This window comes from Biomphalaria glabrata, chromosome 3 (assembly GCF_947242115.1).
Source record: "Biomphalaria glabrata chromosome 3, xgBioGlab47.1, whole genome shotgun sequence".
NCBI classification, from domain to species: Eukaryota; Metazoa; Mollusca; class Gastropoda; family Planorbidae; genus Biomphalaria; species Biomphalaria glabrata.
The window spans coordinates 42,990,510-43,116,913 of NC_074713.1; the positions used below are offsets into that span (position 1 = coordinate 42,990,510).

Genomic DNA, 126,404 nt, shown 5'->3' on the forward strand with positions numbered 1-126,404 from the left:
GTGGTAAATGTCTCCTCTTGTTTCTCTCAATCCTGAATGTTATCAGCTCAACTGTTCACTGCAACTCTACTTATCAGTTGGAACATACTTCAGACCCAGGTGTGTCTTACTGAAACCTCTATGCTCAAGATGCTTGTACAATGACAAGATTGAATTGCATATTATTTGTTTACATTTTGTGTTCTATTAGGTAGGTGTACATTTTTTGTTTTGTTTTGCATCTTCCATATTAAGGGTTGATTGGATGTTGGTGTAACCTGCCCTTTGAACTTAATGCCTACAGTCACTGTGTGATATTGTGGCATGTCTTGTAAATAAAAGTGTTACTTTGTAGCTGCCAATTCTTGTCTCAGAGATATGAGTCCAGAGTTAATAAAATGTTCAGTCTCACGCTCATGATGTTTATGTGTTTCAATATTATTGTTTTATGTGGAATTGGAGGCATGGTGGCTGAGCAGTAAAGCGCTTGGCTTCCAAACTGGGTGAACTGGGTTTGAATTCTGAAGACGGATTTTTAATTTCAGGTACTTTGACGCCTCTGAGTCCACCCAGATGTAATGGGTACCTGACACTAGTTGGGGAAAAGTAAAGGCGGTTGGTCGTTGTGCTGGCCACATGACACCCTTGTTAACTGTGGGCCACAGAAACAGATGACCATTACATCATTTGCCTTATAGATTGCAAGGTCTGAAAGGGGAACTTTTTTTTACTATAAGTGGAAGTGGTTATAAACAAGTCATTAGATACCGGTACCATGGTTCCCAAGTTATTTATGGTGGTGGTGTTGGGTCACCATAACCTTAAGTAAAAGTCTTGTATATCATTAGGGTTATGGAGTCACTATAAATATAAAAAAAAAGGCTTGTACCAAATTAGATGTACTTTATTCCCTATTAAAGAAAACAACTTATGTTACTTATAAGTTTTTTAACAGTTCAAGACAAAGTTCACGAATCAACACAAATTTTTACAGCAATGAAATTAAAATGTTTCCCTTTCAGATGTAAACATTTTATTGAATCAAAATCAAATACATCAGTGTGAACCAATATACAGTCATCTCTACTATCTATAATTTATTGTTCTGATGGGCGAAATGTAATAAATATTGCAATGCATTATAGTGACAAAAAACATCAACAAGTATGTACATGCCAGGGTCACCTCTTGCCCAGAACGTCCTTAAGAATTGCACTCTCAGACAGGGTATGTGTGTTAGAGATTGGGGCGAATAGGGCAGAGGGCATTGGACCCATATCGTTGGAGATCAACAAGTGTGTCGATGGTGATGAAGACTTCTGAGTGTCATGTGTAACATGCCTTGGCGCAGTAAATGGGTTAAATGGACTTTTGTGCCGTTGCTGGGCCTCTGCTGCCATAGCTTCAGCAGGAAGACGTACAGGGGTTGAAGGCGGTGATGATTCTTTCTCTAAGAACTTGACAAACAGCTGAGAAAATGACTGTAAGGACAAAGTAAACATAAATAACTGAAACATATACAGGAAGTGTAGTTCAATTTAAACTAAGAATTATTGAAGAAAAAAAAATACGCAGGGAGTTTCATTCAATCTAAGCTTAGAAATATTTGAGAGAAAAAAAAAAGTGAACATCAGCGTAGCTTATAATTACAAGCATTTCTACTTTGACTAACAAACTAGTTATCGACACCCCCCCCCCCCCCCCCCCATCACATCTTTCATCTCTTGATATCACAAAGTCAAAAGTACCTGATTGGATGGTGCAGGTTTCGATGGTGTCCATTCTTTGACTGGAGTGCGGCTAAATATTCCAGAGAGCAAACCTCTTTTTGTCTGAGCCATTTCAATCTGATGTGAGGGAAAAAAAAGCTATGGCACTCACCAAATGTCATAAGATCATATTAAAATGTTCAAAGAACAGAACAAGTTCCCATTAATTATTTGCTTCCAATATTAATTATATCAAGGTCAATTATTCAACAAAAAATAAAAATATAATAGTCATTATAAAATACAAATAAGTCAAAAGATAGAAACAGGAATGCTGGAGCAATGAAATGTACATTTATCAATCATTGGTCTACACTGCATTTTTTTGTTACCTTTTGAAAATCCTCATTAGAGAAAGACAACACGTGGCCTATTAAATTAACAATTTCTGATCTGTTGCTGTCAGGGGAAGTCAGCCATGTCATGACCATGTTGTGCATGAGAGTTCTGCAAGAGGGAGAAAACCAAAATCAATACCCAGCCTTTTTCTGTATGTTACAAGCACATAGACACACCATTCATTACTTCACAGTGAAGAGCTCATCCAAACATTTCTAAACTATTTTTTTGATCTTGATTCTAGTTGTTAGACCAAGTTACTTTTTATTTCAATTTAAAAAGATAAGAAAATTCAGTAATTCAACATATTGTGACTAGAAAAATTCAGACTAAAAATAATTTGAACTAAAATTTTCAAACAAGTAATTATGCTATCAAGTCGTTTGTATTACTTTGATACAAACAACTTCAGTCAAGAGTCATTCCTAGATAATAAAATGTGCTACTTTTTCTATTCCTACGACTAACTCACACTTTCACCAGTCTCACCCCCCCCCCCCCCAAAAAAAAAAATTGAAACATTACTTTTGACAATTTTTCATTATCCTATCGAGTTAAAATTTCGCACATAAGCTCGTGCTGGTTGATATTTTGTTAAAATTTCTTCAGAAAGATCATATAGTTAACTATGAAATTAATTAAAATTAATTTTTTAATTATCTAGAAAGAAGTAAAACGTTGACCATTTTATTTTTTATTCATTTGGATTTCTTCATAGATCTGTGTATTTCTGTTTGTCTATTTGGTAAGATAACTAAGTTGGTTAATATGCATGACTGAATGCATGACGCATATGACATAATCATCTTCTTTTTTGAAGTAACATCTTTTTTTTTATAAGATAAGATAAGAAGAGTGTCAAGCTAATGCGAATGTTGGGGGTTCAGACCCTACTCTGGACCATTTTTGTTATTAATTTTTCAACCCTATGGTGTTTTAAAATTATTAAAAAATAAAAAAAAAAGAATGTTTTCTGACTATGTGACAAAATCTTTAATTAGTCAAATTCAGAAAAAAAAAAGATGTTAACAAGTATTATAAACTAAAAAAAATTCCTACTTAATTAGTTAACTAAACATTCATATTTTATTTCGTATTAAAAATTAAGAGAAAAAGAATTATAGCCTGTATGGTGACAAAACCATTAGTTATTAGTGTGACACCCTATCAACTTAGCTTCCCAGCCATACTACTATATGTGAAATGTTAGCTTCCCAGCCATACTACTATATGTGAAATGTTAGCTTCCCAGCCATACTACTATATGTGAAATGTTAGCTTAAAATAAATGATATAATTTTTGACTTGAGCTTTTGGATATATGTTGAAGTATCCTACACTATGAAGAAAATGTGAGCTAATAGTAGTAATTGAAACATGTTTAAAAAAAAATACTTAAAGAAACATTATTTTTCCAATCTTGATAAAAACATGTTTTTTTTTTTTTAATCACAAAAGAGTTTCTTGTTTTCTATGTTAAGATTCTGCACAATTTCATTTCCCACTTAGACTTCAGATCCAGACATGAATAATCCTTAGAACACATTCACATTTTTATTTTCACTAATAAAATTTAGTTGACAAAAAATGCTATTTTCCATGCATTCCAACAATTTATCCAGACTCTTGTGTTTTGTGTGGTTCTTATACTCACTTGTCAACTTTGGCCTCACTGGTAGATGTCAGCTTATGAATTTCATTTTCAGCTGCTTCTAAAGCTCTTTCTCTCAGCACAACTGCAAAGCAACATGACAAAAGAATGAATGTATTGAAAATGTGTATGTGTATTAAACATGTGTAGTTAATTTTGTAGATTTTGTTTCATTTTGTGAAAATCTACAATGTAAGTTTGAGAAAAATTCACAGCTTTTCAAAAATACATTTTTTAAAAACTTGCAATATGAACAATTTTTGTTAGAATTTTAAAACAATATTCTGAGTATACTTTTTTTTTTTTTTTTGCTGTTGATATGAGCAGACACACCTATTTTTTAATACATCTATCTTTTTTTTCCCCTGAACACACAATCACATCAAACATGTCTATAAGTATAAAACACATTCACCAGTGCACTTTATCATGTACCACTTCCATGAGCATCAGTTGCAACAGAATCATTACAAAAAATGGTTTCAGACTCAAAGTATTTTACACACTTCTGAAACAATAGTTCTGCTAACTGATCTTGCTGATAAAATACATTTGCTTACTACAAACATTTAACTCTAAATAAAATAATACTAGTCAAGGGTGACAATAACATTAAATACAAGCATGTCTAAGCTACTTCAGTGAAGAGACTAGCTTGACTAAATGGAAATGAATCTATTTATAACCTTGCTAAAATTATTATAACAAAACTAATAAAACATAGTTCCTACTTAAAATATAGACTAGGCTAGAAATATGTGTATACATTTTGTACATGACTGATTCTAAATTATAGACTGACATTGTGACTCTTGTCAACAGTTAAGATTATTCTCTTCTTGTAGTCTTAATAGCTAAAATTTGCATTACACTGGTCCGCTTTCTAGGATAAAAATGGTTTCTGCTGCTTTGAAAGTCATGGCCGCTACAGTACAACTAATGAAACCAAAACAAAAAAAAAAAAGCATGCAGATGTGAGAGCGCAAAGTAAGAATATCACATTAGGTACTGAACGCAGCCCGTCCACTCAGTACCTGAAGTAATACTCAGACCTTAGGCTTCATTGTGTGCTCATGCGTGACATGCTGGTGGACACACAACTGAAGGGGGTACAGTCAGACATAGCCTAAAACATGCCAGTGCTGGACCTTAACCACATCCATGACTCTCACCAGAGTTGAGGTGAACAAAATTCATAGTGTAGAAAGAGAAAAAACGTTAAACCCATATGGTGCTTAAAAAAAACAACATTAAAAAACATACATGCTGAATTTAAAATTAAATTGTAGCCTCGGAACACAGCCAACATATCTTAAACATCCAGAATGAAGAGTTCACATCCTTAGGCAGTCCAATAGAAAACTAAATGGACCAGAAAGAGCACTTTTATTTTTATGACTCACAAACAAAAGATTGACACACAGGCAGGCAGACGCACACACAGAATTAGTAGCAGAAGCTATTGTTCTAAGAATTGCCCTTGGCCAGTTTCTATCCATAATGCATAAAATAATAAAAAGAACTTTTTCTGTCTCATCCCCCTGCCGGCCCCTTCCCTTTTCTACTTATTGATTATCCTCCCCTGATTTTCCACCACAATAGCTGGGGCAGCCTGATCATGTGTAGTTTATATAGCATCAACGTTGTGTTTTTTTTTTATCCAACTTCTCTCTGGACAATTTATTTAAGTTTTACCCTCACCCACCCTCAGAGTGTCAGGCCAGGCACGGATACTTATTGATCTATGTTCAAAATCAATACTGAACTAAAGATCAATAGCACATGGACAGAAGTATGAAGGAAAAAAAAAACTAAATCAAAAGGACAAACAAAAAGTAATGAAGGCTCAAACCAATAGACTCAAAGCCCAGAGTCTAGCACAACAGAACAAAGTAATGCATTAGTTAGAACAGCATGCAAACAATGAGATAAAAGTATTGATAACTTCTATATCGACCCAAGTAATCATTTTCTAATTCAAATATTGTTTTATTTGTTAATAAAAAAAATGATTTTATAACAAACCATGTAATAGATCAACCATTATGTTAAGCTAATCTTTTAAACATATCTTATTATGATAAAAAAAAAAAAGCTAAATCTATCTATATGTACACAGTATTATTTAAAATGTATAACATATTTTATTTAAGAAAAATACAACTTTTTTACTGAATCACACTAAGACTAAATCTAGGAGGAAGTGTGGCTCTTTAGAACAAAACCCTGCTGCTGAAGCTGAAGGACTAGGGTTTATTTCCTTACTTTTCTAAGAAATGACTCGTTGAGTCAATGACATGGTTAACTTACAGAGGGGGAAAGACAAAACAGAGTAGAATCCTCTTGGTGTTGACCCAATTCCTTTAAACATCCCCCTTTTCCTAAACTTGGACATAATCTTTCTTCCTCTAAGAGACTTATCTTCAAAAGTAATCACCCACTACTGTACATTCAGAAGTAACATTCTGTAGTATTTGACTGATCAATCAATTGTGCATTGGTCACAGAGCTCTGCACAAATCAAGCTCTAGGAAACTATCAGAAATCTATTCTGGGCAGTCATTAAATATGGAAGACCTGCTTTGTATTTATCTAGACACAAACATCAACAACAACATCAACATCACTAATTAGGCTCATAACAACAACATCACTCATTTAGTTCCTAGTGTTCTAAAAATGTGGCAAGGACCAAATTCAACTAAGAATTGTCTCCATACCAAATAGAACTATACAAAGTTAGACAAAAGTTCTGTCTATTCTTCATAATCACAATAGGAAACTATCACCAATTGTTTAAAGACAAAGTTCAGAAGAAAGTCCACAGATTACAATGTCTGTATTCTTTTACTACCAGCTAATCAAAATTAGCAGCATACAAAAGATTAACATTGAAAATTATTATTTAAACATTTTTTTGCTTAAAACTCTTGCAGTTCTATAGAATGTAAAAAATATATATATATGCCAGTTCCATTAACTAACTTGTCACTAATGGTATAGACAAATAGTTGTAGAAAAGAATGGTTATCACAATTGTATCATAGCTTTAGATACCAACAATGAAATAAGTAAAAATCATTATAAAATAAGTTTAGTTTGAAATAAAAATCTACTTCATACATAAAGTTATTCTAAATGAACATAAACAGCAGATTAATAATTTCATGCAATTATTTCTATTTAAAAATAACCCTACAAAACTGTAGAAGCTAAGCAAGTCAGGAGTGTGAAGTAACGGCATTGGGTGGGCTGGGAGGGTAATAAAGGCAGAAAAACATTGAAATCTTCTTGACTTGCACTGTCACTTCAAATTAGCTCATAACTTCATAATGACCTATAATTAGCTCATAACTTCATAATGAACTATAATAAAAATTGTTAAAAGTTCTTTGACTCTTCAATACTGCTTTCTTTTTAAAGATTTTTTTTCTCTTTAATTAAAATGTTTTTTTTAAAAAATTATTCTTTTAATTTTTTGTTCTCACTATTCTTCATATTTTTTTGCATTGTCTCTATGACTTGCTTCCATTCTATTTTTTTTTTAAATTTAAGCTTGAATAAAAAAAAACTGTGAGTTAGGAGATTAAAAACTAGACAAAAATAAGCGATTCAATGTACCAACCCTACAACTACTTTAGAATTCAAAAGATGATCACTATAAAGTCTAAAGCTGTTGTTTCCATCACTACATTACATCAACAAAACAAGACACTTATTGTTATACAAATTAAAGTTAACAAATAAAATTTAAACAAATCACAAAAGCTTTTGTTAATAAATACTTCCTTTAAATAATAATGACTAAGTAATCATCTAGAACATATTATATCTATTTTTTTCTTTTTAAACTATAAAATAAAAATAACTTTAAATTTATGTAAATAAAACAACAAACAAACTCTCATAAATATAGTTACAACAAATATGATAAAAAAAAAAGGTAAATTAAATGTGAATTTTTAAAATATATTTTTATCCGTCTGCTCTTGATATGCCAGAAGACAAAATAAAAGATTGCATGCAGTATGTGAGGGGTATTTGTGTAACCTCGGCTGGTAACTTGAGACTCTATAAAATCACTCTGAATTACCAGCTGAGATTAGGCAAACGCCAACACCAAACAAATACAAAGAAAAAAAAAACGGTGCAAAACAAGGCGAGCCACAACCAGGTGGTGAGGAGAAGCATGGGGTAAATTGATGGTGTAACTAATAATTAGATGTTGTATAATTGGCTGTGACCTACTTTAATACAGGATGTGATCTACTTTTAATACCACATTGAACATGTAAATGTGTACATTGCAAGGAAATCAAATCTACACACTAAGATTATACTAATAGGACACACTCTACATTATAATATGATAACTATCTTATAAAGTAAGGCTTACATTAAAGGATTACACAAACCATGAATGATAATATTGGATATAATCAGTTGTATCATCTCTTCTCTATAGGCATCTGCCTTTACCATATATATATTTAATTAGAAATTATTTTTAGAACATATCTAGCTTGTAATATGATATCTAGTATTCTATGTCATCTTGACAGATACACACAAATGACATTCAAACTTCACTAGCCCTATTAACACTGGCAGTTTTGTATATTCAGTGTTGGCTACACAGATGGGTAAATCAAACTCATGTTAGATATAAGCAAGCTAAATCTAAACATTGGTGAGAAGTCTAATACTATGCTGCTCAACCTGGAACTGCTGGATGGCATTTAATGTAATGAGATTTATATGTACTGTAGCAAAGTTTTAACTGTTATAAAATAAAAGATTGAACTGTCATGTAATGATAATGAACTGGAGCAGAATAAGTTAAACTGTATTATAAGAAAGTTGAACTTTATTACTGTATTACAATGAACTGTAAAGTATTACATGTTTAATTGTCTTCTAAATGTACATCTTTTAAAAGCATCACTTCAAAATAGTTGCAACTTAACTCTTTCTCTCCGTAATTATTTACCACATTCTGGTGGAACCAACATTGGTATTGTCTGTTAGGAGAGAAAGACTTAATAAAACTAACCACACCTAGTTACTGTGGTAAAAAGTGTATTCCCTCAGGAGGCTAAAAGGCTACTGTCATGTTATTGATCTAAGTTCAAGTGTCAAATAAATGTATTGATTCTCTCCCCTTTACTACCATACTGAAGGAAAATGGGGTGGGGCTTGATGATGGTGAAAGGGGAAAAAAAGAAGCATGGGAGCTAACCTACCATTCAAATAAAGCAGAAACCAAGAATAACACTGACATTATCTGTACAAATAGTGCATAATAAAACTTTGGGTCACCGTAAACAGAGAGTAAAGATGGCTGTTTTTTTTATATAACAAGATTCAAGTTCTTTTGTACTGGAGCCGTAGAAATAGTATTTAATATAGTGAACATGTATTGAATAGAGGTTATTTCCCTTTTATCATTATTATTATTATCTTAAACTGGTATTTCTTTAAATTAAATCTTTAAAAAAAAATTAGAAAACTTAAATAAGGGAACATTGCTGAACTACAGAAAAGAGAAGTGCCCTAAACCTAAATAGTAAGCATCTCTGTTAGTGGAGCAATCTGTGAATGATTGAAAGGAATTGAAAAAAAAAAATCTCAATGAAAGAACTGGTTACACTCTCAAGAACCCAGCATCTTGATCATCTTAGAAGTTCACACAAGGATAAAAGAAGAAACAGCAGACAAGAAATATCTGGCGATTGGATAGAAACATATCAGGAAGATGATCTGCTACTGGAAGAAGCTAAAAAGAGAGGACAGTGTCAGGAGATGTCAAAAAAATTTGTTTTCCAACCCAAGCCCTGATATTGATACAGAACAAGACATTTGGAAAGATCAATTAACGATTTTTGACAGAGAATGAAACAAAGAATAATGATCAATGTTTTGACAGGAGACTAAAGTGAACTCAAGATATAAAAAAAAGTTCTAGATTCAAGTTCTCTTGAGTCATGGAGGTGCTATCATCATCTGAACAATAAATCTTCTTTGCATCTCTCAGTCAGAAGCCACCTGCAGTTGCATATTGAGAGAGGCTAGTCTAGAAATTCATACTGCCCAATTACAATACCCTGGAAAAATATGTGTATTACTGTAAATAAACATTTATACAGAAAATACCCAGCTGAACCAAATAAAAACAACTAGAATTTGAGTTTTGTAAGTGCTGGTGTGACATGACCTCTGTTCAATACCAACCAGTTTCCTGAGATTTCCATCAACTCAGGATTACCAGCTGATATTAGACAGGTGTAGCCTTAACACTGTCCAAGTAAAAACTGATGTGGCTACTTAGTAAGAAAGCCAACCAATGGACTAGCCCTTTGAGCAGACACCAACCAAAAAATGCAGGAGGCAAGGCAAAGGAAGGCCAAGAAAAAAAAAGGACTGAAGAAGTGATAGCACAATTTCAAAAGACCTCAAACTTCATCTAGCCTCATGCCTAAGACTAACAGATACACATACTTTTGATAGAAGACCTCAAACTTCATCTAGCCTCATGCCTAAGACTAACAGATACACATACTTTTGATAGAAGACCTCAAACTTCATCTAGCCTCATGCCTAAGACTAACAGATACACATACTTTTGATAGAAGACCTCAAACTTCATCTAGCCTCATGCCTAAGACTAACAGATACACATACTTTTGATAGAAGACCTCAAACTTCATCTAGCCTCATGCCTAAGACTAACAGATACACATACTTTTGATAGAAGACCTCAAACTTCATCTAGCCTCATGCCTAAGACTAACAGATACACATACTTTTGATAGAAGACCTCAAACTTCATCTAGCCTCATGCCTAAGACTAACAGATACACATACTTTTGATAGAAGACCTCAAACTTCATCTAGCCTCATGCCCAAGACTAACAGATACACATACTGTTGATAGAAGACCTCAAACTTCATCTAGCCTCATGCCTAAGACTAACAGATACACATACTGTTGATAGAAGGATAAAGTCAGCAAACATTAGTCAACTGAAGCTTGAAGATCAACAACATTGGTGCTGCATCCAAAGCTGCAACATTCAAACTTTTCAACCCAAACACTGACACCATAAGGTTTACCAAGATGATGCTATTAATTCAGCTATGCACTGCCAAAATGAAAAAGATCAGATTACTGAATGTTAACAGCAGAATGAAGCCCTAAACTAACTGACTTACTGTAGTAGATCAAAATATTTTAATACAAAATGAAAGCCAAATTTGAATAAAACCATACAGTTCATTCATTCTAGACAATGCAAGTAAAAGCAATATAACCATGAACATTGTGATAGACTAATAGCATCTAATGCTGCATATTCATAATAGAACTAAAACCAAACTAAAAAACAAGGATTTTTTATTGAAAAAAAAAATTCTTCTTAGTAAGTTAAAACATCTAGAATGCCATAATTCAAATTCAGAAACTTTAGTCTGTATAGACTGATAAAACCTCTCAGAATGTGCACATAGAAATTTCTTAGGAACTTTTCTCCCTTAACAACTGAAACCAGCAGTTTGATTAGATCCTATCAACTATATCATGACTCTGATCACCATGTACAAACTATACTTCAATGAAGTTTGTAAACTAATGGTGAACAGAACAGAACCCTACAAGAGTACTAATGAAGAAGATCTATTCCTTTCATTCAATAAAAAAGAGGACTACTTAACTAAACCAATTCATGGGCTTTGAATAGGCAAGGGGAGTTGACATAAGTTACTACACACACATATTTCTTTTTTAATGTCAGTGTGTATGTGTTTGTGTGTGAGTGAGGAACTTTTCTGCCGCCCACCCTTTCTTTTCTCATTTTGGGCCTACACTGATTATTTTAGTGACTTTGAAGAGAATATCCATGAGGTAATTTATACTAATATAACTAAAAGGATATATATATATCTTATCTGTGCTAATTAACAAACTATGAAATATTGAAATAATGAGGCGCGCGTTGAGCTTCAGGTCAAGATGATTGCAAGCAACAAAACAACGAGAAGTACAACAAGAAAACAAACACACTGAAAGATAAACCAAAACAAATCTGCCAATTATTATAGTTTGTAGTAAATAATGTAAATACATTTTGAAGTATAAACAGGGAATAAAGGTAAGTGAGCAATTTTGTATAATAAAAACAGTTACATTAGTTTATTATTCACAAATGTTTAAGTGCAGGATACCAACACTTCAACAACATAACTGAACCAAAAATCCAACGTTTTAACATGAAAAGCAAAAAAAAATATGAGCAGGTGAGCAAGCTAATGTTTCTTTGCAAGCAGGCGACCAGACATTGTCATAAAATCTACCATCCTAATAAAACTTTTTTTTTTTTTTAAATATATTTATTCGAGTAATTTGGAAAACAAAAACATTTATCAGTTCAAAAAAAGGGGAGATATATTTAGTTAAAAAAGTAATCTCCCTCACAGCCTCTAGGTAACAACTACAGCAACATTTTACAACAACTAACTGCTATTACTAGGACTACAGCTGCAGACATGCCATAACATAGAGCTCAAGTATAGAAACACAAACCTTCCTCCTTGAGTGCTGTGATGGCCTCCTCTTTCCTGTCCAACTGTTCACTTAATCTGCTGGCTGCCTCCAGACCTTCTAGAGCTTCAGTGAGGTCATCCTAGTGTAGAGCAAAGTGGGAGATATCAAGTCAGTAGATAAAGAATTGAAAGTAGAGGTCAGTAGATAAAGAATTGATAGTAGAGGTCAGTAGATAAAAAATTGAAAGTAGAGGTCAGTAGATAAAGAATTGATAGTAGAAGTCAGTAGATAAAGAATTGATAGTAGAAGTCAGTAGATAAAGAATTGAAAGTAGAGGTCAGTAGATAAAGAATTGATAGTAGAAGTCAGTAGATAAAGAATTGATAGTAGAAGTCAGTAGATAAAGAATTGAAAGTAGAGGTCAGTAGATAAAGAATTGATAGTAGAGGTCAGTAGATAAAAAATTGAAAGTAGAGGTCAGTAGATAAAGAATTGATAGTAGAAGTCAGTAGATATAGAATTGATAGTAGAAGTCAGTAGATAAAAAATTGATAGTAGAGGTCAGTAGATAAAGAATTGATAGTAGAAGTCAGTAGATATAGAATTGATAGTAGAAGTCAGTAGATATAGAATTGATAGTAGAAGTCAGTAGATAAAAAATTGATAGTAGAGGTCAGTAGATATAGAATTGATAGTAAAAGTCAGTAGATAAAAAATTGATAGTAGAGGTCAGTAGATAAAGAATTGATAGTAGAGGTCAGTAGATAAAGAATTGATAGTAGAGGTCAGTAGATAAAGAATTGATACTAGAAGTCAGTAGATAAAGAATTGATAGTAGAAATCAGTAGATATAGAATTGATAGTAAAAGTCAGTAGATAAAGAATTGATAGTAGAAGTCAGTAGATAAAGAATTGATAGTAGAGGTCAGTAGATAAAGAATTGATAGTAGAAGTCAGTAGATAAAGAATTGATAGTAGAAATCAGTAGATATAGAATTGATAGTAGAAGTCAGTAGATAAAGAATTGATAGTAGAAGTCAGTAGATATAGAATTGATAGTAGAAGTCAGTAGATAAAGAATTGATAGTAGAAGTCAGTAGATATAGAATTGATAGTAGAAGTCAGTAGATATAGAATTGATAGTAGAAGTCAGTAGATAAAGAATTGATAGTAGAGGTCAGTAGATAAAGAATTGATAGTAGAGGTCAGTAGATAAAGAATTGATAGTAGAGGTCAGTAGATAAAGAATTGATAGTAGAGGTCAGTAGATAAAGAATTGATAGTAGAAGTCTGTAGATAAAGAATTGATAGTAGAAATCAGTAGATATAGAATTGATAGTAAAAGTCAGTAGATAAAGAATTGATAGTAGAAGTCAGTAGATAAAGAATTGATAGTAGAGGTCAGTAGATAAAGAATTGATAGTAGAGGTCAGTAGATAAAGAATTGATAGTAGAGGTCAGTAGATAAAGAATTGATAGTAGAAGTCAGTAGATAAAGAATTGATAGTAGAAGTCAGTAGATATAGAATTGATAGTAAAAGTCAGTAGAAAAAAGAAAAAAAAACATGTATTAAACAAATTTGTGATGCCTCTTTTTTTAAAATTTCATAATTTTAGAAGATAATTTTTTTGTTCTATTTACTTGTAAAAGATTTATTTAGAAAATACAATTTGAAGGCAGTCACGCCCAGTTTTCCATTTATGAAAAAATGTCATTGAAGCCCTTAAAAAAGTATTTTCCCTATAATGTTCTGACTTTATTTACTGATTTTATCAAAGTACAGACATCCACTCTGTAGAAAAAGAACTTTATAGTAGTTTAAGTGTATTTTAAATATGTGAATATTAAGTTAGAAGTTGAAAAGTGGTCAAAGTCAACCCCGTTTCACGATAACAGATATAAAAGTATTTCGATAATCAGTAGATATAAAAGTAATACATAAAAAAAAAAAGATACAGTTGAAGGCTCTTTATGTGGTCAAGATGGAGAGACACTCATTGGTCAAGATGGTGACAGATTCAGTGGTCAAGATGGAGACAGATTCAGTGGTCAAGATGGAGACAGATTCAGTGGTCAAGTTGTATCTTTAAAGACTCACCTTGATGGCTGAAAGTTCTCGCTTTTTCTCTTCTAACTCTTGTCTCAATGTTTTACATTCTCTTTCTAAGTGATCTGTCTCTGCAGCAATAGCTGCTTCTTTCTCTAGCAGAGGAAAAAAGATAGTGTATTTTATAACCAGTATGGTTCAAGTAGAATAGCAGATGTAATCTATTTAGCTGTTCTTAAATTCCTGCAACAATTTAAAGCTTTTTCTTGGGATTAGAATTTTACTTAGTTTTATTTCATTCTAATGTGTGTTGTATATTTCAATATTTGGTGCAATCACCTTTCTGGAAGTGTTCCAGCACTAGCTGAAGGTTGCTGAGAGATGTTGCATACTGCTGGCATTGGTCTTGCAGGTTGGCCAATTGCATGTAGGCTGAGTCCCTCTGAGTGCATACTTGTTGTAATTGGACCTGCAGACCTTCAAGATGGCGGAGGTTTTCTTGGCTGCAATTAATAAAGACACAAAATAGCTCAAGGTATAAGAGAAACTATCAATCATTTAGGTTTACCAGACACAATCAATCACTGAGGTTTACTGGACACTATCAATCACTGAGGTTTACTGGACACTATCAATCACTGAGGTTTACTGGACACTATCAATCATTGAGGTTTACTGGACACTATCAATCATTGAGGTTTACTGGACACTATCAATCATTGAGGTTTACTGGACACTATCAATCATTGAGGTTTACTGGACACTATCAATCATTGAGGTTTACTGGACACTATCAATCATTGAGGTTTACTGGACACTATCAATCATTGAGGTTTACTGGACACTATCAATCATTGAGGTTTACTGGACACTATCAATCATTGAGGTTTACTGGACACTATCAATCATTGAGGTTTACTGGACACTATCAATCATTGATACTTATTGGACATTTATTGAGTGGCGGGGTGGCTGAGAGGTAAAGCACTCAGCTTCCCAACCAGGTCATGGGTTTGAAGACTGGGATCATTAATTTCGGGATCATTGGGCGACTCTGAGTCCACCCAGTTCTTATGAGTACCTGACATTAGTTGGGGAAAGTAAAGACGGTTGGTCGTTGTGCTGGTCACATGACAGAGAAACAGATGACCTTTACATCATCTGCCCATCTGCAAGGTCTGTAAGGGGAACTTTTTTTGTCAATCATTAAGGTTTTTGAACTGTTTGCCAGAGAAACAGATGAGCTGTTTCCTTCTCTCCAGGGAAATGTTTTTCAGTTATTTTTAAAGAACATGATGTTGATCTATTTTTGAGTTTGACTGCAATGAAATAAAAAATATTAACATTATCAAATAAAGAAAAATACCTAGCCATCTCCATTCTGGAATGATACTGCATGGCCTGTTCCTCAGCCATGGCTAATTTGTTCCTTAAATCTTTTTCCCTCTCCTCTGATTCTAATGCTTCCTTGGTGTATCCCTCTTCAGTCTAGGAGATAAAGATATAAAATATAACACTTAAAAAACAAACAGTCTAGGAGATAAAGATACAAAATATAACACTTAAAAAACAAACAGTCTAGGAGATAAAGATACAAAATATAACACTTAAAAAAACAAACAACACTTAATCCTAAATTAATTAGATTTATTTTATTTGCTGAGCCAAAGTTTCTGAGCTAAAATTTGAGTGGCGACAAGTTTACTTTGGACTTAATAAGTAGCTCAAGTTTGTATCTGATCAATTGATGTGGTAGTTGGCCATGTGCTGGCCCTATAGAACACTAGTAAACCAAGACCAAGCAGGCTTCCGAAAACCATCCTATGGGGCACAGTGCAAGGCAGGGGGAAGTAAGGAAGACAAAAGTGAAGTTTGAGTGAATGACATTAAGGCAAGGGTCAGCCTCTTCCTTAAACTCACCAGTAGAGAACTCAAGAGGACATTAAGTTGTGATCAATAATATTAACAACCCAATATACTCAACTTTCCAGGGGAGGCTATGAAATGAGAGAAAACAATTAGGGACAGCTAATTAACATGCAAAGTAGATGAACAGGGAAAGCTTAACTTTGACCTCAGTACTTCTCAAGCCTTTACAAAGAATAGATCATATACCTACAGGAAATAGTTTTTTTGTTTTTTTTTCATTACCAGCATTCATGAGTAGAAAACAGGTAATCATTATGTTACTTGTAGGTAGTTAAAAGGGAAAAAAACCCAGCATATCCCAAAAGGAACAAAATATAACTGCACCTCTATTAAATGATGTCTCAGTCTCTCCACTTCTCTTGATATTTTACATTCTTTGTCTTTGTAATAAGAAACCTGGGAATCAAAATATAAAAAATACTTAAACCAGACACTCCTTCCCTAATAAAAATAAATTATTGATAGGCGTGAGCATCTAAAGGAAACTTTCAAACATTTATATTGTGATAGAAATGACATAGTGCATGATTTGTATGAGCCAAATATTTGATAGTATTTGAAGTCACCCTTTGTGGAGATGACCTTTTTCTTATTTCTTTCATTATTGTTATAAAATGTAGAAACATTTACAAATTAAGAATTTCACAAGAATGAGTGAACAGCTAGGTCTGCCATAGTGGAACCTTCAGAGAGGTGAAGAACTCTGGGTCCACGCACCTCTCAGTGGTCCAATGGGTAATGGGGATAATTGTCTGATGGACTTTTTCCAAGGTAAGAATAAAGAAATATTTACTAATCCATCTTAACAAGAGGACTTCACTAGTATTAATGTGATATGCATATTCAAAATGAAGACTAGTGCTGACCTCTGACCTCAGGTTCTCACACTCTTGCTTTCTCTGTTCCACAAACATGATCAGTTGGTCCCTCTCATGTTGCAACTGCTGGGTCAAGGACACCACCTCATGATTCTCCTTCATCAGCTTAGAGATGTGACCCTGCTCCCCCTGCCTCTCATGCAAGACTGAGGTCAAGGTTGCTACTTGGTCCCTCAGGGCGGTGATACTGCCATCTTTCTCCTTCACCTCCATGGTGAGTTTGTTGCAGGCTTCACGCAGAGCTGCGCACTCAGTTTCCTGTGTGTAGAAAATGTTACCTTTTTTTTTACTCTAGTTTAAATGTGTCTTGAGACTATGCAAGTACTTAATGATATTTGATTATATATATTCAAACTTCACTGTAGGTCAAATGAAAACACTTTAGTTTTAGACATCAGTTAAGTGAGATTTTTTCTGTTATTTTAATATACTGAGACTAAAAATGCATTTGGAAAATATAAAACAATATTATATTGAGATATTTCACTTTTTAGAGTCATGGTTATGACCACAATTCAATTTCATGAAGGATTTCAGTTAATTATTAATTTTAAAATAATGTTTAGGGGGTCTTTAATTTAACAAAATAGGGTTATAATTTTTTTTTTAAAAGGTGGGGAAAACCATTAGACTAAAATTAGCAGTTGCAAACCACTAACCTGTGAGACACTTTTTCTCTGTGTTTGTTCTCTGTCTGTTTTCAAGTCAGCTATTTCTGACAAAAGTCCAGTCAATTGAAATTTAGCATTTTCCAGCTGCTTTCTTAAATGTGCACACTCTGATTCTTTGGAGACTAGTTCCTCCTCCAGAGTGCTGATGCGATGGTTCAGGGATTGCACTTTTTCATCACGCTGGCACAGCTCAAGCTTCAAGGTCGACTCTGTTTGCTTCAGAGTCTCAAGTTCTGCCTCTAGACTGGACGTGTCTGTCTTTGAAATGTCTACGCTATTTGACCTCTGGATGAGTTCCCCATGTCGCACTTCCATTGCGGCTAGCTTCTGCTTGCACTGAATGAGCTCATTCTGAGCTGCAACTAAGGCCTGGGCTTTGTCATCAAACTTTGGGATCAGAGCTTGGTATTCACTGTTGACTTTGTCATATGCTGCTTGCATTTCACCCAAAAGTCCTGACAGTCGTAGTGTTTCAGCATGGAAGGCCACAGATTCAGCATGCTTTTGTGTGATGCAGGCTATGAGCTGCTCCCTCTCTGAAGTAAGGGTTGCTATTTGCTGAGTAAATGTCTCTCTATCTTTCAGCAATGGTGCCAGGTGACTAGCTGCCTGGGTTTCATTTGAAGACTGCAGAACTGCCAGGAGGGTTTCATTCTTCTGTTTTAATGCCTCTACTTCTGTTTCCTTGTCACGGACAAGCCTGGCCATATTGGCCAATGCTTCCCTCCGCATGTCGTCCACCTCTTCATCAAGAGAGTGTGAGCTGCTCTGTTGCTGAAGCTCCCTGTTGTCATCCTGCAGCTTGCTGAGGGCAGTCTGGCTTGCTGAAAGGGCCGTCATTAATCTGTGTGTCTCCAGTTTGAGCGATGAAGCCTCCCTAGACTTCTCTGTGACCACAGCCATCAGTTGTTCCCGTTCAGACTTGAGATCTCTGAGCTCAGCTTCCAGCTTGTGAGCTTCAAACTGATTTGAGATGTTCTTATCTCCTCCACCTTTTTCAAAGAGGGCTAAGAAGGCTGCGTTGCTCTTCTGAAGTTCAGTCAAAGTCAGGTCCTTCTCTTTAAGTTCTGCACACAGTCTCTCAATTTCTGCTTCCAGCTCAAAATATCTGTCCTGATCAGAGCCTTCTACATTCTCTTCAACAATATACTCATTGGAAGAGGAATATGTTTTATCAGAGTTGACCTTCTGATCAATTTGTACTACTGATTGTAGGCTGGTTGAGGAAGACGACGACAACTCGTCTGAGCTGGACAAAGTGGTGTACTCTAAGGCTTTAATCTCCTTATATTCTAGTGCTGGTCTACCAGACTGAGTAAAAGTTGTCAACATCTCTAGCTGTTCAGATGTGAGAATAGTAATCAGAAAATTCAACTTGGCTTCAGTCTCATTTAAAAGTGTCTCCTTATCTACTGAAGTCTGCCTCAGTACAGCTAGTGTACTCTTGTGTCTGGTCAGGTCAAGAACTGACTTTTCCAGGGCTCTACGGTGCTCATCTGACTTTTCATTTAAATCTGCAATGCCAGCTTCTTGACACTGTATAGTTTCCTGTGCTGCTTGCAGTTCATACTGAAGTCTAGAGATTGTTTCTCTGCATGCTAAAAGCTCCTTTTCCAACTGATTGCCATTGTGAAAATCTTGCTGAGTTTTTAATTTCTCTAATTCTGCTGTAAGTTTTGAAATTTCAACATTTTCAAACTGACTGTCAGCTTGTCTATTTAAATTGTTTGATCCCTGCACATTAAGTTCCATGTCAGATTGTTCATTATGAGAATTGACTTTTCCTAAAGGTGACTCTGTTTCCAGTGTGACCAAGTTAGATTTTAATTCTATCACCTCTTGGTCCTTCTGATCACACAAGGCTTGTAACTGAATCATCTGTTCCATAAGAGTAGCTACTTCTGTTTGAGCAGACACAAATTTATGCTCAAGGTCTTCTAATTCTTGACATTTTACAGACAGCAATGATTTTAGGGAAGATGTGTCTTTCACTTCTGCTTCCAATTTCTCTAGCTTCAGAGTTATCTCTCCTTGAACCTCTAGTAATTTTTTGTTCTCTTCAAGAAGAGATTCTGAATCATGATTAGACTTCAGTGTTTCAATTTGGCCTGCAAGCTGCCTGGACAAGTTTGATTTCTCTGCCTTTAAACTGGAAACCTCAGAGGTCAGAATTTCATTTGTCTTGACTAGCTCCTCAAGTTTATGATTGGCTTCAAGTAAGGACTGTAACAAAGACTGCTTATCACCAGACTCCTGGTCAAGTCTCTGCTGCATATCTGAAACAATTTTTTGACTAGCTTCAAGTTCTTTTTGCAAGTGTCTCATTTCTTCAGAAGTGTTAGCCTGAGTCTCGTGTAGTTGTTGTTTTAATGTCTGCTTATCATTGTACAATTTTTGTACCTGCTGTCTTAAATCATTAATCAATTTACCATCAGACTCAATCTGTCTTCTGACACTGGCTTCCTTCTCTAGAATTTTCTGAAAAGCTGAATCTTTCAAGGGACTCTCCTTCACATTCTCTTCAAGCTGGTTAGACAAAAGCTGTTCAAAGTTAAAGCTGAAAAGATTTTTTTGTTCTTCTAAAGTTGCCAGCTTGGATTGGAGCTCTGTACATTCCTTCAATTTCACATCAATATTCATCTTTTCAATTTGCTGATTTTCATTCATCTGTTGCCACTTTTCCACTTCCTGTTCAGCTTCAGATAGCCTCCCTTGCATGCCTTGAAGCTCCGCCTCTAACTGTTTTTTCTGGCCTGAAAGAATCTTAAGCTCTTCTCTCATTTCTTTTATCTTGGAAACTTTGGAGGCAGTCTCACTCTGGGCCCGCTCCAGCTCTTCCTTTAGTTCCTGCTTATCCATGTGAAGATCATTGATGACTTGCCCACCTTTATGGAGTTTCTGTCGCAGGTCTGCCATCTCTTTCTCTACTGTAGCATCAGACTTGGTGGCTTCAAACAACTTTCTGCTCAGCTCTTGCAAGTCAGATTCATATTTCTGACACTTTTCTTTCCAGATAGACTCGTCCTTAAGGCTGGAAGCATTGGTCTGATCTGAGCCTCGCAAACTTTCTTGAAGTTCTACAACTGTCTTATTTAGCATCTCTATGGTCTCCTGCTGATGAGTTATTTCCATGTTTTTCTCTGACAACTGGGAGGCCAGCTGGTTTCTCTTCTGAATGAGCTGCTCCACAGCCTCTGCATGCTGCTCATCCAACTCTTCCAGAGCATTCTTCAGCTCAGTGTTCTCTAGCTGTAGGGAGGAAATCTCAGCCTCAAGAGCTTGAACTTTATCTTGTACTTCTGGAGTGAAACAAGATACTGATTTAACACAACAGGAAAAACTATGGCTTGTAAAAGAGAGTTTAAATTATTTATTTTTTTGATCGGCCTATTTAAACACAAATTTATCTTAACTTACCATCAGAGTCTGAACTTATCCCATTTGAACCAGACTGAAATAGAAAAAGAAATATTGTTCTATTGTTTTTGCTACTTCTACTCTGTGTTTGTAAGTTTTGATAAAGAATATCCATTAACTTACTAAAACAGCCTTTCAAACACTATTATATCATTCTATCATTTTGTAACAATATCAAAAGAACGCTTGTATTCTATTAGTGACTATGACAATATACAAACTTTTAGATCAGATTTTATTTTTAGTTCACTTTACAGCGAATAAGAAAAAAAAACAACAATTTTACAAAAAGTTCATTTCATTACAATTCTTAGTTGTCTACCTTTAGTGACTGAACTTCTTGCTCCAAGTTTTGAGACTTTTGTCGGAGCTCAGTGATGATGTCTTCCAGAGCATCTTTTTCCATCTGCCAATCTGTTCTCTCCATCTCAACATTGGCCAACTCATCAGAACGACTGTTTAACTCAGCCCTCAACTGAGCAATCTCCCTGTCAATGTCCTCTGTTTTAACATGAAGTGCTGAGCTCTTGTGCTCACTGCTGGAGAATTATGAAAAAAGGTTTAATTAAATAAAAACAAAAGTCTATGAGAAATGTCTGCCAAACTCTATTAGATAAGAACTCTGATGGAGAAAACTAAAAAACATGGAATGAAAGCTGTGAAGAATTTTAAATAAATAACTATGAGAGTGGAATTGAAGTTGAATTGTCCTAACATAGAAACAATGCACAAATGAGCAACTGACCTGCTAGGAGAGCTGGACTTCATGTCTAGAGTGTCCTCACTATCTTCATGATCTTCTGACACTAGACAGAGTCAAGATTTGTTATAAATGTTATCTTCTATCAAAATGAGACTCAAAGATAGTCACATCAAATTTATATTTATGCTTTTAATAATATGGGACTATCTGTAAATCTGTAGATTAAGGAAGAATGCAATATTTCATCTGACAACTTCTGTAGAACATACAATGTTTATTTAACACTGATCTGAACACATGAGTAGTCCTTTAATTTGATATATATTAACAAAAGACAAAATAGGATCCCAAAGTCAACAAAAACTTAAGAACCTTTCAATATCCCCCCCCCTCCCAAACTAATTCACACAACTTCTATACAAGAAATGTTTTCATGAATGTTAAACTGTTGTGCCTCTTGACTGACCTAAGCTTCTATTTATAACAAATTATTCAACTCCAACATCTGTTTCATAAGTTTGTTTGGAGTATTTGACTATTGATTTATTGAGACCAACAGAGAGATGAAGCTATGGATTTTGTTTTTATCTCAATCTGAGGACTAGAAGAGCATTTTCTGTTGTAACATTTTAAAATATGATCATGTTATAGAAGTATTTCTAATTGATCTGTAACAAGAAAAACATTTAAAAAAAAAATACTTAAAAAAAAGACATTAGCCATTTGTGAATCTCATGAGGGATTATTTTGCTCTAAACAACTAATAAATGTTAGATAAAAAAAAAGGAACATATTTACCCTGCCCCATTCCCCTCTGGGAAAAAAAATCCTGGTTTCTTGAATTTTTTATTTTTTTTTGTTTTACATTTACCTTCAGAGTTGAAGGTAATCTACTTCCTATTCCAAATCTCTCACAGAAGGACAGGGGATGGCAGTGGACAGGGTACGAACTGGGACCATCCAGACAACCAAATGACAGCCTGCAAACCGCATGACCAGGCAGCCATCTATTAGACTTGATGATACCCTAATGCTAAGGCCTTTAGAACTAGACTTAAATGACCAAATGACAGTCTGCAAACTGCATGACCAGGGAGCCATGTACCAGACTTGATGATATTCTAATCATAGGCATTTACAACTAGACTTAGAAGATGATGTGCAAAATGTTCCTGAACTTTTATTTATTAAACTCTACAATGAATAGGACCTACAAGTGGAAATACATGAAGACATAGAGTCTGTTCAAGGTAAGTATTTACTAGTCCTCTAGTCAATTTAAATTATTTTTTATTAAGACTTTGAAAAATTATAAGTTTCCCCAGTGTAGCCAACAAGCTAGTTTGCTCACTCTGAATGTGTGGCTTAATTGTACAAATGAAATCAAGTCACCTCTGTGTTCCCTCAGTAGCGACTTCAGATTGTCAACTTTCTGCACCAAGGACTGATTTTCTGAGGCAAAGACAGCAGCTTTCTTTTCCAACAGAGTTATCTGCTCCTCATACTTCAGTATCTCTGCTTTGAGAGTTAAGTTTTCTTTCTCTATCTTGTCAAAGATATCTGACAAAAAAAAAAAAAAAAGTTACAAGTTTATCAAAGTAATAAATATTACAGCTGTCATGTTAATTATTCAATATGTTACAAAAAATAAAGAAATTAAATAAAAATAAATTCCCAAATTCTATAAGAAAAAGAATTTTTAGCTTATTTTCAAAATATTTATGATGATCGCTCATATGGGGACAAAAAATAAATAAAAACTACATTTGAAATTGTGGAAAAAAAAAACTATAGATATGACAAAATTCTACACTTGATTAGAATATAGACCTGGTAGATATTCTAAAACAAATTGGAATGAACAAAATATTGTTAAGGTTTTCTCAATAACAAAAATTGATTTGAAAATTTCTGATACAAGTTATGACATTTTACACTCTAATTAAAACCTAACTCAATTTTATTTTTCAAATAGTTCCTAACTCCGACATCATTTTGGAGCCATTTTTTTAAATTTTAGCTAGAAAACTTTCTTAATTTTGTATTGTTTTAATAATCATAAATATAATAAAACATAATTGCAATGGAGAAAGAGAATCAAGTAACAGGTCCTTATTTATAATCTATAAATTTTATTCACAAAGTGCAGATGAAGATCAGTACAAACCTAAAGAAATATGTTGATTTCTTTTAGTGAGCTCTTCAATGCAAGCTCCAGTCTGCTCCAAAAGTTTCTCTTGCTCATCCTTGGTCTCTCTCAAAGACTGAGTCAAAATGTTTTTCTAGAAGAGAGACAAAAGAAACATGACATGTTTCAAATTAACTAATTTAGTTTCATAAAATATTTAATTTTGAAACTGTCTGTTTAAAAAGCCTGCAGATGTGTGCCAACCTGTTGTACCACTCTGAACAGTTGATTGGCCATGGACCGTTTCTCTGACCTAATTTTCTCACTTAAAGACAGGGCTTCGTAGTTCCAACTCTCCCTGAGTACTCTAAGGTCACAGAGCACACCCTGAGCATCAGCCTGGGAATGACAAGCTCATGTGGTCAGTGATGACAAGCTCATGTGGTCAGTAAGATGCCTGCATGCTCTGTTAGCAAAAGTCATGCCATGCAATGTGTGCACACACTAGCCAGCACATGTGACAGGCCAATACATTTGTGACTGAACCAGCACATGTGACAGGCCAATACATTTGTGACTGAACCAGCACATGTGACAGGCCAATACATTTGTGACTGAACCAGCACATGTGACAGGCCAATACATTTGTGACTGAACCAGCACATGTGACAGGCCAATACATTTGTGACTGAACCAGCACATGTGACAGGCCAATACATTTGTGACTGAACCAGCACACATGTAACAGGCCAATACACTTGTGACTGAACCAGCACACATGTGACAGGCCAATACACTTGTGACTGAACCAGCACACATGTGACAGGCCAATACACTTGTGACTGAACCAGCACACATGTGACAGGCCAATACATTTGTGACTGAACCAGCACACATGTGACAGGCCAATACACTTGTGACTGAACCAGCACATGTGACAGGCCAATACATTTGTGACTGATCAACACATGTGACTGGCCAATTAATTTGTGACTGATCAACACATGTGACAGGCCAATACATTTGTGACTGATCAACACATGTGACTGGCCAATACATTTGTGACTGATCAACACATGTGACAGGCCAATACATTTGTGACTGATCAACACATGTGACAGGCCAATACATTTGTGACTGATCAACACATGTGACTGGCCAATACATTTGTGACTGAACCAGCACACATGTGACAGGCCAATACATTTGTGACTGAACCAGCACATGTGACTGGCCAATTAATTTGTGACTGAACCAGCACACATGTGACAGGCCAATTAATTTGTGACTGATCAACACATGTGACTGGCCAATACATTTGTGACTGAACCAGCACACATGTGACTGGCCAATACATTTGTGACTGATCAGCACATGTGACTGGCCAATTAATTTGTGACTGAACCAGCACACATGTGACAGGCCAATTAATTTGTGACTGATCAACACATGTGACAGGCCAATTAATTTGTGACTGATCAACACATGTGACTGGCCAATTAATTTGTGACTGATCAACACATGTGACAGGCCAATACATTTGTGACTGAACCAGCACATGTGACAGGCCAATTAATTTGTGACTGATCAACACATGTGACTGGCCAATTAATTTGTGACTGATCAACACATGTGACAGGCCAATACATTTGTGACTGAACCAGCACACATGTGACAGGCCAATACATTTGTGACTGAACCAGCACATGTGACAGGCCAATACATTTGTGACTGAACCAGCACACATGTGACAGGCCAATACATTTGTGACTGAACCAGCACATGTGACAGGCCAATACATTTGTGACTGAACCAGCACATGTGACAGGCCAATACATTTGTGACTGAACCAGCACACATGTGACAGGCCAATACATTTGTGACTGAACCAGCACACATGTGACAGGCCAATACATTTGTGACTGAACCAGCACATGTGACAGGCCAATACATTTGTGACTGAACCAGCACACATGTGACAGGCCAATACATTTGTGACTGAACCAGCACACATGTGACAGGCCAATACACTTGTGACTGAACCAGCACACATGTGACAGGCCAATACATTTGTGACTGATCAACACATGTGACAGGCCAATACATTTGTGACTGAACCAGCACATGTGACAGGCCAATACATTTGTGACTGAACCAGCACACATGTGACAGGCCAATACATTTGTGACTGAACCAGCACATGTGACAGGCCAATACATTTGTGACTGAACCAGCACATGTGACAGGCCAATACATTTGTGACTGAACCAGCACATGTGACAGGCCAATACATTTGTGACTGAACCAGCACACATGATCAATCAATAAATAATTTGAACTCTTGGCCATTCATCCATGCACATTTCTGGAAATTAGTAGGCAGTAAAAAAAAAAAAAAATCTGATTTGGTTATAACAAGTAACAGGAGTGCTAAGCCAAAGAAATGAAACAAGACAATGTGTTTGCTTGTATACAGTAGATGCAAACAATTCTCAAATAATGGAACCAATCATTAAAACATTAACTCATTTTTATAAGTTATGCATTAAGTCATGCAAAGTGACTGCAAAAGAATCTGTCTAAGCCTTGTACAAAAAAACAACAACTTAATATTGATAACACTTTAAATCAATGTAATTTAACATCTTATGACAAACTTAAATAAAACCAACAAACTGTTTCAGCTGAATGCAAGCCATGCAAAGTTAACTTCATTTCAAATTTTCTAGACACATGTCAAAAAGTGAGGACAGTGAACTCTCCCTAAGCTTGATCCTGATTTCATGCCAACTTGATAAAACTTCATGCTCAAGCATTGTGAAAGATAAAAACAAAACATAATGCAGAGGGTTTCTGGGTGTTAATTATTATTAATGAACATTTCAACTTTCTCTTATTTACCAATATGGGAGTCTTATCTTTGTGTTAAAAATAAAAAAAAAATTTTCTGATTATATTGTTTGTTTTTAAAATAATTTACATGTTTTGGATGTTTCATCAGATGTTTCATCACATTTGAAGATAATCTACTTTCTAGTCCTAACCTATCGCAGGAGGATGGCAGCAGGCAGGGTTTGAACATGGGACCATTGAGATGACTGAACAACAGTCCAACATGCTGATCGCATTACCATCTAATAGACTTTATAATATTCTTATAATAGGTCTTTAGATCTAGACTTAGAAGAGAATGCACAAAATGTTCCTGAACATTAATTTATTAAACTCTTTAATGAATAGGGCCTACATGTGGAAATACGTAGTTTGTTCAAGATAAGTATTTTCTAGTCTTCTAGCCAAATTTACATTAATATTGATTAATGTTATCATATAATCAATGTTGTGGTCTATCCATGAGAAATTATAACTTTGTGTATCATTTAATTTGTGAATGTATTTTTTTTAAATTTTGATAAGGGCTGTCTCTTTTGTCTCACATTCTTATTTATGTGTGGGAGATGCCTATGTGTGGGAGATGCCTATGTGTGGGACATGTTTATGTGTGGGAGATGCTTATGTGTGGGACATGCACAGGTGCCTTCGAAATTGGTTGTGAGTATGCAAGTACTCTACATGGTTTGCATCCAGCTGGTCCAGCAGTTGGTACTTGTTCCTCACCAGTTCCTCTTTCAGCACTTTCACCTGCTGCTCTAATTGACTGCGCCACAGCTCAGACTCTGTAACAAATGAACCATCCTCATCACATTGAGAATAAATGCTCATACACAAATAGCTAATTAGTTCATAAAACAAACTTAAGTGTTGTAAATACATTGAAATTAAAGTTGGAGTGCTTTAGTGCCGAACCAAAGGAAGAAAAAAACAACATGGCAAGCAAAATAGAACAAAAACTAATGAGATGAAAATATCACAAAAATAATTCTTTGTGAAAGTAATTGTGGAGAAACAATGTGGGTGGGTAGGTTCTAGGTGGGGTATAAAATTGCCACCCTAGATGATAATATGCTTTGAGATAACTTTACTGACTCGAAGGGTTTGTTTTTTGGGGACCTGGATGATCAAGTGTGAAGTTAGCTTGGTACCCGATTCGCTACTAGAAGACAAGGTAGGGTCAGTGGTCCATGGATTAAGATCTTGTTGGAGCAGATCTGCGTTTCCCCATATTTCCTTTCCCTCATTCTCTCCACAACTATTGTAACCTACTAACTATTTATTATAGGTTACATATTATGCTTAAACAACATGATTGATATAAACAAATATTTTCTTTTTCAGAAAATATAAAAAAAAAAAAGGTTTAGGCTTTTGGCCCACAGTCAAACAAACTTTGACCTACCTTGTAACTTGTTCTGAAGTGAAGTCACATTATTGTCAGCTTGTTTGGAGGCATTTGGAAAATCTTTATCACTTTCATGTTGGTTTAAGACATTTTGACCCGATCTTGAAGCCTTATATAAAGCAATAATGGGAGGATATAAACATTATAGTTGTGCACAATTTACAGGAAGAAAAAAAAAACAGCTCAAATTATATGTTTTTAGAAACCCGAAACAGTGCATGGACTACAAGTTTGTTTATTTCATTGGCCAACCAAAGTATAGTACAGCACCAAGTATTCAAATAAGCTACACCTATTTTTATTGTAAGAAACTGTTTATTTGTCAGAGCTTTTACTTCTTTTGTTTTTGAAAGATATAATAGAAAAGGTGAACCAGTAGCCTCATTTTTGTTTGGCACTATGGCACATTTTTTGTTGTTAAAATCAGTTTTAGAATTGAACAAATAAAGAGTCATTGTTAAAGCTGCTTAGTTCTATATAGCTTTTGCCATTCATACAGAATTTTAAGTATCAAGTTGGATGGGAACAAGATAATAGACAATCAATATATCATACACCCATAATCGATACATCACGCGCACACAATACCCACATAATAATAATTATCCAAAAACACAGAGGCATACCTTGTCAGAGGGGTTTTCAAAAGAAATATTAATAATGCGGGGAAATTTTTTTTTTTAGTAATTATATTGATGAATGTGAATGGCAGAAATAAAAGAGGTGAGAATCACTGAACTAGATAACTGAACACAAGTCATTCAGCCAATCAAATCAGTCCATGTGAGTTGTTTCGAGTCATGTGTCATTGAGTACTTCACAAGTACTTCAATACATCAATACATGCAGCAACAGGTTAAGGAAAGGAAATTTTAAAACAAGTACCCCGTCACATTGGACACCTGCATAACCTAGAATTTTCTTCTTTCCTAAAGAAATATTTACAGGTTTATTCCCCTTTGCCACCACCTTCTGAAGGCAAACGTGTGCAGTTCAAAACAAAAAAAAAATTTTGACTCTTATCAGCAGGGCTCCAAGCAAATACCACATTCTGTTCTAGTTGCAAGCAATTAGTCAGTGGGACACAGGGGAAGGAGGGTAGATAAATTATGACAGGTATTATGGCTCCTTTTTTTTTATCTGATTCTATAGACTCAACAAAAAGTAAAGGAAGAAGCCTGAAATTTTTTAAACAAACACAGACTACCAGTAAAACTACATTTACAGCCTGTACATGTGTGCGAGTGTGTCCCAATAAGCGGTGAGTGTGTGTATGTGTGTGTGTGTGTGTGCAAAGAATGGCCCAAAACCAATTTTTAAAACTTAAGAATAAAAAAAAAAGTATATGAGCTATCTTGGCATGGCTTCTTAGCTGATAAGCTCGAATGACCTACTTCTGATAAGAAACAATTTAACTAATAGTTCAAACTGCTATCTGACTAAATGACAAGTTGGGGAGGGGAGAGACAAGGACAGAACTAGAATGTAAGAGAGGGTTCCCAAAGGAAAAAAAATCCCACTTGACTAGAATGTAAAGAGATATGAACAAGACGCTACATGCCATCAGTTTAGCGTGGGTTCTCTGAAGCCACTCTGCCGCAGATAGTTGTATCATAAATGTAGAAAAAAAAAATTATTAATGAAGTGCACAACTGGGACAAAACCCTTGAGATTTTTGGAGGGAACGAGGGACATTTTGTAATCACTTGTTCAAACTGGGAGGGAGGCCAGACCTAGGGATGTGGTTTGAATTTCACAAGAGCCCCCTAACATGATTAAAGAGAGATTTTCAAAGGGAAAACAAACATTTTGGAAATCACATGTTTAAACCACTGGATATATAGAATTCTGAAAATGATACAGTTTAGGCCAATTTATTGAAGAGTAGGTGGGAAAAGCATAAACATTGTAACAGACGACTGGCTGCCTGGTCATGTGGTATGTGCTCAAGCCCTGCCTGTTGCCATCCCTTGATATCTAGCAGGAAGTTCAGTCAAGGATGTACTAATCCAAAACTAATAAAGCAAATGTATGGTTATCATGCTAATATGAAATAAGGTGATCTTACAAGATCTTTTGTCTCCAGGGAAGTTGTCTCCCTTCTTGTATCAAAGTGTCCATCCACTCTATCTGCCTCCGCCAGAGTTCCAGATCCGCTATACTGGGAACTGTTGCATCCATCATTTGCTAACAAGAAACATAAAGTTAACTCTTAAGTGTGCTGCTACATATTCTATTTCTAAATGCTACATTTCTTTAGAAGACACATGCACACACAAAAGTAACTTGAATAAAAATTGGGTCCCAAGCAAATAATTACAGCTTAGTTTACTAAGAACACAAACTCTTAAGTCATGGATGAACAGAATAGACGTTTAAGAATGACTCAATTTGGGAATAAGCAAAAGAAGCGCTGGAGAGATTCACTGCTTTCATTTGTTTCCAAATGTATCCATGAAGGATGCAGTCCTTGTTGTTTTTTTGTTAAAGTGGATATGACTAAGTGTAATTAACTGGATTCAGATTTACCTAATTGAAAAATAATATGTTATTATAATTTGTATTCTTTTTTTTTATTTATTTTTTTTTTACTAATAAAGATGCCAAGACAACTTAAGTGTAATTAACTGGATTCAGATTTACCTAATTGAAAAATAACATGTTATTATAATTTGTATTCTTTATTTTTTTAAATTTTTTTTTACTAATAAAGATGCCAAGAAAACTTAAGACAACTAACTAAACATCTGCCTTCCATAATAAAGATGACAAGACAACTTAAGACAACTAACTAAATGTCTGGCTTCCAAAATAAAGATGACAAGACAACTTAAGACAACTAACTAAATGTCTGGCTTCCAAAATAAAGATGACAAGACAACTTAAGACAACTAACTAAATGTCTGGCTTCCAAAATAAAGATGACAAGACAACTTAAGACAACTAACTAAATGTCTGCCTTCCATAATAAAGACGCCAAGACAACTTAAGACAACTAACTAAACACTTTTCACTTTCCTGACAAAGAAAACCTCCTACCCTAACAACTCTAACCAAACTGCCGTCAGTATTTTTAAGGTGCTAACAATATGCTCCCCCTACCAGAAAACAAAACAACAAAAAACTTACTTATATAAAAAGATTTGACCAAGTGTTAGTTTAACAAAATCATTCAAGATCTGCAACTACATATTGACAGAAGAGTTCCTATCAAGAGATCCCATCTCAAGTTATATGTCTGGAGCAAGATAATTCTAATCAAACCTATCTAGTCAAGTGCTTTCATATTTTAAATCATATGAGCAAGCAAGAAAATTCAATCATTATTTATTTATTTTTATTGTTGTTTTTTTTGTTTTTGAACTTAAATGTGTGTTTTAAATGAGGGTAAAAAAAAATGCTCTTTAGTAAGTAAAAAGTATAACAGAATCTTTATCTAAAAACAGTCTATTTTTTGTTTACCTTCATTAAGCTGGTGTTCCAAGGAAGACAACCTCTGCTGCAACGCATTGATCTCTCCTTGGTGCTTTAATTTCAGGGCTGACACCTTCTGCTGGTGATGTTCGTGTAACGATGTGGCCTGCTGTTGCAGCTCCTCTGTTTTCTGTGTCAGCTGTAGCTCTAAATTCTGATTGGTAGGGAAAAAAAATTGACAAGCCAAATTTAGAACATCACACACTATCATCACACAGCTCAATTACTCAACAGTTTCTTGAATAGTTATGAACATTGGAGGAAAAGAGTTACTTACCTTTATCTTCTGCTGGAGTTCAATTATATCAGCACTGACCACTTGCTTGTCTAGGGACTGTCCTTCTGCTTGGCCCTAATAAAATAGTATAGTTTTAAAATAAACTTGCCTTAACAATGTGACATGGTCTTGTGCCCTTTATTTATTTAAAATTCTTTCAAGCCCCAGCTCCCAATTATTTGACAAGAACACACCTTAGTCCCAGCTTAATACTAGAAGTTACATTAGACATAGTGCAATAAAAGAAGATTGAATGAAATTATACGGCTAGACTGTATTAGTATACATTCAAAATGACATTACATTTTCAATTTAAATTTATAGCTCCGCTTGTGTTTATTCAAGGGCTATAATCACTGGTCATTTACATAAAAAACAATATGGAGCATAATTTAAAAAAAAAAAATTACCTTTTATTAAACAGACAACAACATAAGTACACAAGGAAAACAAAATCTAAATCTATTTTTATAAATCTCAAATTTTAAGAATTATATAAAAAAAAAAATGTTGTCAATCAAAAGCTGACAGAAAAAAGCAAACCTAACAGCACAGGCAGGAAAGTGTAAGATTGCTGTTCAAACAGTGGAAAAAAGCACATGGGATGTTTGAACAGACCTTTCTTAGTACACACTTATCTGGCACACAAAAACACACACACACCTTTCACAAAGATTACTGTACAACTTGCCACCACTAACAGACATTTGGATTGGGGGGGGGGGGGGCAGCATAGAAACTGGGAAGGGTGAATTTTAGTGAATTCCAAATGAGTCGGTACATTTAAAATTTTCAATTAAAATGGGAGACAACCAAATTTCACATTAAAATTGAACTAGGTTATCTTTCCTAAGTACATGTATAAAATAAAAAAATTAAAAAGCAAACAACAGAAGTACTTGAGATCTTGAAATGAAACTGTACAGCTCAGGTAATATTCCCAAACTTCCATTGGACTTTGGACTTTTTTTTAAAAAAACGTTCTCAATAAACTGTAAAAGTAATAACTGACAATGCCCTTAGATTATCTTATCAGACCGAGACAGTAGTAAACATATCCAAAGTGAAGAGAGGTTCACTCAAATTTTGGTTTGATAAACCGCTACAATTTTGGCCACTAGTTGTAGGCCACCTCTTTGAGCTACCAAACAGTCTGGCCAATGTTGACACACAACAAACAAAACTGCTACTAAGTTCACTTCTCCAATCAACAAATTATTTTGCCTTTGCCTAAATCAATATTCTAATTGGCCTGACTTCAAACACGAGGAACAAAAATTAATTTTTATCAAAAATGTTCTTCCTACATTAAACAATATGAGGTAGTTGAACAAAACAAAATTATGAGATTATAATTCACTAAAAATGAGTCCAAATCTAAAAATTAGTTATGTCATGAAAAACAAGTTCTTCAAATTATTTTTATTTTCAATGCTATCCATCCATCCCAGTGGCGCTACAGCCCATGGAGGGCTCTGGCCTGCTTTAGCACATCCTTCCATTCAGATCTCTCTTGGGCCTTTCGTCTCCAATTTTCAATGCTGCTATTCACAAAATTTGAAGCTTTTTATGAAATAAGCTCTCTTCAAACAAAATAGCAGTTTAAAAAATCTAATTAAAGCATTAAACAGAATAGTGAATCGTTGTTCAATCTACTCCAATTTTTAAAAATAATTTGGTGAAAAAAAAAGACTTCCACAATTAAAAGATGAAGACTTAAGATGACGAGAGAATTTACAAACTAGACATGTCAAAACCAGAATCTGGTAAAACTCTACATCATTGGCTAACTATTGGACATATGCACAATTAAAAAAAATAAAAAATTATTATTTTCTTTTGTTTCTAACTTGTAACATTTTTTGCTTCCTCATTTTTTTTTTAGAATTGAATTTTTTCTTTAATGCTTCTGAGAAATCAAACATGCTTTTACAAAACATACTTGACAAACTTAAACAAACACATCTTATTACTGTTTGAAATATAATGAATTGATCAACATCCTAGGACACACCAGCACAAGAAATATTTTCTTCACACACTGAGATATACAAAAATGAAATCTCCTAAGACTAAAAATTTTTTACCTTGACACTGGAACTCTTTAGAAGCAATAAAAAAAAGGTCCACCTAGTTTGTCAGAAGTCAGAAAGTATTTCAATGAGATATCAGCTCTGCTAGGCACACATTTCCATTATGCTTCAAGTTAGAACTGTTTGTTTTTCCCCCAGTCCTCATCCACTTTCTTCCTTTCTAAGTCAAAGCACACAAGCACACACATTTTTTGTACAACTTTTGTGTGGAACGGCAGAGAGAGAGAGTCTCTGTGTACACAACACTTCACCTTGGCAATGGTGCGACCTACCAACTGAAAACTGAATAAATCATTAATGTCCAGAACACTGAAGTATAGAAGTTATATGAAGTTATCTAAGCTGGACGCAATCATTCCATGTGTCCAGGGTTTGTGATGCACGCAAACGTTGGGCTGAAAGGCGCAGAGACTTCTCTCCCTTCTTCACCACAGAACTAAAACAGCCTCTACGAAACCTAAAAAGCCTTATGGGATGTGGTAATCAGCCACACAGCATCACAAACTGGCCAATCCAATCTCTCTGCCCAGATTTGAAACACAGAAATCAGCCGATAAAAAGGAGGGGCTAAGAATTTTGCTCTATTGGCCCCTGACAAGACTTGGACCCGGGCAACACACCAGGTGACACAATTAGATAAGACTTTGTATTTCAAAGATTTTGACTGTACAAGGAGACAGTCTTCTCAAAAAGGAAATCTATTTTTGTAATAAAATGCTTACTTTTAAAAAATAAAAAAAGAGAGAAAAAAAAATGGGGGGGGGGAGTACTGTTATCTTGTGGAGGACTACACCCAGAACTAATCAGTTATCAATAAAGTTGTGGGGTTTTAGGTTGGACCGGTTCTGAAATGATAACAGACAGTTGAAACAGCCTGTAGTGACTTTTTTTTTTAAAGAACTATTTGCATGTAAAATTTGTTAAGCTTTGCTACAGGTTTCATCTTTTTGTTTCTTTTGGTCCTGAAAAATGACAATTACAACCTGCTACAAAAGGAATGATGAAATGTATATGGCTAGAGCCATGTGTTGAATTATTGGTTTTAGAAATAATTGAAGTAAACTAAAAAAAAAGACAGTTATTTTTATTTATTTGTTGATGACCTGTTACAGAGAATCTATTAGTTGACCCAAGAGAAAATAAAAACATTAATTTCAGGTTCTCTATTAATTATCTCATCATCACATCATCAAACTTTGTTCCTTTATTCCATTACATCACATTAAAAACATGAATTTAAAATATATAAAACAAAACTAATTGTATTTTGTTAATTTTCTAGTCCATTCACTCACTGAATATGTCTGACATCACAGTCATTGTTTTGTATTGCTTTTGTGCAACTTTGATGCTTAGAGCTGTATGGTCCAAATCTCTTTGATGGATCTTTGGGGAGAAGGAGTCTCTTGGAGATGTCAGAGTTGGGATTCAAACTCCAGCCCCCCTTTGATAGGTAGCCAAGCATTTTTTTACTCCTCCTCCACACATTTATATAAAGAAGCATATTTCATAACAATAATGTATATATAATATTTGTAACTCTATATAAAAAAGGGGGGATAGGATATCCTCATAGGAAACGTAGACAAACACGATGCCATTGATGCACATTAAAGACGATGAATCTCCCACTTACAGTGTAACAAGAAGCACAAACAAAACAAGTTTCCGTGGAGAAAGAAAAACCAAGCCAACATAAAATGCATGCAATCACACACAATATTTTTGACATTTTTGGTACATCGGCACAATGTAGGCCATGTCGTGCCCAATTCACACACAAATATACAAGCTTGCCCACTAAAGATACAAAGAAAAATACATCATCCGCTTCAGAGACACACACAAAATATCCTCGCCTCAAGAAAATGATCTCCCACTGCAGCACATATTTTAATAACTTAACAAGGGGAAACAAACAAAAAATGAAATAAACAAAAACTGTGACTGCTTAGGCTATATACCCACCAATTGTTTGGCTACTGTTCTCCAATGCTTGACCTCTGACCTGATATGCTGAAGCTCAGCCTGGAGTCGGTTGTTTTCTTTTTGCAGTTTTATGCTGTCATCAAAATCCCAATCACTAGATTCATTATCTGAGAAAAAAAAAATAAACACTACACTAACATGTCAAAGAGCTACTTTTCTGTCTTCTGATATCAAATTCTTTTGTTTATTAAATACACTAATTATTTTTTCATACAAATGCACTATTTATAGCCTTCCCCCCAAAAAAACAAACAAAAACAAACAACAAACAAAAAACATCAACAAAATAACGACGGCATACAAGTCTTAAGTAGTATGTACTACAAAAAATTATCAAAGGGATACAATTACATAAATGGATATTATTTACTATTTGTTTAAAACATTTATATACAATGCTTTGTTATTCCCAAAATGACGTTATAAAAATTATATATAAAAGTTCAATATGTGTTCTTAATGTGCTACTTTAAATTTATTAAAAACGTGCATTTTTTGTTTAAAAAACAACATAGTAAACATTTGTTAATACACATTTAAAAAAAAACAAAATGTAAGAAGTTTGGGAAGTCACTGTACAGGCTCCATTGTGATTATAGAAATGAAATAGGGATGAAGAACTTTCAATTCTCAGGGAAGCACTAATGGTTGGCCAGGCACAAGAAGACTTCAAATGAAGTGTCAGGATAGATTCAGATTGGGACCATTTCTCAACTACCTAGGACATTATTTCACAGGTCTGATAATTGTTATGCCATCAAGTATGGAATGGGTTGCCTGAATCAGAAAAATCAAAGAGTTAGTGGAATTTTAGTTTCTAAATCAAATGACTACATTTCAAAGTTAATTGATGTAGTAAAACTGTCAAGATCATTTCATAAGGGAAATCAAAGTCTACAGAAAGAACACATTGAAGTGTCTACTGACAAAGATAAACAGGTATAAAGAAACAAGGACATTTTAGATCCACCAGAGAACCATCCCAGACCAAGATAACCAACGCTATTAGATGTTGTAGAGTCATTAGATGTTGTAGAGTCATTAGATGTTGTTGAGTCATTAGATATTGTAGAGTCATTAGATGTTGTAGAGTCATTAGATATTGTTGAGTCATTAGATGTTGTAGAGTCATTAGATGTTGTAGAGTCATTAGATGTTGTAGAGTCATTAGATGTTGTAGAGTCATTAGATGTTGTAGAGTCAGATGTTGTAGAGTCATTAGATGTTGTAGAGTCATTAGATGTTGTAGAGTCATTAGATGTTGTAGAGTCATTAGATGTTGTAGAGTCATTAGATATTGTAGAGTCATTAGATGTTGTAGAGTCATTAGATGTTGTAGAGTCATTAGATGTTGTAGAGTCATTAGATGTTGTAGAGTCATTAGATGTTGTAGAGTCATTAGATATTGTAGAGACATTAGATGTTGTAGAGTCATTAGATGTTGTAGAGACATTAGATGTTGTAGAGTCATTAGATGTTGTAGAGTCCTCACAATACACTACATTTTCCAGCACCTTTTGACAGACTCAGACAGAGTGGTCAGCAAGCCAAAGTCACTCGATTCGTTATTGACTGAATTGATTTTAATTGATTGAATTGCTTCGTTGTTTATTCTGGCCAAGTGTAACTGTCTATTTTAAGAACCTGTTTCTTATGTTTGTACATTTGCACACTAGCGCGACAGTGCAGCACCGTATGTGTGACGCAATAACTAGTCGTTCCAAATGTCTTCCTTCACAAACACTTGTCTTGATGCCAGTTGTATTGTATTTCATACTGCCATGGCCAAACGTGACCATCAATTACTCTCTTTGTCTACATGTAAAAAACAATAAATCCTGCACTATTCACGTTATAGTATTTAGACTGGAGACAAACATTGTTTTCACAGGATGTGAACGCAGGCTATCATGTTTTTTAAATCTACATCTGCATGGAATGGGAACATTTCGTTTATTGGGAAAGTTTGTAGATCTGGTACAAGTTTCTTATAAATTTGCTTGACGTGTCTTTCTCTATGACTAAGTTTCAATTATTTTTGTTTAAAAACATGGCATTAAGTTCAAATAAGCATGATGCACGTTTGTGTGTAAATGTGTGGAGGTATATTTTGTCTTTTGTGGACATACAATGTTACAAGAAACTTTGTGTGTTAATATGATTGGTATGTATGTGTGTCAATAGGGGTTCGTGTGTGTCTTTGTACGATTGTTTTACCCTGTGAAATACAATAAGCACTAATAGTTAACAGGAAGCGACACACATTGCCACTAAACTATACACACTGTGCTACAAGACTGTCAACATGCTCTCTAACAAACAGATCTGGGTTGTAGAAAGCATCAATAAGTCTATGCCGAAGAAAACCTTATCCCAGGAATGATGGTCCTCGAGTCTATTCTGAAGAAGACTTCAATCAAGGAATGATGGTTCTCGAGTCTATTCTGAAGAAGACTTCAATCAAGGAATGATGGTTCTCGAGTCTATTCTGAAGAAGACTTCAATCAAGGAATGATGGTCCTTGAGTTTATTCTGAAGAAGACTTCAATCAAGGAATGATGGGTCTTCGAGTCTATTCTGAAGAAGACTTCAATCAAGGAATGATGGTTCTCGAGTCTATTCTGAAGAAGACTTCAATCAAGGAATGATGGTCCTTGAGTTTATTCTGAAGAAGACTTCAATCAAGGAATGATGGTTCTCGAGTCTATTCTGAAGAAGACTTCAATCAAGGAATGATGGTCCTCGAGTCTATTCTAAAGAAGACTTCAATCAAGGAATGATGATCCTCGAGTCTATTCTGAAGAAGACTTCAATCAAGGAATTATTGTCCTTGAACTTTGGTTCTAGAGCTTAGAAAGTTCATTGAAATATGCTCCATGTGCACATTAGTCATTAACTATAAATAGCAACGACTCACTCAGCTCTGAGCAATCTCGATTTCCGCTCACAAGTAAAAAGGGGTGGTTGAGTGGAGAGCAACATAGCTCCATTGGGAACCGTGAAGAATGTCTGTTGTTATTTATTTGATTCAGATCAATTCGTTAAGAGACTTGACCAATGCAGGGGGACTCTATGAACTCGTGTGCCACGTGACCCTCGCAGACTTGACCATCATTAACCTGATAAGAAGGTCAGTAGGCCTAACTAACAAAGAGGGCGGGAAAATAGGTGAAGAGTAAAGAAAGAGGTACACAAGACCAGTCGTATAGTAACCAATGCAGTGGACAGTGGATTACTTAGACAGTGGATTACTTGGACAGTGGATTACTAGGCTAAGTGGACAGTGGATTACTAGGCTAAGTGAGAAGGGAATTACTGGGCTAAGTGAGAAGGAAACTACTGGGCTAAGTGAGAAGGAAACTACTGGGCTAAGTGAGAAGGAAACCACTGGGCTAAGTGGACAGTGGATTACTAGGCTAAGTGAGAAGGGAATTACTGGGCTAAGTGAGAAGGAAACTACTGGGCTAAGTGGACAGTAGATTACTAGGCTAAGTGAGAAGGGAATTACTGGGCTAAGTGAGAAGGAAACTACTGGGCTAAGTGAGAAGGAAACTACTAGGCTAAGTGGACAGTGGATTACTAGGCTAAGTGAGAAGGGAATTACTGGGCTAAGTGAGAAGGAAACTACTGGGCTAAGTGAGAAGGAAACTACTAGGCTAAGTGGACAGTGGATTACTAGGCTAAGTGAGAAGGGAATTACTGGGCTAAGTGAGAAGGAAACTACTGGGCTAAGTGAGAAGGAAACTACTGGGCTAAGTGAGAAGGAAACTAATAGGCTAAGTGGACAGTGGATTACTAGGCTAAGTGAGAAGGGAATTACTGGGCTAAGTGAGAAGGAAACTACTGGGCTAAGTGAGAAGGAAACTACTAGGCTAAGTGGACAGTGGATTACTAGGCTAAGTGAGAAGGGAATTACTGGGCTAAGTGAGAAGGGAATTACTGGGCTAAGTGAGAAGGGAATTACTGGGCTAAGTGAGAAGGAAACTACTGGGCTAAGTGAGAAGGAAACTACTGGGCTAAGTGAGAAGGAAACTACTAGGCTAAGTGGACAGTGGATTACTAGGCTAAGTGAGAAGGGAATTACTGGGCTAAGTGAGAAGGAAACTACTGGGCTAAGTGAGAAGGAAACTACTAGGCTAAGTGAGAAGGGAATTACTGGGCTAAGTGAGAAGGGAATTACTGGGCTAAGTGAGAAGGAAACTACTGGGCTAAGTGAGAAGGAAACTACTAGGCTAAGTGGACAGTGGATTACTAGGCTAAGTGAGAAGGGAATTACTGGGCTAAGTGAGAAGGAAACTACTGGGCTAAGTGAGAAGGAAACTACTAGGCTAAGTGGACAGTGGATTACTAGGCTAAGTGAGAAGGGAATTACTGGGCTAAGTGAGAAGGAAACTACTGGGCTAAGTGAGAAGGAAACTACTAGGCTAAGTGGACAGTGGATTACTAGGCTAAGTGAGAAGGGAATTACTGGGCTAAGTGAGAAGGAAACTACTGGGCTAAGTGAGAAGGAAACTACTAGGCTAAGTGGACAGTAGATTACTAGGCTAAGTGAGAAGGGAATTACTGGGCTAAGTGAGAAGGAAACTACTGGGCTAAGTGAGAAGGAAACTACTAGGCTAAGTGGACAGTAGATTACTAGGCTAAGTGAGAAGGGAATTACTGGGCTAAGTGAGAAGGAAACTACTGGGCTAAGTGAGAAGGAAACTACTAGGCTAAGTGGACAGTGGATTACTAGGCTAAGTGGACAGTGGATTACTAGGCTAAGTGGACAGTGGATTACTAGGCTAAGTGGAAAGTGTATTACTGGGCTACGTGGACAGTGGATTACTAGACAACGTGGACAGATGATTACTAGCCTACGTGGACAGTGGATTACTAGAACCAAGATATGTAATTAAATTTAGAGTGATATTAACAAATAAAACACAAGAGACCATGCTGCCAACAGTTAACGGCGTGGCCTGCACAACGACCAACTGGGATTCAAACTCGTGGACCAATCGGTTCGGAAGCTTAACACCTAACAATTAGCTGAAATAATAAAGTGAAGTCAAGTGCTGAAGTAATAAAAAGAAGTAAAGTGCTTAATAAAGTGAAGTAAAGAGCTGAAGTAATAACGTTAAGTAAAGTGCTGAAGTAATAACGTTAAGTAAAGTGCTGAAGTAATAACGTTAAGTAAAGTGCTGAAGTAATAAAGTGAAGTAAAGTGTTGAAGTAATAAAGTGAAGTAAAGTGCTGAAGTAATAAAGTGAAGTAAAGTGCTGAAGTAATAAAGTGAAGTAAAGTGCTGAAGTAATAAAAAGAAGTAAAGTGCTTAATAAAGTGAAGTAAAGAGCTGAAGTAGTAACGTTAAGTAAAGTGCTGAAGTAATAAAGTGAAGTAAAGTGCTGAAAAAATAAAATGAAGTAAAGTGCTGAAGTAATAAAGTGAAGTAAAGTGCTGAAGTAATAACGTTAAGTAAAGTGCTGAAGAAATAACGTTAAGTAATGTGCTGAAGTAATAAAGTGAAGTAAAGTGTTGAAGTAATAAAGTGAAGTAAAGTGCTGAAGTAATAAAGTGAAGTAAAGTGCTGAAGTAATAAAGTGAAGTAAAGTGCTGAAGTAATAAAGTGAAGTAAAGTGTTGAAGTAATAAAGTGAAGTAAAGTGCTGAAGTAATAAAGTGAAGTAAAGTGTTGAAGTAATAAAGTGAAGAAAAGAGCTGAAGTAATAAAGTGAAGTAAAGTGCTGAAGTAATAAAGTGAAGTAAAGTGCTGAAAAAATAAAATGAAGTAAAGTGCTGAAGTAATAAAGTGAAGTAAAGTGCTGAAGTAATAACGTTAAGTAAAGTGCTGAAGTAATAACGTTAAGTAATGTGCTGAAGTAATAAAGTGAAGTAAAGTGTTGAAGTAATAAAGTGAAGTAAAGTGCTGAAGTAATAAAGTGAAGTAAAGTGCTGAAGTAATAAAGTGAAGTAAAGTGCTGAAGTAATAAAGTGAAGTAAAGTGTTGAAGTAATAAAGTGAAGTAAAGTGCTGAAGTAATAAAGTGAAGTAAAGTGTTGAAGTAATAAAGTGAAGTAAAGTGCTGAAGTAATAAAGTGAAGTAAAGTGCTGAAGTAATAAAGTGAAGTAAAGTGCTGAAGTAATAACGTTAAGTAAAGTGCTGAAGTAATAACGTTAAGTAAAGTGCTGAAGTAATAACGTTAAGTAATGTGCTGAAGTAATAAAGTGAAGTAAAGTGTTGAAGTAATAAAGTGAAGTAAAGTGCTGAAGTAATAAAGTGAAGTAAAGTGCTGAAGTAATAAAGTGAAGTAAAGTGCTGAAGTAATAAAGTGAAGTAAAGTGTTGAAGTAATAAAGTGAAGTAAAGTGCTGAAGTAATAAAGTGAAGTAAAGTGTTGAAGTAATAAAGTGAAGTAAAGTGCTGAAGTAATAAAGTGAAGTAAAGTGCTGAAGTAATAAAGTGAAGTAAAGTGCTGAAGTAATAACGTTAAGTAAAGTGCTGAAGTAATAAAGTAAAGTAAAGTGTTGAAGTAATAAAGTGAAGTAAAGTGCTGAAGTAATAAAGTGAAGTAAAGTGCTGAAGTAATAAAGTGAAGTAAAGTGCTGAAGTAATAAAGTGAAGTAAAGTGCTGAAGTAATAAAGTGAAGTAAAGTGCTGAAGTAATAAAGTGAAGTAAAGTGTTGAAGTAATAAAGTGAAGTCAAGTGTTGAAGTAATAAAGTGAAGTAAAGTGTTGAAGTAATAAAGTGAAGTAAAGTGTTGAAGTAATAAAGTGAAGTCAAGTGCTGAAGTAATAAAGTGAAGTAAAGTGCTGAAGTAATAAAGTGAAGTAAAGTGCTGAAGTAACAGTGAAGTAAAGTGCTTAAGTAATAAAGTGAAGTAAAGTGATGAAGTAATAAAGTGAAGTCAAGTGTTGAAGTAATAAAGTGAAGTAAAGTGCTGAAGTAATAAATTGAAGTAAAGTGCTGAAGTAATAAAGTGAAGTCAAGTGCTGAAGTAATAAAGTGAAGTAAAGTGCTGAAGTAATAAAGTGAAGTAAAGTGCTGAAGTGAAGTAAAGTGCTGAAGTGAAGTAAAGGGCTGAAGTAATAAAGTGAAGTAAAGTGTTGAAGTAATAAAGTGAAGTAAAGTGCTGAAGTAATAAAGTGAAGTAAAGTGCTGAAGTAATAAAGTGAAGTCAAGTGCTGAAGTAATAAAGTGAAGTCAAGTGCTGAAGTAATAAAGTGAAGTCAAGTGCTGAAGTAATAAAGTGAAGTAAAGTGCTGAAGTAATAAAGTGAAGTCAAGTGCTGAAGTGAAGTAAAGTGCTGAAGTAAGAAAGTGAAGTAAAGTGCTGAAGTGAAGTAAAGTGCTGAAGTGAAGTAAAGGGCTGAAGTGAAGTAAAGTGCTGAAGTGAAGTAAAGTGCTGAAGTGAAGTCAAGTGCTGAAGTGAAGTAAAGGGCTGAAGTGAAGTAAAGTGCTGAAGTGAAGTAAAGTGCTGAAGTGAAGTAAAGTGCTGAAGTAATAAAATGAAGTAAAGTGCTGAAGTAATAAAGTGAAGTCAAGTGTTGAAGTAATAAAGTGAAGTAAAGTGCTGAAGTAATAAAATGAAGTAAAGTGCTGAAGTAATAAAGTGAAGTAAAGTGTTGAAGTAATAAAGTGAAGTAAAGTGCTGAAGTAATAAAATGAAGTAAAGTGCTGAAGTAATAAAATGAAGTAAAGTGCTGAAGTAATAAAGTGAAGTCAAGTGTTGAAGTAATAAAGTGAAGTAAAGTGCTGAAGTAATAAAGTGAAGTAAAGTGTTGAAGTAATAAAGTGAAGTAAAGTGCTGAAGTAATAAAGTGAAGTAAAGTGCTTAAGTAATAAAGTGAAGTCAAGTGCTGAAGTAATAAAATGAAGTAAAGTGCTGAAGTAATAAAGTGAAGTCAAGTGTTGAAGTAATAAAGTGAAGTAAAGTGCTGAAGTAATAAAGTGAAGTAAAGTGTTGAAGTAATAAAGTGAAGTAAAGTGCTGAAGTAATAAAGTGAAGTAAAGTGCTGAAGTAATAAAGTGAAGTAAAGTGTTGAAGTAATAAAGTGAAGTAAAGTGCTGAAGTAATAAAGTGAAGTAAAGTGCTGAAGTAATAAAATGAAGTAAAGTGTTGAAGTAATAAAGTGAAGTCAAGTGTTGAAGTAATAAAGTGAAGTAAAGTGCTGAAGTAATAAAGTGAAGTAAAGTGTTGAAGTAATAAAGTGAAGTAAAGTGCTGAAGTAATAAAATGAAGTAAAGTGCTGAAGTAATAAAGTGAAGTAAAGTGCTGAAGTAATAAAGTGAAGTAAAGTGCTGAAGTAATAAAGTGAAGTAAAGTGCTGAAGTAATAAAATGAAGTAAAGTGCTGAAGTAATAAAGTGAAGTAAAGTGCTGAAGTAATAAAATGAAGTAAAGTGCTGAAGTAATAAAGTGAAGTAAAGTGCTGAAGTAATAAAGTGAAGTAAAGTTCTGAAGTAATAAAATGAAGTAAAGTGCTGAAGTAATAAAATGAAGTAAAGTGCTGAAGTAATAAAGTGAAGTAAAGTGCTGAAGTAATAAAATGAAGTAAAGTGCTGAAGTAATAAAGTGAAGTAAAGTGCTGAAGTAATAAAGTGAAGTAAAGTTCTGAAGTAATAAAGTGAAGTAAAGTTCTGAAGTAATAAAGTGAAGTAAAGTGCTGAAGTAATAAAGTGAAGTAAAGTTCTGAAGTAATAAAGTGAAGTAAAGTTCTGAAGTAATAAAATGAAGTAAAGTGCTGAAGTAATAAAGTGAAGTAAAGTGCTGAAGTAATAAAATGAAGTAAAGTGCTGAAGTAATAAAGTGAAGTAAAGTGCTGAAGTAATAAAATGAAGTAAAGTGCTGAAGTAATAAAGTGAAGTAAAGTGCTGAAGTAATAAAATGAAGTAAAGTGCTGAAGTAATAAAGTGAAGTAAAGTGCTGAAGTAATAAAGTGAAGTAAAGTGCTGAAGTAATAAAGTGAAGTAAAGTGCTGAAGTAATAAAGTGAAGTAAAGTGCTGAAGTAATAAAATGAAGTAAAGTGCTGAAGTAATAAAGTGAAGTCAAGTGTTGAAGTAATAAAATGAAGTCAAGTGCTGAAGTAATAAAGTGAAGTAAAGTTGAGTTTCATAATTTTGTGAAATGAGTGTAAGAACTAGCGCCTCAGTCTGGGCAATAGTACAAAACATTCCTCACCATATTGCTGGAGAAAGGGGGGGGGGGGAGAGAAAGGTGGGGAGATATTAAATAAAAAAAAGAAGCAAAATATAAAAATCCTTTTATATTAAAACAAGGCTTATTTGGGGGAAATAACTCCACATCTACAGTCTCGATGATATTTCCCTTATCGATATTTAAAAAATATCAATAATTAATTAACTTATTGGTTAACTTTGGATTGATTCCTGTTTTGTTATGTACACTACGCACTTGTGTAAATGTTCCACTTGATCTGAGACTGGGTGGGGAAGAGCCAACGTGTTCAAACTATTTACCAGACAGACAGACAGACAGAGTGAGTTGATAGAAGCTTTGTAGACAGGATGGGGTGGGGGATATGAATGAAAAAGGGGACCTTGCTAGGATCATTTTAATCAGAAAAAATTAGTTGCCAACTTTAAGCTATAAATGTGCTACTAGACCGTGAAGTCACCTTGATTGCTCTACACGTAACTCCATACAATTATCCGTTAAGCCATCTATCATTGGGCTACTAACTCAATGGAAATAAGATCGAAATGTGCGAATGCCTCTAATCTTTGGACAGGGTTGACCTAGTTCATCTAGGGTTCTAGACAGGGTTGACCTAGTTCATCTAGGGTTCTAGACTATGATAGCTCTAATGACGAAGCAAAGTAATACATTTTCAAGTCCAGGGTTGATCTAGTAATCTAGTTGATCTAGACTATGATAGCCCAAATGACAAAGTAAAAAACGATATATCAAGTCCAGGGTTGATCTAGATCTAGTTCATGCTCAGTTTTACTCAATTTCACAGCAAACAGAAAATGTGTTTTTAAGAAATGGGGACACGCGAATTGGGGGAGGAGGTGGAGGTGCCTCTTTTTTTTCTCTCCCGTTAACCAAACAAGGACAGGGACAAAAAAAAAGCCGGTCAGATTTAATATTCAAGTAAAACAAACACAACAGCTGGGGGATAGATCCGTCCCCAATGCACAGCAACGCCACCCTCCCCTCTGGCGCCCGGCAATGTCGCAGTGATAAGAGTTACAAGTTGTGTTGGTGTCGGGTAGTTACTACCTGGTCAATGGATAAGTAGTATTGGATACAAACGATTCAATACACAGCTGTGTACACCCCCCCCCCAATCAGTTAACACACACACACACGCAACACACAAAGATGTGTGTCATATGTTGTAGATATGACCCAGTGCCCCCCCCTTCCATCCCATTCAATCCTCCAATGATAACACCCAAGTCCTACTTTAAAACATCAGCGTACACGTTGACCTTTTAGAGGACACCCGAATGTGCGTGTACGGGGAGGGGGGGGGGGCTAAATCTGCCCCATGAAAATGTAACTTCTCTTTCCAGTCAATCAACAACAACAAAAAAACATTCATTCAAACTGCAAGATACATGAACATGTCTATCTACCTTCAGTCTGCCTACTAAGTGCTACGCACTATGGACACGCCCCATGTTAGGATACGCTACCGTTTGATACGTGGCTTACTGCAAGTCGTAGAGATACGTGGATGTGAAACGCGCGTCGTTTTAGAACACGTTGGCGCAAAGCAGTTCAATGACTGACCAACAAACTGTACGTGTACATAACACAGGGGGTAGGTCACACTGAGTGTACATGAGAGAGAGAGAGAGAGAGAGAGAATTAAAACAACATTAATAACAAAGCATAAGGTTTACATTGTACAAGCATCACGTGTGAGAGGCAACTGATCCCAGGATCAATTTAAACGAACCAATTGGAGCAATGCAAAGTCTATTCTTCAGCTCCACAGAGCCTGTATACAAACATGTTAGTGCAGGGATGAGGCAGCACTGACACACAGGTCACTCATCCTTCCTCCATTTGAGATATTTTCAGCATTCACCTTGAATTTAGATGACAAAAATGTACAATGCACAAGTTTACAACAGACTCGGGTCGTTCAAATACACTGAGTTACCCAAGGCCGCACAAGTCCATAGTGCGGTTAAAGATGTCACTACGTCAGCTGCGCCTTCTGATATATACAAAAGACATTGCCAGGGCCTCCGCATGTTGAGGGGGAGGGAGAGACAGTAACGTAGGTTAAGTTCCGAGCGTTGTATCTGGAGTTCCAAGTCCAGAAAACCCAGAACAACACTCCAAAGTCTCAAGGGAAACCCAGAACAACACTCCAATGTCTCAAGGGAAACCCAGAAAAACTCCACAAAGTCTCAAGGGAAACCCAGAAAAAACTACAAGGTCTCAATGGAAACCCAGAACAAAACTCCAAAGTCTCAAGGGAAACCCAGAAAAACTCCACAAAGTCTCAAGGGAAACCCAGAACAACACTCCAAAGTCTCAAGGGAAACCCAGAAAAACTCCAAAGTCTCAAGGGAAACCCAGAAAAACTCCAACGTCTCAAGGGAAACCCAGAACAACACTCCAAGGTCTCAAGGGAAACCCAGAAAAACTCCAAAGTCTCATGGGAAACCCAGAAAAACTCCAAAGTCTCAAGGGAAACCCAGAAAAACTCCAAAGTCTCATGGGAAACCCAGAAAAACTCCAACGTCTCAAGGGAAACCCATTTTTTTTAATGTAACTGCTCAGTGTGCCCGAGCTACTCATTGAAGTCCTCGCTATAAAATTCTGAAACGCGAGTGCAAGTATGATTTGAACCCAGATCGCCGAGTCGACAAATCAAAACTGCCAATCTTTAACCACTCACGCCACTACCTAAAGCATACACCCGTAGTATTGAAAAAAAAATAATAAAAAAGCTGAGGGTTTTGTAAACAAAAGAAAATTGTCCTTTGTGGATTCAATGGAGTCAATCCAGTCTGGATAAGAATCAAAGTCTCCCGGTGAAATTTAAACCCAGCCCTAGACCTCACGCAAGTACGAGAGAGAATAAAAAAAATCTCTTCGCTTTGTTAGAGATCTGGAAGGTCATTCATTGGTGGGTCACGTTGACATATGAGGTTATAATTAACCAAAAAAATCAATAATCAAGTCATGGGTGATAACTTTTACCAAGCTAAAGGTATTAAGTCGTAACTTTACATCCATTGTCGCATGATAATTGTTTGTGTTACCGCGAGAGCAGTCGATAGAACTAATTTCTCATGTTCAGCTTCTTCGCCGATTTGAAGTCTTATATATTCGTTAGTCATAGACTACGTTCTTGAATCTATGAATAGTTGGATGTTGGTTTAGCCCTAACTAAATAAATACATCAGATCACAGGAGACCTTTCAATACAAGGTAAAGTCTTCAGAAAAAGTTTACATCAAAACACGACTCGTGTATATGTAGATTGGAAAGTCTCAGAGAAATCAAAATTCTACCCGCAAAAAAGTAAGAAAGTTGAATGTAAGGTACACAAATGTAAGGTGGTGCACACAAATGTAAAGGTGGTGCACACAAATGTAGAGGTGGTGCACACAAATGTAGAGGTGGTGCACACAAATGTAGAGGTGGTGTATATAAATAAAGAAAAGTTCCCCTTTCAGACCTTGCGATCTATAGAGCAGATGATGTAAAGGTCATCAGTTTCTGTGGCCCACGGTTAGCGAGGGTGTCATGTGACCAGCACAACGACCAACCGCCTTTACTTTCTCCAACTAATGTCAGGTACCCGGTGTTTCATATAAACGTAAAGGCGGTGTTCATAAATGTGAAGTATTTACATAAATGTGAAGGAAGTGCATGTAAAAAAAGAAGGTGTTGCATATAAAAGTGAAGGTGTGTATATGAATGTGAATGTGGTGCGTATGAATATGAAGATGTGTATTTAAATATGAAAGTGTGTACATTAATATGAAGGCGGTGCATATAAACGTAAAGGCGGTGTCAATAAATATGAAGTTGTGTATACTAAATGTGAAGGCGGTGCATATAATGTGAAAGTGGTGCATATAAATATGAAGGTGTGAGTGTGAATGTGATGCATATAGATGTGTAGGTGGTGTATATACATATGAAGGTTTGTATATAAATTACATTTTAATGCAAATAATGATTATATCAGCAAATTCCTAAATGCTGCTGGTAAGTCCATTAAGGTCATTGGTTAAAAGAAACCCCATTTGGGCAGCTGTTTGAGACAAACATTCAAAAAAAAGCTAACAAAATTTTGGAAGTAAAAAAAATAATTCCCCTTTGGGTCAGGACGTTGTGATGTTACCATCACATAAGAGATACAAGACACCAATGGCAAAGACAGACACGCAAGAACTCTTTTGTTCCCCTGGCAATCAAATCATTCAATTCAATTCAACTATCGAACATTTCACATCTAAATTATGCGTGAGTCTGGTAGGAATGTATATTTTGGTTTTCTATACTTATGTTGTTGTTTTGTTTGGTGTAGTGCACAAATTGTAAGACACATTTCCTTATGGATAATACAAATTATTATTATTAAATGTGAAGGTGTTTTCTTCTATTACGAATATGAAGGTAGTGTGTATAAATGTAAAGGTGATATTTCATAGCAAAGGTCATGTAAATAGATGCGAAGGTGGTGCACATAAATATGGAGATGGTTGTGTGTTCAAAACATTAACATTTTGTTTGAAAGAGGACGTTATCACGTGAATATTCAAACGAACCTGAATCCAAGGAAATGATATTCTTAGACCGCCCAATACTAAAGGAAGCTCCCACAGCCTAGAGTCCAGACAAGAAAGAAGACAAGCGGTCAAGATGTAAGAGGGGTTGAGTACGTCCGGAGCTGGACAGACACTGGGAGGTATTGAGAGCAGAAGTTTGTCTTCTTAGTGACGTGTTTGACTTAGTTGTTCAACGATTGTGGTTACTTCAAAGTAAGATTTACCGCGGTACTTTCTCGACACGTAAACATGTGAACTGGCTCAGCCTGCTAATCAATCTACAACTGCGTTAAAGCGTGTGTGTGTGTGTGTGTACTGCTGTGTAGTACGAAGTGGGGGCTACGAAAAGAAGGCGTGGTTAAGAATAAACTTCCTTCACATCGATACAAGACCATAACACAGCAACAGATCTACACACAGCTAGACGATGGTCGTGGGTTCGACCCCTTCTCGGAAACATCCCGTACTTCATCGTCATTATATATAGCTTCCCGAGTTGTAGGAACTGTCCTTTAACCTACAGAGTGACACACACTCAAGTTTCGGTTTACGTTTGGAGATCAGCCGAAATCGTGTTCACTTCCTGGAGACAATGTCGTAATATAAAGACCGTATCGTTCCCGAGTCTCTAAATAACAGTCAAACGAAGGCACTCATTAAATACATTGTATGTGCCAGGATTATCTACGTGCCATGTAACACACGGCCCAGATGTTCATGTCAAGTATCTCCTTATTACATGCACGCTAGGAAGTACCAACTCATTACGACAATACTAGAATTTGGTTAGTTTTAGTTTTCTACCAACTGGCAAAACCGAATTACATTGTCTGTAAGAATCCATCAAATATCATCAAACACAGGCGCTTACTAAAACAATAGTTCTAGCACCCCCCTCACCTTAGTTTAAACAAACACAAAGTAGATCATCTTATGACCAATCACAGCTAAATATACAAATAACAATAAATACACAAACCTGATCACGCCCCACGGGTAGAACCCCTGAGCTTCGCCGCTGCAGTGTTAAGTCCAGTGGCGCCGTCAACAGCCACCCGGGGCACCGCGGAAAAGGCGCGGCCACCCTTTCCCACAAACAGGCAAGAAAACAAGGAATAACCTATCCGCTTCAAGCGGGGGGGCCCTCTCGTCTGCATGTTGACACAAGGTCGTGTTAGAAAAGAGGAAGCCTGCTCGCTTTATAAAATGAACATAAAAAAAAATAAAGGAGGTCCTGGAATATTAGTGAGCACACGTATGAGAGAGGGGGGGGGGGAAGAAGGTTGGGTCTTTTGTTGAAATAGTGGGAGAGAAATAATCATATAAAAAAAAGGTAATCGATCGCTGGGACAATGGGCATTTGTTTGCATAAAACGACTTCTAGGACGAGGTCTAATAGTTATAACCTGCCAGGCACACCGTGGCACGGTGCATTAGAGAAATCATAAGTCTGGACAGAAATGATCATTTAATGATTGGGCGAGAAATACCCAGAGAAATACCCAGATATTTCCAGGAATAAGAATGCTGTTGTCGTAAGTTTAAAACGACAATGATATAAATAAACAAAGATACCCAGGTGTGTCAAACGTCCATAGAATGATCTGTTTTAAGTTTAAATAATATCTTAGCGCCATGAGTTTAAAATCGTCTGTTTAATTAACGCCTCAGCGCCATGAGTTTAAAAATCATCTGTCTTCACTTATGTTTCAGTGCTATGAGCTTTGAATACGCTGTCTTAGTTAATGTCTGGCCGCTATTAGCTATCTGTCCAAACAGTTGGGGAAACAAAGTACTCCTCCAATCCTTCAACTGTTCTTTATCACTCAACAAACTGGTAAGCAGTAGAAATCAGTCGAAATACCCATAACGTCGTTGTTGTTTGTTTTTTTCGATCTTAGAGAGCGATGCTCAAACTATGGTCGGCGGACACACACAAAAAAAGCGGTGCTATTCGGTCTCTCTCGAATCATCTGCTCACAAAGCCACAGAGACGATGCAATGATGCGGCCTATTACATTGAGGTCGGACATTTATATGGCCGAAAAATGTTGACAAAAAGTGTTCTTTAGGATTTTCTTTTAGAGGGGAGATAACCAAACAGGAAACCATATAATGGAAAATATTAAATTTTAATAAAAGCATTCACAAATGTATTTACTCTCTCTGATAAAACAGCTTCTGAATGCTTTGATTTAAGAATAAATATTCGTGGTATAGAATTCACAAGACTAGTTTAAAATAAAATATGTCAATGACAATTACCCACTAATATAACAACGAATTAACATAAAAAAACAAAGGTTACATAGGGGGACAAGTGGCATATCCTCATGAAGACTGTACGTGGTCAGCTCTGGAGGGTAGAGAGACAAGCTTCAATATTTTCAGAAAGAATATCAGAAACTATGAAGTACAAACTATCAAGAGCAACAACCCTAGCTCCATCGATACAAAAAGAACAGACGTGTCCGTGTCGAAAGTATTACCGATACTGTTGTATTGTTAGTTGGACAAACGACTTGATACGACAGAAATTACTTAATTTAGTCATACAAAAGAAAAAAAAAATTTTGGATAAAGAATCTAAATACTCTAAAAACCCTTTGCATAAATGTGTTAAAAATATGCAAAATCTCCCTTACCAAATAGTCTCCTATGTTGTGTTTTTTTTTTTTACTATAGATAGGAAATAGTTGTAAAAAATAGTGCATTTTTTAATGGAAAAAACAACAACAGTATAGTTGATTTTAAAAATTAAATTTTTCGCTTTCAGAAAAGAAAAAAGGTTGCCGCTGCATCAGAACTTTGAAAGATCTAAAATATCATGTTATCACAAAATATCACAAAACTAATAGTGGCTATTCCGCTTTCGGGGGTTGCTAAAAATAAAAGGAAACTCATAGCACGAGGGAGCAGAAATTTAAAAAAAAAAGTTTTTAATCGTAATTCCGAAACGTGTGTGTGTGTGTGTGTTGGATGAAGTAAAGCTATAACGTGATAATGTGTGGGACCGAAATGGGGAAAAAAAAAAGGGGGGGGATTTTAAAAACATGTGTGTTTCATTGGTCGAAAAGTATACTAAGAAGGAGGTTCATGATCTTTCAATGAAGAGTAGACCTACACAGGTAGAATTGATCCAAAATAAAATAATTCCGACGTTTTAAATGAGCCTATAACCAGCCAACTGATCGTCTGCTGTCAGCTCACACTAAGATACACACACACACAGACGCATGCGCAGCACAAGAACAAACACATATAAAGTTACGGCCATTAAATTTTCAATGGCGCATTGCATGATGGGTGACGAACGCACGGACGAGCAAACAAACGCACCAAATATCACTTGACATTCGAACACAGGCCTTAGTTTACACGACATTCATCTCCAAGTTAATTTGGGCGTGAGTGTGTTGAGAAGAGAATTCTGAACTGTTCGGTGTAGTTTTTGAAATGTTCATTTTCGATAATCCAAACAAATAGGAGACAGAAGCAGTCGAGCCTCAGTCTGATTCTGCTCAAGATGTATATGTAAATTATAAGTCAACTAGTTCGTTATGAGAACCAGGGCCGGCCCTAACAATTGCTGGGTTCAATGCGAAATGGATTGAGCGGGGCCCAGTCAGGGTAGGAATAAGAAGAATAAGTAAAAACTAAGATTTTGTATTAGAAAAAAATTCGTCTTTGCATTACATTTTTATTAAATGAAAGCTGACAATACCGTTTTTTTTTTTTAGCGCGATTAGGATTGGCGTTTATCATTCCATCAAATTGAATGACACCCCAAAATGACAATTTTGTTTATTTTTAAAGAGATTTTTATGAGTTTTCAGGAAATTTTAATAATTTCAGATTTCGAGGACTTTTTCGTTTATTGATCAATTTTTAGGAGATTTCCATGAGCTCCTGGAAAATCAGAAGGCCGCGAGAAATTTGATAATATATAAGTTATAATGTTTTAATTGAATAATTCACACCTAGAATTAGCGCGGGGCCTATAAATGCAGGTTGCAGTGGCCTAAGGCCGGCCCTGATGAGAACAGACTAAAGACATGGTAAAACATATAGTCTCAGTGATGTCTGGGGGGTCAAATACATTTCCAGAGACAGGGTGATACATAATGTCAGTGATGTCTGGAGTCAAATACATTTTCACAGAGCAGAACCATGGCGATACACAGCGTCTCAGTGATGTCTGGGGTCCAATGTCAAATACATTTCCGACAATATGCGAGAATAATGTAGCTGAACTAGCTGCACTTGTTTGGGGCGTCCGGATAGCACCATGCCAAGAGCCGTATGTGGCCCGCCGTTCGTAATTGGGGCATCACTGGAATACACTCTACGCTACTGTATGGCCACACTTGTCTTCGTATGTGCTGAGTTTTTTTGTTGTCCAAAGCTTCTATCAACTCTGTCTGGTCTACATTTTGTCCACGTTATTTCTCCCACTTCACATTCTCGGATCAAGTTGAAACTTTGCACAATTATTCATTGTCCCTAGTAACGCATGAATCAATGAAAAAAAAAAAGACCAATTACTTTATCAATTAGTCGTAATGAATTAATTTTGTTTTATAGAGAGACAGTACTAGCTAAGGGGAGAGAATCAGATCGTCGCCTAAAACATTTAAACTAACAATAGATAACTAGAAAACCTTCTATTTCATAAACAATTGTTAATTGCTAGCCCTGTGTGAAAGAGACATGAGCACCCGCGTTCGAATTCAAGTGGAACAACTTTTTTGGTTTTGAAAAGCCAGCACGGAAAACTTCTCTCCCCCCCCCCCCCCAAACTGGTCTACACAAGTGATTGGACCATAGCTCACTGAGCATGCTAAAAATATGAAACTGCCTTAAACAAAAACAATCGGTAACAAGAAAAAATTATTTTGATTAAACAGACATTCCTTTATACAAATAAATACACTTATTGAGCGATTATTTAGCTCATAATAACGAATGAATGTTAGATTTTTAAAAAAATTAAACACTTTTTACCCCCCCCCCTCCTAAAAAAATTCCTGGTTAAGCAAATCTGCTAGACTTGTTCCTGAACATTCATAGATTGATATTTTCACGTACTCTAGCCAAAGTTAGATTTCTTTCTTTTTTTTTTTTACTTTGAAAAATTATAACGGTCAAACTAAAGTTTTCCCAGTGTGGCCAGTGAGCCAGAAGTTAAGAACCAAACCGAATAACCACTACAGACGGATCGTCACCTCGGCAACTTCCGCTAACGAGAACTTGACGCCGGGCGATGTCCGATAACTTCCGATGACGCCAGTCTTGCACGTATTCATTTGGTCTCGTTACGAAATTTGATTTGGTTGGCCATGTAGGAAATGAGGTCAGACAATCCATTCCTTCTACCTACTCGTGTTGGAGGCTATCCGAAGCTCGATGTCTTTGATACATTCTTCGGCACGGATAATGCCTCTCGTCCCAAGTCCAATCTAAAAACGCCCGCCATATATTCAATTCTGACAAGCTCCTTATCTCAATGTGTTTGCAAACCAAATTCCTAGAACCAGTCCAACTAGTTTGTGGGTTGCATGTTAAATCTTACAACTCAGCGGCATATAACATTAATTCAAAACATTAATTAACATTAGTGTAAACACCCATTTATTTACTACGCGAACGCATCGGTAAATTGTTAGGATTCGAGGGTCCTCTGCAGGGCCGGCCTTAGGCATAGGTTAACTAAGCAGCCGCCTAGGGCCACCGATTGGTGGGGGCCTCGCAAGGACTCAAAAAAAAATTTAGAGAAAAAAATTGCGAAACTTTGGATCAAATCTCAAATAGAGCAGAACTCTATGACTCGTCTACTAGCCTAGCTCTAAGTCTCTATGCTATGATTCAAGCTGCCATACGTATGCTACGGGAATTGCGGTAGATGAATTTATTTTATTTTTATTTTTCTATTTTATTTGGGGTCATCTTGGACTAGGACCTCCAATTACCTAAGGCGACTCCTCCAGTTCAAATTCCAGTAAATTAAATACAAAAAAATCTTCAACATCTAGTATTCGAATAACAAGATCAAGTGAATCTCGTCTGTTTCTATGGAATACTTAATAACGACGGTGCCATGGTACCTGGTGACGACCAACGGCCTTCACTTTCCCTATCAATTGTACTGATCTACGTAAGAGTATTCAAGGACAAGTCAATCCCAGACACAAGAACCCAAGAGCCATGGTTTCGAAAGCCAAGCGCTATATCAAGACCACTATTCTAAAGAAGGCCTGGATTTTTAGTTTTGAATTTTTGGGACGCCCCTGTGTCTGGCCAGCTCTGACCTACATAAACTTTGTTGAGGGAAAATAAATCCATTGCTATTGCTGACCATTGGTTGACCATCAATATTGACATTTACTATAATTCATGCTTCTAGCATTACATATAAATACAACCTACTGTTGATTGGGCGAGCGTTTTTACATCTATGATTCAACCATATTTCTTTTTATATCTGGAGCGCAGCAAATACATTTCGGCAAAGCTGGGCGCAGATATTGCACTAATAAACTAAGTCTACAAAGCACACATTTTCTTTAGCATTTTAATCAATTCTAGAAGGATAATTCCAGAAATCACAGCCCAGATCCAACTGGAAATATTTTTTTGTTACCTAAAGATGATTACCTAGTGTATCTAGTTCTACTTCAAGATATCATTTCCTATTTCTTTCCGTACATACTTCTCTTGATTTAAATTGGTGGTTTTTTTTTTTATTGCTTAGTCTGCGTTCGATGTAAGTCACAGACGGGTCAATTTGTGACTTAATAATGCCGTATTATAGAGACTAAAATAACTAAGTGTATTTTTTCTTCAAGTAATTGAAACTTCCTAGTGAAAAAACTTCCTTAGTTAAAAAACAAACAAAAAACCTAAACTGAAAACAAGATTTTTGGGCGCGATAAAAAAGTGACAATTGTGAATAGCGTGAAAATATACAAGTTAATATTTGAGTTTTTCAACGGACCCAACAATGTTTATGTTTATATTTGAGCAAGACAAACTTGATCCAAACATAGAAACAGCAACTTGCAAGACCGGAACCATTGGATTAAATCTTTTTCTTTTTTAAATGTCAACAAGACTGCATACAGATATCTACAGTTCAGCAAGTCGTACAGAGTCGTTTCTTTATGGGGGTACAGACACTTGGGAGGTTTGTAACTCATAACGAGGAAAACCAAGTTTGTCACCGCCTCGAGAACATCAGCTTCTTGTAAAACGCCATACTAGATAGCAAGACTTAAGGAGTTTGTACCTCGTACTGGAGAGAAATGGGCCTTCACTAGCGAGTGATAAAGAAGAAGAATAGGAAGAAGAGAGAGAGGGAGAGAGAGAGAGAGAGAGAGAGAGAGAGAGAGAGAGAGAGACTGAGACACAAACAAATATTAGTTTCGAACTTGAGATCAAATCTATTACATGTAGTGAATAACGTATCGAGAAGCCAAAGTTTCCTTAGAGTTTTTGATCTGTGCATCAAATGTATTCAGAAACACTAGATTGACATGCCAACCTATTTAACAGCACCAGATCAACATCAAGGTTACATTCGTAAACTGTCCTGGAGTTGAACATTTCGGGAATCTTTAAAGTTAAATTCTGATAGAATTCAAATCTAGCAAAGTCCTAAGGCACGATAACAAAAGTAGACATTAAGTGTACAACTAAAAAAGTCTACGTCCAAAAGTAGAACTCTAAAAGTAGAATCCCAAAAACACTGATCCAAAAAAAAGGGATCTATGAAATAGAATTATCTTATCTTATATACTACAAAAAAAGAGAAGATAATTACGTCCTACGCATTTCATGAGTCAATCTAGGCATGCATGCTAATCATTGACTCAAAATTCTGCTAAGTCATTGGTTTTCCTGGCTGACTAAGGCAACCCATTCCATTCTCTAATGGCACTAGGGAAGAAGGGAGCACTTGTACGAATTCGTTCTAGCAAGTGGAATAAGAAATGTGCCTCTATCTTTATGTCTTTCTGAGCATTTCATTAGGTTTTGTTTTTCTATTTGTAAGTTATGGTTTAGTGTTATAGGTGTTATAGCTGCTTGACTTTTAATTCTTCTCTCCTGAAGTGTCTCGAAGTTTAGTGATTTTACTCATGGTGTTACTCTAATCAAACTGGAATATTGGTTAGTTATAAATCTCACAGCTTTGTTATATTCTAGTTTCTTAATGTTTTCTTGAGTTGAGGGATCCCAAACAGTGGTGCACATTCTAATATATTGACCTAACTAAAATTAAATAATACAAAGTTAAATATGAAAAGCAGAATTCCAAAATTAGGTTTCCGAAGGTAGGACAACCAATAAGCCTCTGGCGAAACTTTGACATGATTTCCCCTTTGAAGAATCAAGAACAAGGATTGGTATTGACATATATGCCTATGAAATAGTAGTTAAAATCCCTTTCTTAATGTGTGGTGAAATCATATTTTTAACATGTTAAAACAGAATTCCGCCATGTTGAAGGAAGAATCCCAAGCCACCATTTTCGCAGCACAAACTAATGGATCAATTAAATCTCGAACCCTATAATATTTCTCTGACTGGTCGTGCAAGTGACTGTTGCTTTTTGTGTTTTTTTTTTTAACTACCTTGCTATTAATAGCTCTGTGTCTATGTCCTAAATGAGTGCGTGTGTGTGTGTGGAGCAGTGGGGGTAGGGTGAGAAATAAGACTATACACAAGCCATAAGGCTTTAAGACCTCTATATGTTTATACATATTGTTGTTCCAAGTCAAGCTACATGCACCATGCATCTATCATCTTCGTTCTACAGTCAGTACCTCTTTAACCACGAACTATATTAATGAGGCACGACCCAACTCTGTGACGCATACAAATAAGGTAAAAATAAAAAGGTGGGGGGAGGGGTGAGGACGGAGATTGTTTCGGAAAAAAAAAAAGACAGGAAGTCGGGAGGCCGGCGAGTATTCCACGAATCGCCAAACTTTGACCGCGCTACACCGGAGACTCTTTTTGTGGCAGTAGGTCCAAGTATTACGGATCTGGAAATAAAGGGAGGGAACGCTATTGGATAGACCCCCCCCCCTACTTCCTTTTTCAGACAAGACTGCGTGACCTAAAGCACATATCACAGCACGCGTGTACCACCCAAACTCAGAGCCTATACAATCAGACCACAAAAAAGATTGATTTGCACAGGAAATAAGAACTCTGCAAAAGCTGAAGTACAAAGGTCTACATACCTAGCACAAAAGATTTTTTTCCCCTTAAATTTCAATAAAAGGGGGAACAGCCTCGTTATCAAGTTACCCGTACAGTGAAGAAAAATGTAAATTATTACATGACACGCTTATCTGTTGCTTTCACAAGAACAAACATTTGATTGGAAGCCAGAGCGAGAAGAAATAATAGGACCAAAAAATATCGTCCACCCAGTAACGAAGGGAATATCCTACCCAGAGATAGTTGCCAGGGAGCCGAGCAGTTGTCGGACAAACACCCGGACTGAGCACAGGACACTTGGCGAGCTTCGATAACCCGAGTTGGAGGACACTGGGGCAAAGGGGGGGGGGCGGTCTGAGGGAGAGCGCGCACGAACTATATCACTATAGGAAGGGCTGAGTGCAGTGTCGACGCCCATGCACGACGGACCATCCTTTAAGTTTTAGGTGGATGAGAAAATAAAGCTAACGAGGGGGGGGGGGGGGGGATAAAGGGCGAAACAAAATGTCTCCACAGTCGCGAACGTCGAAAGACAATGTGAAGACTTTTGAATGGGGAAGTGACAACATGGCGCCAAGACACTCTACAGAATGATAGGTCTAGATCTAGTGGGACTTTCACTTCCGCCAATGACAGCTTCCGTTTCAATCCAGATCTACTTCAAGCCAAAACTATCTGGATACGTATATATATATACCATATCATGTGAATCTGTATGCCATTGGGGGGGGGGGGGGGTATTCAAGAACACACACACCTACACTTCATGTCTTCACCACTTCACTAGATCTATATGAATCTGGTGAAGTTGTTCTAGATCTATATGAATCTGGTGAAGTTGTTCTAGATCTATATGAATCTGGGGAAGTTGTTCTAGATCTATATGAATCTGGTGTTCTAGATCTAGAAGCAGACAAAATATGTTCAGACTAGAAATGACGTACCCAAATAGCTTCCTCCCCCCCCCCCCCTTTTTTTTTTTGAAATCACCGGCTCAACAGCCACTTTCGATTTCTCTCCTCCCCCCCCCCCCCGATCAAAACCCAAGAAAAACTGTCTATAAAAAACTTAGAAGGTATGTTCTTACCGTGAAATGAGCCAGCCAATAAGGTCTCGCTAAGAAATGCCACCTAGTCAGTTGAAAATAGAAAATACCCAAAAGTCCATTCTCTCTTTACATTACATAGCTATTAAAACATAACTCTAGACTGAAGCCGAGACAGAGTTGTCTTTCTTTTTTTTTCTCTTCTATTTTTGTTATATTTCTTCCTTAAAACCACACTATTTGACAACTCCGGGACACACAGTAGAATGACTTAAAACGTATTTTTTTAAAGCTAAAAGAAAAGAGAGAGAGAGAGTGGGGCGTGGGAGGGTGGCTCAACAAGATTCTATAGCTTCAATAGAAGAATTAAGGGGGAAAAAATGCGACCTCTTTCTCTGTCACTCAAGTGAACGCCTTAAATCAACAGGCGCGCGCTTCTAAATCTAAAGTAATTAGCTATGCATTTAGTCACTAGCGAGGTGAAAACGAAGGTGGCGTTGCTCTATTCGTGTGCAGTGATGCAGAAAAGACATGACAGTATGAGACGTGAGTGAGTGGTAAGGACACACTCAACAGAATTGAATAGTTGCGTTTTTCTCTTAAAGCACCAAAGCAGACAAATGAACAAACCAAAATTAAAACATCAATTTTAACAATAAATTCCAATGTAATAACGAAATCTCAGATACCAATGTATTGCTGAAAAAAAAAATTTTAACGGAGGCCACAGTTTTCTTTCCAAACAGCATGGCATATTTAGACGTAGATACGAAAAGGCTGCCCTAAGCTATTTGAGACATGATCCCCTTATAAGTCTACATATTAGATGTCAGTGCTAAATATTTCTAAAGGGCTCTGAGTTTGTGCTACCTAGAGGCAAATCCAGCCCTGAACCGGCGTAATAAGCTCCCCATTCTATTTAAAATAAAAATGTTCCCTTTCATTTTCCATAAATCAACGGCCAGGCGTCTTTCTTTTTTAAACTGATTAATATTATAGCAGGATCTTGAGCATCTTTAGAACAAATAGGGCAAACAAATAAATAGCTAATTTATAAAGCAAGAAATCCATGTCTAGTTCCGGTTTATTTGTCATCAATACATTTCGCGTTTTTTTCCTAATGAAAAAATGATAATACAACTGATAAGAGTAGATTGTGAGGCTAGAACTTGCAAATAAAATTGTACAAACTACCCAGCACAAAGTGATCGAGAAACACGCGTGTTTGGGTCTACAAAATAAAAGCCCACACACAATGTCCGGACATAATCAATGCCTCGATTGGTCGATGCAAAGAAAAAGGGAGAGAGGAGGCAGTGGCGTAGAAATTGATTTGGGGGCCCGATGGGCTCGGCCTCTTTAGGAGCCCCTACATTTCGAAATTCGACATCATGACATGAGAAAATGGCTTAATATTTAATGTAAAAACAAATTTCGGACACTAATTTGCCCGCCCCCTCAAGTGGGGGTCCCGGGGGGGGGGTGATTTTTTAATTTGGAGGCATAGGTTTGAATCCTGGATGACTTAATCTTGGAATTTCATTAAACGAAAACTGATACCAGTATGTGAAGGAGATAAACGGTTTCTCAATTTAAAAAGAAAAAAAAAATGTAAAAATCTATATCAACAGCTGCATTATGATCCGATGGCCCGACAAGATCTATATCAACAGGTGCATTATGATCACAAGGCCCGACATACCGACAAGATCTATATCAACAGCTGCATTATGATCGCAAGGCCCGACAAGCCGACAAGATCTATATCAACAGCTGCATTATGATCCCAAGGCCCGACAAGCCGACAAGATCTATATCAACAGCTGCATTATGATCCCAAGGCCCGACAAGATCACGAGATCTAATGAGAGAAATGTGCCAAAAAATAAAGCAGCAGTCCATTGAATACATTCTTCAGAGACGCTGAGGAGTGAGGCTGCATCCAACACAAGTCAAGCCCTCACATGGAATTCCCAGAGGAAGAGACGGCCCATAAATACATGTCACTGAGACTTGGAAGCAGATGCCAAGCAAATGGACAAGATGTGGGGACAGCTGGAAAGACTCGTCCAGAACCAAGATGCTTGAAGGAAGTTGGTTGGTGGCCTATACCCCAGATAGCACCACATTCAGAATATAGGGAGCATAATATTGGATGACAAAGACATATTCCCATCTAGAGTGTTACTATCTATCGTGGAACATTAAAATTGCATATTGCACTTAAGCAGGTCATTCTGAAAGAATAACAGTTACTAGACACTACAAGCTTGACTTTTAACTTACAGACGTTTTGTTTGAAGGCCGACGCCATTGCAGCCTCGACCTATGACCCTGCACTTGAAGAAACATTTTACGACAATCTTAAATAACTTTTTTATGTGCAAAAAAAAAAAAAGGTTGGGGTGGGTGGATTTGACGATTTTAGTCCTCACATTTAAGTGTACGAAGCTAAGCTTATTATAATAAAAATAGTTGAACTCTTAAAGCCCTATAGTTCCCCTTTCAGACCTTGCTGTCTATAGAGCAGATGATGTAAAGTTCATCTGTTTCCGTGGCCTACGATTAACGAGGGTGTCATGTGGCCAGCAACGACCAACCGCCTTTACTTTTCCCAACTAATGTCAGGTACGTATTAGAGCTGGGTGGACTCAGAGGCGCCCGAAAATCCCGAAATTAAAAACTCCATTCTTCACCAGCCATTGCAGCCTTGATCTATGACCCTGCTATTGAAGAAACACAACTTTTTTGTGTGTGAAAAAAAAAGGGGGGGGGGATTTCAAGATTTGTGTCCTCACATTTAAAGTGTACAAACCTTATGCTTATTATGATGAAACTAGTTGAACTCTTCAAAGCCCTATGCAAGAAAGAAAACGTAATTAGATCTACTTACTAACAGATGAGAAGTCATGGTCAGCCCATGTCTGGTCATAGTCCCCTTGTTGTGTGGTCAGCTCAGTCCTAACATGTTGCTCCAGCAGTTCATGGTGTTGTAATTTTAAATTGTTGATCTCCTTCTGTAAGTACAGTCAACGGGGTGTACAGTAAACTACATAGTACATTAAAGTGAATTATAGAGATACGTAAAGTACACAGGTGTACAGTAAGCTAACTCGTACATTAAAGTGAATTATAGAGATCTTGTTTTAACTTAAAAGTGAGGAGCTGATTAAGTGTCATTTTAAGATTCAGACTTTAAATTCTGATGTAACAGATACAAGTGTACTGATGATGTAACAGATACAAGTGTACTGATGATTTAGTAGACATAAGTGCACTGATGATGTAACAGATACAAGTGTACTGATGATTTAGTAGACATAAGTGCACTGATGATGTAACAGATACAAGTGTACTGATGATTTAGTAGACATTCTTCTTCTTCTAGCCAGCTTTATTGCTGCTGAGCTGTAAGCTCTTTTGCAGACTGTGCCAAGGAAAAAAAGTGTGCTGTTTTCTTCAGCTGTTCAGCACTACCGTAAAGGGTGTTGGTTATATTGGGCTGTAGTGGAAGTAGGGTCTGCCTAAGGTGGATTAGGGAGGGGCATTCAAAGAGGAGATTTAGTAGACATAAGTGCACTGATGTTGTAACAGATACAAGTGTACTGATGATGTAACATATACAAGTGCACTGATGTTGTAACAGATACAAGTGTACTGATGATTTAGTAGACATAAGTGCACTGATGTTGTAACAGATACAAGTGTACTGATGATGTAACATATACAAGTGTAATGATGATGTAACATATACAAGTGTAATGATGATTTAGTAGACATAAGTGCACTGATGATGTAACAGATACAAGTGTACTGATGATTTAGTAGACATAAGTGCACTGATGTTGTAACAGATACAAGTGTACTGATGAGGTAACATATACAAGTGTAATGATGATTTAGTAGACATAAGTGTACTGATGATGTAACATATACAAGTGTACTGATGAGGTAACATATACAAGTGTACTGATGAGGTTACATATACAAGTGTACTGATGTTGTAACAGATACAAGTGTAATGATGATGTAGCATATACAAGTGTACTGATGATCTAACATATACAAGTGTACTGATGAGGTAACATATACAAGTGTACTGATGATGTAACATATACAAGTGTACTGATGATGTAACATATACAAGTGTACTGATGATGTAACATATACAAGTGTAATGATGAGGTAACATATACAAGTGTACTGATGAGGTAACATATAAAAGTGTACTGATGATGTAACAGATACAAGTGTACTAATGATGAACACCTGATGCTCTAAATAGGTAGATATACTTATGAGCATTCAATGATAACATGGGATAGATAAGACTAAAAGATTATGTTCTAAAGTTTCCCATGACATTCACTGCTATAAAGTTCTCTAGGACATTCACTATTACAAAATTCATTGTTACAAAGTCTCCTTGACATTCAATTTTTGTTTAAAGTTCCCAATGAAATTCTTTGTAATAAAATTCTCAATGACATTTATTGTTATAAAGTTTCCTATGTCATTCACTGTAAATAAAGTTCAATTTGCCATTTAGTGCTGCAGTTTCCTATGTCATTCACTGTAAATAGAGTTCAATTTGCCATTTAGTGCTGCAGTTTCCTATGTCATTCACTGTAAATAAAGTTCAATTTGCCATTTAGTGCTGCAGTTTCCTATGTCATTCATTGTTATGAAGTTCCATATGACTTACACTGTTATAAAGTTCCCAGTGACATTCATTGTTATAAAGTTCCCTATGAAGTTTATTGTTACAAAGTTTGCCATGACATTTTTTGTTATAAAGTTCCCAATTAAATTCTTTGCAATAAAATAAGACATTCACTGTATTAAAATTGCCTATTACATCCACTGTTGTAAAGTTCCCTTGGCAAGGCAAATGAGATTGTTGGAAGCATGTGGGGGTCATTGGAAGAGTCCACAGAAGTTTGTAAACCCTTAGATAGCATACATAAACAAATAACAATGTTATACTTGATAAGCCTGATGATAAGCCTGACGATATGCCTGAATGAAATATTTTGAAAACAGTCAAATATTATTCAGTCAAATTAATTTACATTGTAAAAATGTTATTTTTAGATGCTATAGTCAAGTTATTTAGGAGTTAAGGAACTAGTTCAGGGTATTCCATGAAGAATGTTTACTATATAGGACTGAACTAAGTGTGAGCAGAGAGAGAGAGCTACCCAGAGGCAGCCATTAATACACAGCTGGATTTAGACAAACAAACACATTAACCCCCAGATAGAACCATTAGGGCAAACATCAAAGTCAATATCCAGGCTAAACCATTGAGAACAACTGTACTGTATCAACCACATAATAGATTAGCCAACAGAAAATGTCTAAATATTTGTACAGTCAGATGTGATCATTATTAGTCTTTTTGTCCAAACACAAATTCACATAAAAAAAAAAAGGAACCAAAAAAGAAACAAAAAAAACTAATGTCATGTGACAACATAATGATAAAGAAATGTTTGTTTCAGTTTTTGTTCACAGCGCAATTAGTTCCAATGTTGTATTTACATAATGTAAAGAATATTAATCTTCTAAATACTTCAAAAACTTAGGAACAATTTCCTTCTCTTAAATATAGAAAGTGACAGTCATACTTTGGCTTCAATATAATAACTTTTATTATCCTAAGGATGTTTTTTTTTCACAAATATACATTTTAGATAACAATTCAACAATATTTAATAAATACTATGACAATTTAAATCTAAACATATGTGAATTTATGTTAACTTTCATTCAAAAATCAGCCAAACTCTTTACAGTGGTGAATTTTATTATTTCTTTTATAATTTATCCAGCAAGATTACAAACAAATGTTTGAGTTTGATTTTTTGTGTGTGTGTGTGTGCAAATGGTGACTTGTGCCGTCTTTGAGATGGTAAAAAAGATAAAAATCCCTATAAGAATTTTTTAAATTGTAAATATTTAGGATTTGTAATTATCAATGCAATAGAAAATGCTGTAGTGTATCTGGGATAGTCTTATAATTCTGCAAAATCTTTAGGAGAAAAAAAAATTGCATCTCTGAAGCAATCTGTAAAACAACTGAAAAAGTTTAGAAGTTTTTATTTTACTTTTGATTTTTCACAATTGCTCAATTGGAAGATCTGTTGTGTTTTTTTTTTGTTGTTTTTTTCAATTAAACTTTGGCGATAGCCAAATGGCACTATGAACATAAAGTAGCCTGGGTGGCATAAAATTAAATAATTTTAGACATAGAACCAAGAAGAGTGATATTTCACAAAAATGTCTGGAAAGGAAAATACTTAAGCTGTGGCTACCTATAGCATTCTAATTAAACTTAAAGGTCATAAAATATAAAAGTTTTTAAAACATAATTCTGAAGCCAAAATAAAAAATAAAAAATTAGAAAGTAGCCTAAAAAACAACATAAAAATTATAAAACAATAATAGATTTAGTAATATTTGGTATGAGTTTTGGATAGAGTTAGGGTTTATAATCTAAGACAGAAGCTCAGACTGAAGACCAAGAGTTAATCCAGCTCTAAAAGGGTGCCTGACATGAACTATGAAAAGTAAAGATGACTGGTATCTGGAAACACCACTGAAAAACCCTGATATATGTGTGGCCTAAGAACCCTACAGAATGGAATAAATGAACAAATTACAGTCCATTTCCCTGAGGGCAGTAACCTGAACCCATCTAGGATATGTATTGTTGTATATTAAATAGAGCTAGTGCCTAAATATTTCACAAGTAAGATGGAGCTGTAAGAAACCTAGTGTTACATACAGGATTCAATGAGAAACGAAAAAGCTAATTTAAAAAAATCCCTAGTACAGCATTCATGTTTAAATTGTATCGTTTTATTTGATTTAAGTACTACTACTGTGGCTTAGGAATCAATTGAACTCAGCAGACGTGATTTCTAGCAAAACAATAACAAGCAAAATATTTGTAAAAAACTTTTTTTAAAACAAGGCTTATATTAATTATCTAAGGGAAAAAATGCAAAATCAACACCATATGTCAATACTGCAGGTTTTACTCCTTTTTTTAAAAACAAAATTAATTACTCATAATTGATAACTAATTGGTTAATTTTTTTTTAAAGATTCATGAATTGTCATTGACTATAAATAATTGTTCAAAATTTCAACTTCATCCTAGAATGGGAAGTGGGAGAAAAAGCCTATAAAAGTTTTGTACCGGACAGATAGACGGAGTGAGTTACTCAGATGTTTGACAAGGTAGCTCTGAAATTAAGCAATGTATAAAAAAAGTCTGAAACTGAAGTAGCCCGCTGTCAGGGGGTACAAACAGGACTCTAACCTGGGGGCGCTAAGAAGGGGGAGCCCCTTCACATATTTTACAAAATGTTTTTGACGTATTTGGAAGATCAATATTCTTTATATTATATATAATACAACAACACATTTGAAGGTTTATGGTAGGGGGTGGGGGTGAAAAGAAGAAAGAGCCTACACATCCAGTTGTCTGGGCCCAGTAATTTTTGATGATGAGACTTGATGCTATAGTCTCATTGGGCAAAGTCTGCAAAACTTCAGAAGATTTTGTTTTTTTACATCATTTAAAAGACTATCTATACATTACAGTAGATCCACAAAATTGATACGCATTTAATTAGTCACACTGTTTTCTAAGTGCACAGAAATTCTAAAAAAGAAAACAATGTACAACCAGCCCAAATGTGCAAAGCTTGCTGTTAACTGTTGGTACATAAAGTACTATCATCGAGATTCATAATGAGATGTTCATAAGGGCTTTTAATGTACATTTCACAACCACACAGCTAACTATAGGATGTATAAAGACCCGCCTATATGTCCATAGTTTCCGCTATGATATGTTTATGAGTAAAATAAAATTTGTAAACCCTGCACCTTTGTATACTCTGCACAGCCGCCACTCGCTTGTAAAAACTTGTATAACCCAAAGATTATGTGCACAAAAATACGGTACCCGTTTGAGCCACTTCATCACTAATGACATGTGTATGAAAATAGAAGATTGTATAGTTTTGTACTTTTTGTTTCAAAGTTACTTTAAAGCGGCGACATGTAAAGGGGACTAATTCAGCTTAAACCACCACCTTAATAAAGTACTATTTCTTTACCTTGTTCAAGATACCAAACAAAATAATTAATTCCCAACAGTACATTAACTATTTTGGTTAATTTTAAATTGATATTTGTGTTGCCGTGAAATAATTGTGCAAAATTTCAGCTTGATCCGAGATAGAGTGTCAGGGAAATAAGGTAAACAAACTTTTTACCAGACAAACAGAGTGAGTTGATATAAGCTTTGGAAAAAAAAAGTTTTCTCTTATACAGTAAACAAGAAATAGAACTTAAAGCAACAACAAAAACATTGGTCAATTAGTTGATAAACTAATGTCCTCATTTCAAGATCTGTTGAATGCTTTGAGAACTTCAAATACTAAAAAAAAATTTAAAAAGTACATGCCCCACCTATCTTTGTCATACTTTGCAAAAAGAGTCTTTCCATAGAATGTACTGTTGTGGCTCTTCCACCGTGTCAAATACAAACAATGAAATAAACAGGAGGTAACTTTCAGACACCGGCGAAATGCCAAAACAATCAAGATAGGTAGTCGACACTAGTGTTAAAATAGGAAACACTTTTAATCCTCAAGAAGGGATCCATCTAATGTCCTCTGTTACTAGCCGTCTGGATATAACTTCTTATTTTCACTGCTCTAATGAAAAACGTCTTGTTGATAGTGTCGAATAGAGCGTTCTTACTTTTTAACAAACTTTACGTCATCGTCGCTAAGTAAAACTTTTCCCCTATTCCCGAAACAAATAACTAAATCCTTATCATGTCATAACAGTATACATTGTATTAAGTCAATTAAAATATTAAGTTACATTCAACATTTTTAGATTATATTTATAGTGAGAAATTCTATAGCCAGGCATTTTTAGCTCCACGAAACTCTTTTTTTTTTCACAATCCAAATATAAAAGTTTGAATGCAACAGAGACAATAAATATCACATTTATCATTTTATTTATTTATTTATCATTTTTATTCGTTAATATTCTTTCCCTTATTATCCATTGTAAAATGCCCAGTACATGAAATAAGTAGCCGAGTTCCTGAAGAGGACTGACAGCTGAGCTATCCAGGGGGGTAACTTTGGATGTCAATATATTAACTCTTCACAGCCTAAGAATTATTTTCAAAATTTGTTATCACCCTCTAATATGATCATGCAAGGGATAGCTTTTTCCAAAAATTGAAAAAAAAAAAACAAACAAACAAACAAAAAAAAACTTCTCTTTCCAGAACAGAGCAAACAAATGTACATTTATTAAGTATTAACACTATTAGATAGTTTACCTCTTTGTCTTCCAATAGTGACCTATACTGAGAGGTGATTGCATTGATCTGAAGTTCTGATGTCTCTGCTTTCTCTTCCAATTCTCTATTGAGTCGCTTGAGACGTTCATTCTTAATACAGAGAAAAGAGAATAAAACAAATTTAAGAAACTTCAAGCTAACAAACTTTTTTTGTAGCTATTGAGCTTAAAATAATAATTTCATGACATCAACCTGTCAATTCATGAGGAAATGCAATTAAATTATCTTAATTGTGGTTCTGGCCAACTCGAGATGAACACCGATTGGGAACAAAACGGTAAGGGACTAGTCCTTCCATAGTGCTCTGGCAAGAAACTGCTCTGGACAACCAGATCATTGAACTAAAATCTTTTTATGGATTTTATTGAAGCTTTTGATAAAGATGTACAGATTGTTTCCCCTTGTTCTGTCTTTGAACATTCAATGTTATCCATTTTCCTCCCCATCTACCCATGTTCAAACTGTACTTCACATGGTAGCCGCAGTGGAGAGCCTTTAAGTCAAAATCACCTGAAAGGTGAAAGTGATCATTAGTGGCAGGAAATTAAAACCATATCTTCATAACCATGTGAAAGTTTTTTCAAACAACACTCTGAAAGGTTCGGTTCAAATCCCAATGGAAACTGACATTTTTTTTGTGTGTAAAAGTTGAGAGATACTAACAGATCATTGTGCTGGCTATGACCTTTGTTAAAACATTGGTCAAAGAAAAATTGGACAATCCTTGATCTAATGATCCTCTTGTCTAGTTGCGGAACTGAGATGTGTACTTCATGCAGAAACAAATCATTTTCTTTCACATCCCTTTCTCCACCTTACCATCAAGAACTTTAAATTATGTCAATGGTGTCTGCCTAAAAGTTCAAGTTATGTATATAAAAAAAAACAACAGCTCACCTCATGTTTTAAAGTTGACAACTGCAACTCTTGCTGTTGTATCTTTTCCTTTGCAACCTGCAGCTCAGCCGTAGGATCTAATGATAACACAAAACAAAGGTAAAAAAAAAAGGGAGCAGATCTTAAAAATAATTCATCAATACATCCAACAATGGTCTCCCTTTGAAATCAATTCTTTACAACCCAATCAACACTTGTTGCAAGCCTCTTAAAGTAGTGTCCCTCTTTATATCCAGGTCAATACACAGATAAAAGCCTGCACCCCTCAATGAAAACACTTTTCCCTTTAACCAAATAAATCATTTAAAAAAAATGAATATTGAGGAAACTTCTCATCTATTTGAAAAATGGCTTTAAAAAAAAAGGTTAACAGTTAACAGTTTTTAGTTTGTAACTGAGTCAAGTTAATAACTTTTTTATTATTCTATTATACAAATGTCTCAACTAAAAATAACACAATCAAACATCTATAAGAGTTAAATGTAACCACAGCAATGAATATTACAACTGTTCTTTACTTGATGCAAATCTTGTTTTGGGTCTCCCAGTGTTGGTTCAATAGTCTAAGTTTGACAGGAAACAATACATTCTATATTAGGTCACATTATTTATTATGTTTTTCACATGTCCATATGCATAAATTATTGTTTACAAATTATTATATTCATTATTTTTTAGATACTATATTTGTTTTTTTAGCTTCTTAAGAGTTGTCTAAATAAACTATGGTCTAAATATAAAAGTTTATGTGAATTTTTTAAAGACATCTTCAACATCACATAAGGCAGACATTTCTGATCATGTCATGATCCTTACTCAGCAGACGTATGGTTCTACCAGAGCAGTTAGATGTTCCAGCCTATGACTGACTTCATACTAGGTCATGTGTCCAAAATAACTTTAAAGGCAATAAGTGATGGGTGACAAACTACAAACTACAGCTACTTTCATTTCAGCTTTTCTTAGACTTTTGTGGACAAAACAAAAGTTGAAGATAATAGGAGCCTTATAAAAACTAGACACTACACATCTAACAGCAAAAGCTGATCCTGATAAAGACATTTTTTTTAAAGCTATAAATTTTTTCCTAAATTTAGTAAGCCTTAGATAACATCATAAATTTTATAACCCTCTAATTCTGATCCATTTCAAATAGGGCGGGAAATGTAAACTTGTGCAAAAAAAAAAAAATGTGTGCACACCCAGATCTGGGTAAATCTATTTTATCAGTATGGTAGTTGGCCTGCACCAGCCCAACCCTTAAGGACACAGCAATAAATAGCCAGTGACAGAACCTAAAAGGGGTTGTGGAGGGGAAGGGGGGAGGAAAAAAAAAACCTGCTGGACTTGCTCTCTGAGTCATATAAAAACCAACAGATAAGAGAACCAATGTTGCGGTGGTCACAATGCAGAGATAACAGCTGCCAGTTGCTTGGCTCTGCAAATGTAATATCAGCAATCATTAGCTCAATGGGGAGCCAATCGCAAGCTGTTTTACGGTGTGGACGTGTATCAAGGTGAAACTGTAATGGCGGAGATAAAAAAAAAAGAACTGTTCAAGAACACAGAACAGATGACAAGACCTTCTTTAAGCATCCTCTTGGATAAAAAAGATATCCTCACTTACTTCCAAAGTTTAAGAAAAAAAAAAGAAAATCTTGATTATGTGAATGGATCTCTTTTTCCCATAAAAAGAATGAAAAAAAAGGACATTGATGAGAAGTTATAAAATGCTTTTGCTTGTAAATATCTCTAACTAGTTTCATTCTTTATCAGCGGTCATCGAGAAGTATATAGAACTCTAAATCCATAAAGTGCTGGTTGTGAGTGTGTATGTGTTTTGTGTGTGAATGTTGTTTGCATTTGCATCTATATTTTTGTTACAGTAGTTACGCTGAAATGGTCAATTTAGTCAAACTGAATTTCCATTTGATTGGACCAATAAAAATTATCATATCTTATCTCTAAATGCTAATAAACTTTAAAAGTTTGAATTTTTTTTCTTCAAGTTAAAAAGTCATAAATGCTATTTTTAATAAGTTAGATTAGAACACTTTCTGCATTGATATTTGTGTAAGCAAAAGTTTCCCATTACTTTTCCCCATAATAGTAGACTGTTGTTGCTAGTTGAGCTTTATGCATAACCTAAATGACATGTTAGAAGTTAGTGTTCAGCTTTCTGTTCAAACACACTGAAATTGTTTTACAGATATAATCTATCTAAATGAGCTAACCATTTGAGACTTAGTGAACTGAAAATAGAACTAGCTTGATAATACACGATAAGGATTAGGTGTTTGACACCCTAAGCTAGACTATGATTAGGGTTACAGAGTTCAGTCTAAATCGATAACAGAGAAAATCAGAACCAATTGAAGACTTCATAAAGTGTAATTGTTCTTCTGAATGCAAGCAATAGGTAAAAGGAAATAACTATATAAAAAATGGACTATAGGACATGAAGAGCATGCTTTCATTTCCTGAGTCTTGTTCAATATTTGCTTTACATCAGTGTGTAACTCTGAATCCTAAATCAAATTAGCCAATTTTAGATCAATAATTTGCAGAAACACAAGCACTGAAGAAAAGGTTCATTACTAAAAGGCAATAGGAAATGTGTTTTCCTATTATAAGATACAGACATAGCTTTTAGGAAGAACATTATCTGATAGCCTAAATTTAATAGCAGGTAAGCAAAGAGTTAATATAATGTGGTAGCCCAAGACCATTGTATCAGAAAAATAATCACACAACCAGCCAGCCATTCTTGAGAATCAAGCATCTAAATTCCTATATTTACCTAATTGAAAGCATATAATTTCTTCTATTTTAGCACTCATGATGAATACTACTAAATTTAAACACTTGAAACATTTTTTTTTCAAATTACAGATCAGATATATTGTTTTTGGAAGAGAAAAAAATGCTTCTAACAATAAAATATTTTAATTAATTTTTTAAAAAATTGAATTAGGATCAAAGAAATCCATTTGTTTGAGAAACAAAAACAGTGGAACATAAAAATCAAATGAAGTCACAACACAAATAAAAACATAAATAATTTGAAATAAATATTTAAAATATGGATAAAAATGTGTTAATAAAGGGAAGTAACTATTTATTATTTTTTTTTAGATTTAAAATAGCCTGAAAACTGACATGTATATAGTTAGCATATTCAAGGAATTAAAACAGTCGAATAAATTAATAGTTTCAGAATGACAAAAGAGGAATAATTTATTACATTTTTTAAAATATCACACGAGAAGGCAGGAAAACCACAAAATTAATATTTCTGGCTGATGACATGATAAAGATTGTCCCTCATCTGTTACTGACAGGTATTGTTGAATGAATCACTTCATGGTGAAAACATGTTACAATGTAACATAAAAAGTGTGCCTCAGAATAAAAGACACTAAGTAAGATGATAAGACAATATAAAATGTACTAAAAGAATGAAACTTGACGTTCATCTCATGCATGGCCACAGCTTCATTAATCTGCCTTAACCAAGAAAACTAGCATGACATGCTGGATACATCCGTTGATTTGTTCCCAGTCATTATATTGTTTATCACAGCCAGAACATCTCCGTGTTTTTTAAACTTCCGATAAACAGGCCATATTTTAACGATCCTGCTAACATACTTTTTAGCCATTGAGTTATTGTATCTGTTACAATGAAATAGCCTACTCTCTTTTTCTTTCCTTCTCTTTTTACACACACACAAACACTTTTTGGCCTTTTTTTTTTTATTGCAATGACCCCCCCCCCCCCCCCCCATTTTCAGCTATTTAATTCTAGTTTTATTTTGGCATTGTGTCCTCTAAAAAATATGATGTAAGGAAAATTAAAAATAAGTTTACTTAAGGGGAAAAAAAAAAAGAAAATTTGTTATAAAAATATGAAAGTCTTATTTCTTTTTATGCTTTATATATAAAATGAGGCCCTTTGGGGAAATAATAAAAATAAAATACAGAGGTTTAATAGACAGCTTGCAGCTTTTCTTGAATTGTGTTTTACAGGCTGCAAATCTGTCAAAACCGTGTTTTAGCAAGCACTTAAGTGGTAAAAGGAACGTGTACAAAATTTCATGCAAATCCATTTAATAGTTTATGAGATCTGTTGGTACATACATGAGTGTTATTTGCTATATATAGATATATTAGATTGCATTAACATGCACACGAAACATACATACAAATGTTATATTTAGTTTTTGGTTAATTTGTTGTGGTATATTCAACTCTAGAATGGTTTTAGATTGGAAGAAAGATTTTAAATACTTCTTACAAAGAGCCTGATACTTCACTGATTTTTTCAGAATATGTTTACAAGGAAGGTGTAAACCTACGGAAAATATTATAATTTATAAGAATCATAATATATGACTATGTAATCTAAAATATAATATTTATTGTCTTTAAGATTTGGGATTAGATGTATAGGAGATAACATGTTTGTATATTTAATAACTGAATTTAAAAAAAAAAGGACCCTAGTGTTTAACTAAAAAAAAAAAGAAAAAAATTCAAAATATTGTTGACTTACTAGGTAGAATACAAAAATTAATCTCCTTAAGTATTTTATCTCAGAAAAAATTGAAGCAGTAAGGTATTAGTGTTTTAGATTTTTGTAATTCAGACACAACATTCAATCATCAAGATGTATATATTCAACTTAACTGAACTAGAAATGCATACAAAATATATAATGTAAAAGGGCCATTGATAAAATTAATAAATTAATAATGTTGAACCATATAGACTGACAGCCTGTTTCTAGTAAAAAATAAAATAAAAATTCTGGCCTACTGTAACATGGGAGGTAACTCTGTTTAATGTTGTATATATAAAATGTGAGCACCAAAAGAAACTATACCTATGTTTAAATTTTTTTTTAAAGAAAAGATTTTAAAAATGCAATTAATACAGAGAATAGGAATAATCTGTAGGAAGTGTCTAACATAAAAAAAAAAACAAAAGCTCCTCAATTACATCAGATAACTTGACTGAAACAGTCAAAACTATGATACAAAGTGAACTGACCAAACGGTTCATGGTCAACTCAGAGTTGTAACTGTCCTGAAAGTAATTCCTTGTTTTTATGAAAAAGATAACCAAAGAGCTGCTAATTGCTGATGAAAAATGCAATCTGAAGCAGGAACTGCTGCAAATACATTACAGAAACCTGGCAATTTTGCATGTTTTGTAAGCTCTACAAAATGGAATTGAAAATTGAGAAAACAGCCACGGAACTTACAGCAAAAAAAAAAAAAAGTTTATCTTGATAAGAGAAGAACAGAACTAATGCCAAAGTTACTACAAATTTTGGAAAACCTTTCAGAAAAAATGAAAGATTGGCTAGAGCGATAGAAAACAGTACAGATAAAAAAGAACAGACATTATAGTAAGCATGAACAGTGACCTGTGACATGGCAACCAATGGTGATACTGAAAACAGGTGAAGAGAACGCAAATAGACAACAGCTTTGTCAAACCTAATGTGATGTCTACGTAAACATGTAAAATACTGTACTCTTTTTTAATCTTCAGAATTAAAGATGACTTTTTAGATGATGCCTTATCATCAGTACTAGCAACATAAATTGTGTTTATTATGTTTTGTTAGCTGAATCGCAAATCTCTGCCTCCAAAAATACAGAAATATCACAAAGATCATAGCAGACCAAGCATGTCAACAAAGTGTCTACTCTTATTACCATCCAGATTTTTTTGTTGATTTAGGTTCTCACAAATCTATTTCAAGTTATGAAAACAGAGAGAGCTCAAATGATAAGAAGAATCTTTAACCTTATCGAAAGCTATATCCTCAGTAAGAGAAGGGGGTGAGTCCCTCAGAGGACTGCTATGTTCAGGACTTCAGGTATGATAGGATAAAGGGAAGCAAAGGTTGTTTTTTTTCTTGCAGTCAGCAGAAATACTAGAATTATATTTTAAATTATAATTCAATTTAGTTTACAGTCTTCAAATCTAAAGTTCTGTAAACCACAATACAAGCTTACTCAGGCTTATTTTACTAACTATAGTAGGAAATCCATGTATGTTACAATTCATTATCTGGCTTTCATTTATCTTTATTATAGAAATATTAATTAAGTAATTAGATCTATTTATAGATCTAGAATATTCTAGAATTTCTAAAACTAGATTTAGATGGAGGTCTATCAACTAGAGTCTAGAAAAATAGTCTAGATCATAATGATAATGATAAACTCTTTATCTAGATTTAGATATATATATTTGTAGACAGATCTAGATCTAGCTAAAATCTTCTAAATTTAAACTAGAGACACACTAGAGTTGATGGATCATATTTACAACTAAAATCAAGAGAATCTACTAATCTAGATCTTAGCTTAGTAGATCTACTAGATTAGATCTTGACTCTAGATCTATCAGTATCTTTCAATGACTCATTCAATAACCTATGGGGTTGTTCCGGATTACTTCGGAGTCATGTGGGAGTTGTGTTTACATTGTGTGCCATGCTTAGTTTCAGTTAGTTTATAGTGGGAATCTGAAGCGTTTTTTAAGTCAATATTTAGTGGTTTTAATTTATTCATTAGCGCCAAACTTTAATTTGTCAATAACAGGAGAATCTAGAGATACATTTTTTTCAATAGTTTCAACTAAAATAGATAGTTAAACCTTTGATAGAAGCTACCAAAGCATTGACCTACAGTCTGCCATACTGAGATCTAGATTTCTTGATCTACACTGACTACACCTACAGTTAAGTTCTAAGCATTTGGGAAACCAACCCTAGGAAAAAAAATTTAACACTTTCATCCACCCCTTCCTCTCTGCCCAAAAGTAAACAAGCTTGAACTTGAGTAGAACACTAAAATTTGGACAGCAGACCAGTGTGTATTGAATTGGTCAGATAGCTCTAGGCCTAGTCTAGTGTATAGTCAATACACCGACTAGTTGCTATAAAAGATAAAAAGAGGACCATGTGTTTTTCTTGTGCGCAATAGGCTTGAGTTGTCTAGCAAACAAATAACACATCTGATAGTCAAGGATACATCTAGATCTACTCTTACACAGGCCAAATGTGTCTTACCCCAGCCTTTCATTGTTGGTTACTAAGTAAAATGGATCTAGATCTATTTCGTCTACGCATTTTTAAAACTTTACTGTAACATTTTGTATAAAGTAACTCATTGAGTTTCTTAAAAATGCAAGAACTTTAAGAACGTAATAATACACACATTTTAATAATTCTTATTGTCATCGATGTGCATAATGTATCAGGAAGTACTGGTATATGAAATACACAACTTTAAAAAATAGTTAACGTTTATTATGAAAATAACCGTATAACAATGTTTCAATTATATGCATATTATCCCAATTATATATATATGTTAGTGTAGTTTACACCAAGCCTTTTTTTAATCTTGCAAGAATGTTTGTAAAAACATCTTCAGTATGTGAATGTATCATCTGCAATGTGTTGACGCTTGTCATGGACTATAAAAGAAATATCCCTGATAAACCCATCCTTAAACAGTTCTTGGCCCTTTAATATTAAAACATTTGTATAGATCTATTTATTTGAACATTCATGAACTTTGTTGATGTACTCTGTATATTTTAAAATATTTGTGAATGTAAAATCTTTTAAAAATAGAGGAGCAACAGCAATGCCCGGCAATGGAAATATAGGAAGACCTCCTCCTCTCCACTAGAGTGACTAGACTTAGCTTAAGTTAAATTAGCTTAATAAAAAAATTAAATGTCAGAAATCCAGAACAACCTCATTCATTGGCCTTTATTCCATCATTGGGACTCTAGACTATTGAACAGAAGTTTTTTAGATTGTGTATACACGTTGAATATATAAAAAAATAATGATTATAAATATCTAGTCACCTGTTTAGTGACTGTACTGACTACTCTAGTGTAAAAAGGGGGGGAGGGGATAATTTTTACAGTTAAAAACCATTGTCATAGAATCATAGATTCATTAGAGATCTAGATCTATATAGATCTTGATGATTATGAATAATTGACACTGAAATAACTGAATTGATTAATTATTTACCGATAACTTCCTCAGTTCCTTCATTCAAAATATCTTTTGTCAAATTCGATAACTGTCCAGTTAAGGAAGAGAGGCTGCCTCCAATCCATGACATAGTTATAAATTGAATAGGATATAGATATACTTGATATAGTATAGATCTATAGCATCATTTCAAAAGACTGCTAAAGATTAATGAAAATATTTTATCGCCTTAGTAAAATTGTAAACAAATAGAATCTAGGTTAGTTTCTCAATGTTCTGCCATGTTGTTTTTTGACGTGTCGACAAATTACTAAGGAAGGGAGATTAGTCTGAAAAAAATAAATGATCGTTAGTTTAATCGGGCTTATGGTTATTGTTAAGTTAAGGCACATAGGTTCTAAATTCAGAGGGTCAAAACTCTTATTACTTTAAATTAAGAATATATATATTAAATATATAGATCTACTAGTCGACCGCGGCGTAGCATTCGCCGCTATTTTGCAGGACCGGCCTTAAGCCACTGCAAACTATGCGATCGCAGTGGGCCCCGCACTTTCATAGGACTCACGCTAATTCTAGGTGTATAAATTATTAAATTAAACCATATTATAACTTAAAACAGATTTCCCGCGCCCTCCTGTCAATTTACCAGGAGCTCCTGGAAATCTCCCGAAATTACAAAATATACGAAAAAGTACTTAAAATATACGGAAATATATAGACAAAAATTGCCATTTTGGGGTGTCATTCAATATGAAAAACGCCAATCCTAAGCGCGTTAAATAAAAACTGCATTATGCATTAGCCGTAATTGTGTAATCTGGTGAAAGAAGCTTCTCGCACCTCAAACTAATGAAGAATTACTTGAGGTCAACAATTCTCAAAGATAGATTAAAACATTTGGTAATTCTTGCTATTGAGCAATGATCTATGTAGGAAACAGAATTATTGATATACTGTATGACTTTGCACACGCAAGGCTCGTAAAGTAATTCTGTGCGTAGTAAAGAATGAATAAAAAAATTGCAAAGACGAATTTATTTTGTAATACAAACTCTTAAATTTCACTTATCCGCTTCCCTATACCCAAACTTGGTCCCGCGAAATCCGTTTCGCATAGGGCCCCACAATTGTTAAGCCCGGCCCTGCTATTTAGTGACCTGTAAATATACATAGTAGATTGCTTAATTGTTCTCTTTCCATGACATCTTGGTCACAATGGTTAAGTCCGGCGCTGCTATTTAGTGTTTGTAAAATGTTTGCTTGTAAAATGTTTCAGATTACAAATTATCTATAGTTCAATCTTGGTAAAGAAAAAGTTGGATTAGCCACCATTTTGTCAATAGTTTAAAGGCTACGTTTATGTATCTTTGGCTTTCTAGTACATCTTCTCTAAAACAAAAAACAAACAAAAAAAAATAACAACAACCAATGATATGTGAAATAAAAGTCATCTGGCAATAGATCTTAAGCTGCGCATTTAAAGACTAATTTTAGAACGAAAAAATTATTACCATTGTACCAAAAATTTTTGGGCAAGACGCATTTTCTGAAAAAGAATGTAGACCGCATAAATTAAACGAATGTTATACACATCTATTAAATAGGTTTTCTGTTGGTTCTTAAAATTTCCTGTACTCCTTTTTGGCTCCATATACCGAAGCTAAAAAAAGTGAAGAACCCCTTTCAGGGCCGATGATGTAAAGGTCATCTGTTTCTGTGGCCCACGGTTAACGAGGGTCTCATATGGCCAGCACAATGACCAACCGCCTTTACTTTTCCCCAACTAATGTCAGGTACCCATTAGAGCTGGGTGGACTCGGAGGCGCCCTAAAATTCCGAAATTCAAACTCTCAGTCTTCATCAGGATTCGAACCCAGAATCCTCGGTTCGGAAGCCAAGCGCTTTAGGGCCTACCACTCGGTCACCGCGCCTCCATTCACCGTAACTGCATTTTTTTATATTCCTGATTTAGACATATCATAGTTTCAAGCTGATTCATTTCTAGACACTTTAAGATAGTATCTAGATATTCACTAGCTTTTTCTACCTTAAAATCGTATAACTTATGAATCGGATCAGTGGTAGGCCTACTAGAACAGTTGTGCTTTCAAACAAAATACAGTAAGTAGGCCTATATCTTTTTACGTGGTTTTCTAAAACATAAACTGTTGAACATTATAGATATACTTTCAATTATGGGTTTTATATACATAACAATTTATGGAGATTCTCTATTCAGTAAAGACTTTCGTAAATATGGTCAGGAAATGTTAACTATTCCGATTTTATAGAAACAATCCGTGCAATTTATCCTTCCATTGTTTTTCTTCTTTACATCAATCATAGCAACGACTTCTTTGATAAATGTATTTGTACCCGGATGTTCTTGTTTTCCAATTTTCCTGATGACTAAGTTTTCACACGTCTTTTGATGTTCCAACTTCGGACTTTATATCCACCACTTATTAAATGAAGTGACTAATTTCTATTTCATTTCTATAGAATTAGTTGAAAATAGTCGACAAAACAAAATCATACAATTTCTTGATATTAAGTGACAAAATCATCCCCAATAGGAAGCATCAAAACCCTTCTTTTAACAACTGGCGTACTTTTCCTTTTGCTCTGGATAATTTTCAGCGCAATTCTTGTGAAATAGGCACACGACAAGAAGAAACTAGCCCCTAAAAAATCGAAGTCTATATCATTCAACTGATTCATTGTAACATTTCCTTCATCTTGGCTAGAGTTTCTTTTACATTCAACTTCTAAAATTACATCATCATCTTCAGAAATCTCAATTGTCACTTTCGAATTCTACAAAATGTACATTAATTACATGTGAGATTTCAAAAATATTTAATGTCTGAAGAGTGTCGTCATTTGTTAAACAGTGACTATTTGGTTGGCATCCTGATATTACGGTGCTAGCTACTATTTCAATAGATTCGATACAATTTTTTTTAGTGTTTATATACATGCAGCTAATATACAGCTGGAAGTAAGGTTTCACGTCTGCTTTTTATTTAAAGTATGATTTAACGTTTTAGACATTTTGTAGAATTTAATTTAAAAAAATTAATATGTTTAACCGAAATATTTTTAAATATATAGAGAGATCTATTTATCAATTGTGGATAACATGTTCCAATATTTAGCCTTTTAAAAATTTTCAGGTATTCCATTTTTTCCCTGGGTGTCATCCCCCTAACGGGTGTCACCCGGTGCGGACCGCACCCCCCCCCACCCGCAGTGACGCCACTGGTTAAAATACAAGAAAAGTAATTTTTTTTCCTCACATTGAAAAAGGTGGCTCACCGTGCCAAACGCGAAGTAACATACAACTGTTAGTTTACCAATTCATTTCCAGTAAAAATATAGGTAAGACAAAAATGCGTACTTTTGTCCTTACTATTTATTAATCACTAATCGAGTCACGAGAAAAGACAGTCGCCAAAAAAAAAAAAAGGATTACAGTGGAATCTGAGTAGATCCTAACTCAACATCTGGAAGACTTGGATTTCGCCGATGACATCTGTCTCCTCTTCCATACATAACACAAAACGCTCAGGCCAAACTGACCAAACTCTCAGATGTACCGAAAAGACTGGAATAGTGATAAACAAAGAGAAAACCGAAACTATGAGAATCAATAACAAAGAAGAGAACCCAATAGTACTACAGGGGGAGAACATCCTCGGTCAGACCATTTCACCTATGTGGTAGATAGGCTTAGCAATGACTGTACGGAACTGATGACAATGTACGAATCACATTCCACCTATGTGGTAGATAGGCTTAGCAATGACTGTACGGAACTGATGACAATGTACGAATCACATTCCACCTATGTGGTAGATAGGGTTAGCAATGACTGTACGGAACTGATGACAATGTACGAATCACATTCCACCTATGTGGTAGATAGGGTTAGCAATGGCTGTACGGAACTGATGACAATGTACGAATCACATTCCACCTATGTGGTAGATAGGGTTAGCAATGGCTGTACGGAACTGATGACAATGTACGAATCACATTCCACCTATGTGGTAGATAGGGTTAGCAATGACTGTACGGAACTGATGACAATGTACGAATCACATTCCACCTATGTGGTAGATAGGCTTAGCAATGACTGTACGGAACTGATGACAATGTACGGAATCACATTCCACCTATGTGGTAGATAGGGTTAGCAATGACTGTACGGAACTGATGACAATGTACGAATCACATTCCACCTATGTGGTAGATAGGGTTAGCAATGACTGTACGGAACTGATGACAATGTACGAATCACATTCCACCTATGTGGTAGATAGGGTTAGCAATGACTGTACGGAACTGATGACAATGTACGAATCACATTCCACCTATGTGGTAGATAGGCTTAGCAATGACTGTACGGAACTGATGACAATGTACGAATCACATTCCACCTATGTGGTAGATAGGGTTAGCAATGACTGTACGGAACTGATGACAATGTACGAATCACATTCCACCTATGTGGTAGATAGGGTTAGCAATGACTGTACGGAACTGATGACAATGTACGAATCACATTCCACCTATGTGGTAGATAGGGTTAGCAATGACTGTACGGAACTGATGACAATGTACGAATCACATTCCACCTATGTGGTAGATAGGGTTAGCAATGACTGTACGGAACTGATGACAATGTACGAATCACATTCCACCTATGTGGTAGATAGGCTTAGCAATGACTGTACGGAACTGATGACAATGTACGAATCACATTCCACCTATGTGGTAGATAGGCTTAGCAATGACTGTACGGAACTGATGACAATGTACGAATCACATTCCACCTATGTGGTAGATAGGGTTAGCAATGACTGTACGGAACTGATGACAATGTACGAATCACATTCCACCTATGTGGTAGATAGGCTTAGCAATGACTGTACGGAACTGATGACAATGTACGAATCACATTCCACCTATGTGGTAGATAGGCTTAGCAATGACTGTACGGAACTGATGACAATGTACGAATCACATTCCACCTATGTGGTAGATAGGGTTAGCAATGACTGTACGGAACTGATGACAATTTACGAATCACATTAATAAAGGTTTGCCTTTACCAATCTTTAATCAATCTGGCACTCTAATTAAGCACCGTCTTTACAGAACTAGAACCAAATCTTAGGCACATACGTAAAGTCGGTCGTTCGATTGGCCTACGGTTCCGAAACATGGAGAGTCACAAAAACAAACAAAAAAAAAAAAAAAAAACTCCCGACTTTCACCAACAGCTACCTACTCCTGATATTGGGAATCAGATGACCCTAAAAAAACTATTAGGCCTATCTACTGTCGACTTGTGGGGAAAAGCGAAAATGTCGCTTGATATAACGTACTCTGCGTAAACCTACTACCAATTAATGTGGCAAGGCAGGCACTTGATAGGAATCCGCAAGGAAAGAGGAATAAGTGGGCAGTTCCAGGCAAAACAGAATGTAAGTCATCAGCGAAGCTGGGGATACTCAGATGACTAAGAAACATAAAGAAAGCTGCTCAGAACCAAGCTCTGTGCAGAGGTGTGGTTGCGATCCTATGTTCCCCCGGGTACACATAATAAATCAAAAGGGAGTGAGAGAAACGTGTCTTTCCGTTAACCGGAAATAAAACTCAATAAAATATAGGCCTAAATACTTTCTTTGCAAACACTTTTGTTTTAGTAGCCTAAACTTTAAAAAACAAAAAAAGCATCTTAGAGTCCGACAGTCACGCTGGACAGGGCACGTTTCCCGTATGGAGGACGAACAAATGCCAAAGGCATTTTTTAGTGAGCTGTAAAGTACGTGGTCGGATGCCCCACGGAAACGCTTCTTTAGTATACTAACGCAATCTTTTTAAATCTCTTTGGAAAATGTGCCGTTTTACTTTGCTACAAAATGCATGTTTAACCCTATAACATAGAGATTTTGCGTTAGCCTACTTGATGTTTCGTACTAAAGACTTATACTAATTGCAATATTAATGTCTGAACGTAACCATTTGAGACGTTACACTGCAAAGACTTTCTTCCAAGCCAATAATAGCCCAATACTTTTAGGCAATGTAAATTACTCGACGTGACCTTCGGTTTTCTAGACCGTATCATATGAAATACAGACGTTACTTCAAAAATAGAAGATGATTAGCCTACGTCCTACGCGTATTCTGTATGGGGACTTTCATTTCTAATCGCCATGTACATTGACATGTAGAACTAAAGGAACACGAAAGCAACTTTTTAAATTGGGAATCTTTACCCGATCCAAAATAAGTCAATATATTTCCTCATCAAATTATTTAAACGAATGAGGCTGTGTCATCTGCTACTAATTGAATCAAGTGCATTAAAGATTTCAAAAAGTAATGTTCCCCTTTCAGACCTTGCGATCTATAGGGCAGATGATGTAAAGGTCACCTGTTTCTGTGGCTTACGGTTAACGAGGGTGTCATGTGGCCAGCACAGCGAACAACCGACTTTATATATTTTTCCCAACTAATGTCAGGTACCCATTAGAACTGGGGCCATAAAGATCCCGAAATTAAAAATCCCAGTCAGCCACCGGGCCTACCGATAACAAATGTAGGCATAAATTCATATTTTTTGTAATTACCGGTACCGTAAAAAAAAATAAATTCTCCTTTGTGAAAGTTGATGAGCTTTAGTAAGATCATTAAGTTTATGAATGACTGATTTAAAAAAAAAAATTATTGTACACGCCCCAATCCTTTCATCCGAAAAAAACACCTCTTTACGCCCATAAATACATCTACTCGGAGTTCGGTGGAGAGGTATGGTTGCAGGCCTATGCTCTCCTGGGAGTGCATAGGATTAAGTTAAGTAAGCCTACTCAGAGTAGAAAATTCTAGTTTTTCGATATAGCTCCAGTATTGGAAACATGAAAAGACATTAATCTAGACTTATGATTCTGGATCTAGTTAAGAGATATGTTATTGATCACAGACCTATTGATATTGAGCATTATTAATAAGTTGTACTATTTATCAGTGAACCGTTGTGAACGATTTGTCGTGTTCCCGACCATCAGACATAAGACAAGAGCGCAAAATTGTTCTGAATGTTTATTCAACTCATGTACTGAATGTATGCAGGTATTCCCACTAACGTTTGTTCAAATTATACCAAATTTATTTGAAGACAATATTTTGAAAAATGATATAACGTCAAACAAAAGTTTTCATTGTGTCTCCAATCAGCTAGTATTTTTGTTTCCCCAAAGATATATAAAAACATTTGAATTTCTATGAAATTCGTTTTTGAGAGCTAATAAGTGGAGTTGTAAAAACAAAAAAAAAAAACTTACATAAAAAAAAAGTTTAAGTCTATGCAGATGATATATATTTTTTTTTATAGATTATTTTGCTCTTATATAAAAAAAGAACATTACCCCCCCCCCCTTTTAAAGAAAAAATATCCTGTAAATCTCCTCACGTGAAACAAAGTGAGTTAATACAAGAAACATACAAGAAAGAAACATAATGAGTTCATATACGCGTTATAATAAAAGTTCAACTTTGTTTTAAATAGTGACAAAATGTTTTTATTGGTCCATATATACCAATTATAATAACATTTTAACTAATCATTAGTAATTAGCAACATAGAGAGGAGAGAGATACTTAGCAGGTAAATTGTGGAGTGTGAAGTGTTATAAAGTATAGTGGAAGAGTGGCTGATAGAAAATTTAAGTATGTTTAGTACATATGTAGAGGACTCATTTGATACAAACTTGCAACTTTTTTTTTTATATGCAAGTATCCTAGCATGGTGACTGTTAATGGAAAAATTATAACTGGGGGGAGGGGGGGGGGGAAAGGGTGGGGGCAAAATGATGACAAATTATGGCAAAACGATATCTGGGGGTGGCAGAATGCTAATGATTTAGGCTGCTGAAATGAATTGGTGGAGGTTACGTTTTTAAAATCATGTTCAATATCTTACGACCCAGTGCTAAGACTCTAGCCTCACATAAAATGGCATAGGTACAACCTATGTAGAACTTATCCAGTGAGATTTGTTCACATCATAGTCAATGCACTGAAGTTGCTGTTATTAAACAATAGTATCACATAGTCATATTTCCAAAATCACATTTATACAAAACATACAATGATTGCAAAAAATATGAAGTAATGCACTGAAACCAAAAAACAACAACTAAAAATTTCATGATATATATATATATATAACAACCAAATTTAGCACTCAACTGGACAACACAGTGATTGTAGACACAGTAAACAATATCACAGTTTAATAATACATTCCAACAGCAGTGTGATTTAATGCTATGAAGTGATCAACTTGTGTTTTGACTTCTGATGACTGATAAGTGATGCTTTATAGTTGAAACCCTGACCACATTGATCGCAGTGAAACAGTTTATGACTAGAATGGATGCGCATGTGAATTTTTAAGTTATATTTCTCTGTGCACTGTTTCCCACATATAGGGCAATCATAAAGCTTGCGAGTCAAGTGAACTTTAATGTGGTCGTTGAGGTAACTGCGACAACTAAATGTTTTCTGACACTTAGGACAGGTGAATTTCACACCATTTTCAGAGTCATTATGTCGACGAAGATGGTTATTGAACTCAACCTCGTTGGTATACTTCTTAGGGCAAAGGGAGCATAGGAATTCAACGCCAGGTTCAGGATGACGGCGGAGCAAGTGAACTTTGAGACGCTTCACCATAATCCCACATTTGGGACATGGCCTAGCAGTAGTGAACCTGTGATGCCTCTCGTGTTCTTTAAGCTTATGCTCATTGGCAAACCTTTTGCTGCAGTGCTTGCATTTTAACATCTGATTGAAGTGCTCTGTGTTGTAATGGACCTCTAGCAAGTTGACATGTTCAAAGTCAACATTACAGAAATGACAAATCCGCTTGTGAACAACGGCATGTTTATGCAGGTCACTTTTGTTATTGAACACGGCAGGACAGGACGAGCAGTGAAAGTATCCTCGTCTCAGCTGGCCATTGTGTTCATCACAATGGAGTTTGTATATCCTTATACTCGAGCAGGGATGATTACAAATGCAGCATTTGAAAGGGCTTTCGTTGGTGTGCCTTCGCATGATATGCAGTGGAAGAGTAAATCTGGTCACCTGGGCAGTGCACACTGGGCACGCAACAAACTGTTTGCCCCTACACCTCTGTTGTTTGTTAATATTTCTTCTCCTAGACTCTGTGGGGAAATCTTTACCAGCCTCATTGTCATTCTCAGCCAGGATACATGGAAGCCTGTGAACCTCAAATTCATGAATGATCAACAAAGCTTGTGAGGGAAGCGCTACACCACAGATGTGGCACTTAAGATTTAAGCTTGAAGTAACACGATGAAGCCGAAATTGTTTTTGAGAAGAAAATGTTTTCTTGCAATAGATGCAGTGGTGTTCTCTTTGTTCTTCTTTATCTCCGACACCAAGTTCTATAATTTCCTCTAAACAATTAGGATCTGATTCTTGTCTCAGCTCAAGCTCACTAAAGCCTGTTGTCTCCCTTCTTTCATCAACAACACAAACATTTTTTTTTATCTTAATTTTACTAACTTCTTGAATAATTTTACTTTGAGTATTACTATTTTTAACTTTCACTGTGGAGCAGACTTTTTGAATTGCCATTGTTTCCTTCTCTCTGTTTTCTAATCCAGTTAATGAAGGTAGTTCAGGGACGTGTTCTTTACAATGCTTGGCATAACTGTAACCATTTCTTAATGCACATCCACAGAGACAACATTTGTATGACAGATCATCAAAATGAGTGTCTATATGATATTTGAGATACTTGTAACTTGTCACATGACCACACATTGGGCATGTGATTCTCTTTCTGTCTTTCGGCCACTGTATTTCATCTAGCAAGTTGCATTCTGGGAACTGGTTTTTCAGAAAGATAAAATTGTGCATCTCATATATGTGACTAAATAAATCTGCCTTGCAGGGGTAAACAGCTGGGCACTGCCCACAGCTTGACTGAGTATCAGGATTTCTTTTATGCTTATTTTCTGCTACAGTATTGGGGAACCATGAGTTACACAGCTGACAATGCAAACCATATAGAGATGTGTTTGTCTTGTCGGAGACTGATTTTGAAACATGTAGAATAGAAGTGTTTGGCTGCTTAATACTTTTGCCAATAACATCACTAGCATAATCAGCTGTAAATTTAGAAACAATTGAGGGATTTCTTGGCACTTTTGCAGAAGTATGTAGATCATCTTTAGGTTTTAAAACAATGCTACAAGGAGATGTGAGCTGATTGACTGAGAGACTTGTTAGATCATTTAAAGATTTGGATCCAATGTCCTCTTCAGAACTTCCATCATAAAAAGTGCCCTCATTTTCTGCTGGAACAACATCAACTTGAATGTCTTCACATTTCACATCTGTCATACTCACTGGATGTGGCACACTAGTAGAGCTTTCAGCTGCTACATGTTTCAGTGTTTCGTGTAAGACAAAATGAATTTTTACTTTATGATTAAAATGTACTTCCATCACATCACTGTCATCTGAGTAGATAAGAAGATAACCTTTCAATTGATGAGTTTCTATAGTAGCATCTTCCTGATTAAAGCTTACATTTTCCATTAGAAACATTTTCAATAAATGTATGTTTATATTAAATTGACTGTGTAGGATAACTAAATCTTTAAATTCTTTTTATCTGCTTTAAGTCAGGTGGAGAATCAAGAGAAAAACTTGAAATTCAATTTGAGAGATGAGTCATCCTGAAAAAATAAAACATATTGTTAGCAATGAAAAAGTAGACAATGTGTTTTTTTTATATTTTATATAGAAAAAGGTTAGATATGCTAAATCTCAGATCTCTGTCAACCAGGATGAAAGAATTTTTCATATAAAGAATCGGAAGACAAAATTTTCACTGTATAGTGTTGCAACATCAACTAACAAAATTCAATCCTAAAATTCATTACAATGTAGGCCTACAAATTTAATGCAAGTGAGAAAAGCTTGACTTAAATTTAAATTCTGTAAGTGCTCTCTGCCAACATCATCATGTTCCCAAATTTTCAATAAATAATTTATGATAATTTCTTTTACCTTCAAAAATTGTAATATATATTAGAGTCTATATAAATTTGGTGTGATCAGGAATCCTATTTTGTCAATTTCTTTTTAACAATGTAGGTTTTTATTAGTGTATTGCAATGTTTAATTTTTTATCAAAATTTTAGATAGATCTAACTCTAAGTAAGGCTCATCTGGCTACAGCTACACAGTCCTAGAAAATCTGACTTCTAAGTCTAGTATTACTATTACTATACTATTAAAATTAGAGCTAGAGATAGTACTTTTAGTAGTATTACTGAGTATTAGTTATAGACTAGATGTATATTTAAATTATTGATCCTGGGCTGGAAAGATTATTAAAATCATGTTCAAGTTTAAGATATCGAACCACTTTGAACTTTGATTTTGGATTGTTTCTAGATCTATATTATATATAGATTAGAGTAGCTGTATTACTGGTCTATTCAATTTTTAAATATAAATCTAGATATCTATGCCCTATGCCTATAGTGTGTAAAGTCGCATGTGAAGTGTGTTCTCGATGACTAGAAATCCAGATCTTCAGTCTAGATTTATTTTTCTAGATCTATTCTTTCTAATTCTATTGGTACTTTTCACACTCCAAGTTAAAGTTAATCGTAATAAGACTAAGAGTAATCTGCTCTTTGTTTACCCTTTTTTCATTATTAAATTTAAAGTAATAAATTGCATGAAGAGGGTAAATAGATCAAGAAGAGAAAGAAATGTGGTAACGATGTAATAAAACGTTTTGAAAATGAAAAGAGGAAGATTGAGAGAGGTTTTGAAACAGACAAGTAGACTTGACTCTAGATCTAAACTGACTAAACAGTTTCTAAATGAGTAAATCGCCATATTGAAAGATTATCGTTGTCAACTATTAGATATACCGGTAATTAAAAAAAAATTACCCTGTGCTTCAAGCGAATTAGCTTAGAAATGACAAATGTGAGGTTTTATGTTCTACTTCTACCATTGTTTGCACTGTAGGGGGCTGGTGAGGAGGGACTTGTCGTCCAGCATATCAAATATTAGTTTTCATTTTAACTCCATTTGTTAGATGTAGGCTAGACTAGAGCTATTTGTTCACCAGTAGCTATTTATCTACATTTTATCCCTTGAGTCTTCACTTTTTAAACATTTCATGCATAGTTTACATCAGAAAGTTGGATTGCCTTGAGATCAAAATATTGTGTCCTGATTTTGTGATCTGTATCTTTGTCTCATCTGTGATGGTAAAATGTCAAAATAGTGATCTAAAGGGTGTTTTTACAAGGCTTATATCAACTCCTTATGCCTGTCAGGTACAAATTTTGTAGGTTTTTCTCCCAGATCAAGTTGAAACTGCACAATTATTCATTTGTCCCTAACGAAACAATAAACAAAATAAAAATTATTTAGTTTGATATAGAAAATAAGAAATGTCAGGGGGAGGTAAGGCAAGAGTGAAATGTTACTTTGTTGCTATTTTGGTATGATAGTAATATATCCCTTTGTTTATGTACTCCCGGGTTATGAATGTGAACAGTCTGCATGTGTTATCAACTGAATGGGTTAGTCTTCCTTGAATGTGTGAGAGAGACTGTTAAGCAGTGAGGACTTGTTCCAGGTCCAGGAAGGTTGGATGGTTACTTCCTGGACTGGTGTTTGTGTATTAATATTTCTTGATAGTTGATGTCTTTGTGTGCATTATTGAATATTAAAGTATTATTGTTATTCATGGATATCCTGAGTTGGGAGTTGATTACTTAGTAACAATTGTTCTTAATCATTTAACCCCTATAATGAACCAAGCAAGAAAAGGACCCTGACAGGAAATAACCCTTAGTATTGAATATTTCTTTGTTTTTTTTTTAAAGTATTTTGCATATATATATATATATTTTATCTTAAAAATCTTTTAAAATTTTGTTATCAATGTTTTTTCTGAAATAGTTGTTTAAATAGGGTTTGTTCAGTGTATGCACATAGGAATGCTATGAACACAGTATGAAGTGATGCCATTCAAACTGTTTACTGCTCGTATAAACTTCAAACATGTACACAATCATTCTAGACTTTTAATTTAATCAAAGTAAAATGGATAAACCTTTCAAACTTCATCACAGATAAAAGAGTTGTGGGGGACATTTTTTTAAACAGGGACTGAATATATTGTAAACATTTTCAACCCCCCCCCCTCCCCACCTCATGTATTCAAATTCAACTAAGGGAATTTCTTTACTATCCTTGCAAGATTTAATGCAGCACTGAGGACATGTGAAAAAATACAAGCAAAAAAACAACAACAACAACAACATATTATGTCAAATGTAACTTTATTTAGCCTTAACAAAACTGACTTAAAGGAAACAAACTTATTTAAGAAAAGTAATAGTACTAAACAAGTCTAGTTACTTAACTGTAGCGATACTAAATATGGCTTAAATTTATTGTCTACCTAGTTAATAGCTAAGTGGTCTTTACTTTGAGTGAGATACAATTCAACACATAGTGGTGCATAATAATCATCGTTTAAAAGATAAAACATGGAATAATTTGCATAAAACTTGAATCATAATTGGATCCCGATTTACAAACTGGCAGTAAATGCTCCCCTTCTCAAGTTGATGATCAATTGAAGCACTATCTAATTGCTAAGGAGTTCAAAGATGGATGTAAGATGCAAAGATGTAAAATCCAATATTCACTATGAAATGGCATGGGCAGTTTGGGCCTATTGCAATATTACTCGCCAAGTTTTTTTTGGGCACAGACATCACACCATGTACAGGTCTCATTGAGACCAATGATTTCATGTGCTGATATCAACTGAAACAATTGTCTCTTAAATTAAACAATGGAGTGGTATTGTATTAAAAATATGTACATGTAAAGTAAAACACATGTTGATATCAACTGAAACAATTATCTACAAGAGTAAACAAAGCAGTGATATTAAAGATATAGACATGTCAAACAAGTGAAAAGAACATCATTTGAGGAAAACAAAAAACTAACAAGAAAAATAGCTAATCAAGACCAGAGTAGTAAAATCAAACATAACCTACAAATAGCAGTAGTTCAATTAAATAGTGTATTATTAATCAGTGGCCATGCTAGAGGACCAAACATCATGACATGAGATAATGACGTAATAGTTGTAATATTTAATGTAAAAACATTTTCTTTTACACTCATTTGGGGGCCTTCCTCAAGTGGGGGGTCTGGAAGGATTTTCAAATTTGGACCCCCCCTCCCTAGCTATGCCACTGTTATTAATCTACAGGAGCTAATTTCTTCAATCAACATTTAAAAAAAATTCCTGTACCCGTATTGGGTAACTAGATTTAAAGAAAAGGGAAAGAATGATAATATGATCATTATCATGAACTATTTTAAATTTATGCCAGTAGTAAAAATTTATCTGACATTACACAAACAAAAATACATCATAATGATATTAAATCATGTAATTAATTCTTCAGTTTTAATAACATAGTCTAATGACAACAGATGTCTGATATAAATTATAATATATCCATGCATTAAAAAAAAAACAACAAATTATAAGTAAATTAGCAACCTATGGACATGTACAGTAGATAAATAAGATATATTTATAAACTAGCTCTAGAAACATTTATTCTACCTAGGTTTTAAATAGAATTATCAATTCAGTGGGAACTGCCAAATTTGTAATACAGTTTACTAACAAAATGTAGTACTACAATGCAGAGATGAGAATGTTAGAGTTAAATAGTCTTTAGAATTAAACATCTTTTCAAAAAATGTCATTTAAAATCAAAACTTTTCACCATTTCATTTTGAGCTCTCATTATTTCCATCTGGCTGCAATGTGTCCTATGCCTTAGCTACCACTTCTATCTCCAATAAACTACAGAAAGAATGAACTAAGGGTGAAATGATTAAGAAACAAACTGTAAAATAAAAAAAAATAAAATGTAAAACAGATCATTAGACTTTTATTTGTATTTGAATATATATAAAAAAAAAATTTAAAAAAAAAAGGACTTTTTAGCAGTATTCACATTTCTATCTACCAAACAATATCTTTTTCATTTATATTTTAAGAGCAATACATTCATTATCGTATACATTTAAATACAGTTACAAATTTCATTGCGATCCTATGAGAAAAACTAAAATTTGATTAATGCTGATGTGAAGGTCCTGTACCAAAAAAAAAAAAAAAAAAGCATAAAAAAAACTGGTCATCAGAATAAACCATATGTAAGTATAGTACTGTGTATACCAGTTAAACAGGTTACCACTAGCTAAACAGCAAGCAATATATGTTAACAGTTTGTGTACTTAACAGCTACACTTTACAATCACTGGATATACCCCATTTACTGCTACTACTAGAAAAAGCACTTACTAGTTAAAAAAAAATAAAAAAATGTAATACCCGGTATTGAAGAAGGTAAGACATAAATGACATTAGTACTGGTGACTTGAATTCTGAGCCTGCATGATTAGAGGAATCCTGTCAGTGTCTAAGAGTAAGGTGGTGGTGGTGGTGGTGGTAGATAGGCTGTGAATGTTAGATGTGTAACTCATGTGGGGGTGTATGTCAATAAATTCATTCTGCTGGGGGATCATGCTGCTGTCTGACTTGAGCAGGAGCTCTGGGCTCATGCTGGGTTGCAAACCTAGTGGGATATCTTGGATGGAGGGGTCCATTTCTGTCATTAAATGCTGTGCTGCCTGCTGACTAGGATGGTGGCATGAAGTCAGCTTGACAGAGTGAGTCTGGCCATCTGTCTCCCTTGAATGCTTGCTCTTTATATGACCATGAAGAGAGTTTTTGTAGCTGAAGGCTTGTGGACAAAGGGAGCATGGGTAGTTCCTATCATTGTTATGTACACGCATGTGAATGTTCAGATTGGACCGAATGGCACAGCGTTTGCCACAAACCTCACACTGGTATGGTTTCTCCTGGGTGTGTGTGAGGAGGTGCTTCCTCAGCATCCCATTGCTTCGAAAGCACTTGGTACACTCATTGCAGGCATAGGGTTTCTCCCCCGTATGAGTACGCAAGTGTCTTTCTAAGTTTGACTTCCTGAGATAGCTCATGGGACACTGGTCACATACAAACATTTTCTCCTGGGGTTGCTGACTGTGCAGTAACATGTGATCTTTCAATTTAGATACAACAACTCCACACTCTGGGCATTGTTCTTTCTTGCCCTTCTTGTGGTAAATCATATGTCTGCTTAGGTCTTCTTCAGTGGCAAACAAGTTGGAACACAAAGAACATTTGAGGATGTCCTGGGGGTGACACACCCTGAAATGGCAGGTCCTGCTGGTTTTGTTTGGGAACACTTGACCGCACAAGGCACACTTTATCTCATGGGTAAGCTGGTGTTTGGCCAGCTCAGCCCTGGAAGCAAATCTCTGGCCACATGGGTTGCATTTGAACCTCTGGACAGAGACGTGAGTGTCCATATGGTGCTGGCGGGAAGATAAGGATGAAAACATTTCCCCACAAACACAACATTTGTAGGCACACTCCCCAGTATGGAGCATGGTGTGAATTTTCAAACTGTCCTTGGATGACAGGACCAAGCCACACAGATTGCACTTCATTTTCACCTTTTTGTTCTTTTTACTTTTTCCACTGCTGGGTTGGATCTTAAGCTCTTTTGGCAATGCATTTTCTGAAGAAGACTGCCCAAGGTTAGAAACATCAGCTTTAGTTCGTCTGTGCTTCTGCATGTGAACTATCAGGTGTGCTTCATAGGGCTCCACCTTCCCACATACAATACATGTGTGCTTAGACTCTTCTGCCCTTCTATGATTATAATATTGCAGCTGGTTGCTGAAAACTACTCCACAGAATTCACACTGTATTTGCTTTTCTTTCTGCAGTTTTTTGGTCTCCTCCTGTGCTGGCTTAGATTTTTCTTTAACAGTTTTATTTTCATTAGACCTTTTTTTTCTCTTAACTCCAGGAAAACCATCCAATTTATTTTTCTGAGTTTTTCGTTTGATAAGTTTTTTCTTGATCCTTTGAACTCCATGAACTTTACTAGAAGAGCTTCTCAGTTTTAGTTGAAATGTTTCTGGAGAGTCTTCTGTGGACTGACATTGCTTAGGATGACTGATCTCGGGTTGAAATTCTCTAGGGGATACTGTTATAAGCTTTGATTCATGCTTGAAATTCTTTGATTTTTTATTTTTATCATAGATGTCTGCTTTTCTCACTGAATCAATACTTAATTTGCACTGACCAGTATTTGAAGTATTCTGATTGGCCACTTGATGACTTGGTTCTGAGTGGAATGGCTCACTATTCATACTTTGTTCTACAGCCTCATCTCCATACTGGCTTGTGTTGTCTGTAACTGACAAGCTTTCACAGGGCTGCTCAGCACACTGAGTCGGGGGGTGCAGCACAGCTGTGACCACATCAAAAGCTTTACCACAAGCCCTATCCAAAGTGTCGAAGAGAATTTTGATCCTGATGGTATGAGTGAACTTAAGATATACTGGCTCCTCTTGGTCTATGGAGTAGACAAATACTCCGCTGACTGAGCTTGCTTCAAATAAGTGATTTCTTTGACAATTTTCCATGTCTTAGTGGTACATAGTGTGACTTTGAGCACCAGTGGTACTGTTTGTAAAATTCATCCAGTAGACACATTTATATAAATCCAGTAAGAGATTTGCCATCTGGCAGGTCTTCCATCAATGATGCAATCATCTGAAAATATAACAGGAGCACTTGAAGCATGTTGGCTGGCATTTTTTTTCTTCTCTAAACAGATCTAGAGTCTAGTGGTAGGGGGGAAATCAACAGATCAAAGTGTTTGTAACTATGTAGCTGCAACAAACCTTCATGATGAAATAAAAATACTCTGTGGGAGCTATACATACTAAAATTAAATGAGAGAATTTAAAATGATAAACCAATATCAAAAACTTCAACTTATTGTTTTTACCACAATATAACAGACATTCTTGTAAAAAGACTCACACTGAGAAGGCTACTGTATTGATAATACATTGAGAAATAACTATAGGTTAAAAATCTAAATCTTTATCTTCTTTAAGAAGGAATTCTTCTGTGCTTATCAGAGGTATAGTAAAGTGAATTCCATCATGAATTTCTGGCTGTTCCTGTATAATTTCCACTGATACATTAGGACTTAATTGCTCATGTTTTGTCTTTATGTGTCCTTCAAGTGAACTCTTACAGCTGAAGCCCTGAGAACATATGTGGCATGAATAAGCTTTATTACCCGAGTGTGTCCTCATGTGAACAGTCAGGTTACTTTTTTCCTTGCAGCGTTTGCCACAGACTTCACACTCGTATGGTGCAATGGAGGAATGTGTCTTAATGTGTTTAAGCAATACACCCTGATGAGCAAAGGCTTTAGGGCATAAGGAACAACGAAAGGGTCTCTCTTGGCTGTGACACCTCTGATGCCGCTGAAGGGAGGCCTTGATCTTGAACCTCATGGGGCACTTGTCACAAATGTAAAGGTCACTCTCATCTACATCTTTCATGGCCTTGTGGCTCAGAATGTGCCGCTCCAGCCGTGAAACAAACTTTCCGCACACTGTGCACTGCTTCTTTTTGTACCTGCTGTGGTAGGCAATGTGGCTTGAGAGCTCTTCTTCAGAAGAGAACAAGCGAGAACAGATGTGACATGTCAGTATGCTGTCAGGGTGAGCCAGCTGGTAGTGAGCTGTGCGGCTTGTCCTGTTTGGCAGAACTTCTCCGCACAAGCTACATTTAATCTGCAGCAGGTTGAGCTGATGTTTGGATAGATCTGACCTGGAGCTGAAGATCTGATTGCAGCAAGTACATTTGACCATCCCAGCATTTTTGTGACTGGCCATGTGTGTGTTGAGTGCACCAAAGCCAGCAATATTCTTTGAACAGATACAACACTTGTACGGATACTCTCCAGTGTGCAACAGCATGTGTTTCTTCAGCCTAAGGAAATTCTTTAGTTTTAATCCACAAACATCGCACACCTCCAGTGGAATCAGTAGTTGTCCACCAGCAGGGTGATGCTTTTTCACGTGTGCTAGTAAGTATGCACGATATGGGAACATCTTTCTGCAGGTTTCACATCTGTGAGATTCAGGCTTTGGTTTCCTGTGGTTGAAAAACTCTAACCGATTGTTAAAGCTTTGGAAACAGTACTGACAATCAGTGACTTCAGTTTGATCTGGTTCAGTTTGATCCTCCTCTGAGGCATCACTCTCTGACTCAGATTTGATAATTGCCTGATCTTCTGCTGCTGCTGGGCTGTCTTGGACAACTTTCTCTCCAACTTTAATAGTCAGAATGACATCAGCTGCTGACTGGGCTGCTTTCGCCTGCCTTCTAAGACTTGTTCTTATGGCTGGGATGTTAACTTTATTAATGGTCTTTTCTAGTTTTTGCTCTTTTGCCATATTGCCTTTGACCAATTTGTCAATGTCCTGCAAGGCCAAAGCTTGATCTAGCATACTTTCTGCTGGTAATGTGTTTGATGCTGTAAGAACTGGGGTTGGCTCATGCAGTAAAGGGATATTTGGGTTTGCTACTTCATCAACATCACCATCTCTGGCAACACTGCTGAGTTGAGTTGACTTCATTGGATTCAACTTGACCTGAACCTTCACACTATGTTCAAAAAAGATGTATATTGGAGAACCTCCATCAATGGTCAGTGTAATAAAACCACCCCTGCCATCAACTTTATACACGCATTTATCCTCTTGAAATGCATCCATTGCATTAGGCCAATGCAAATGATTTTTCTTTGCAAAATCTTACGATAGCTCCAATACTGCAATAATGTTGGAGCTGAGCTCATTAACCCAACAAATCAGAATAAAAAAAGAAGAGATGAAGTGGTGGAGGACGTAGATGTGCTGAAGTATCCTTCAAGGCTTCTTAAGTGGCAATCTGAAAAAATATAATAGTATTTCTCTGAACACCTCAGTGTTGAAAAGCTGACATTGAAAGCTAAGAAAAAATGTTTTTTTTTTGTTTTCATAAATAGTAGACATAGTTTTCTATGTAAACAATCAATACACACAAAATGATTCCAGCAAAATAAAGACCAAAAGAAATATCATGAGTAAAATAACCAAATTAATATTAGGCACCACAGAGTACAAGCATTATGATAATGGTTTTCTTATTATGGTACTAGTTTTATGAAACATAAAAACTAGGATGATGGTAACACACAAGAGTTTAGCAAAGGCTTAACATCAATACCACTAACATCATCTTCAACTTGGTTTGCCTCCTCTACTGACACAAGATCAAAGTTTTCCTTCTTGATTTCACAAACAGTTGACAATGTCTCAGCTTCCACAAAAACACATTTGACATCTTGTATCAAATCAGTGGCCATGCTCTCAGCCTGCTGTTTATTAGGAATTATAAGACCATCATGAGTAGCAGCAACATTCAGCGTTTGCTGCGATGTGAAAACTTGAGTATGAGAATTTTTAGAAATATCTGGAGGCAGAGACAAAAGTCTTGTACCCGATACAGGGTCAGGGTGGCATTTAATAACAGCATGCTTGTTTTTCATGTGTAAATCTAGAGAGTTTTTGTGGTTGAACATTTTAGAGCAACAGAGACATGAGTAATGTTTGATTGCTGAATGAATACGCTGATGGACTCTGAGATTTCCTACTTCTTTACATCTTTTCCCACATACACCACACTCATACGGCATGGAAGAGGAATGTGATTTAAGGTGTCTCCTCAAAGATGTAGAATGATTGAATGTTTTGGAACAGTTGGGACACCTGTAAGGCTTGTCTGAACTGTGATTTGCTAAATGACGCTGAAATGATGCTCTATTGTATGACATGTAGGGGCATTTATCACACATAAGATGCTGAAGCTTGACTCCTGGCTCTGACCTATGTACAATCATATGAAATTCGATTCGAGAAAACAATTTACCACAGATTGGGCATGGCTTTTTCTTATTTATTTTGTGTCTTTTCATGTGTGCAGCCAGCTCCTCATGAGATGAGAACAGAAAAGTACACTTATCACACCTAAGTATGTCATGCTGGTGCATCTGTCGGTAGTGTTGGTTCCTGCTAGTTTTGTTAGGGTACACCTGGCCACACAGGTGACATTTGGCTTCTACCTTGGCTGCCCTGTGCTTACCCAACGCGGCTCGGCTGGGAAAGAATTGCCAGCAACATGTGCACCGAATCATGCCACCTATTGTATGATGAAAGTAGTGAGTATTTAAAGATGAACGATCACGAAATCTTTTGCCACAGACACAACATTTAACATCGAATTCTCCAGTATGACTCATAATGTGTTTTTTCAAGTCATAAAATTCTTTGCTTTCATGATGACAAGAATTACACTTGTATACTGCGGGCTTTTCATCCCCTGCTTGAGTGTGATGGACAATGACATGAGCTTGCAAGTGAGCCTCAAAAGGAAACACTTTTGGACATTGGTTGCACTGAAAAGCAGCAGAATTGGTATCGTCAAACTTGTTCACTTTGGTATGGAGAGAAAAAGCTTTTTTATTGGGGAACACAGTGTTGCAATGTGGACAAGTAACTTCTATGAATATATGTGGCTTATAAATGCGAACATCTTTTTGCTTTGTCCGAATTCCATTCTCATAGTTATCAGATGAGTGAGTGGTCAGCTTACTGTCAGACTTGTGATGAATATAGTGAGCACGAAGAGCTGAAATACTCCGAAATTGTTTGCCACAGACGCAACATTTTTCGTCAAATTCCTCTGTATGACACATAATGTGTCTTTTCAAGTCATTATAATCTTTGCATGTATGGTCACACGAGTCACACTTGTATAGATCAGAATTTGCATCCTCAGTATCTTTAGAAATGGAGTGATGAACAATCCTATGGGCTTGCAAATGAGCTTTAAAAGGGTAAACTTTTGAACAGCTACTGCACTGGAAAGTAACAGAATTAGGTTCAGATAATTTGTCTATTTTTGTATGGTCTGAAAAGGCTCTCTTATGCGGGAACACTGTGGCACAAAATTGGCAAGTTACTTCTCCATCTGATATTCTTGTACGCATTTTCTTACCATCCTGACTAGAAGGATGATAGTTTGTCTTATGCTGGTGCAACGCTGTTTTGTTTGGAAAAAGCTGGTCGCAGGGCTGACACCGAACCATGTACTCAGATGAGTGATGCATGTAATGAGCATTTAATGCATAAACGCCACGGAATCTTTTGTCACAGATGCAGCATTTATAATCATATTCCCCTGTATGACACATAATGTGTCTTTTCAAGTCATGATAATCTTTGCAAATATGGTCACAAAAGCTACATTTATAGTCAGGTTTTTCATCTTGTGTGTGATGGACAATTATATGGGCCTGCACATGAGCCTTGAAAGGAAAAATTTTAGGACAATGAATACACTGGAAAGTAACAGAATCAGGACTTAAAAATTTATTTAATTTTATATGGTCTAAAAATGCTTGCTGATGTGGAAAGACGGTGTCACAGTGTGGACATGTGATTTTATTATTTGTCCCTCTTGCATCTATAATTGAACCAGGTTTCTTCATCTGTTTGTTCATATTAACATCATTGGGTGAGTGAGCTAAAATCTTGTGCTTAACCAGCTCTGCTTTGTTAGGAAAGAACTGGTTGCAGCCCTTACAACAAACTGTGCTCCCGGATGAGTGATCAATGTAGTGAGCATATAGACCTGAGAGGCCACGAAATTCTTTGCCACAAACACAGCATTTTATGTCACATTCCCCAGTATGACACAAAATGTGTTTTTTCAAGTCACAATACTTTTTGAATCTAGAGTCACAAGAATCACACTTGTGGAGTGGAAATTTCTCTATCCTTCCTTGAGTATGGTGGAAGATCATATGGGCTTTCAAATGCGCTTTGTAAGGGAATACTTTAGGACAGCTACTGCACTGATATGTATCAATTTCCGAATTATCTAGCCTAACTAGCTTTCTATGGTTCAAGAAAGCTTGCTTATCAGGAAACTTATTGTCACAATGTGGGCACATTACACCACCAGTAGTCTCACCATCACAGTCTGGTTTCTCTTTCTCATTCATTTTGTCCATGTTAGAGGTCAAATAGTACTGGCCCAATGCTGCTTTGTTAGGAAAGACTTTGTTACAGCATCTGCATTTGACCTTGTCCTCCAATGAATGATGATCATAATGTAATTTTAATTGTTTAAACAGGCGAAATTCTTTGCCGCAGACACAACATTTAAATTCAGATTCCATAGTATGTCGCATAATGTGCTTTTTAAGTCCAAAGGAGCTTGTGATTTTATTGTCACAATAATTACACTTATATAATACAAACTTCTGATTACATCCTTCCTTTAGTTGAATGTGATGGACAATCATATGGGCTTCTAAGTGAGCTTTGAATGCAAAATTTTTTAAACAGACTAGGCATTGAAAATGAACAGAGTTTGGACCAGCTAACATGCTTAGCTTTGTATGGTTTAGGTAAGCTTCTTTGTTTGGAAATGCAGTACTACAATACTGGCATGTGATTGCACCAGTTGTGCTTAAGTTATTTCCCTTTTGCTCTGCCAATGTGGAATGCGTTGTATCTGGATTGTTTTCACTCATGTTTGACAAAAAATTTCTAGAATCGCCTGTTTTGATTGAGGGTTGAATTGATTGCTTCTTTAAATTCTTTTGAAGTGCATTAGGCAATTTCCTTTTTTTACTTTTTACATCAAATTTGATGATTTTGATAAAATTTCTCCAATTTAAATTAGCATTCATGCATGTTTCAACAGGGTTTGGAGTTACATCGACTTCTGGCTTTGCCACCTGAGCAGCAGTTTCAGTAGTTTTTTCTTCGTTTCTCTCTTGCATATTGGACAGGCTGCTATATTAAAACCAAATCAATTTCTGGTTCAGAATTGGAATTTGATGTGCAATCTTTTGATAATTACTTGAAGATAAAATATATACTGTTATCTTTTCTAAACTAGATGATTAATCCCATCAAGGTAGGTGCCTTGTGATCATCAAGCATTCAACCATGAACACTTAGAGTTCTATTTCACTAGTTTTATAAAAAGCTGAGCAAATAGCCAACATCAATAGATATCTTTAATGTACAGCAAGCTGGTTCTTGAAAATAGTGTTAATTCAGATCATTTGCTCAGTACGATCAATAAGGAATTAAAAAAGCACAGTGCCACTTCTGAGCAGTCTGCAGTAAATCAACAACTCACTATTAATAAGCTCTATGAAAACACCTGATCTAACATTTGCCAGACTAGTCATTTGGTGAGTTATTTTAAGGCACAACATTTTAGATCTCAAACAAGAAATGTCAAGATGGCTGGGAGATTCCATTCAGCTTGACCCACCACCAAGTAGGACATCTGAAAATAGAACAGGAGAACTTGATAAAGAAGACAGCGCCAGAGAGAAACTACAGAACTTACAATTCATAATTACAACAGTTTTCTACTATGATACACATGATGACACACAAGTGTGGCTTCTCATGAAACAAAGACTGAAATGGGGTTACTTGGAGTGTTGCACAGAAGATAGAGACTAACTGTCATAGTTAACTGGTCAAAAGAAGAGACTAACTGTCAAAGTTAACTGGTCAAAAGATCTTCACCAATACATGCTGGTAGCATGTAGAGACTTTCACCAAGAAACAAATCCAAAGACATAGACGATTCTATCAAGAAATAATGAGGCTTTAAAAATGAAAAATGTGCAAGTCAAGAGGTTAGTCAGCTGCGTGGTTCCTATTCAAATGATATACAGTTTTTCAGTTCTATTCAGTACTGTATCATTGTACTTTGATCAACTACTATTAATGTTCAGAATGTATATTGCATTCATGACACCTTAAAGTTCAAGATATCATTTTACTGAAAGAGATCCAGTGTTTCTTTTCACATGAAATTAGAAAAAAATAAACAGCTCACAGCATTGTCTTCCACAACTACTTAAATGTGAGAAGAATCTAATATACAGATCTATTAATAAAATGTATTAAAGCAACTTAATGAAAAGACAATAAATCTCAGGTGTATATAAGAATATTCAAGAAGCAGTTCACAGTCACAAGATTCCGAAAATTCTAATGTATACTGAAACTAGAAATTGCACATTGAATTCCAAACAAATAGAAGTGATGGTTACTCATTTAAAAAAATTACTCGACCACAGAGATGAACAGGGAAACAGGACCATTGTTTATGTAACTGACTGATGTTTTATAAGCTAGCAAAAATGACAAGTTTCCAATGCTATCAATCTAAAACTATTAGATCTCTTGGTAGTTCCAACAAAGATCAAATGGTAGAAACAATGGGAAAGAGGTAGGAGGTACTACAATTTACTGAGGCAGGCAGAAGGTCAATACAATTTTGAGATTACACTTACAGAGAGCAAACACAACATTCTTCTTTTATTCCTTTCCTTATATCCTAGTACATTAATGGTTTGAGTTCAAGAAACAACTGAATAACTTAAACTCATCAGCTTTTGCACCATAGACATGCCAGCATACACTCTTATGCATAGTTGACTTAGATTTGAGGCTGGTGATTTTTTTACTTTGCTAATATGTGTTTTATTATTAATATTTTTTTGTGTGTAAACCTAGAGATGTTATTTTGTAACATTTTATTTGTGTCCATTTATATTGTATTTTAGACACAGATTAAAATTAAGACTAGCTCTATAGACTGATAACATTTTTTTATCATATATGTATCTTTTTATTCACTACAGACATTGAGAAGATGTTATTTTAGTTGTGTTACAGTATCTACACAGCATGCCTCCATCTCCACCAAAATCAAGGCTCTAACACTAAGAAAATTAGACTTTCTACTACAACTTGTACATTTCACTAATGATCTCACTGTTTCCCCATAGTAATGAATTGATAGTAATGATAAGTCCCCCCCCCCCCCAAACCTAACAATTGCGCTGCAGAATAAAAACAAATTCATATTTTACGACACCTCCTATTTTGTTTAGGAAGCAACAGAAGACAAATTATATAATAAAACAATTGTGTTTGACCTAATGAAAGCTATACAATGCACACTTAGCTGAAGAGTATTGTACATCTGATCTACATAAGCTCTTTCATGTAAAAACAAAATTTAATACCAACATATTATGAGCTTTCATATATATGCAAGCAAAAAGGAAAGCATAAGTTGTGTGATTTAGTTACCAAAATTGAACAAACTCATTGCTAATGAATGCCATGGTCTCATACAAAATACAGAAACTAGCATATAGTAACAGTAAAGCTGTGAGGTGATCCCAACGTGAAATAACGCTAGTACATTAAGTTAAAAAAAAAAAAAATGTAGCTTGTTTGTATAATATATTATTAAATACTGGTATATTGAAAGGGTTATCAATTTGTAAAAGAGAAAAAGAGATGTGAGCATCATTTAAAACATCACTTAATACATTTTATACTGCATTTTGCCACCCCTTGTGACCTAGGAATGGAGGCTTTGCATGCCGGGGGAAAGGTGGTACAGGCTTGAATATGGTACTGACAACCTTGATACATAGGTAAGTTGACCCCATTGTGGAGTAAAAAAAGGAACATTCTTCTTTCCAACATATATACACTTTTTTTCCAAAATTAAAGATTAACTGACAATCATTAGTACTCTGAGATAAAATGAACCTAGAAACATCAATACAATTAGATTTATAAACTACGAAAGGTAAATGCAAGATAGTAAGCAGTATCTAATTACCTGACAGAAATATCCATAAAGTCAGATAAAGCATGCATTTTCTGTGTAAACAGATGGACAGATAGAGACACAATGAATGTTATGAGGCCAGAGAAGAATAAATGCTCACACTTCCTACTTCTAAAAAAGAGAACTATAATCAAAGAAATTCCAAAATGCAAAATAAGTTCTGCTAACATTATTAACTAAACTAGCATAATTATCTTAGACTAATTTCTATTAAATGCTTACTGTACACCACAGGTAAATTTTTTTTAAATATTTTATAAGTACACAGAAAAAAATCATCATAGAATTACAACAAAAGGAAGCACATTCTATAAACATTATATTTGTTAGCTTTGTAGTCCTAAAACTGCACACTATTGGTTTAGATTACATGAAAAATATACAAATTATTTTTCTTTAGCCTAATCAAGAAACACTGTTTATATAAATACTCTTCAGATATTAAAAAAATATTTGCGACCCAAGCAGATTGACTAACACATTTTTAGTTTCCAAACAAATCTAGACACCAATATAATGAAATGAGTAGAGATACGAAAAAGCTAAGTCAAACCCTTAAAATGGTTACAAATTGAGACTTGAATTTCCTAGTACCAGTATTTAAATTGAGGTCTAAAACTAAATAAAAAATGTAATAAAGAAACAAATTTACTTTCAAAGTAGAGACCAGGTGAGATACTTGAACGTGGATACTAATGAGAACCCAACGACAAATTATGCTAGGCTTGTTAACATGCCTGAAAGGAAAGCAAATAGAATTTAAGGTTTAAATATTAATATCTTTCCATTGTGAGAGTATAACATTTTTAATAACATTAGTATATATTGTAATAGGCATCATTTCTTTTGTTTAATATAGTGGAGGATTAATATTCATCAGATCAGTAATCTACTCTTAGGTAATGGATGAGTACAAACATGAGAACTATGAAAGATAAGCATGGGCGTAGCCAGTAGGGTGTTTTAGAGGTTTAAGACTGATTTTTGCTTTGATTTTATTTTAGGTGAGATTTTAATATTAAACCATCACTAGCCCCAGCAGGCCATTACAGCCAGGGAGGGAAGGGGGGGTTGAGTTTAAAATCCCCTTCCTGGAGGTTTTGAAGTTAAAAACAACCTATTCTGTAAAACAAACAAAAAAAGATAATGCAAACAACAATCCCCAAATTCCAAGAGCATAGCCAAAGGGGATTTTGAGTTTAAAACCCCTTTCAAAATTTTTTTGACAATAAAACTTCTTCATTATAAGACTACAGCATACATTAGTCACCAGATTCTATGAGTGTAGCCAAGAGGAGTTTTGTGTTTCAAAAGCCCCTCCAGAGGGCTTTATGTTAAAACCCCATCCAGAGGGTTTTGAGTTTATAATCCTCTCCAGTGTGGTTTGAAGATACAAACCACCCCTTCAATATAAAACAAGAAAACTACACACTCAAAATTCTATGAGTCTATGAGCGAAGCCATCCAGGGGGAGTTTTGAGTTTAAACCCTCCTACTCCAAAGGGCTTTAAGTTTAAAAACCCTCCAGATGGTTTTGAGTTTAAAATCCCCCTACATTCTACAGATTCTAACATTTCTTGTTACTTGTAGATCTAGACCCGATAATTTGTTTATTTCATCAATATTTACATTTTAAACAACTGAAGGTCATAAATAAATATAAATGAAATCAGAATTGTGAGCTAGAAATTTACTACGAATACTAGATCTACTATTAAATTTCTTATTTAATAAGTAGATCTATCGTCTATGAAACTCAATTCCAACTTTTTAACTTTTGACCTTGGGGTGTGTCTCGCCGGCTGAGCCAGCGACAAGCTCTGACTTCACTTTTTCCATGTCAACCAATATTAGGTCAAAACAGCACAAAAAAAAAAAATCATAACTTTCTTAATGTTAAACATACACTGATACAGTCATTATTTATACACCATTAGAAAGTTCTTTTAAAGTATTTTAATGATGTACTAACGAAAAATTGTTTTTTCAAAGATAATTTTTTTTTTCGCCTCCCAATAATAATTAATATAGTATATAGATCTAGACTCTAGACCTAGAGTCAATCTAGAATCTAGGTAGATCTATATTATATAATTATAGATCTATTATACTATAATATATATAATTTATAGATCTAGAATTTAGTCTTACTAGTCTTAGGTAACGTAGGCTAGCCACTTAGCTCACTAAGCAAGTACTGAACTGACTGGAAGCCTAGACTGTGACTTGTGAGTGACTGAGTGTGAGTGAGTGAACTGATGATAATTTTAAATTTAAACTCACTTTCTTGGAGTTGACTCTTCAAATTCAATTCAATCATATTCAATGCATTATAATATAATTATTGATCTCTGATGTGAGAAATGCACTTTATCTATTATGTGACTATTCACTATGTAAGTATGCAGATCTAGATATAGATCTATAGACTAGATTCTATATTAGAATTATGAATATAAATCTAGATGTAGACTAGATATCTGAATAGATCTAGATTAAATCTAGATTCTATATATAAAAAAAACAACCAGTAAGCTACATGAAACAAACTAGAAACTACTTGTCGAACTTCCACATCACGTGACCTTTATAATTATATAAAATAAGAACTGTGCTTCATTGTTAAAACATGAACAAAACAAAACTGAATATGGCGACTTAAATAATGATATTGTTATAAACCTGGTGGTGGCACAGAGAGGGGTAGTGGTGTGAGTGTAGTCAGCCGACGCAAATCGCCCCAGGCCAGCGCTAGACGAGCGGTCAACCGTGACGAGTTACGACGATCGGCCGAGACGAGTTAACAACATGAAGGTTCGAGTAGGATCGGCGTCGTGAACAGAGCTCATTAGCGTCACGAGGGTTGTAGTCATCTGACCACCTAGAAACGTCGAGCGGCGTTCTGTCCGGTTCTAGAAGGCCAGTAGGGACCCTATATAAAGAGCGGAGGTGTCGCAGTCAAGACGGTTCAGAAAGCGGGTTCACGACAGGAGTTCAGAACACGGTCGACTACAGCACAGTTCAACGGTGTGGTCCTGTACGGAGCATTACGACGGTTCAGTGCGGAGTACTGTCAAGTACAGTTGAGACGAACGGCGTCTTGATCTTGGTCTGTGATCGAGTCCGACACAACGAGCCCAAGTGTGTGAAGTCAGTCCCGAACTGTTGAACCCAGTGCAAGCCCGGAACGAGACGGAGAGGCCAGTGCAAGAGTTGATACGGCGGAACGGTGTTATCGAAGAGGTATTTGTACGGTCTTGTGTTACGTGCTGCCAATTGTACAGTATTGGCTGTTATTTCTTCAACTATTAAAGTGTTACGTTACTTTGGAGCCCTGAGTTGTCAAGTTCTTTAAGTTGGTGGTGTATGGTGCAGTTTGCAGAGAGCCTGGATAGTGAGATTCGTAACAATTGGTGTCAGAAGTGGGATCGGATCGGAATCGGATTGGATCGGATCTACTATGGCTCGTCTGAAACTGCTGTACGAACTTGAATTTAGAGAACTGAAGGAAGAACTCCGTGGACGAAGGCTGAAGGTATATGGTAACAAGGAAACTTTACAAGCACGCCTCCGAGAAGACATGTTGGAAGAAGAAGAAGACCCGGACACATACCTTTTTGAAGTCGAACCGGATTTGCTGGAACAGCTCACCAGTAGAATGCAGCAACAGATCACCAGTACCATACAGGAACAGATGGCAGATATGCAGGGACAAATCGCCAGTAGCAAACAGGAACAGATGGCAGCTATGCAGGGACAGATGGCAGCTATGCAGGGACAAATCGCCAGTAGCAAACAGGAGCAGATGGCAGCTATGAACTCGGCGCTAGAAAACACCAATTCCAAGATAGATGCCATGAACACCAAGATAGCCGCTATGAACCAACGCATACCTGCTGTGGAGGAGAGAATCAACGACTCAGACGTTCGTTCAGATGCTAAAGCCAGAGAAAGGAGCCTTGGTGGTGATCATGAGGACCCATTGAAACCTGACGAAGCCGTTGAGAGACAATTGCAAGTCGAGAGATATCAGCCAGGTCCGAACCTAACAGACGTTGGTCCAGCTGCCAAGACTGGAGAGGAAAGTCCTGATGGTGGTAAAGAGAATCCAAGGCAGTCTGACGTTGACATTGATGGACATTTGAAAGACGAAAGTCTGAAACCAACAAGTGATTGGCCCGATACTGAGACGAGAGAGAGAGGTCCTGATGGTGGTGAAGAAAGCCGAATGGAGCCTGAAGCCGAAGACGAGGGACCTTTGCACTTGGAGTGTTGCCAACCTGCTTCACGAGCATGCACTCCAGACAAGGCTGAAGATGATGATCTGTTCCACAATTCCCTGTCCTGTGGATTTGAATCCCATCCCAGTCCTTCTTCGCAAAGCCCTATGAAGCCACCTCTTTTGCCAACAATCTTGGTAATCCCTGCCCTTACATCCTATACCTCTCCATGTGTCAATTGGCTGCCCTCAATACCGAACGACAAGAGAGCGACGCGACCACGACATCACTGCAGTCACATGAAGGCCAACTGGCGGAGAAGAAGAAGGCTACTTTTGTTGAATGCAAGATGGATGACGATGCAACCTCGATATCACTGCAGCCACATGAAGACTAACTGGCGGAGAAGAAGAAGAAGGCGACTTTTGCTGAGTGCAATATGGATGACCATGCGATCACGAGGTCGATACAACCAGATGAAGGCTAACTGGAGGAAAAGAAGAAAACGTTTTCTGAACTCAACGTGGATGGCGATGAAAGCACGACGGCGAAGCAACCAGGTTAAGGCCAACTGGAGGAAGAGAAGGAAGCGACCATTGCTGACTGCAACATGGATGGCTCCATCAAGCTCAAGAGGCAAGCCAACTGCCACTGATCGCCCCCCGCCTGCAGCGATGAAACTTTACAGCCAATGTCATGATGTTGATTCTGTCCGGGACGGACAGATCTAAGGAGGGGGCAGTGTTATAAACCTGGTGGTGGCACAGAGAGGGGTAGTGGTGTGAGTGTAGTCAGCCGACGCAAATCGCCCCAGGCCAGCGCTAGACGAGCGGTCAACCGTGACGAGTTACGACGATCGGCCGAGACGAGTTAACAACATGAAGGTTCGAGTAGGATCGGCGTCGTGAACAGAGCTCATTAGCGTCACGAGGGTTGTAGTCATCTGACCACCTAGAAACGTCGAGCGGCGTTCTGTCCGGTTCTAGAAGGCCAGTAGGGACCCTATATAAAGAGCGGAGGTGTCGCAGTCAAGACGGTTCAGAAAGCGGGTTCACGACAGGAGTTCAGAACACGGTCGACTACAGCACAGTTCAACGGTGTGGTCCTGTACGGAGCATTACGACGGTTCAGTGCGGAGTACTGTCAAGTACAGTTGAGACGAACGGCGTCTTGATCTTGGTCTGTGATCGAGTCCGACACAACGAGCCCAAGTGTGTGAAGTCAGTCCCGAACTGTTGAACCCAGTGCAAGCCCGGAACGAGACGGAGAGGCCAGTGCAAGAGTTGATACGGCGGAACGGTGTTATCGAAGAGGTATTTGTACGGTCTTGTGTTACGTGCTGCCAATTGTACAGTATTGGCTGTTATTTCTTCAACTATTAAAGTGTTACGTTACTTTGGAGCCCTGAGTTGTCAAGTTCTTTAAGTTGGTGGTGTATGGTGCAGTTTGCAGAGAGCCTGGATAGTGAGATTCGTAACAATATTAATAATAGTAGATTCCATGGGCCAGGAAATGAGACCCCCCCCCCCCGTCGGAATTTATTGACTGATTTTTTGCTTTAATTTTGTTTAATTTAGGAGAGATTTTAATACTAAACCATCACTTGCCCCAGCGCAGCCAACGGGGTATGAGTTTTCTGTTAAAAAATCCTCTTCTATAAAAAAAATATAATGTAAACAAATTCCAAGAGCATAGCTAAGGGGGGTTTTGATTTTAAACCCCCCTCCGAAATTTACGATAAACCCCCTCTTCAATATCAGACTATCCATACATCAGTCACCAGATTCTATGAGCGTAGCCAAGAGGGGTTTTGTGTGTAACCCCCCCCCCCCACCCCAGCGGGGTATGCAGCTAAAACCACCTCTGCAATGTAAAAAAAAAAGCAAATTATACACTCAAAATTCCATGAGCGTAGCCAAAGGGGTTTTGAGTTTAACCCCCCCCCCTTTTTCAGCGGGGTTTGAAGCTAAAAAATATCTCTTCAATATAAAAAAAAAGCAAATTACACACTCAAAATTATATGAGCATAGCCAGATGCAGGGCCGCCGAGAGGGTTGTGGCCGCCAGCGTGCGAAATAAAAAAATGCCGCCCCCCCCCCTTTTTTTTCTAGAAAAGAAATTAGTTAAGACTGATCTGGACACAGTACCAAAAGCGCCATTTGATTTAATTATAATTATGTGGACCATTCCTTTCACAGTCGCACCGTTGTCGTTTCCCTCTTGCCCTCTTAGATGTTTCATTTCTCATTTTTAGCGGCCCCCGAAAGGGAAAAAGACGCTATTAGTTTTGTGCGAAATGTCTGTCCGTCTGTCCCGTTTAGATCTCGTAAACTAGAATTCACAATATTTTAGACCATTCAAAGTTCTGATGCAACGGCTACTTTTTTTTTTTCCTGAAAGCGAAAATTCTAATTTTTAAAATCAATTATGCAAGCGTTTTTTTTTATAAGAAAAAGCTAATTAGTATGCATTATATGTTAGACCTAATTTAAGACGAATAGTATACTCTTATAAACATCATTTTTGTGCACATTTTTTCTAATAGCGGAATTTTTTTTTTTTTTTGACGATTCGAATACGAGATTGAGCCTTTTCAAAACAATTAACTTATTTAGTTCGAACCGAGGGTTCTGGGATTTTCAACTTCTGAGTCTTTCCAGCTCTAATGGGTACCTGACATTAGTTGGGGAAAAGCAAAGGCGGTTGGTCGTTGTGCTGGCTACATGACACCCTCGTTAACCGTAGGCCACAAAAACAGATGAACTTTACATCATCTGCCCTATAGACCACAAACTAGTTAGGCCAGGTACACATCTAACTTTACATTCACTTTCACCTATCCTTTGATCTGCGGGACGGTTGGGGCACTACACAAGATCTGTTAACCTTCTTTCTCCATTCTTATCTCTCATTTGTCTTTGATATAATTTCATTCGGATGTTCTTTCTGAAAATATTGAAGCCTACCTGGGTGGACCACTGGTCGTGCGGTTTGCGCGCTGGACTGTCGTTTGGATTTATCGACGATCGGAGGTTCAAACCCTGCCTGCTCCCATCCCCCGTCGTCCTGCGGGAGGTTTGGACTAGGAAGTAAACTATCTTCAACTCTGAAGGATTATCCGAATTATGTAAAACATTTTACTTCGGGGGCCGATTTTGAGTTTGTGTTTCCACACAAACTGTCTTTTGTAACCTTGTTACTTTTTTTTTTCTTCTACGATGCAACAAAGTTGTTTTTTTTTTTCAACGTTCCGTAAACTTTGATAATGATTATCATGATTGTATTTTGAATGAAAATATGTGCACTGTCTCCACAATAATCTGACATAGGCGGATTCGTAGGTGCCTACAAATTTATCCAACACACCAATAGGACAAAATGAAGCAACTAAGTACAAGTCACTTATACAATGACTTGAAATAAAACACAGTAAGGCACTGTTTCTCAAACATTTCCGTGTGGCGACCATTTGGATGATACAATTTACGTTCGAGCCCCCCCCCCCCCCCCCCCTAAGAAGCTGGGGACCTAGGAGAGCGATCTAGGCTCCCACAGTTAGGCCCTTGAGTTTTTTCTTAAATAATGTAATGAAAAAGAAAAGAAACTCAGTCATAATTAAATACAGTTTTTAGTATTTGCTTTTCATTTATATTAATTTAATACTATGTTTAGAAATCAGAATTTACACATTGAAATTTCACTAAAACAAAATGCGTTTTTTTTTGTGTGGAAATATGTGTTACCTTGGCCTACATAGTTTTTAACAGCTGGAAAAAGTTTTTCCTGGAGGTAGAATTGAAAATGCGTTCAAGTCGACAAGGGCTCTGATTTAGGGGCGGATCCAGGTACTGAGCGTGTCCCAGCGATTTCAGCTTCAGAAATTCTATCTCCAAGCGTCTATAACGCCTTTTTTTCTCGTAGTAAGAAGAAAGAATATTAAAAAATGCGAATATTGATGTGTTTTCTTTCAGAACGCAATAGTCATCCATCTTATTAAAAAAAAGTCCAGGGTCATATTAAGTCTAATAATAAAGAGGTAGCCAGGTCAATATAGAAATATGCGAGGGGCATTCTATGTACCTAATGCGCACAGACCTCTGAAATGGGCGTGATCTTTTTTAAGATCTTCGTGTTAGAAAGACATCTCTGTCGCGGACCTTTTTTTTTCACACTAAAGTAGTCACTACAATGAAGTGCAATAGTGGGAAGAAATTAAACCATCCAGTAACAAAAAAATTCAGAAGAATCACACTAGCGGTGACGTTTTGAAATGTTTTTCTTAGAAAATGTTTACTCATGTTGTTGCATACGCTTCTCGCGAAAAGAGTTTACATTTGACAAGGTCTTTTTAGAAGATGAAACGACGTCTCTTACGTAAGATATTTTAATGTTTAGAACATTGATAATAATTTAATTTACTAATATTCAGACACGGATTAATAACTGCAATGAAAATAAAACATTTTTTTTCGGCGCCTCCACCCCCTATTGTTGTTGGTCAGTCTTTGGCCTAACCACCAATCTATCGCATAGCCTCTTCTTGCCCATCACTTAGGAAACACATGCACACTCCATAACATCCCTTTTTGACAGGAATCTGCGCCCAAAGTTTGATAAACGCTGCAGTAAAGATATAGAATAAAAAAAAACAGTGGTTCCCAAACTTTTTTGTCTCGTAGACCCCTTGCCATGTTTTCTGATTTTCGGTAGACCCCCTGCTTAACTTATATTGCATTTTTGCACATTCACAAACTAATTTTTTAAACTAATTTCTAACTGCAGTGAGTCGAAGAGTGAAAAGGTAATTTAAGGCTACATCATAAGTTAGAGAGATCTATCTTTTTTTACAGATAAAATTCAAATTTAAACCTATTAAAATAGCAATTAATATGTATTGCTGGAATCACCATGCACATTGGAAATGTTGGTTTTTTTTTGCATGTTCATCATCCGTTTCTACGGATATTGTTTCATAAAGGAATGCGTTGTTCTATGAAGTAGTCCTTCAAACATTAAATATTAATTTATTAATTTGCCTTATGTATTATTGTAAAAGTTGTCGCAAAGAGTTTCTCCTGTATTTCTTGATCTTTCACGTTTGGCTCAAATATTGAGCCTGCGGATCTGTTTTCACTAACAGAAGGGGCAAAGGTGAGTTACTGGCGCCTAATACAGTAAGCTTCGGACAGGAGGGACTCGTTAGCCTTGGCTTGCAGCCTACCTAGCCGAAGGAAAATAGAATTCAAACCTCTGCTGCTTTGCAGCTATACACCCAACATGGGAAAGGTTTCGTGGGTCAGCCCTGGGGAAAAATATGGAGCTGAAGACCATTAGGCAGTTTGCAGTTTAATGCTCATCCCACCGATGTGCCATTGAACTGTAGTGTTACTAAAAGAAATTCGTTTCATAATATCAGATGAAGGTTTGTGTAAAACAGTTTTTAAAACTACTTCAAGGGCTGGTAAAATCAATGTTTTATCTACAGTGTTTTCTGTATTTGGCTATAGGTAAAGAGATCTTGTAAAATGCTCACAAACCACCATTTTTTTCAATATGATGTTGAAGAAAGATTTTGTGAGTTTATTCTGAACTTTTTTCTCACTTTTCTCTTTATCAGGGTGGCATCGTCTCAAATAATTCTCGAGTGTAATTGGTTTCATATGATCATAAAAAGGCTCTTATTATAGACAATTATTTATTTAACAAGGAAATAAATAATCAACGCTTTAAAATCAAGATTTCTTTTTGTTAAACATTACTTACATGTAGACAAAATTAACTATTTAAATAAGCATTGAAATTAAATACAACTATTTTACTTTTGAACAATGAAGTAGATATTTGTAACCAAGTACAAATCATTTATAAGTGTTTGAAATAGTTACATTAATGGGGTGTGAACATTAAAGTCATAGACCCCCATGGACATCTCATAGACCCCCAATTTACTTTTTCACTTTCGTAGACCCCTTGGAAGTCTTCGTAGACCCCTGGGGGTCTATATAGACCACTTTGGGAATCACTGAATGATCAATACTCTTAGACGAATAATAGTAGGCCTACATAAACTCTGTCGCCATATTTGACTATTATGTTTTAAAACATCATGTTTTCGTCTGGAAAGGGGAGGGGGCGGTAGAGTAAAAACGATTAATCCTCGCTCCTTTTTATTTCTGTTAGTGATTGCATTTGGCATTAAAGAATAAGGGTGGGGCGACTCAATATAAGAATTTTTAACGCATATATAAATTATATTAGTGACAGATTTTCTTTTAAATTTTTGTAATTTCTTAACTATAATACAAAAAGAAAAAGTATTGGTTTGTCTGATGGGTACAAGGCGATTGAATGTATCGCCCCTTCCACCTGGTACAACCCTTTTCCATTTTATGTTTACTAATGATAAAGCTTTAGATTAGAGTATGGTGCGACATAATATACAAATGGTTTATCATAAACTATGATTTCTCTATAAAAATAGAATCCGCCAAAATACCAGAAGTGGAACGACATAATATAAAAATGATTATATTTTAATTCATCTAATTTTGTTCACAAACTATGATTTCCACATAAAAGTAGTACCGCCCCCCCTCACACACACACTCAAAAGTTTTAGGTGGGAAGGGCAGTAGAGGTATTCGCCTCCCCCCCTCCCCCCCCCCCCCCAATCGGCCAACAGGGGAAGGACATAATATAAAGATCGGTTAAAACATCAATAAGAAGTTTTAATCATATAGATATTTAATTTATTCGGTTAGAAAGCTGTGATTTCTACAAATTAATTGGACCGCCCCCCCCCCACTTGAAAGTTTATGAGTGGGAGGGAGGGATCGATGCTATCGCCCCCTCCCGACCCCACCAAATCGGCCAACATACTGGAGGGGGAACGAAATAATCTAAAAATAGGTTGAAATATAAATAATTAGTATATATTTTTAACATAAGTAATAAATTCGTTACAAAACGGGACCTCAAACCAGTGAACATCAATACTGACCATTGGGAAGACATGGCTCTAGACCGCAACAGATGGAGAGAAACAGTGACCAAGAAAGCTATGGACAGTGAAAGAACATGGATTTCAGCTCAGGAAGAAAAACGTACAATACGAAAAATGGCCAGCTCCTCTACCACCGAAGCAAAAGCCACCTTAACCTACGATATTTGTGGACGGGAGTGTCTCTCCAAAATAGAGCTCCACAGCCACATGAGGAAGTGTGCGAGATGAACCATAGTCATTCTACGACTGAAGGAGGCCAACACAATAAATTCGTATACAAATTGTGTGAATTCTATACTAAAATTCGTCCGCCCCCCCCTCCCCAACATTCGGGAGGGGGGGGGTCGGTCGAGTAGGGGGGCAATTGCCCCTACCACCCCAACCCTGGATCCGCCATTGCCACTGCCCTGCATGTTTTTTTTATGAAAAGCTGACACTAGTTTCCATAGTTTATTTGGACAGCCAATGTTCTCTAGTACTCCAGACAGACCAAAATGTCAAAAGCCTTGGTTAAATCGATCTAGCTATAAAGAGGGGACGATTTTGTACTCTGCTCTTTTCCTGGAGCTGCTACAAAGGGAAAAAATCATTTTTGTCTTAGATCTACCTGCCTTAAAGCCTCACTACGACTCAGATAAACGTTCTTGCATAATCTGTACATATAGTCCATGATAGTCCCTCCTGTTGACGAACAGTATTATACACAACATCCTCCCAAAACACACACACTCACACACACTTTTAATAGGCCCTCGCAATCACTGTGACAATTCTAGATTTAGAATTCATGTAGGGCCTACCCCAGATCTAGTAGGTCTATTAATTGTTATACATTTTTTAAGTGTCTACTGCGGCGAGTTATGCATTAACGAATAAAACAAAAGGCGGAAGTTTATTTTATGCTATTAAAAACTTTGTCATCAGTGTATCTGGCTTTTATTTTCATATTGAAGAGGCCTTTTTTGGCTTCAAACCCCGCTGAAGGGGGGCTTAAAGTCAAAACCCCCTCAGGCCAAGGCCGCCGCTATTGTGCAATGTGTGCATTGCACGCAGGCGGCCGAGCTTAAGGGGCGGCCAAATCATTATTCCAAGGTTACCTTTTTTTTAAATTTTTATTTTAATAAAAAAAAATTCTTAAATATTTTAGTATTTTATATAAATTATAATTATTCCATTACCTTTGAAAAAAAAAAAAAAGATACTCGTACATAAGAAGTTATTTTTTGGAAACGTTTAAACTATAGAGCTGTGCGTGAAGGATTCTCACGGGTTTTTCCATAGGCTCCAACTCATTTCTGGGCTTGAATTTTCGCGGGTGGTTTGTAGGCCTATATTTGTTTTAAATGACACTTACAGAAGCAAATCAGTCAACATAATTTTTTTTCTTCGTAGTATCTACTTACTAGATATAAATATTGTTGAGTTGAACATCGTGTCCTGTAAGTAGCCTATATTTACATTGAGTTCTTTTGTGTTCTAGTAGTTTCAAATAGTCTACAGTTTAATTCTGTTCTTTTCGTAGTAAAACTTTGTTAAATAAGTTAAAAACGGAATCTGTTTTAATATTAGATTACTTAATATTTAATCATGTGTTACGGTAATTATATCTCATTTTAGTGTTTTACTTTTAAAAATTGTACAAGTATTCCGTATTGGATTTTTATTAGGCTAATTTCACTTGAATTTATCATAATTAATTAAAGAAACACTTTGCTTTGGAAAATTTAGAATTCATACGAAATTTTTCAGTACAAAAGTAATGATTGAGATGAGTTCTGAACCCAAATATTCTTTTCCTAGTCGCCTTTTTCCAACCTTTACTCAATCTGATAGTTTTCTAGTTAAATAAATTTGCGACTATAGTTCACAATTTATGATTTAATCCTAAAAATGCAAAAAAAAATTAGAGTAGAATCGAATTGGTCCACTTAATTTTTCCTCCCACTTCCGAATTTTTTTTTAGAGTTTTGAATTATAGTTCTGTAACAAAAACAAAGTTACAAACATGCCTATCGAACAAGCTGTATCACTTACAAATAAGCATTTTTAAAAAATATTATTTTTCTAATAATTTTTTTTTCGGTAGCGATCCTCAAAACCTAAATCGTTTTATTTGCAATGTATTAAAGGCCTATAAATTCATATTAGAATATTTTTCAAGTAAAACATTATTCAAAAGGTCCTTTTTTAATAGGATGAATAATGAGTTGAAGATGTCAGGAAAATGCGTTTCTGCAGTGAAGAATGCAAAAAAAAAAAAAAAAAACGCTTTTGGCGAAGAGAGAGGCCTCACCGAAGGTTGAGAAACATTGCTTTTTTTCTTCTTATATATATATATATAGGCCTATATATAAAATTTCTTTTAACGGAGTAGGCATTGGAGTTTGGGCGGTGGTCGTCCTTCTTTCGCCTCCCCCAAAAGTCGTCTCTGCTAAATAGATCTAGTAACTGGATTTTACAAAATTATTCATTGTCTATGACAACACGTGAATCAATAATAATAATAATAATAAAACAAAAAAAAAAAAAAAACCATTTAGTTAATCAATTAGTCGTAACTTCAATAGTCTACAAAAAAGTATATATATGTCAATGAAATGAAGCTAAGGGACATGCCCACGTTATTACAGACTGAAGCGACTTAACGGTGTTCTCCCTTTACGCTATATAAACTTTAAAAAAATATCTATATGTTGCTTGTTATGATTAGATATCAGATTCAAGGAAATGCAACTTCTATTGTAGTCTACCATTTACAGCAAGTTATATTGTAGTTTCTCATTTACAATGTTTCGATTGATGTATTATTAGCCTATTTACAACTTACAACGCTTATATTAAAAAAAAACAACAACACAATGTTTCTTTTCATGGAGCGATCGTTGAGCTTTGGTCGGTGGACTTCCATTTTGTCACTACCCCATAAAAGTTGCTAACTAACTGTTCACTAGATCTACAAACTGAATTTTTTTAAATGACAGAATACTCCCTACTCTATTAATAAAATCATACGCTAGAACTGATTCTTATACGTAAAATAAAGGTTTAGCACTGTCGTATGTCTACATGCATGGTCTCTCTGACTCTCTTGTATTGATAACATAAACCAACAAAATAATAACAATAATTATATACACAAGACAGAGATAATGAGATAAGTTTATTTAAATTATTTAATTGGGAAATCAATTTTTTCTTTATTCCAAAAGAATATATGAAGCATACACCCAGATAAATTGTATGCAAGGAAAATAAATGAAAATTTAGGAATAAACAGACATCAAATTGAAAAAACAAAACGGAATGACAAGGAAATAATGAAAATGGAAAATATGACCCTAATGAGGTACCATAATACCAGACTCAAATAAAACGCGTCACATTACATATGATCATCATATCACATCACAGCTAAAGCATGATTACACGTGCCGTATACCGACATTCGTACCAATATACCCAAAAAATGATTCATTAGTGTCATTGTATAAATATAGACTATTTAAAAGCTTGACCGTATTTGCACTTAAAAGGTAGGTCACAGCAAAAACACATAATCGAGGCATTAGATGTAAAGTACAATGGCAAAGAAGCAACGTAGTGACAAATATACTGTAGGCCTATATGCACACAGGGGATCGGTAGGCTTATACTATATTAATAACATTATGTGAAATATATATTCATCACATAGACTTCTATATCAATTTCGTTAGAAAGGAGAGAATTCAAAGATAATGACGATATATGTATGAGGACTATGTAAATTATTATATAGCTGAGTTTATTTATTATTTATAAAGTATTAATATCTATAAACTGAACAATTGCTAATCACTGATTATGAAGCACTAATAGAAGATATTCTTTAGTTAAATGCTGCGACGACATCAACAATCATTAATTGTCTTTCGTCTGGCACTTTTATTCAAAATATCCTCAATCACTGGCTCAATCAGTCAAGAACTCATGTAACTCCAATGACCTATCCAATCACTGGCTCAATCAGTCAAGAACTCATGTAACTCCAATGACCTAGCCAATCACTGGCTCAAACAAACATACGTGATTCTATTAATAAGCCGAACAGTTATCAGATGAGTAGCGAGCAGAACTGGCGCCCATGGCATAATGCACCCCGTGCCTCCCCCTAGCTACGCCTCTGTCAGGTATCTATGTAAATAGACTCTACTTATAGTCACACTACGACTCAAATGCCTTTAAACATTCTGGCCAAAGCAAGACAACGAAACAGAAGAAGATATTATTCTGCCCTGTTCATAGTCACGTGAGCACTAGAGTTCACGTCAAGAGATTTCAATACTGCTCTAAATCATTCATTATTCATGCCAAGCTAGACAACTCTTTCCCAGATATAAAGTCACTTTCAAAACGTAACCGGTACATTTAGTGATAGACCTATTTGAGTTCTACTGGGGTCTTTTATTCATAAGTCACGTGTGCGTAATAAAGTCTACAGCTAGTTTAAACTAGACAAGCTGCAATGTAACTCGAAGATGTACACAGGCCTAAATGTTTTATATTTGTACACAGTAAAATAAAAAGAAAAACACATATGTTGTAATAGTTCCATCAGACAGGACATAATACCATTGATTCAAAACACATGCTCACAATTCCACAGCGGAATTGGGCAAATGTGGGACACATGGACAACGTCAAAAAATGTATTATCTTGTGAATCACAATACACAAATCAGAAGATAAATCACAGACGTAGCACAAGGTCAAGGTTAAACGTATGACGAATCAGATAAATTAAAATATTGAACGGTTTGTTTCGGATAGGGACAAACGTATTTCTGTTAATCCACAATTTTAAAAGGAAGAAAAACGATTTTTTTTTTATGTCAGAAAAAAAGATTCATAACATTATATAGTTTGTAATGGACACAGTTTGTAATTGGGTAACATTGAAAAAATCAAATGGCAGACGGCTTGCGGCAAAAAGAGGATCAATCGTAGTTCTTCTTCTAATAAGCAATGAAACATTACAGCACTCCAAAAATGTACCAGTAAATACAATTTATATCTCTATGAAATGATGGACGCTATAGGAGTGCTATGTTTGTTTCAAGACAAGACAATGTCTCAGCTGCATGACAGCGAGTCTAACCCATACTTTCTAGACTATTCGAAATGTATTGATGGTTAACTTGCACACAAAAAAAGAGCTCAATTCTTTAGTTAGTTCATCGCCTTCTAATTCTTGGATTGAGCGAAGATATATATGACCAATATAGCTTAGTATTTCCCAATGAATATGGGTATTCTTTGATATATATACATACAGTGCTTTTTTTGTAAAAACAAAATAGGTGCCGGTACTCAGTGATGGATTGCCTAACTTTTAACTAGGGGGCCTACTAATAAATTAATAATAAACGTTAAAATTCAAGGAAAAATATTTTTTTCCCCACATTGAAAAAGGTGCCGATACGACCTACCGGTGCGTACCGTCACAAAAAAGCACTATATATATATATATAAGTAAAGTTTACCCTTTCAGACCCATAGGGCAGATGATGTAAAGGTCATCTGTTTATGTGGCCCACGGTTAACGAGGGTGTCATGTGTCCAGCACAACGACCAACAGCCTTTAATATTCCCCATCTAATGCCAGGTACCAATTAGAGCTGGGTAGACTCAGAGACGCCCTAAAGATCCCGAAATAAAAAATCACAGTCCACCAGGATTCAAATACGGGAGTCATCGATTCGGAAGCCAAGCGCTTTACCACTCAGCCATATTTATGTTATATATATATATATATATATATATATATAGGGGCCTATATAATAAAAGGTAACATAATCTGATTGGTCGAGACAAATGGAAATTCAGTTTGACACTGATAGTCTACTTCAGCATGGTAATACTACTATAAAAATAACTATATAGATGAGCAAATCTAAATATTGAGTCTTTCACCAAACTGTACCCATCTCCCCTTAAGAGTATTTGGTATCGTAACCCTGATAATAACTAATAATGTGGCCGAGAAGTGTAAGTGCTGGCACGCGTCTTCAGCTATTTCAGTTCGATTCTCTGTCAAGTGCTTCGATTGGAATAACCTATCAGGCCAGGTGTGTTTCGTATATTTGTGACCCACACTGCATAGTAGGCCTGCATAATCTTATCGACTATCAAAGTGATGCCGTTTATAACATTTATAGAGCCCCAGAATAGCCAGGCCAATGACCTCCAGAATAGCCAGGCCAATGACCTCCAAAATAGACCTTAAACATCCGCAACGCATTAATGAAAACATTTAAAGTGAACCAGGTTACATTTCACTATCATATTACCAATATAGGTAGCTCCAAATAAATTTAACTTAGAGAACTGTCATACATTGAGTATCTAGATTGACACAATGCTATTAATAGGCCATATTAACATGAACACTTATATTTATATAATATCTTCATTTAGGAAATATAATTCACCTATAGCGTAAGCTAATGTAATGAACAGCTGCACGCTGAAACACACACACACACACACAAGCAGCGCTTCTAATGTATTCAACATGAGTCATGAATAAATAATCGAATGATTTTCATGAACAAATAAATAAAATAGAGTTTGAAAGGGTAAAAAGCGTACTATCGGCTGAATGAGCCATAAAGTATGTGGAGAATAATTGTTTCGTTTTACAGTTAAGTTTTTATGTTAAATGGAGAAATGAAAAGGTCACCACTACCTTTCTATGTCACTGGTGCACACCAGAATCAGAAACCCCTCCAGTAACGAACCATGCTGAGTATTACTCCCTTAGAGCACGGAAGAGGAAGCGGGCAGTGAGTTGTAAGGTCGCCTTATCCCCGTACAAGGACAGATCTTTTGCCACACATGGACCAGTATTCTCTCTCTCTCCAATTCCTTGTCCCGATCGTCCCTCATGCAGAGCTCGGCATTCATAAAGAATGTGCTCTATTGTCTCATCGTCCTCGACGCAGTGGCGGCACCGTGTGTCGTAGTTCTCCTTCCACCGTCCAAAGTACGAGCCTATCGGAACTGGGCTAAGACTGCCTGTTCCGCACGGCATAGCTCCCACCATGCGTCCTTTCGATCTGGTCTACTCAGCTGCTTATGTAGCTCTCGGCCCTTGTCGGAAGCGTCCCAACTGTCGTACCAAAGTGCCGACAAACGGATGTCGGCTAGGGATGGTACACTCGCACGTTGCAGCCGCGGACTTCGCTAAAATGTCAGCCCTCTGAGGAAATTTAGGATCCACCTAAGCATATGAGAACCCACACCTAGGTTCATGAGCTTTAGCAACAGACCGGGCCTCCAAACTCTCATAGGCTTGTTTGAGATCGATGAAATCGCAAGCGTCGACTGACCACGTCGATTCGTGTTGCCCCACTGAAGCCGTCCGCCACTTTCTGCATAAATAGTGTCACCTGGTCGATCGCATTTCGGTGCTGCCTGATCCCGCCTTGTTCAGGAGCAATGAGACCTTTCGTTTCCAGGAACCATACGAGCCTTCTGTTGACCATGCGTTCCGCCGTCTTCTCAACGTTGGACGTCTACGAGATGGGTCGATAGCTTTCCGCCCGGTCTTGGATCGTTGCCTCCCGCCAAACCTTAGGGAAATTTCCTTTAGTCCAAGTTCAATTGACCAATTCCAACAGTTTCCGTCTTCCGATGGGGCCGAGATTCTTAAGCATCTCGTTGCTAAGACATCCGGCCCCGGTGCTTTTCGTAATTTGCACTTCAGAAGTGTAAATGCTAGCACTCCATGGGTAAATACGTTACTGAATGTGCTCGTCTCATCTTCGCCATAGACCATGCTGCGTTTGGCTTTGGCCTTTCTTATGCCATTAAGGGCTTCCGACATGTCGCTCCGTTTCGCTGACTTAGATATAGCCGCAAAGGCACTGTTCAGAGCGTCCGACCTGTTACGGTCTGTGACGACCATGTCTTGAGCCGTTAGCAGGGGCGCTGCTGCTTTTGGTTCTTTCGCCCTAGCCAAATTATTAAGGAGTTCCCAAGCCTGTCGTCCATCCGCAAGATCTAGGTTAGCGCAGATCTTGGTCCACTTTAGTCTCGTACCCTCCGCGATGGCTTCCTTTACCTCAACCGACAGCTTATTGTAAGCACGTCTGATATCATCGTTTGGTCGACGAGTGTGCCGTCAACGTGCTGCCCTCCTCAGTCGGATTAGGCGTGCCAAAGCGGGAGACCAAAAGGGCCTAAACTTTTGCCCACCATAGGACCGCGGAATAGCCCTACGAGCGGCGCTCAGAATGGAGCTCAGAATGGCCTTCACGAAGAGTCGATAAAGAGACTAAGACTAAGACTGCTGTATTGATCCTTACGGAAATTTGTTGTGATTACAAGGACTCTTTTCTCATATAAAGACAACACAACAGAAAAATACACATAAATACAACAGACACAACATAAAAGTTCATTCAGCGACTACACACAGGTATCTTGGTGCATTTCATGTTCCCTGATCAATTAGTGGCGGTGATAGAGTCTGACCGAGTGAGGTACGAACGAGTTTTTGTACCGTTCCGTTCTTGTTTTGATTGACAGCAGTCGCCCACTTCGCGACGACCTGACGTAGTTCATTAAGCCAGTTAAAGCATCCAACTTGGATTTCCAGCCCGCACAAAGAGGCATCCGACGCACTCTTAAACAGGCCCCAATGAGCACGATTGTACACCCAATTTGGTTCTGTGTATGGGGTCTTCGTGTCGAGCTTTGAGAGTTCGATAGTGACCAAGACCGGCTGGTGATAGCTACCGACGTCTTCGAGCACGTCCACTCTTGATTGCAACTTTAAATCAGTCTGGTCTGGTCCCCATTGCCAGTGTGCAAGAAGGTCGGGGGGCAGTCTTTACCCTGCAAGACAACCAGATTTGTTTTGTCGCATATCTCGAGCAGTCGCCGCCCTCGAAAGTCTATATCCGGACCCCCCCCCCCCCCCAGGTGGGTGACGTAGCGTTCAAATCGCATGCAACGATCGTCATTGTGCCGTAGGACTCTCGCAATTTGAATTGCAACTCGGACTTGGGTGGGTTGTCAAGGTTTACGCATGTGAATCGCTGACCAAATTTGAACACCTCAACTATCAGCGTATCCGTCTTCCCGGGTCCCGCAGGGGCGCTGGATTCCACAACACGGGCCATTAACGAATTCCTCACAAACGTGACGAGTACCTGGCACCGTGAGCAGGAATACCCGTAAGCCATGAAGGGGCGGTCACTACTCCGAGCATGGAGTTTCCTGAAACATGAGGACATCTACCTCGTATCGCTCTACTATTGTATGGACCTCGACGTTTCAGCCGATTCCGGTTGAGGTTGCATACCAGAAGCCTCCATTATGAGGAGTCTATATATCTGTATATATATATATTCCTGAACCTCTAACGCAGACATTTAATCATTTAAAATAAGAAAGACAAATATAAATGAGATATAAAAAAACAAGGTAAAACAAAATGAGTTCATATCATTCAAAAGTTGTGATTTTTTTCTATCATTTTAAACGAATGTAAGATGCATTTAGATGTATAGGCCTACATAGTTATAACAAAAAAAAAAACAAAAAAAAAAAACAACAAAAAAAAAAAACAACTAGGCCTAGTCATAATAATACTGGTCATAAAAAAGTGCATCATAACATTGACCATATTTATATATAATATAGCTAAAATAACAAGTTTGTTTCCCCTTTATGCACCAGAAGTTGAACCTTATTATTGCACAATTCAAATTTAATAAAAAGTTAT

At 36.1% G+C, this 126,404-nt stretch overlaps 4 protein-coding genes across 9 annotated transcripts; all 4 read right to left on the bottom strand.

The window, feature by feature from the left end:
* Positions 1 to 995: 995 nt before the first annotated feature.
* LOC106063730 (thyroid receptor-interacting protein 11-like) lies at positions 996 to 78,849 on the bottom strand. 3 transcript variants are annotated; one of them, XM_056022184.1, is made up of 27 exons: positions 78,580 to 78,849; positions 70,506 to 70,582; positions 69,588 to 69,698; positions 63,096 to 63,219; positions 36,164 to 36,291; positions 32,103 to 32,177; positions 31,814 to 31,979; positions 30,420 to 30,538; positions 28,349 to 28,460; positions 27,625 to 27,728; positions 24,316 to 24,450; positions 24,091 to 24,205; positions 23,316 to 23,483; positions 21,966 to 22,026; positions 21,543 to 21,756; positions 21,221 to 21,254; positions 17,792 to 21,102; positions 17,121 to 17,390; positions 16,579 to 16,650; positions 15,692 to 15,813; positions 14,665 to 14,828; positions 14,377 to 14,480; positions 12,317 to 12,416; positions 3,742 to 3,823; positions 2,081 to 2,195; positions 1,728 to 1,826; positions 996 to 1,460 (listed from the first exon to the last, which is right to left on the bottom strand). In XM_056022184.1, the coding sequence occupies exons 1-27, from the start codon at positions 78,671 to 78,673 to the stop codon at positions 1,161 to 1,163; spliced, it is 6,576 nt and encodes a 2,191-aa protein (XP_055878159.1). In that variant the 5' UTR covers positions 78,674 to 78,849; the 3' UTR covers positions 996 to 1,160. The 3 variants fall into 3 exon arrangements, with proteins under 3 accessions (XP_055878159.1, XP_013077632.2, XP_013077634.2); XM_013222178.2 differs by having other exon boundaries at positions 21,543 to 21,759; XM_013222180.2 differs by lacking the exon at positions 24,316 to 24,450 and having other exon boundaries at positions 21,543 to 21,759; positions 27,670 to 27,728.
* A 7,117-nt stretch (positions 78,850 to 85,966) lies between these two features.
* LOC129924896 (zinc finger protein 26-like) lies at positions 85,967 to 90,526 on the bottom strand. 4 transcript variants are annotated; one of them, XM_056022196.1, is made up of 2 exons: positions 90,481 to 90,526; positions 85,967 to 89,333 (listed from the first exon to the last, which is right to left on the bottom strand). In XM_056022196.1, the coding sequence occupies exon 2, from the start codon at positions 89,200 to 89,202 to the stop codon at positions 86,887 to 86,889; it is 2,316 nt and encodes a 771-aa protein (XP_055878171.1). In that variant the 5' UTR covers positions 89,203 to 89,333; positions 90,481 to 90,526; the 3' UTR covers positions 85,967 to 86,886. The 4 variants fall into 4 exon arrangements, with proteins under 4 accessions (XP_055878171.1, XP_055878170.1, XP_055878168.1 ...); XM_056022195.1 differs by having other exon boundaries at positions 90,451 to 90,505; XM_056022193.1 differs by lacking the exon at positions 90,481 to 90,526 and adding an exon at positions 90,311 to 90,470.
* A 1,428-nt stretch (positions 90,527 to 91,954) lies between these two features.
* LOC129924897 (zinc finger protein 431-like) lies at positions 91,955 to 96,648 on the bottom strand. Its single transcript, XM_056022197.1, has one exon. It carries the CDS (start codon positions 96,232 to 96,234, stop codon positions 94,099 to 94,101), a length of 2,136 nt encoding a protein of 711 aa, XP_055878172.1. The 5' UTR covers positions 96,235 to 96,648; the 3' UTR covers positions 91,955 to 94,098.
* A 21-nt stretch (positions 96,649 to 96,669) lies between these two features.
* Positions 96,670 to 107,982, bottom strand: LOC106063752 (zinc finger protein 91-like). The gene is made up of 5 exons (XM_056023461.1): positions 107,693 to 107,982; positions 106,062 to 106,146; positions 98,836 to 103,027; positions 98,619 to 98,626; positions 96,670 to 98,429 (listed from the first exon to the last, which is right to left on the bottom strand). The coding sequence occupies exons 3-5, from the start codon at positions 102,507 to 102,509 to the stop codon at positions 96,685 to 96,687; spliced, it is 5,427 nt and encodes a 1,808-aa protein (XP_055879436.1). The 5' UTR covers positions 102,510 to 103,027; positions 106,062 to 106,146; positions 107,693 to 107,982; the 3' UTR covers positions 96,670 to 96,684.
* Positions 107,983 to 126,404: the final 18,422 nt, after the last annotated feature.

What these genes read in the sequence shown, in the direction of transcription:
- LOC106063730 (XM_013222178.2), bottom strand. Translation starts at nt 78,673, where the DNA reads ATGTCATGGATTGGAGGCAGCCTCTCTTCCTTAACTGGACAGTTATCG. An exon ending in CTAATGAGGATTTTCAAAAG is followed by an intron (nt 1,827 to 2,080) that starts GTAACAAAAAAA and finishes CCCTCACATCAG; the next exon opens with ATTGAAATGGCTCAGACAAA. An exon ending in AACCTGCACCATCCAATCAG is followed by an intron (nt 1,461 to 1,727) that starts GTACTTTTGACT and finishes TTGTCCTTACAG; the next exon opens with TCATTTTCTCAGCTGTTTGT.
- LOC129924896 (XM_056022196.1), bottom strand. Translation starts at nt 89,202, where the DNA reads ATGTTTCTAATGGAAAATGTAAGCTTTAATCAGGAAGATGCTACTATA.
- LOC129924897 (XM_056022197.1), bottom strand. Translation starts at nt 96,234, where the DNA reads ATGGAAAATTGTCAAAGAAATCACTTATTTGAAGCAAGCTCAGTCAGC.
- LOC106063752 (XM_056023461.1), bottom strand. Translation starts at nt 102,509, where the DNA reads ATGCAAGAGAGAAACGAAGAAAAAACTACTGAAACTGCTGCTCAGGTG.